Here is a 121,896-nt window from a genome sequence, read left to right as displayed (position 1 = left end):
CTGGACTGTATTGGATCACAAACCCATCACCTGCAGTCAGCTTTGAATGCTGTGAATTGTAGACCAAAACATCTGAAGGATATAAGGTTGGAGAAGCATGATAAAAATATATCACCTCCAGCAATCACAGCTAGACCTAGGAATCAGGAACCAGCAAGGATCCATCAACACCATCACTATTTTCTTTAACCAGTTTTCACAGTCTGGATTTCAGTCATATGAGCTGACTAAAAGTCCAGTTAGATAAGACTACTTCAGTCTCAAAAGCAGTCACAGTACTGTACTAGGGTGATCTTAATTTATAGGGGAAAATTATTCCAAGGATGGTGACATTATTTGTCCTGCTGCTGATTCCACTTCCTCACGCAATATCCAAACCTCCCATTGTTAAATGCCACATCCATGATCCACACACTCCTCTTCATCAGTATCATCAGGAAGGACACCTCATCATTGGTGGCATAGCCTCTCACAGCATCATCGTCTCCGTTTCAATACCCTTCATTGAAAACCCCCCACCAACATCGTTTGAAGAACTAAAGTAAGAACTGGATAATTTCACTTCTGCATGTTGATTCCTGATTTGGAAAATGCAACAATCAGTTTTAGAGGTGGGGTGGCTAAACTGGTCCTGCAGTGGTTGTTCGACTCCATCAGTTGCAGCCAACAATGTTCATTGATAATAATAGAAGCATTAAAATTTTATATCAGGGATATTTTAAAGTCTGTGTTCCCTTACCATAGACTTTCCCCCTATATGACTTTCCTACCATTTCAGGCAAGGAGCAGGATAACTTTTACTGATACCTGTTCAAGATAATTTAAATAATTGCTGTAATAAATAATACTAATGAGCAATGCTTTTCCCCTAAAAAAATGTTTAGGGGTACCCTCATTTTCCTACTCATATTGAAATACTGCGCCTCAATGAAACCAAACTTAGATTCACAAAATGTTTTGGGGGTATGTGTACCCCTGCATCCTCCAAGAAAAATGGCACTGCTAATGAGGATGATGTAGAACTGAGTTGTATTAAATTTACAAAGAGTTACATGCCCTTCTGATAGAAAATGAAATTCCTTTTTAGTGTGGTAACTAAGAACTACCAGCACATCCTGGCCTTGCAATTTGCAGTGAAGGAGATCAACGGAAACCCTCAGCTCTTACCCAATGTCACTTTAGGCTTCCGCATCTATGACAGCTATTTCAATGCCAAATGGACCTCTCATGCCACAATGTTACTCATATCCACACTGGAAACATTTGTCCCCAACTACATCTGTGACATCAAGAAAAACTTGATAGCCATCATTGGGGGACTGGACTCCCAAACTTCCCTTCATGTGGCAACAATCTTGGATATCTATAAGGTTCCACAGGTGAGATAGATAGATAGATAGATAGATAGATAGATAGATAGATAGATAATAGCTGTCAGCTTTTCCCTTTCTTTAAGGGAAATTCCCTTATTCCAAATAGGATTCCTCACAAAAAAGGGAAAGGTTGACAGCTATGATATATATCTGTAATGGGAACATAACACATCTGAATTTGGATTAATAAATATGCAGATTTCATATAATAAGGTGGGCCATGCTAATGGCAGATACAAGCAAAGAGATAAAGTATTGATAGCACATATGGTTTTGCTTCAGACGTCCATTTTGGCCTAGCCATTTCCTGCTATATTGAAAGGGTTAATTAACTAACCTGTATATATTTACCTGAATGTATTGTTAGTCCAGAAGTATAAAAGCGCCTCTGTTAAGCTTTTCTTTATGAAACCTCTCTGTAAAGCTGTGAACTTTGATCTGCATTGTACTTCTTTCTGGCAAGCTAAGACTAAGAGTCTGGAGATAACAGTAGTAGACCTTGCACAGAGAGTAACTGTCCTTGCACAGAGAGGAACTGTTGTCTAGGTCAGAGATAGGATGGCCTTGCTGGAGTGCGCATGAACCAACTCAGGGCTAAATGTTCTTTTGCCTTATATGTACAACAGGAAATGTACAACAGGAAATGTTCCTTATATGGACAAGAGGAAGATTTCTGGGGTGGGAAGATGAGCCAGGGAACTGTCTATAAGAACTGTCTGAAAATTGAAAATTTTGTACTTGCTTGGCTGTACAAAACACCGCAGTACCTCTGCATGCAGAAAATAAATCTTTCTCTCTCTGAAGCCAGCAGCCTCAGGTGTCTTTTCTGCTTCCATGTTTTCTCACCGGGCGCAACCATGGGAACCCGTAGGGGCAAATAAGGCTCCAATATGATAACTGCTGATAGGCAGGTGAGTGTCACTTGGGTTAGGAAAAAATAGCATGGGCAAATCACATGGCAAGGATTGGAAGGCCCAATTGGAAATTACCCCCACAATGCTTTTAATGCACAAATATAATATATAAATGTAATTGCTGTGATTGTCTCTTTCTCCTCCTACCACAACTATGTTTAGCTCATATATGGCCCTGCTCCAGTTATGAATGATAAAACCCCAGGCCTTCTCTTCTACCAGATGCTGCCCAAGGAAGCCCTCCAGTATAAGGGAATCCTTTCTTTGCTTCTGCATTTCAGGTGGATATGGATTGGGATCCTTACTTTCTATGATGAGAATGCAGAAAGATTTGTGCAAACTGTGGTCCCCCTGTTTTCCCATAGTGGCATCTGTTTCGCTTTCATAGAAAGAAGTCACAAACTTACTTATCTCACGGAAATGAATGATGTGTTTAAACTGGGGGCAAAAATACATGACAAAATAAATGATAGCAAAGCCAATGTAGTGTTGGCTCATGGAGAATCACATGCTCTGGCATATTTTAGATGGTTGCCTTACCTATCAGAACTTGAAAAAATTTCAACTGTGCCAAAAGGTAAAGTGTGGATCATGACAGCCCAGATGGAGCTCACTTCTTTTGTCTATCAACGGACTTGGGATACAGAAATACTCCATGGGGTTCTCTCATTCACAACTCACTCGAATGATCCTCCAGGATTTCGTCAATTTGTCCAGAGCAAAACCCCTTCCAGCCCAAAAGGAGATGGCTTCATTTTGGACTTCTGGCAACACGCATTTGGCTGTGTGTTTCCAAATAGAGTTGTTGGCAGTGTGAAGGGGGATATTTGCACTGGGCAAGAGAAGCTGGAGAATCTTCCTGGTCCTTTCTTTGAAATGAGCATGACCAGCCACAGCTACAACATCTACAATGCTGTCTATGCTGTGGCCCATGCTTTACATGCCATGTCTACGTCCCGAGTCAAACACAGACCAGTAATGATCAATGGAGGAATGAAGTTTGACAAACAACCACTGTGGCAGGTAATGGGCTGAACCTTTGGTTTTATACATTTGCTAATTTTGGTTTTATACCTTTCCTATGCAACCCCATCGGCTGGGGGGCTGGGAAGGATAAACACCCAATGCCAGTGCCAAGGTCTCCCTACGTCTGAATCTTAATAAAGTTGTGGCCAATTTTAATCCCATAGAATGTTGTCCCATGTCGTTATTTCCATCAGGGGCTGCCCGGGGTTTGGGGGGGCTCCGCCTGACCACGCAATGTTAAATGGAGAAATGAAGTTTGACAAACAACCACTGTTTCAGGTAATGGGCTGAACACCCTTCCTGAAAGAGGTTCAAAAGCCTTTGGTTTTATACCATTGCTAACTGTCACTTTTCTTATGCAACTCCAGCAGGGGTCACCAATGTGGGTGCAGCAATGCTCTTGAAATATTCCCCAGCTGTCCCCAAAGCAACTTCCTCAATTCACTGCTCTTTGGCCATGAGATAGTTGCTTTATCTCTCTTGAAATGCACATAGAGCCAAATGGGTACTTCTCCACATGCTTTTCTAGCTTCAAATTCAGCCTGCTAGACTTCCCTGCCTATTGATTTCACTGTATTCCTTTAGGCAGCTGCTTAAAATATTTTTGTTTCGGCAAGGCACATGAGTGTTGACGTTTTTTAATCTCCTTGCATTTTACTTCTGATTTTAAATATCTTCTTTTAAAGTGTTACAACTTAAAGTCGAAATACTGAAAGAGAACAAAAGAAAATTAATTCTATCCAAGCATAATTTGGCAACTTCTAAACTTTGCCTTTATCACCATTCCTTTTTAAACCTGTTGCTTCAACTATTCATACCAACCTCTCAGATGAGCATGAGGCTGATTCCGAAGGAATAATATATCATAATGCATAGCATATAGAGTCAATAAAGAACAAAGTGGTGTACTTTTTTCATTTATTTATTTATTTATTAAAGATTTTCTTGATTTACAAAGGTGTGTGCAATGTCTCTCTCATATTTTTTATTTCCATGTAACATTTTTACAAATCAGTTTTAGTTGTTGAGACATTAGGAAGAAAAGGGGGGAAGAGGTGGGTGGGATGGGGAGGTGGGTGTGGTGTGGTGACGATGTTTCTATTTTACTCAGTATATGTGGGGTTTGGTGTCAGCATCGTTTGCGCAGGTTCTTTGTTGTTCGCTTGTACTCCTTTGGTGGTGAGAGAGGTCGGGGTTGGCATAGGGTGTGATTGTTCTTTTGTGGTTGGCTTTGATGGTCTTTGGTTTCCTGTGTGAGTGGGGTGGGTGAGTGTTTTTGAACAGGCTAGCCATATTGATTTGTATGCTGTCTGTAGATTTTTGTCATTGTCTTGTTGGGCTGAAGTGATGTACTTTGGACAACAAAATGAGCAGACCACCCACTTTCTGTTAATAAAGGTTTTAATCGCTATGTGTGCATTTGCGGCAGGAGATCTTAAAAATCTGTAATTTGAAATGAACTTCCAAATGTGAGAAATTCTTGGCTTAAATCTCTCATATATAGATATATAGATATAGATAGATAGATAGATGATAGATAGATAGATAGATGATAGATAGATAGATAGATATAGATATAGATAGATAGATGAAAAGAAAACTGCTGGTGGATATTTGGAAACCTGACATGATGATTGCCTCTTGCTGAATTGAAGCCTTTTCCTATACTTTCTCTCTGTTTTTCTATCCAGCTCCATCATTTTCTGAGGGGTATCTCATTTAACAACAGTGCTGGGGATAAGATTTCCTTGGACCAGAAAGGGGAGATACTGGCTGCATTTGATATTACCAATTGGGTTGTTTCCTCCAACCTATCCTTTCACAGAGTGAAGATAGGAGGGGTGGATTCTCTACTTCCTCCACAGCAAGCATTGACCATCAATGAGGGAGCCATCAAATGGCACCATTGGTTTAACCAGGTAGGATGCGAACATTAGCCCTTTGTGACTTTGAACGTTTTAACATGACGTACAAAGATAATTTCATTGTACATTGTTCAGCCTTTTAAAAAATGGATTAAAGATGGCACAACCTATGAATTAATGTTATTAGCTAAATGCACAGCCTCTATACTGGTTCCTGTTATACTGAAATGAATATATTGAATGACAACTTGAAGAAGTGAATTCTAAAAATATTATGATGATATTAAATATATTGTTATGAGTTTGGAGGATCAGTCTGGATGAAACCCTGGTTCACATTACAATTCTGGGGTCCAGCATCAGTGAGGGTAGAATAAATAAAGGGAAGTTTGCTGAACTAGATCCATTGTCTAGGTAATGGCTTTGACTGGCTAGTTAAGACCTATGGATTGCAGGTATAAATATTTCAGTTTTTAAAAGGTCCATATGTCAATTTTCAGCACTTTCTAGACTGTGGTTCCTTTCACAAAATGGGTATAAGGTTTTAACACTTTTGTACACCTCACCAAAACCCTTTAATGTCACCTTGGCAGAAAGAGGTGTGCATACCTAGTCAGACCCCTGACAATAGAGGATATTAAAAACATTACTATCCACAACAGTAACTGCAAAAAACCCAACCAATTTATTGGAGTTTGCACTTTGAGTCAATGGAAAATGTCAGAAAATGAGTCCAAATGGAATTGAAACAAGCTATTAAGTGAATTGCTGAAATGAATGTTGTTGTTCTTTTGCAAATCCCATTTAAGCAAGAGCTTAACTTCCCCTTTTAGTATCTCTTTCAGTCCACTTATTTTATTCATCTCTCTCTTTCATTTGTTTATTAGGCACAGCCCAAGTCTGTATGCACTGAGAGCTGCCGCCCTGGTTTTTGCAGGAAGATGAAGGAGGGGGAAGCATTTTGCTGCTACGATTGCATCCCATGTCCAGATGGGAAGATTTCAGATCAGGAGGGTAAGAAATTTACTGTATATATTTATAGCTTGTTTCCTCTAATCAAGAACATGCATATGAAATCTTGTATTCACCAAGATTCCATTTGACAGTTCATGAAATATTGAGAAATCTTGCTGAAGAGGGACATAATGAAAGAGTGTTTGTGTGTGTGTGTGTGTGTGTGTGAGAGAGAGAGAGAGAGAGAGAGAGAGAGAGAGAGAGAATTTGTGATTGTGGGTGTTGAATGCTGTTATTAAGGGAGAATCCTATAGCAAGATCCACCAGGTTGAACAGGATTAGTATAAAGTGGATTTTCAGATGAGCCAGGAGGTTTCTGTAACAGCTGAAAGTATGTCATCATATCTTCCTCATCCAGACGTACAAATAATATATTTTTCCTTAAAATAATATTTGAATGTGCATTAACTTTCTGGTAATATATTTTAAAATATTTTGATGCCCCTAAACATCAGAGAATCGTGCGATAATGTTTGGAGAAGTGTGAAATACCGAAATCCAGGAAACAATTGAAAGGTCTTCATTAGGTCACCTAACCTAAAAATTTACAAAAACTGAAATACACAATCACTCCTTAATTAAGGAATAAGTGTGAGCAATCAGAACAGTGACAGGAAAAACTGAGTTGGCTTCTGGTCATAGATCAGGAAGGGTCTCTGTGGCCCTCCCTCTTGCATTTTGCCTCAGTTGGTATTCTACATCGGATAGGTCAGGGGTCTGCAACCTTTAAGACGAAAAGAGCCACTTGGACCTGTTTCCAAAGGGAAAAAAAAACTGGGAGCCGCAAAACCATTGCGACATTTAAAACAAATATAACGCTGCATACCCACCGATCCAAAAAGCAGGCATGGCAGCTGCCTCCCCGCACCTCCCGCCGAACGTGGTGGGGGATGGGGAGAAGCAGCAGGAAGCGACGGGGATGTTGCTGGATCGTGCCCAGCACCTCCGTTCGCCGAAAGAAGCTTCTTTCGGCGAACGGAGGTGCTGACACGATCCAGCAACATCCCCGTCGCTTCCTGCCCGCCTCCCCCCATCGCCCGCCGCGTTCGGCGGGAGGTGGGGGGAGGCAGTGGAGATGTTGCTGGATCGTGCCCAGCACCTCCGTTCACCGAAAGAAGCTTCTTTCGGCGAACGGAGGTGCTGACACGATCCAGCAACATCCCCGTCGCTTCCTGCCCGCCTCCCCCCAACCCCTGCCGCGTTCGGCGGAAGGTGGGGGGAGGCAGTGGAGATGTTGCTGGATCGTGCCCAGCACCTCCGTTCGCTGAAAGAAGCTTCTTTCGGCGAACAGAGGTGCTGACACGATCCAGCAACATCCCCGTCGCTTCCTGCCCGCCTCCCCCATCCCCCGCTGCGTTTGGGGTGGGTGGGCGCAGGCGGGCCAGCAGCGCAGCGCGGCGGCGCCTACATTTCGGCGCTAAGCGCCAGCCCTGCCCAGAGCCGCGGCAAACCTGTCAAAGAGCCGCATGCAGCTCCGGAGCCGTGGGTTGCCGACCCCCGGGATAGGTGAAAAGGGCATGGTTGCATTATTTTAGTCTTTATTGTTTAAAACTCCTTGTACACTTTTTAAATCATTTTAATTATGCATTTACAATTATTGGCTTGTTGGTCATATTTTTGGGATTAAGAACCATGTTTTTCTTTCTCAGACATGAATGACTGCTATGAATGTGAAGATGAAAAGTATCCAAGCAAAAATAAGACTATATGTATTCCCAAGCATACAACTTTCTTGTCCTTTGAAGAACCCCTGGGCCTCAGCTTAGCCTGTTCTGCTCTTTCCTTTGCTTTCATTACAGCATTGGTACTACAAATATTTGTGAAGCACAGGGACACTCCCGTTGTGAAAGCCAACAACCGGGACCTCACCTACGCTCTGCTCATCTCCCTCTTGCTTTGCTTCCTTTCTGCATTACTGTTCATCGGATATCCACACAAGGTGACGTGTCTCCTCCGACAAACTGCTTTTGGCATCATCTTCTCAGTGGCTGTTTCTTGTGTGCTGGCAAAAACCATCACTGTGGTTCTGGCTTTCATGGCCACAAAACCAGGATCCAGGATGAGGAAGTGGGTGGGGAAAGGACTGGCAAACTCTATTGTCCTCTCCTGCTCCCTTATCCAAGCACTCATCTGCACTGTGTGGCTGGTGATCTCTCCTCCATTCCCTAATGCTGACATGAAGTCAGTGGCTGAAGAAATTGTACTGGAGTGCAATGAGGGGACTGTGACTTTCTTTTACTGTGTCTTGGGCTACATGGGCCTCCTAGCTTTGGTCAGTTTCACTGTGGCTTTCCTGGCCCGGAAATTACCTGACAGTTTCAACGAAGCCAAGTTCATCACTTTCAGCATGTTGGTCTTTTGCAGTGTTTGGTTATCCTTTTTTCCTACCTACTTGAGCACAAAGGGGAAATACATGGTGGCTGTGGAGATCTTCTCTATCTTAGCCTCCAGTGCTGGCTTGTTGGGTTGCATCTTTTCCCCAAAATGTTACATTATTTTGCTGAAGCCTGAACTGAACAGTAGGGAATACCTAATAAGAAGAAAATTCTAACGAAATCAAAGGTCTGTGTCACTGTATATAATATTTAGTTCAGGGATTTTTATGCATCCCTAAAAAGAAGCACACAGGAACCTCATCAATCTCCTATATTCAGCTATTCCAGATCCTCTGTATCTTTTCCTCTGTTCACTGTCAAGTCTCCATTTGTTATTCTTTTATGTTGGCACTCTACTATTCTGCCCTCATACTCTTTCCCACAACTCTTCAGTAGCAGAGATGAAAAAATTTACCCTGTCTGATCCAATCTTATTTTTCTGCATGTGCTGTGTTTAATAGCACAGCTAATGGAGGTTTTTAAAGTTAAGTCTGTAGAAAACCTTTAAAAACTGAACATAAAAACAGTCACAACATATAAGCACTAAGTACTAAAAGGTGCGGGAGGCAGTGGAGGATAGGCGTGCCTGGCGTGCTCTGGTCCATGGGGTCACGAAGAGTCGGACACGACTGAACGACTGAACAACAACAACTAAAAGGTTTATGAAGAGCATGTTCTGTCCCCCACCCCCCTGCTTTCTGAGTAAAAAAAAAAATTGCCATCACATCCACACCAAGGGAGACTCAGAACACCACTATAAGTTGGGGAAAAGGTTATATTCATTAAATACTTATAACATGAAGGAAAGCTTATTATAACGATTTGCCCTTAGCAGCCGAGATAAATAATTACCATAACCACATCAAAGAAAGGGATAGAACTAAATAAATTCCTAGCTAATTTAAAGGGAAATAAATATGTCAAACACTCAAAATGTAGTTATTTGAGATTCCAATCATTTTATTTGAGATTCCAATCATTTTGGGTTGGACTGAATTCCTCTGGGTCTTAGTCCAAAAATGATCTCCACTTCTTGGCAATATGCTAAAAAAGCAAATAAAAATAAAAGGAGAAGAAACAAAAGATAAATTGAACGAGGAAGCGGAGAGGGGGGGAATCGAATGCTTTTGGGGGTTGACCTCCCCCCAATGCCAGATGCCTTCATTCTTGTTACTTGTTTTAATCTTCAGGTTGCTTGCCTCTCTGTAGTCTGAGCCTCAATAAATGCTTCTGTCTTTCACTGTAAATGCAGAAGGTCATGAGACTCATATGAACTTCACATTTACACCTTCATGCATTTTAGATCGGGTTCTCCTCAGGGAGAGCACGTGTTGCGGTGGGGGCTGGCAAGCCACCTCCCTTGCAGCTGGGCGGGATAGTTGGCTGGCCACAGCTTCAATAGGCCTTTGCTGTGTTGCTGGGGAGAATTATATGTTGCCATTCATGATGGACAGCCCAGCGTCTTTTTTATACTCTGGCACTCAGGAGGAGCCTTCTCTTGGCTGCGTGCTTCGGATCACCCGCCCTTCCCTCCCTTTGTTTTCTTAGGCATCTGTTTGACCTTGCAACTGCCTGTCATGGGGTCGTCTGCTTTTGGGGCAGGGGCCCAGTAGGAATTTTTCCAATTGGCTGATTGGCTGTGGCCATCAGGTTTTCGCCTACTGCAGTAGCAACTAGTCACAACTTGTATGGTTGGCGGTTAGGCATTGGTTCATTGTGATTGTGATTGGAGGGGTGTTCGCCCCTCCAAATGAGGATGGTGTAGGGAATTCCATTAAAGGAAGCCAGGGGCTCGACATTGCTTTTGTCTGAACCCCCGGTTGGGGGACAGGGCCACGCAGGAGCCCCTGGGAACCTCCGGGGAGGGGGAGGGCTCTGCCCCCCGCCTCCATATCTCTCCCCAGATGGGATCTCCTGCCGCTGACCGCTGGTCAGCTCTGTCCCGTTGGACAGCTAGTCAGAACCAATGCCTGTGCAACCACTCACATAATTTGTATTTTAATAAAGTTGTGGCCTAAATTATTGCCAAAAACCCAAACAAAGCTTTTGTCTGAAGTGTGAATTTATTGGGGGGTGGCTTGGGGTCCTCGACACGCAATAGGATCCCTCTTGGAGAGCTTTGGGGTCACATTATCATACATTTAATGAAACAAAGTTCTTATACAGGGATCGGCTACTTTCAAATATTACTTATTTTAATGGTATATAATCATTCATTGTACATAAACAGCTCATAGTCTGCTATTTCATGTTGTTGTATCTTTTACCATTCAATATTACATCATTTTATGTACTGTTATGAATTTGGGCTGGGACAGGGGGACGTGGGCTGCATGTCAGATCCTTCTAACCCCTGGATTCAGAAATATTAAAATACAAGCTAGGCTACCTTCCTGTGTTGAGGTGATTGCCTGGGTGATGGGCCTTTAGGAGAACAAGGGAAAGGGGGCTCTATGTGAGACACAAAATGGTTGGGGCCCTTCCCTCAATTGGTTGGATGGACAGAGCCTGGGTTTGGAGTTGAAAGTTTGCAGTGGTGTGACCTAGAAATAAAGCAGCAAACTGGAGAAAGAGTCAGAGAGCAATGTTTGAATGTCTGTTTGAATAAAAGGCTAACACTAAGGGGGGGACACTAAAGACTTTAGGGGTGTTAATGCTGTGAACCCACCCCCCATTCCTTAGGTTTCTTCTTTCCACATCAGAATTTCAAGAGGCCAGTGTTGTGATCAAACATGTTCATTTCCTCCCTCTCTCTTGAGACCAAAGCATTGCATTTGCAGTATTTCTTCTTCTTCTTCAAAATCTTATGCAGCTAAGAGGAAATGAAAACTTCTTTTCAGAAAAACACACACTTCCCTTTAATTATCAAAAGAACTATAATTAATGTTCCCACTAGTCCAAGCACCTCATGGACTTGCACAGTACACTATCAAAGCTAATGAGAAAGTCTGTGAAGGGTATTATAACTGAGCCTTTCAAAGTCTGGTACCCTTGGACTGTTTTGGATCATAACCCCCAACACCTGCAGCTTGCTGTGAATGCGGTGAATTATATGTAAAACATCTGAAGGATACAAGGTTGGAGAAGCATGCTAAAAAATATATTACCTCCAGCAATCACAGCTAGACCTAGGAATCAGAAACCAGCAAGTATCCTTCAGTGTCATCATTATTTTCCCCCCAGTGTTCACAGTCTAGATTTCAGATATATGAGGAGACTAAAAGGCCAACTAGGTCAGACTACTTCAGTCTCAAAAGCTGTAATAGTACTAGGGGCATCTTAGGGCATAGGGGCGAAATGTACCAAGGATGGTGGCATTATTGGCCTTGCTGCTGATTCTACTTCATCATGCAATATCCAAACCTCCCATTGTTAAATGCAACATCCATGATCCATACACTCCACTTCATCAGTATCATCAGAAAGGAGACCTCATCATTGGTGGCATAGCCTCTCACAGCATCATCGTCTCCATTTCAATAGCCTTCACCAAAACCCCCCCACCAACATTGCTGGAAGAGCTACAGTAAGAACTGGATAATTTCACTTATGCATTTTGATTCCTTATTTGGACACTGGAGTAACCAGTTTTAGAGGAGGGGTGGCTAAACTGTGGCCTTCAGTGGTTGTTGGACTCGATCAGTTGCATCAATAATAATGGAAATTGTTGGACAGCAACATCTGGAGGGCCACACTTCTCCACCCTTGTCCTAGAGGCAGAACTACTGATTGTGTAGAAAGAGATGTGGTGTGGGAGAAATGTGGTCAGAACGATCTCCACTAGTTTGAATACAATGTTGCCACTTTCCCCACTGAATTAAACATCCGGGTATCATATGAAGACATATAATATAGTTGTGGAAATAACTGCATCACTTTTGCTTCAGGGACCCAAGAGAATGAAATAAGGACAGGACTTCTACACAGATTTTGAAGTCTGCATTAAAACTGTACATCATGGACATTTTAAAATCTGTGTTCCCTTCCCTTCCCATACAATTTCCCCCTACATCTATTTTCTACCACTGTAGGCGAAGAGGTGGCTCACTTTTAGTGACATCTGTTCAAGAGGTTCCTCCCCTGCAACAAAACGTTAAAGAAATTCAGTAATAAATAATAGTAATGAGGATAATGTATAACTGTGTTGTGGTAAATTTACAAAGTGTTAAATGGCCTTCTGATAGAATATGAAACTCTCTTCTTAGAGTGGTGCCTAAGAATTACCAGAACATCCTGGCCTTGCAATTTGCAGTGAAGGAGATCAACGAAAACCCTCAGCTCTTACCCAATGTCACTTTAGGCTTCCACATCTATGACAGCTATTTCAATGCCAAATGGACCTCTCATGCCACAATGTTGCTCATATCCACCCTGGAAACATTTGTCCCCAACTACATCTGTGACATCAAGAAAAACTTGATAGCCATCATTGGGGGACTGGACTCCGAAACTTCACTTCAGATGGCAACCATCTTGGATATCTATAAAGTTCCACAGGTGAGAGAGAGATATCTCTGACATGTCATGGGAGCTATACACATCCCGAGAGATTTGGATAAATTAATGTGCATATTTCATATAATCAGGTGGGCCATGCTAATGACAGATCCAAGGTAAGAAACCATCTTGATAGCACATATGTTTTTGCTCCAGATATCCTTTTTGGCCTAGTCATTGCCTGATATATGATAGCAGTAGTAGTACAACCCGTAGAGCACGTAGGTGACAATTATTCACACAATAAATATTCTTGTTCAAAAGCAATTTTTCACCATTCATCAAGTTTTGTGAATAAGACAACTACTTACAACGTGCCATGAAAACTTACAAGTTATCTAAAATAAAGTGAACTTGCAATATCAGATTTTTTTTTACCACAAACATATTTTACACACAGATCAACAAGCTTTACATTCATCATACATTCGAAAAACAAGAAAAAAACCCAAAGAATAATAATAATAATATAAATTATACTTACATACATTTTTTAAAGAAAAACCTAATAATTGTCCTATCGCACAAGACTTTATAATTTCCTAATGTCTTGGGAACAGGGAAATATTTACAACAAAAATTTTCCTCTCCTACATCTATTCTTATTTTTTTTCCTACCTCCCTCTCTTCCTTCAATTCCATTATCCCTTCACCCTCTTCTTTCCTTTGTTTTGTTCCAAGACTTGTGCAACTTCTTTTCTTATCTTGACTTCCCTCTTCTTATACCCCATTTCTTCAAATTATATCATTAAAATAAATTCCATTAAACTCTGAAACTTCAACATATATCTTTTGCTTTATATCAATTTCTCTTACAGCATTCCCTTTTCCATTAGATATATTTATTCATACCTGCAAGAGCTGCTACAGGGCAAAACCCATATTCGGATCACACCTCATTTTTAGATATCTCAACAACCCTTCCCATTCCTCCACCACTTTGTTCCTAGGGTTTTCTTTTATCTTTTCCGATAAGGCTGCCAGTTCTAAAAATTCTATTGTTTTCACGAGCCATTCTTCTTTATTGGTGGCGACCTCTTGTTTCCAATATATTGCTACCAGAATCCTCGCGGCAGCGGAGGAGTACAAAAATAAATTTTAATCGGAATATCCGGGCCGATTATACCCAGTAGGTAAGCTTCAGGGGATTTCGTGAATTTTATTGATAGCATAATTTCTAACTCACTATGTATTTCCCTCCAAAATTGGTCTATTTTTTTGCATTTCCACCAAATATGGTAATGGTCTCCAACCTCCTGACACCTCCAACAAGCATTGGATATAGCCTTATACATCTTAGAGATTCTTTGTGCGGTGTAGTGCCATCTGTAAAACATTTTGAACTTGCAATATCAGATTTTACTAAGTTCTTTCAACTTCTTGACTCAATTTTTGTTTTTTCTTGTTTTTTAAGTAATTTCAAGAAGAAGGTAAGTAGGTTCAGTGATGTTCCTGGTAGCTGTAAAGTGCAGATGGAAGACAGAGTGCCAGCGTTCTATCCCCGTTTCGCCCTAGCAGTCCATAAAGTTAAAGAGCTGCTATTTCGCCCCTGGCAGGGCCAATTTGTTGGGGTTGGCGGATAGCCTACTCCCTGAGCACAGTTTTCTGTGCTTCCTCAGTAGTCTCGATCCATTAATGTATCTATTAGTGCTAACTAATAATAATCCAAGCAAAATCTCATTAGAGTCATCGTAATACATTTCCAGATGTTCGATTAAATACAATTGAATACAAAATTAATGCAAGGATTCATAATTATATACTTACAGGTAGTTATAGAAACAATTTCTTGCCTTAAGCATAAAGAACTGAATAGCTTAGCAAGGTAGCCATGTTTGATTACAGATATATATACTCTCATTGTGGGCTTTTTAGCAGGTGTTTTGCATTAACAAGGAGGAGGAGAAATGGAGGAGAGGGTGGAAATGATAATATCAATACTTACATCCCATACAGATACTCATCTCAATACCCATTGCTATAATTAAATAAAAACTGAAACATTGAATTCAGATATATGATAGCAGCTGATTGGCATCTGAGTGTAGCTTGGCTTAACAAAAATAGCATGCACAGCCAAAAATGAAGGATTGGAATCCCCAATTGGAAATTGCCCCAGTGAAGCTTCTAATAAACAAATCAAATGTCTAAAAGTTATTGTTGCTTCTGTCTCTTTCTCCTCCTGCCACAATCATGTTTAGCTCATATATGGCCCTGCTCCAGTGATGAATGATAAAACCCCAGGCCTTCTCTTCTACCAGATGACACCCAAGGAAGCCCACCAGTATCAGGGGATCCTGTCTTTGCTTCTGCATTTCAGGTGGATATGGATTGGGATCCTAACATTCTTTGATGAGAATGCAGAAAGATTTGTGCAAACTGTGGTTCCCATTTTTTCCCAGAGTGGCATCTGTTTTGCCTTCATAGAAAGAAGTCACAAATATACTTATGTCACTGAAGTTAACAATATGTTGAAAATAGGGGCAAAAATCCATGACAAAATAAATGATAGCAAAGCCAATGTAGTGTTGGCTCATGGAGAATCGTATGCTCTGGCATTTTTTAGATGGTTGCCTTACCTATCAGAACTGGAACAAGGTTCAAATACACCAAAAGGTAAAGTGTGGATTATCACAGCCCAGGTGCAGCTCACTTCTTTTGTCTTTCAACGGACGTGGGATACAGAAATACTCCATGGGGTTCTCTCATTCAACACTCACTCAAATGATCCTCCCGGATTTCGTCAATTTGTCAAGAGCAAAACTCCTTCCAGCCCAAAAGGAGATGGCTTTATTTTGGACTTCTGGCAACAGGCATTTGGCTGTGTATTTCCTAATCAAGTTATTGGCAGTGTGACAGGAGATATTTGCACTGGGCAAGAGGAACTGGAGAATCTTCCTGGTCCTTTCTTTGAAATGACTATGACAAGCCACAGCTACAACATCTACAATGCTGTCTATGCTGTGGCCCATGCTTCTCATGCCATGTCTACATCCCGAGTCAAACACAGACCAGTAATGATCAGTGGAGGAATGAAGTTTGACAAACAATCCCTGTGGCAGGTAATGCGCTAAACACCCTTCCTGAAAGAGGTTCAAAAGCCTTTGGTTTTATCCCTTTGGTAATAGTTACTTTTCCTATGGGTCAGCAATGTGGGTGCAATAATGCTCTTGAAATCTTCCACAGGTGCCGCCAAAGCCACTTCTTCAATTCCCTGCCCTTTGGCGATAAGATAGTCACTTTATCTCTCTTGAAATGCACATAGTGACTGATGGGAACTTCTCCACATGCTTTTCTAGCTCCAAATTCAGCCTACTAGACTTCCCTTCCTATTGGCATCAGACAGAAACCTTCACTGTATTCATTTACGCACCTGTTTAAAACCTATTTGTTTAGGAAAGCCTTCCCAGTCACATGGGTGTTGACATATTATAATCTCCTTTCATTTCATTTCTTGCGAATTTTAATTATTTTTTAAATTTTCCTTCAACTATTCATACCAACCTCTTAGATGACCAGGGGCCTGATTCCCCATTGAGCTCTGAAGCTTGAGTATCAAAGGAATAATGTATCACATAGCATAGCATATAAAGTCTATAGAGAGCCAAGTGATATATTTTAGGAAACAAAATGAACAGAGCACCCAGTTTTTCATGGCTGTGCATGCATTTCTTGTGGGCGATCTTAAGAATCTGTAATTTGAAATGAACTTCCAAATGTGAGAAAGGTTTGGCTTAAATCTCATATATCTATAAATAGAAAAATGAAAGGTGGATATTTGTAAACCTGACATGAAAGTAAACATCATGATTGTCTCTTACTAAATTGAAGCCTTTTCTATACTTTCTCTTTCATTTTCAACCCAGCTCCATCATTTTCTGAGGGGTATCTCATTTAACAACAGTGCTGGGGATAAGATTTCCTTGGACCAGAATGGGGAGATACTAGCTGGATTTGATATTACCAATTGGATTGTTTATTCCAACCAATCCTTTCACAGAGTGAAGGTAGGAGAGGTGGATTCCCTGGCTCCTCCACAGCAAGCATTGACCATCAATGAGGGAGCCATAAAATGGCACCGTTGGTTTAACCAGGTAGGATGCAACCATCAGCCATTTGTGATTTTGAACACTTTAACATAACATGCAAATATAATTTCATTGTACATTCTTCAGCCTTATAAAATTGGATTAAAGATAGTACAAGCTATGAATTAATGTTATAACCTAATTGCCCAGTCTCTACTGGTTCCAGTTACATTCAAACTGAACTGATTATGTTAACTGACAACTTGAAGAAGTGAATCCTAAATAGATTCTGATGATATTGAATATATTGCTATGAGTTTGGCGGATCAGTCCGGTTGAAACCCTGGTTCACATTACAATTCTGGGGTCCTGCATCAGTGAGGGGAGAATAAATAAAGGGAAGTTTGCTGAATGAGTTCCTTTGTCAAGGATTAGACGGGCAAGTTGAGACCTATGGATTGCAGCTATAAATACTTCAGTTTTAAAAGGGTCCATATGTCAACTTCAGCACTTTCTACATTGTGGCTCCTTTTACAAAATTGGTATAAAGTTTTGACACATTTGTACACCTCACAAAGCAGATTATACATGCCATATTTCAAGGTTTTAGAATAGCAGGTTTATAACTTTGAGGCTTATTTTGTGGTAGGGAAACCACCACAACCCTTTAATGTCACATTGGCAGAAAGAGGTGTGCATACAGAGTTATAACCCTTATTATAGAGGATACTAAAATCATTATTAACACAACAGTAACTGCAAAAAAGCAACAATTTATTGGAGTTTACACACTGAGTCACTGGGAAATGTCAGAAAATGAGTCCAAATGGAATTGAAACAAGCTATTAAGTGAATTTCTGAAATGAATGTTGTTGTTCCAAACAAATCCCTTTTAAGGAAGAGCTTAATTTCTCCTCTTAGCTTTTTTTGAGTCCACTTATTTTATATATATCTTTCATTTGTGTATTAGACACAGCCCAAGTCTGTATGTAGTGAGAGCTGCCGCCCTGGTTTTTGCAGGAAGATGAAGGAGGGGGAAGCATTTTGCTGCTACGATTGCATTCCATGTCCAGAAGGGAAGATTTCACACCAGGAGGGTAAGAAGTTTACTGTATAGCGTGTTCTCCTTCATAGAGAGCACGTGTTGCGGTTGGGGCCTAGCAAGACACCCTGCTAAAGTTTTGGGGAGGGATCTAATCTGTTAGCTAGAGTATTGATAGGGGCCGAGGCAGTTGTTGGGGAGATTAGTATGTTGCAAAATGTTGATGGACAGGTCAGGGGTATATATACTGGGCGTTCTTAGTAACTGCCCCTCTTTGCTGCGTGCATCGGATCCGATCTGTTCACCAGTCTGGAGCTTCTGCTACGGTTGTATTGACCTTATATTATTTGAGACTGCTGTGTATTCCCGGCCTTTTACCTTGATTCTAAATTTCCCTTGTCCTCTTCTACCTTAGCCCTCGCCCAGTCCTTAACTCCCTGTCCCACCCCACCCCCCCACCCCCCTCCCCCCTTGTTCGCCCGGTTTATTTACCGGTCAGGCGGCCATCGCCGGGCTAACCCTGGGCCGCTTCCTTTAGCCCCTTTGGTGCGTTGGGAGCCGTTGCCGCCTGGGGAAGCTGCTGTTTTTTCACCCCGCTTCCCAGCCGAGCGGTGACCGCTCGCCCGGCTCCCCGCTATCTCGCTGCGCGCCCAGGCACACCCCCCTCTGTTCGGGGAAGCGGCTGCCCACGCGCCGCTTCCCAGCTGTTTGGCGGCCGCTTACGGGACTCTCCATCGCCTCCCGCTTGGCCCCCCCTGCTGTAACGAGCCGCGCTTGAGCGAAGCGCGCGGCCTTGGCCTGCTCCGTAGCAGCCGGGCAGGGCCTAGGCAAGGGCCCCCTCCGTGCCCTGCGGAACCCGCGCGTTACGACGCGCCCCGGGCCCGTGCTGCTGCCACCGTTGTCGCCGCTGTTTTGGTCGCCTCCTCGCGTGGAGGCTCCCCCCCCACCCGAACGGCCTAGCGGGGATTCAGCCAAGTGAGCCTCCCCGCTCCCGCCGACCAGCGCTACTTCTGCCGGCTGTCCCAGGCAGCGGCGAACCCCACGCGGCCGCTTTCTAGCGGCCAGCGCTGCGCCGCTTGCCTGGTTTTTTCCCCGTGAGCCCTTCTCGGTCTCCTTACCTTCCAGCCTCCCCTGGAAGCGCCATTGCCGTGCAGCCTCTTTCTGCGGCTGCCTTTCGTCGATTCTGCCCCTAGTGGCCACCCGGCTCATTGCTCGGCAGGCCTAGTTTGCTGGAGCTCCTCTCCGTTGCCCCCAGTGGCCGGCCTGGGCTACTACACCTCCAAAAATAATAATAATAATAATAATAATAATAATAATAATAATAATAATAATAATAATAATAATAATAATAAATTTCGTTGCTTTGTTGCTTCCCTCTGCTGCCCACTGGTGGCTGGTTTTATTGCTGCGCCGTTGTATTTCTCATCTGAGCTGGCCTGCTGCCCTTAGGGGCCATTTGTACTTTGATAGGTTTATTCTATTAAAAAAAAAAAAAAACTATTTTCATTTTATTTTTGTAGCTGTTTTTCTCTGAAATCCTTACAGGTCTGTTTCCTGTGGCGGGACGGGAGGCGACGCCTGCTGGTCCGGTAGCTACCGGCCTCTTCAGCGGTCGCATTTTTCCTTTGGTTTGCACGCAGCTTATATGGCGTCAGAGGAGCCTTCAACCCAGGCATCGCCTATCCAGTCCAAGAGGGCCATCAAGGGCCCATCCCAGGCCTTGCGCTCTACATCCCCGGCGCACACTATGCAGCGCATTCAGTCCTTCGTCGCCAGCCTGGCCAGCGATCCGGCAGCCTTGGCCCGTTTTTCATCGGATATGGACGGCATTATGCAACGTGCCGCGCCGCAATCAAGTACCCAAACAGGGCCTTCGCTGACGGCCGACGCTGTTGCACCAGATGCCTCGGGTAGCGCCGAGGGTGAAGGCATTCCGCCTTCCGGGGTCCTGTCTTCGGACGCCCAGGCGCCATCGACCCCGGGTCCACCCTCTTCCCGGGCTTCCACCCGGGGGAGGGGGGCGCGCGGTCGCAGGACCGCCACAAGGGGGCGGGCCCGGGCCACGGGCAGGCGGGGGGGTCGATCGCAGCACCGCGCGGCTACTTCACGGGATTCACCTTCTCCGCCTGGTTCTGTTTCACTGTTTTCAGGTATGCCGCAGCCGGCCCTTGAGTCTCGATCCTCTTCGGAAGGCAGCGCTTACGTGGCCACGCAGGCTTCTTCGGGCAGGCGATGCCACAAGGAAGGCGGCGGTCGGCGGCAGTCCGGGAGGAGCAAGGGTACCACCACGGCTGCATCCATGGCCCCCACTCCGGGTGCTTCTCATCAGCGGCGTCAGTCTGAGTCGTCCTCCGAGGACAATCTACCGATGCCGCGGAAGGCTTCAAAGGGGGGAAAACGCCGCCACAAGCACTGCTGCGGGAAGCGTGCCAAGAAGTCCCGGGACGGGTCGTCCTCCTCAACTACAGGTTCGTCTTCCACAAGTTCGGATGAGGAGTCTGTCGACTCCTCAAAGCTTTATTGGGGTTTCGGTGAAATGGCCTCAGGCCTACCTAGGTGGGCGTGGCGCAGGAGGGCGAACGCCCACCGGGCCAAATATGGAGCCGCTCAGGAATTTTTGGACGGTGCACCAGTACCTGAGGTCATGGTGTCCACCAACAGGACAAAAGACATTATACCGGGTTGCCACTTGTCCTCTAAAATTCGCACTAGAATTTTGGAAGGACGCTATGTGGACATCTTCAAACTGGCCCCCCCGGAGGATGGCCCACATGGGCAGGACAGAACAACCGCCTCAGCCAGAAAACGCGCGAGGCTCGATAGGGTGGAGAAGACTTTCGAGCATTGGCTTGATTGCTTCCAAGTGTTCGCGGGCGTGATTGTAGCTGCTTACCCCAAACGAGCCCTGCATATGATTGTGTATCAGTCTATCGTGCGCTCGGCCTATGCAATGGCGGGGGAGGCGGCGGCAATCACGTATGATAAAAAGTTCAGGACCAGAGCCCACAGGATCACTTCGGCGCGTTGGGATCGTAGGGATCTTGACGTCTGGTCCACTTATGTGGCCCCCCTTATGGAGAAAAAGACCCCCGAGCCGCAGAAGGCAAAGGCAGCGGCTTTTCCGGCACCTCGCAGAATTTGTTGCTGGGATTTTAATAAGGGGACCTGCCAGCGCGCATCCTGCAAATTCCCGCACGTCTGTGACAGGTGTGGAGGCAACCATCCCGTCTCGTCTTGTTTTTCGGGAAAACGGCCCTTTCGGGGGGGAAGAGGGGGCACGCGCCCAGCTGCTAAGGCAGCCCCCTCTCAACCAGCAGCAGGTGCCGCAAAATAGCGTAGATACGTCTCTGGCCCCCACGCCGGTCCGTATCGCTGATCTCTTACTCTGGTTGCAAATTTATCCTGATCAAAAGGCGGCTACTTATTTAAGGGAAGGCTTTTCCCTGGGTTTCAGGATTCCGGTAGCCTCGTCTCCCGTGGCACGCAATCCTGCAAACCAAAAATCCATTTCGGAAATGCCCGAAGTGGCTCTTAGGAAAATTGATAAAGAGATCTCTTTGGGCCGCATTGCGGGCCCGTTTGCCGCTCCCCCGTTCCCTAACTTGCATCTTTCCCCCTTGGGGATTGTGCCCAAGAAGGCCCCGGGTGAATTCCGCCTGATTCACGATTTATCACGTCCAGAGGGTACGTCGGTAAATGCTGCCATCCCTCAGGAGCTTTGCTCGGTCAAATACGCTTCTTTGGATCACGCAATTAAATTGATTAGAAAATACGGCCCTGGCGCCATGCTCGCAAAATGCGATATAGAATCGGCATTCCGATTGCTACCCATTCACCCGCAAGATTTTTGGCTTTTAGGTTTTCAGTTCAACGGGTCATTTTATTTTGACAAAGCTATGCCCATGGGCTGCTCGATAGCCTGTGCGGCTTTCGAAGCATTTAGCACCTTTTTGGATTGGGCATTGCGCCACAAGACCGGCCTAGCAGGGGTGACTCATTACCTCGATGATTTTTTGCTGGTTGGGGCGCACGATACTGAGGATTGCGCAGCCTTGATGCGGGCTTTTACAGCCCTGACTCAGGAATTGGGGGTCCCCCTGGCGGCCGGAAAGACCGAGGGTCCGTCCACGCAGTTAATTTATCTGGGCATCCAGTTGGATACCGTTGCGCAAACCTCTCGCTTGCCAGATGCCAAGTTGGTGAATCTGAAGGAGATCATCGAGGCTCTACTTCCCCTGCGCAAGGTGACATTGAGGCAGCTCCAATCCCTTTTGGGTCACCTGAATTTCGCTTGTAGGGTTGTGGCACCTGGTAGGCCCTTCTGTCACCGATTGGCCAGGCTTACTGCCGGCCTTCGCTCCCCACGTCACTTCACCCGCCTCCCGGCAGACGTCAAATCGGATCTCCGGAACTGGCTGGTTTTCTTGAGAGATTTCAACGGGGTATCCTTGTGGCAGGATACATTGAACCTGCACAACGATTTTCAAGTGCATTCTGATGCGGCTGGTTCCTTGGGTTTCGGCTTGTATTGGAAGGGCCGTTGGTGCGCCGAACACTGGCCACCTACGTGGCAAGGCGAGGCAATTTCCCGTGACTTAACTTTCCTCGAATTTTTCCCCATCGCGGTCGCCGTCCACCTGTGGGTGGACGAGTTTAGGGACCGCCGAGTTTGTTTTTGGTCCGATAATCAGGCCGTTGTGTCAGTGCTTGCAAAACAGTCCTCTCGCTCCGCGAGGGTATCGGCCCTGCTCAGGACCTTTGTCCTGCAATGCCTGCGGAATAATATTGTATTTTCAGCCCGTTTTGTTCCAGGGATATCTAATGAGATCGCTGACGCTCTGTCCCGTTTCCAGATGGAGCGCTTCAGCTCCCTGGCTCCAGAGGCCCAGGAATTCCCGGAATTTTTTCCAGTCCATCTCTGGAACCTTGGCAGCACTTAGTTCTGCAAGGTGTGGCTGCTTCCCTTTCCCCTTCTACACTGAGGGCGTACAATAAGGCTTGGAGTGACTTCGTAACTTTTATCGGTTTGCCCAGGCAGGTGGCGGTGCGGTCGCCGCCTTCTACTTCCCAGGTGCTTAAGTATTTAGCTCATCTTTTTCAGCAGGGACGTGCCCCAAGGACGCTTCGGATTCACTCGGCTGCCATCTCCTTTTTCTCAAAAGCTTTCTTTGACAAGGACCCTGGCGCATCCTTCCTGGTGCGTAAAGCATTGGAAGGCTGGGGACGACTCCGTCCCCCGAGGGCATCAGCCAGAAGGCCCATCACGTTCGATGTCCTCACAAAAATACGCGCTGTTTTAACTTCCATTTGTTGGTCCAAGTATGAGGCTAGGCTTTTTGCAGCAGCTTTTTCCATCGCATTTTTTGGGGCACTCCGGGTTGGAGAGGTGGTTCTCGAAGCCACACAAGGGGCGGTTTCCAGGGGTTTGCTTTTGCAGGACGTCGCCTTGTCTACATCGGAGCTGGTCCTCACTATTCGGAATTCGAAAACGGACCAGCTGGGCAGGGGTGCGCTTCTCCGCCTTCCGGCTACTGGAGAGGCTGGCCCGTGCCCAGTGAAGGATACGGCCAAGTTTATGGCCATCAGAAGCCCTGGGGACGGCCCATTCCTAATCCATCAGGACGGCGCCCCACTGGCGAGGCGACAGTTCGCTATGGTTTTGCGTAAGGCTCTGTCGGCCTGTGGCTTCCCGGCTAACAACTTTGCCCCCCATTCTTTCCGCATAGGGGCAGCAACTACTGCGGCTCACTGGGGCCTGTCGGTCGAAAGAATCAAGAATTTGGGAAGGTGGAAGTCTGACGCCTATAAGGGCTATGTGCGAGGGAGACCATAAAATTCCCAAATTTTTATGCTGCCTGTTTTTCATCTCTCCTAGGCCTAGCAGTGGTTCGCGTCTGGATTTTGGGACACAGCATTGTCCACTGGGCCGGTGTCAGAGCTCGTGAATCAGGAATGGGACCTGCTCTGGGTCTTCCTCGGCATGTGCACGTGTCCTGGTTCGCCAGACGGGGGATGCTTTGGGGTGAACTGCTCCCGATGGTGCGGACTCTCATGGCAAGGGAGGGCCCCCCTTCGGCCATTGTGATACAATTGGGGGAAAATGACTTGGTTTCGGTGGGCTGCCTGGTGTTGCGTTCCTTAATCCTGAAGGATTTGGAGGAACTGGTGTCGACTTTGCCGACCACTAAAGTATTTTGGTCGCATTTTTTGCAAAGGCGTGTCTGGCGTGACAGCCATCGTCCCGCGGCTACGGAAAGCGCTAGGAAGCGGGTTACGGCAGCGGCAGCCCAAAAAGTTTTGTCGTTGGGCGGAGCAGTTATCGCGCACCCAGAAATCACCTTCAAGGCAATAACCCTTTTCCGGCCGGATGGGGTGCATCTGTCACCTTTGGAGTGTGACACTTGGCTGCAAGCCGTGGCTTCAAACTTGAAGGATGGGCTGGGTTTGTGAGTGGTTGGCGGCGAGCTCGTTTGCTCGGTGGCGGTTAGGCATTGGTTATTTAATTGGATCGCGGGAGGGGAAGTGGTTGGCCGTGCCTGCCCCTCCATTGCTGCTGCTGCGCAGGGAATTCCGTTAAAGGAATCCAGGGGCTCTCCATGCTTGTCCTCCCAGGTCATGGGTTTGGGCCACGCAAGGGCCCCTGGGAGCATTAAGGGAGAGGGAGGGTCTTGGTCGCCCCGTCCCCCAAATACTCTCCCCAAAGTGTTTTCCCTCTTGCTGTCTTCCACGAAGCGGTTGGAAGTCAGCCTGTCCCCTAGATGGGACATAGTCAAACCAATGCCTAAGCAACCACTCACATGGTGTAATTTAATAAAACGGTTGTGGCCAAATTTTTATGCCATTTAACCTTAACAAAATTTCTGTGTCTGGTGTGAGTTACTTGGGGGTGGACTTGAGGACCTCTACACGCAAATATTTATAGCTTGTTGCCACTGATCAAGAACATGCATATGAAATCTTGTATTCACCAAGATTCCATTTGATAGTTCATGAAATATTGAGAAATCTTGCTGAAGAGGGTCATAATGAAAGTTTGTTTGTTTGTGTGTGTGTGTGTGTGTGTGTGTGTGAGAGAGAGAGAGAGAGAGAGAGAGAATTTGTAATTGGTTCCAGTTACACTCAAAGTGAATATGTTAACTGACAACTTGAAGAAGTGAATCCTAAATAAATTCTGATGATATTGAATATATTGTTATGAGTTTGGAGAATCACTCTGGATGAAACCCTGGTTCACACTAGAGTTCTGGGAAGCCAGCCAGATTGGTGGGATATATAAATTAAATTATTATTATTATTATTATTATTATTATTATTATTATTATTAGTGATTGTGGATGTTGAATGCTGTTATTAAGGAAGAATCTTATAGCAAGATCCACCAGGTTGAACAGGATTAGTATAAAGTAGATATTCAGATGAGCCAGGAGGTTTCTGTAGCAGCTGGAAATATGCCATCATATCAGGGTTGATACCAGGGTAAGGTACTAAGAATACAATGCAATACATGAAGGCTATTCGGCTTGGTCACATGACTTGGAAACCCAGCCTAAATTAAGCTAATGAATAGGGTGGTGTAACCCCAACACTATTTTAAAAGCTTGTTTTCTCTCTGATAAGCTTTGGCTAGCTCAAGCAGTGACAGACCTGATCCTGAATGCATTTTGCATCTGGTGCACTTTATGCAGTCTTGGATTACACCATCATGTTCGCATAGTACTGGTCCCTAAATGTGAAATCATCTTCTACAACAGTCCTTGAAATCTGTTTTGACACTTTGGATACAGTTGGCTGAATCCCAGTTACTTTCACATATTTTTGCCCATAATTCGTTTGATTTATTAAATACTTAACCCTGCATTTTCTCTTAAGATGTGTTTAGGCTTATTCCCCCCCCCCTTCCAAATAATATTTGAATGTGCATTTACTTTCTGGTAACATATTTAAACCTGTATTTTGATGCCCTTGAACTTCAAAGAATTGTGCCGTAATGTTTGGAGAAGTGTGAAATACTTAACTCCAGAAAACAGTTGAAAGGTGTTGATTAAGTCTTCAAATGTCGAAATTTGCAAAGACTGAATTACACAAATACTTCTTAATTAGGGAGGAAGTAAGTGTGAGCAACTAGATCAGTGAGAGGATGATTTGAGTTGGCTTTTAGCCAGAGAACAGGAAGGGTCTCTGTCACCTTGCATTTTGCCTCAATCAGTATTTTACATCAGATAGGTGAGAAGAGCATAGTTCCATCATTTTCAATCTCCATTGTTTGGAGCTCCTTGTATGCTTTTTAAATCATTTTAATTATGTTATTCATATTCATTTTAATTATGTTTAATTAATAATTAAATTATTTTAATTATGTATACATATCCATCCTTAAAGAAATCAGCCCTGAGTGCTCACTGGAAGGGCAGATCCTGAAGTTGAGGCTCCAATACTTTGGCCACCTCATGAGAAGAGAAGACTCCCTGGAAAACACCCTGATGTTGGGAAAGATGGAGGGCAAAAGGAGAAGGGGACGACAGAGGATAAGGTGGCTGAACAGTGTTCTCGAAGCGACTGGCATGAGTTTGGCCACACTGCGGGAGGCAATGGAGGATAGGGGTGCCTGGCGTGCTCTGGTCCATGGGGTCACAAAGAGTCGGACACGACTGAACGACTGAACAACAACGACAAATTATGTATTTACAAGCATGATGCTCATATTTTTGGAATTAAGAACCATGTTTTTCTTTCTCAGACATGAATGACTGCTATGAATGTGAAGATGAAAAGTATCCAAGCAAAAATAAAACTATATGTATTCTCAAGCATACAACATTCTTGTCCTTTGAAGAACCTCTGAGCCTCAGCTTAGCCTGCTCTGCTCTTTCCTTTGCTTTCCTTACGGCACTGGTCCTGGAAATATTTGTGAAGCACAGGGACACTCCCGTTGTGAAAGCCAACAACCGGGACCTCACCTACGCTCTGCTCATCTCCCTATTGCTTTGCTTCCTTTCCGCATTACTGTTCATTGGATATCCTAACAAGGTGACGTGTCTCCTCCGACAAACTGTTTTTGGCATCATCTTCTCAGTGGCTGTTTCTTGTGTGCTGGCAAAAACCACCACTGTGGTTCTGGCTTTCATGGCCACAAAACCAGGATCCAGGATGAGGAAGTGGGTGGGGAAAGGACTGGCAAACTCTATTGTCCTCTCCTGCTCCCTTATCCAAGCACTCATCTGCACTCTCTGGCTGGTGATTTCTCCTCCATTCCCTAATGCTGACATGAAGTCAATGGCTGAAGAAATTGTACTGGAGTGCAATGAGGGGACTGTGACTTTCTTTTACTGTGTCTTGGGCTACATGGGCTTCCTGGCTATTGTCAGTTTCACTGTGGCTTTCCTGGCCCGGAAATTACCTGACAGTTTCAACGAAGCCAAGTTCATCACTTTCAGCATGTTGGTCTTTTGCAGTGTTTGGTTATCCTTTGTTCCTTCCTACATGAGCACAAAGGGGAAATACATGGTGGCTGTGGAGATCTTCTCTATCTTAGCCTCCAGTGCTGGCTTGTTGGGTTGCATCTTTTCCCCAAAATGTTACATTATTTTGCTGAGGCCTGAGCTGAACACTAGGGAACACTTAATAAGAAGAAAATTTTCTTAAACTAAACGTAATACCTAAACTAGTTTATATCTTAAAAGGAATTCCAATTCACATATCGATCAAATTCTTTCTCTAAATTAAATCTTTGTTTAAAAAATGCCTTTACGGCTCTTCAGTTCCAAGAATATCTATGCAAAAATGGAAATACAGATAAAATGAGGAGGATTTGGGATCCGAGTCTTAGAATTGTATCACCAAGCATATTTACTGTAAGGTACACAATTCTGGAGACCCATAACTGAAAACAACTGTCCAAATTGGGCTGCTTTGGAATATTCCTTTTTAGCACCTCTCGAAAGATGGGCAGCACTTGCATCGAAATACATTAATACTCAATATGCTATTGAAACAATGAATGTTCCCCAAATCAAATGGGGTGCTCGTTTTGCGTGGTTGCGAGTAGCCCCTTTGGATCATGGTTCAGCTCCTGGCAATTGTGTCTGGAACAGCCTTCCCAGGTTGGATACCTGCGGACTCCACCTACTCCAGCAGCCGCCCAATCCTGGCTGAGGAGGTGTTGCCAGCAGGATTGGCCAGGTAGAAGGAGGGATTATTCAGTACACACAATAGAACTTGAGTCATACCTGGGAAGCGGCCGTTGGATTCAGAGTTTCCCCATCCTCCACTCCCTCAACTGACGTTTACGTTGCAGGTTAATCACCTTCTTTTTCCACAGCCACACAGGCACGCAGGCGCTGCAATGTCAAGGTCGCTGTTGAAGGGCCGGAAAGGACTTTCCCTGCATTGGCAGGTTTCGCCTTTCCCATAGCAATTCGTCACAACTTTGGCAGTTGCAGGCCTTGGGCGGAATCCTTTAGTCATCTACAAAATTGGGGGGTGGGGCAGTGACCCCTGCCCCCATTGCATCATCAGTAACAGGGTTCCCATTAAAGGGGTCTCAGGGGGAGGCATTGACCATATGCCCTGAGGTCGTCTATGTGGAGAACTAGCCCAATGCCAGGTAGGGGTTAACTTTTCTGACAGTTAGAACCCTCGGGGGCGGGCTTAGCCTGGGTATAAAACACCCCTCCCAGTGGACAGTAAGGCAGTTGAAGTGTGGGCAGGAGGAGTTAGAGTTAAGTGCGGGGAGTTGAAGTTGAAGTGTGAGTCACGAGATAGAGCTGGGAGTTTAGAGTCTTAGGTGGATGTTAGCAGAGAGGATAAAGAGATTGTGAAACGTGTTGTTATTGATATTTAGTTAACTATTAGAGGTATTAGGCCGGTAACATTTAGAGGTATTAGGCCGGTATAGGACAACTGTTATAAGCTTATTGAACAACCTTTTATTTATCAGCAACCACAAGCTTTGTACGCAATAAACATCTTTTTAGTTCACAATATCCTCGTTTGTGGTGAATGAAGTAAGCAGGATCCAGCCAGTAGTCTGAAGGGCTGCAGCTGGGGACTGTTTGTCGTTGGTGCAGCACTCATAGACCGTAAAACGTCCGGGGGTGGGCTGTACAGGGCGAAGGGCCCGCGACAGTCACTGCCCTCCCCCTCCAGCGGCAGCGAACATGGGGGCGGGCTATCTGCTTGAACATATGTTCTCCAGAGCTAGCCCACTCCCCACTCATGCTGGATAACCCTGAAATTACCCAGAACCCCGGCTGGGGGGCTGGGAAGGTTAAACGCCCAATGCCTGAGCCAAGGTCTTCCTACCTCTGAATATTAATAAAGTTGTGGCCAATTTAATCCCATAGAACGTTGTCACGTGTCGTTACTTCCCTCAGGGGCTGCCTGGGGTTCGGGGGACTCTGCCTGACCACGCAATAACATCAATTCTAATGAAATGGTACCACATGTCCAAAAATATAAATTTTTCCCTTTCTCCCATGACAAACTCACTTTGTGGGGAAACCTATCTTTAAAAATCAGGAAAGAAATGGTCGTCTGCAAGAGGTGGCTGAATTTGGGTATATTAATTTTAGACAAGCTGATAAAGGAAGAGGATGAATTTTATACATATTCCATCTTAAGAGACAAATACAGATTGCCTACAAATGCTCAATGGAAATATCTCCAGGTAAAACACTTGCTAACCACCATCCACCAACAAGCAGCTTTTACAGTCTCAGAGACCCCAGAGATATTGAAGTAGTTGATTCTTACACAACAACAAAAAAGGCCATCAGCATATACAAATCTTTATTACTAGCAAACCAATTTAATATACAGGTATTGAGGGAGGATTGGAATAAGGAATTAGACATCTCTATTTCGACCACACAGTGGGAAACTGTTTTAACTGCTATAACCAGGGTGTCTCTGGAACTTAAATTGAAGCTCATATAACAAAAAACAATATTTAGAATATACTGGACCCCATTACATTTGTTTTAAAAAGGTGCTATCTAAAGTATCTAACTGTTGGAGATGCAAAATGGATAATCCAATATTGAAAGATTTTGGCAGAAGGTAACTGCAACTATCAACAGTACGGAACAAAGCATTCTTGCCATTTCTTGTTTGAATCTTCAGGTTGCTTTCCTCTCTGTAGTCAGAGGCTGGATAAATGCTTCTGTATTGTTGGATTTTCAAACTTGTGTATTTGATAGAAGCACCAAGCAGGATTAAACCCTCTTGCTCTCAGCTGGTGGTGGAGGAAGAAGATGCAGCATCTCCCTTTTTTGGCCATGAAATAAAAATGTTTACAGGGCGGGTGGAGTACCAGCAACTGTCCAATTCTGTGGAGGTTGTGTTCCCGGTCACTTTCTTTTGCATTTTGAAGAAACTCTTATCTCTTCAGATTAAGGAGTATGAATGAATTATAATATTAGAATTAAAATACACCCATTAAAACATTACATTGCATTGATTATAACATAGTGACTGAAATCTCATTTCACCACACCCAACTGTAATAAAAGTTTGCTTTTGAAATTCTCTGTGTTGTGAATTTCTGGGTTTAGAACTGTTTAGGCACAATATTTTGTTGACACTTGAACTGAACAATGGGGATAGGAAATGAGCACTAGGTTATCAATGAGAAAGAGAGACAGATCTTTTGAGCTAATAAGAATGAGAATCCTCAAGTGAGTTAGAGATAGGGAAAGGGGAGTCGAGCACATCTTTCACTGTTTGATCCAAAAGGTCAGGAGAAATGTGAACTCCACATTTACACCTTCATTCGTGGAAGTAGGATCCCCCTTGGAGAATTTTGGGGTCATATATTATTACAATACATCTAATGTAATAAAATTCCTACATAGGGATCTGCTAGCTTCAAATATTACTTTTTCTAATGGTATACAATCATTCACCGTACATAAACAGCTCATATGCTGCTATTTCTTGTCCTTGCTGTTGTGTATTTTAGCTTTTAATATTATATCGTTTTATAAAGTGTTATGAATTTGGGCTTGGACAAGGGGAAGTAGGCTGCATGTGAAATCCTTCTAACCCCAACAAGTGTTAAAATATAAAATATAAGTCAGGCTACCTTCCTGTGTTGAGAGGAAGTAGTTGGGGCCCTTCCCTTAATTGGTTGGGTTTAGAGTTGGTAGTTTGCACTGATGTGAACTACAAATAAAGCAGTAAGCTGGAGAAAGACTCACTGAGCAATGTTTGATGTCTGTTTGAATCCAAGGCTACAGCTATGAGGAAAAACTAGACCCTGTACTGGTGTTAATGCTGTGAACCCCTCCATCGTAGGCTCAGGTTATATATATGTGTAAATAAACCATATATCCTAAAAATGCCACAGTCTCTGCTGTGCTCCATTCCAAAAGGAAACATAAAACCTGGCTGAGCGCCTGAAGCCCCAGGAATCTCACACCTGCCTGCCCTTAAATTATATTCCCATTTGTAAAGCAAAAGGAAAGGGAAAGGGAAAAATAATAACGTATTTCTGGCACAACTGTTTAAATTTTGTCAAGGAAAAAAGTGGCAAAAGTTGAAACAGAAAGGGAGACGCAAGAAGAGCAAGAGGAAATATTGAACACTGCCAAAGATCGAATGGCAAGCCAAATTGATAGAGTGCTTACAAATTAGCAAGGAGAACGGGGTCAGTAAGAGGAAATACAATACAAGAAGTAAATAAGGATTGGTTAATAATTGAGGAATATCTCAAAGGGTACTGCAGTAGTAAAAGTTTTCTGGCAGATATTGAATGAGCCTTGTAATACAAAGTACACGTTAGATAAAGTTAAATTAAGTTAACGAAAAACAACGTTGTGTAACTGTGTAAATAACTGTGTTTGTTTGAAAATTAGCACAATGAGTATAGTCGGAAGTTTCTTTTCTTTGCTGACTGAAATGTGAGATATTACTACGCTTTTTACTCTATTCATACTTTTATTCCTCTTTCTTTACTTTCTTTTCTCCCCCCCCCTTTTTCGCTCCCTCTCTTTTTTCTTTTTTGCTTTATTTTTGTTCTTTTGTATGTATACTCTCAATGATTTCTATGTTTGTTTGCTGGTATTGCGTGTATCTTAAGACTCTGCTTGTTCAATTTTTTTTAAAAAAAGAAAAGAAATTTATTTCTATGTCAGCGAAGACATTACTCATGCCTCATTTTAGTTTCTCAGGCATAAAAGCTGGTGCTTTTCTCCCATCTATTGGCAAGACAAGTTGACCAACTAATGTGATTTCTCTTCTTTCATGTGAACTTTAAATGCAGGTCAGAATTTCAAGAGGCCAATGCTAAGATCAAACATGTTCATTTCCTCGCTCTCTTGGGTTGCGTTTCCAGTATTTTTTTCTTCTTGTTTAAAATCTTATGCAGCTAAGAGGAAATAAAAACTTCTGTAAAGAAAGACACACAAGTGACTATCTTCCTCCCTTTACTTATCTAAATAACTATAATTAATGTTCCCTTTTGTCAAACCACCTGATGGATTTGCACAGTACACTATTGAAGTTAATGAGAAAGTCTGTGAAAGGTACTATAATTGAGCCTTTCAAAATCTGGTGCCCTTGGACTGTTTTAGATCACAACCCCAACACCTGGAGCCTGTTTTGAATGCTGTGAAATATAGTTTGAAATATCTGAAGATATAAGGTTGGAGAAGCCTGATAGTATATTACCTCCAGCAACCACAGCTAGACCTAGGAATCAGAAACCAGCGTCCATCCGCATCATAACTATTCCCCACCCCCACCCCTGTTTTCACAGTCTGGGTTTCAGAAATATGAGCAGACTAAAAGGCCAACTAGGTCAGACTACTTCAGTCTCAAAAACTGTAATAGTATTAGGGTTATCTTAGTGCATATAGAAAAAATGTACCTAGGATGGTGGCATTATTGGTTTTCTTGCTGACTTTACTTCCTAATGCAATATGCAAACCTCCCATTGTTAAATGTCATGTCCATGATCCACACACTCCACTTCATCAGTATCATCAGGAAGGAGACCTCATCCTGGGTGGCATAGCCTCTCACAGCATCATCCTCTCCATTTCCAGAGCCTTCACCGAAAACCCCCCACCAACATTGTTGGAAGAGCTACAGTAAGAACTGGATCATTCCTGTATTTTGATTCCTTCTTTGGACAACGGAGCGATCAGTTTTAGAGGAAGAGTGGCTAAACTGTGGCCCTGAAGTGGTTGTTGGACTAAATCAGTTCCATAAATAATAATGGACATAGTAGAACAACAACCTCTGCAGGGCCACTGTTCTCCACCCTTGACTTAGAGGCAAAACTATTGTTTGGGTCGAAAGAGATGTGATGCATTAGAAATGTGATCAGGAGGATCTCCACTAGTTTTTTTGTGTTTTTTTTAAATGTTGCCACTTTCCCCACTAAATTAAACATTCAGGTATCATATGAATATATGCAATATTGTTGTGGAAATAACTGCATAACTTTTGCTTCAGGGCCCCGAGATAATGAAATAAGGGAAGGACTGCCACACAGATTATGTAGGCAACATTAAAAATGTACATCAGGGACATATAAAAGTCTGCACTCCCCTCCCATAGAATTTTCCGCTACATCTCTTTTCTACCATTGTAGGCAAGGAGGAGGATCACTTTTAGTGATAACTGTTCAAGAGTTTCCTCACAAGCAAAAAAAACTTACATAATTGCAGTAATAAATAATACTAAGGAGGAAGATGCAGAACTGAGTTGTGATAAATTTACAAAGTGTTAAATGGCCTTCTGATAGAATATGAAACTCTCTTTTTAGAGTGGTGCCAAAGTACTACCAGCACATCCTGGCCTTGCAATTTGCAGTGAAGGAGATCAACGAGAACACTAAGCTCCTAACCAATGTCACTTTAGGATTCCGCATCTATGACAGCTATTTCAATGCCAAATGGACCTCTCATGCCACAATGTTACTCATATCCACACTGGAAACATTTGTCCCCAACTACATCTGTGACATCAAGAAAAACTTGATAGCCATCATTGGGGGACTGGACTCCCAAACTTCGCTTCATGTGGCAACAATCTTGGATATCTATAAGGTTCCACAGGTGAGATATATATCTCTCTGTCAAGTTATGGGAATTTAACACATCCAGATAGATTTGGATTAAAAAATGTGCAGATTTCGTATCACCTGATGTTCCATGCTAATGGCAGATACAAGCTAAGAAATAAAGTCTTGATAACACATATTACTTCAGATGTCCCTTATGGCCTGGCCAGTTCCTGATATATGATAACAGCTGATTGGCAGGTGAGAATTGCTTGCTTAGCAAAAATAGCATGGGCAGCCCAACTAGCAAGGATTGGAAGGCCCAACTGATAATTGCCCCAATGGTACTCATAATACACAAGTCTAATATATTAAAGTTATTGTTGCTTCTGTCTCTTTCTCCCCCAACCACAACTATGTTTAGCTCATATATGGCCCTGCTCCAGTGATGAATGATAAAACTCCAGGACTTTTCTTCTACCAGATGGTGCCCAAGGAGGCCCACCAGTATAAGGGGATCCTGTCTTTGCTACTGCATTTCAGGTGGATATGGATTGGGATCCTTACTTTTTATGATGAGAATGCAGAAAGATTTGTGCAAACTGTGGTCCCACTTTATTCCCAGAATGGCATCTGTTTCGCATTCATAGAAAGAAATCACAAATTTACTTATGTCACAGAAATCTACAATATGTTGAAAATAGGGGCAAAAATACATGACAAAATATATGATAGCATAGCCAATGTAGTGTTGGTTTATGGACCATCATATACTCTGGCACGTTTTAGATGGTTACCTTACCTATCAGAACTGGAACAAAGTTCAAATACGCCAAAAGGTAAAGTGTGGATTATGGCAGCCCAGGTGGAGCTCACTTCGTTTGTCTTTCAACGGACTTGGGATACAGAAATACTCCACGGGGTTCTCTCATTCACAACTCACTCAAATGATCCACCAGGATTTCACCAATTTGTCAAGAGCAAAACACCTTCCAGCCCAAAAGGAGATGGCTTCATTTTGGACTTCTGGCAACAGGCATTTGGCTGTGTATTTCCAAATCAAGTTGCTGGCAGTGTGAAGGGGGATATTTGCACTGGGCAAGAGAAGCTGGAGAATCTTCCTGGCCCTTTCTTTGAAATGAGCATGACCAGCCACAGCTACAACATCTACAATGCTGTCTATGCTGTGGCCCATGCTTTACATGCTATGTCTACATCCCTAAGCAAACACAGACCGGTTATGATCAGTGAAGCAATGAAGTTTCAGAATCAACCCCTGTGGCAGGTAATGAGCTAAACACCCTTCCTGAAAGAGGTTCAAAAGCCTTTGGGGTTTTTTTTGGTTTTTTTTTAAAGATTTTATTGGTTTTCCACACAAACAGAAAAACAATACAACAACACAAATACAACAAATAAAGACGAAAATAAACAGAAATACACCTAAATTGGAATACCAACATCCCTTTCACTTATTAAAAAAAAATCTTAGGTAGTGAAATGCAGCAATGGAAGTTGATTATTGTAACTTTAACAATAATTTACTTTTCTTTTTCTTTCTCTTTACTGCTTTTCTTTTTTTCTTTCTTTCTTTGGCCTCTTACTTTTTTCTTTCTCTGTATTTTCCTCTTTCCTTCTTTTCCTTTATTGTTTGTAATGTAAACTGTTTTTTTTATTGTGTGTAATGTGTATTTGTAAAACTTGTAAAAATTTGTAAACCATTTGGAAATAAAATAAAGATTTTATATTTAAAAAAAATATCTTATTTCGAGTCTACTTGGGGGGCTTCCCCGTTTTCTCTCCTTTGCTTTCAATTCTAATTTACTTTAATAACTTCCCATCTTTGAATTTTAAATCTATTATCATCCAAACATCCAAATATAACTTCTTAATATTACTTTACTTCATAGTACAACATAATACTTCTTAAATTAAATCTTAAATCTTATTTTACTTAAACTGCTGCTGATAATCAATCACATATCTCTTCACTAGTTCAAAATCATAAATTCTTAACACACTATCTTCGGGGTACCATGGTGAGCCGTCCTAAATTATATTTCAAATATTTTCACCCTATCCCTCTTCTAACCATTTTCCTTCGCCTCGGGATCACCACCCAGACACCTCTCCACCTCCCTCCAACATCATTGTCCAGAACTTCTTCTTTTTCTTTGGAACCAAACCTCAAAACACAATCCATAAACTTCCTCGCAGAGAACTCCAGGAAACGCAAACCATCACCTTCCAGCATCTCCATTTCAAAGTTCGAATCATCTTCAAATTGCATTTTCAAAAATCTTTTCGCCTTCATTTCTGGGCTCTCACCCCAGAAACTGGATATAAATCTTTCAACCCTGGGTCCCTCACCCCAACTGGGTTTTCCAAGTTCTTGGAGTTGTGTAGTCACTTTATTGTATTTCTCAGCTATTCCTTCCAGTTCTCTAGCAAGGTTTTCTTCCAGTTTAACAAAGTTTTCAAGAGTCTCAAAAGTCTTTCCTGTTGCATAAAACTTTTCTTCCACATTCTGCTTCAAAAATTCTAATTTCTGATTTATTAGTTCAAGCTTTAAAAAAATTATCCTTTGATCATGGGTCATGCCCAGATCTAAGACCAGTTTGAAAACGAAAGCAAGCATGGTAGAAGCAGACAAAGGGTATCAAGTTTCAGTACTTTTCCATCTTTAGCCACAAGTTTTCCAGCGCCATTTTCCCCCGAGTCAGGGTGAAAAGATTGCAATCCAACAACTTCTAAGAAGAGATATTTCCAATATCTTAATTCCCCTCACAGGGATTCAGTCAGTCTCGCCTGTCAAAAGGCTTCTAAGCAACATTGTATCCGCAAATGCAGCCGCAGCTAAACACATTGTTATCTTCTCCTTTCAGCAAAGGGAGGAACGGGCTTCCTTTTTACATTCCTCCCGGGTGCCAATCGTCAGTCTTTTAGGTCCAATTACTCCGTACTTGCGGCATACGGGGATCTTTTTCTTTCCTTCAAATCGCAGAAGAACGACACGCTCATGCAGGCGGCAGCCGCCGCATCGCCTGCCCGGTTGGGGCATTACCTCCACAGCCCGGCGCCGTGGTCCCTTCACTCCCGCGCCCCTTTTACAAGGGGAACGGGAGAAGGGTTCAGCGCCATAGTGGGCTCGCTGGAGAGCCCGTGCCACGGGACGCTCAACCCGCGGTTCGGCGGAGCCCCGCTGTGCAGTAGCGGGGCTCCTACCCCCGGGCTGGCCTGGGTCGTCTCGCTACCGAAACGACCCACGACCGCCCAGCATGGTGTTCTCGCCGGAAGTCCCAAAAGCCTTTGGTTTTATCCCTTTGGTAATAGTCACTTTTCCCATGCAACCCAAGCAGGGGTCAGCAATGTGGGTGCAGCAATGAGCTTGAAATCTTCCACAGGTGTCGATCAAACCACTTCCTCTGTTCACTGCCATGAGATAGTTGCTTTATCTCTCTTGAAATGCACATAAAGCCAAATGGGAACTTCTCCACATGCTTTTCGAGGTTCAAATTCAGTCTACTAGATTTCCCTGCCTATTGACATTAGGCAGACATTTAGGCCCCTGCTTCAAACTTTTTTGTTTCGGCAAACCTGACCAGGCACATGGGTTTTTACATTATTTAATCTTTCATTTTACTGCTAATTTTTATTATTTTAAATGTTTTTTAATTTCTTCTTTTAAACTGTTTGACCTTAAAGTAGAAATTCTGAAAGAGAACAAAAGAAAATGAATTCTATCCAAGCATGATTTAGCCAACCTCTAGACTTTGCCTTTAGCACCATTTCTTCTTCAACCTGTTGCTTCAACAAGTTAAACAAACCTCTTAGATGAGCATGGGGCTGATTCCCCATTGGCCTCTGAAGTTGGAGTATCAAAGGAATATTATATTATATCACATAGCATAGCATATAGTGTCTATAAAGAGCAAAGTGATATATTTTAGACAACAAAATGAACAGAGTACCCACTTTCTGTTAATAAAGTTTTTATGGCTGTGTGGGCCTTTGTTGCTGGAGATCTTAAAATTTAGTTATTTGAAATGAACTTCCAAATGTGAGAAACGCTTGGCTTAGATCTTATAGATATAAAAAAGAAAGCTACTTTCCTCCAAGGTTGTAATTTGGAAACCTTCCATGAAAGTTAAAGTAATGATTGTCTCTTGCTGAATTGAAGCCTTTTCTATACTTTCTCTTTCTATCCAGCTCCATCATTTTCTGAGGGGTATCTCATTTAACAACAGTGCTGGGGATAAGATTTCCTTGGACCAGAATGGGGAGATATTGGCTGGATTTGATATTACCAATTGGATTGTTTCCTCTAACCAATCCTTTCACAGAGTGAAGGTAGGAGGGGTGGATTCTCTGGCTCCTCCACAGCAAGCATTGACCATCAATGAGGGAGCCATCAAATGGCACCATTGGTTTAACCAGGTGGGTTGCAACCATCAGCATTTTGTTACATTTTAACATAACGTACAAATATAATTTCATTCTACATAGCTCAGCCTTCATAAAAATGGACTAAATATGGCACAAGCTTTGAATTAATGTTATAAGCTAAATGCACAGCCTCTTTACTCTTTACTTTATAAATTGCATCAGTGGTTTTCACCAAAATTAGAAAACAAACCTATGGCTTGCAAGTATAAATATTTCAGTAAAAAGGGGGTCCATATGTCAATTTTCATCACTTTATAAACTGTGGCTCCTTTTACAAAAATCATATAAAGTTTTGACACATTTGTAGACTTCACAAGGCAGATTATGCATGCCATGATTCAAGATCTTAGAATAGCAGGTGTATAACTCTGAGGCTTACTTTGCATTAAGCAACACCACCGCAACCCTTTAATGTCACTGTGGCAGAAAGAAGTGTCCATACCTAATCAGAGCCTTCACTATAGAGGATATTAGGAACATTACTAAACACAGCAGTAACTGCAAAGAACAACCGTTTATTGGAGTTTGCACATTGAGTCAATGGGAAATGTCAGGAAGTGAGTCCAAATGGAATTGAAACAACCTATGAAACGAATTGCTGAAATGAATGTTGTTGTTGTTCTGCAAATCTGTTTTTAGAAAGAGCTTACTGGTAACCTCCCCTTTAAACTTTTCTTAGAGTCCACTTATTTGCATATCTCTCTTTCATTTGTATATTAGACACAGCCTAAGTCTGTATGTAGTGAGAGCTGCCGCCCTGGTTTTTGCAGGAAGGTGAAGGAGGGGGAAGCATTTTGCTGCTACGATTGCATCCCATGTCCAGAAGGGAAGATTTCAGACCAGGAGGGTAAGAAATTTATTGTATATATTTATAGCTTGTTGCCTCTAATTGAGAACATGCATATAAAATCTTACATGCACCAAGGTTATAAAATATTGAGAATGGACCTAATGAAAGTATATGTGTGTGTGATAATTTGTGATGGTGGATATTCAATGCTATTAATAGGAAAGAATCCTATAGCAAGATCCACCAGGTTGAACAGGATAAGTATAAAGTGGATTTTCAGATGGGCCAGGAGGTTTCAACAGTTGGGAATATGTCATTTTATCTCCCTCATGCAGGCTGAGCATGTTTTAAACTGGTGTAAGCCTTGAAAGGGGAGTATTATAGGGGTGACACTTGGGGGGGGGGCGTTACTAAGGATACACTGCATGAAGCCCATTCAGCTTGGTCACATGATCTGGAAACCCAGTCTAAATTAAGCCAATGGAAAGGGTGGCGTAACCCTATTTTTAAAAGCTTGTTTTCTCTCTGACAGACTTTAGCTAGCTCAACCAGTGGCATCCTTGCTTCAGAATGGATTTTGGATCTGGTGCACTTTATGCCGGCTTAATTTATGCTTGGCTTCAATTGCGCCATCATTTTAGCATAGTATTTCTCCCTAAATGTGAAATCATCTTCTACAGCAGCCCTTGAAATCTGTTTTGATACTTGGCTGAATCTATTTCTTTTCCTTGTTGCTTTCGTATATTTTAGCCCATAATTCATTTGATTTATTATATACTATTATATATATTATATAAATATGTTATATCTATATACATATATATATATATATATATATATATATATATATATATATATATATATATGCATTTCTTAAAATATTTTTAGATAGATAGATATATAACACAATTAACATTTCAATGTGCATTTACTTTCTGGTAACCTACTTAACTATGTATTTAGATACTCTTAAACTTCGGAGAATTCTGTCGTAATTTCAGAACAACAGAAATGCAGAAAACAGTTGAAAGGTATTGATTAGGTCATCTAATGTAGAAATTTAATTCCACAATCACTCCTTAATTAAGGTGTAAGTAAATGTGAGCAAGTACAGGTAGAACAGAGACAGGAAAATTTGAGTTGGCTCCTGGCTGTAAATCAGGAAGGGTCTCTGTGGCCTTGCATTTTGCCTCAATCAGTATTTTGCATCAGATAGGTGAAAAGAGCATGGTTCCATCATTTACAATCTCTAGTGTTCAGAACACCTTGGGTGCTTTTTAAATCATTTCTATTATGTATTTACAAGTAGTGGCATGTTGGCCTTATTTTTCAGATTAAGAACTGTGCTTTTGTTTCTCAGACATGAATGACTGCTATGAATGTGAAGATGAAAAGTATCCAAACAAATATAGGAATATATGTATTCCCAAGAGTGCAACCTTCTTGTCCTTTGAAGAACCCCTGGGCCTCAGCTTAGCCTGTTCTGCTCTTTCCTTTGCTTTCCTTACAGCACTAGTACTGGAAATATTTGTGAAGCACAGGGACACTCCTGTTGTGAAAGCCAACAACCGGGACCTCACCTACGCTCTGCTCATCTCCCTCTTGCTTTGCTTCCTTTCTGCATTACTATTCATTGGATATCCTGACAAGGTGACATGTCTCCTCCGACAAACTGCTTTTGGCATCATTTTCTCAGTGGCTGTTTCTTGTGTGCTGGCAAAAACCACCACTGTGGTTCTGGCTTTCATGGCCACAAAACCAGGATCCCGGATGAGGAAGTGGGTGGGGAAAGGACTGGCAATCTCTATTGTCCTCTCCTGCTCCCTTATCCAAGCACTCATCTGCACTGTGTGGCTGGTGATCTCTCCTCCATTCCCTGATATTGACATGAAGTCAGTGGCTGAAGAAATTGTACTGGAGTGCAATGAGGGGACTGTGACTTTCTTTTACTGTGTCTTGGGCTACATGGGCTTCCTAGCTTTGGTCAGTTTCACTGTGGCTTTCCTTGCCAGGAAATTACCTGACAGTTTCAACGAAGCCAAGTTCATCACTTTCAGCATGTTGGTCTTTTGCAGTGTTTGGTTATCCTTTGTTCCTTCGTACATGAGCACAAAGGGGAAATACATGGTGGCTGTGGAGATCTTCTCTATCTTAGCCTCCAGTGCTGGCTTGTTGGGTTGCATCTTTTCCCCAAAATGTTACATTATTTTGCTGAGGCCTGAGCTGAACAGTAGGGAACACCTAATAAGAAGAAAATGCTAAAGAAATCAAAATCTCTGTCGCTGGTTATAATATCTAGTAAAGCAATTTGTATGTATCCCTGAAAAGTAGCACCCAGAATCCTTTTCATGCTACCACCCTATAGGATTTAACCCGAATTTTTAGAACACCAATTAAATATTAGTCCTGCCCCCAAATTGCTCGGAGGATGGGTGCAAGGCAGGGCAGTTGTTTCCCTTGCACAGCCCAATCCAGGGCCCCAGATTGCACCCCCAATCAGGTATGCTGTGTAGATGCCCACTGAGTATTTCTGTTTCCTTCAGATCTCCACTACTTGCACTGTTTCAACACACTGAGTCCCCCATATTCAGCAAGTCCAGATCTACTGTATATTTTCATCTGCTCACTGTGAACTCTGCATTTGTTGTTCTTAGGCCACAGCACTGCACTATTCTGCTCTGATGCTCTTCCCCACAACTTTTCCACATTACAGATGAACTGTTTTACACTGTCTAATCCCATTGTATTTTTATGCATGAGCTGTGTTAATGTACATACCTGCATCATTCCAGTGGAAATTTTGTAAGATTGGTCTGTAAAAATCCTTTAAAAACTGAACATAAAAACAAGTCACAAAATAGAAACACGAAGTGCTATAAAGTTTTTGAAGGACCTCCTCTATCTCCCCCCCCACACACGCACACACGCTTTCTTCAAAACTGTAAATCTGTCCGTTAATCTGGGTAAAAATGCTTTGCCATCACACCCACACCAAGGAAGACTCAAAACACTTAAATTGCAAGAAATGTTATATTCATTAAATATAACATTACGGAAAACTTAACCATTTCCCCTTAGCATCCGAGAAAGACAATTACCATAAATTGGCATGGTACCAATGTAAGTGACAGAAGAGCCTGGGCTATTTTTCAGCCAGAACGCACTGGAACTCAGTTCTGGCACCTCGCAGGTGCACACCATTGCCATTATAAGAGACCAATGCAGGCGTTCATGCTGAGTTCTGGAAACGTTTTTTCTAGAAAAATAGCACTGAGGAGGAGCATTGGGCTGGCTCCTTGGTGGCAATGGGCAGGAAGAACGGCCCACTCCCGTGGGGTTCCCCAGGAATGGTTCACAACATGGACCCAGCTGCGTCACTCCCAGTCCGACCAATCTGATCGACCTGGGGGTGTGGCCTGCACCATTTAAGCAGGGCGCAGCCAGGAATTCCTCCTCTTTCCTACTGAGTGGCGGTTAGGCATTGGAATATTTCTGTAGAAGTGAAGAGGAGAGGTTGCGCCATCACCTGCCCTGCATTTGAGGGGTATTCCGTTAAAAGATTCCGAGGGACGTGGCCCTGTCTGAAGCCTAGGGAGGTTAGGGCCAAAGGCACGCCCCCTATCAGTGACCCCAGGGGGAGTACCTAGTTGATGTGCATCAACAGGACTCCCTCTGCTGGTGCTTATCCGTTCCTGGACTTTCAGCACATGGGCTGGAGTCGTATATAGTCACTTAGATCCAATGCCTAAGCCAATACCACGCATCATCTGTAACCAATAAAGTTGTGGCCTTTTCTGCCCATTAACATTATATACTGTGTCATGTGTCATTCATTTTCCATGGGGGGTGGGGTCGGGACATTGCCATGCAACTAAGGATTATGTTTCACCACTTTCTTATCCACTTTGAAGGAACTCTTATCTCTTAAGATTAAGGAGTATGAATGAATTAGAATATTAGAATTAAAATTCACCAATGAAAGTATTACATTGCATTGATTATAACATAGTGGCTGTAATAAAAGTTAAGCTTTTGAAGTTGTCTGTGTTGTGAATTTCTGCGTTTAGAACTGTTTAGGCACATTTTCAGGGCAGCATGTGTCTGACTCACAAAACAGATCCACCTCTCAAATGTGCATGTTTTAAGAGGTTCATGGGTAAATTATACATACATGCATCTCCCAACACTTCCCAAGATTTGGAAAATAGAATAACTGGAAATCTTCTTGTTTTTACTGAGCATCGTCTCACTCACTCCCTATCTTCCATATTGGTACATCTGGAGTCATTATTTTGTTTAGACCTGAACTGAACAATAGGTAAAGGTAAAAGGACCCCTGACCATTAGGTCTAGTCGCGGACAATTCTGGGGTTGCAACGCTCATCTCGTTTTATTGGGCGAGGGAGCCAGCGTACTGCTTCCGGGTCATGTGGCCAGCATGACTAAGCTACTTCTGGCGAACCAGAGCAGTGCATGGAAACGCAGTTTACCTTCCCGCTGAAGAGGTACCTATTTATCTACTTGAACTTTGACAAGCTTTTGAAGTGCTAGCTTTCCAACAATAGGGATCTATTTATTAGTAGGAAGTCTACTAAGAATGCATGAGAGTATCTCTTTGCTATAGTGTATAGGCCAGTAATATGTGTCCACCCATCACATTGCCACAGTGTCTAAATGAGGAATCCGGGGTGTGTGTGTGTCATTGTATGAAACCAAACTTGCTGAACAAATTTGCTGATCAAGCTGGAAGAGCAAGACAAGGAACTGAGCATGAGATTATCAATGAGAAAGAGAGAAAGATATGAGGAGCCTATTAGAATGAGACACCTCAAGTGAGTAGGAGAAAGGGAAAGAGGAGTCCAGCACATCTATCACTGTTTGATGCAGAAGGTCAGGAAACGCCAATGAACTCCAAATTTAAACCTTCATGCATGGTAGCAGAATCTCTCTTGGAGAATTTTGGGGTCACACTATAATACATCTAATGGGGGGAAATCCTTTACAGGGATCTCCTACCTTCAAATATTACTCTTTCTAATGGTATGCAATCAATCATCATACATGAACAGCTCATATTCTGCTATTTCTTACTCTTGCTGTTGTGTATTTTAGCTTTTAATATTTTATCATTTTGTATACTGTTATGAATTTGGGCGAGAACAGGGGGGAATAGGCTGCATGTCAGATTCTTCTAATCCCTGGATCCAGAATGTGCTAAAATATAAACCCGGCTGGAGGGAATAAAAGAACGAAGAAGTTTGTAGTTGGCTCAACAAACTCAATTTAGACTTTAAGGAGCAGTTTGCAAGTATCCTGACTTTGTACCCCACTCTGAGACATTTTAGAAAAGTGGACAAGTGGTTTTAATATGCTTCCCCTGGAAAAGTACTGGATCTCCCCAGTATTTACTGGGAAACTGTACTGAATGGCCTTGGACCTAATCAGGACTGATAGAGGAAACTGGCTATTCTGAAAACAATGGAAGGTTGCAGGGCAGGGCAGCCAGAGATGAGCTCAGACGTTGAAACTATGGCATTTTTGTATCAATGGAAAAGAGAATTTATGGAAAGTATGGCTAAGATATCAGAGACCATCACTACCAGATTGGATCAATATAATAACACGGTGGAAGAACCGGAAACAAGAAGAATAAACTCAGGGGAGACTCTTGGGCAAAGACAGGAGGAAAAGTTTGTAAAGGGGAAAATCCTAATGGTTATGAAGAAAACCCGAAAGGAAAGAGTAAAATCACCAGTGTCAACACAAGAGGAGCTGAAATTGGAAATGGTTCTAATTGGTAGCAGCTTCTTGAGAAGCCTTAAATATGACTACAGGCAGGAAATAGCTAGAGAAATTTTGGTGAAATCACCACCGTGGAGACAGAGGGAAACTTGGAATGAAGGAGGGCTGAAATTGGGAATTGTCCAAATAGGAAGCCTCTTCCAGAGGAGATTTAAATATGCCAAGTAAGAAAAAAGAATGGGTGATAGTATGTGAATTTTTATTTATTTATTTTTAGATGCTAGTGGTTGTAAATAAATCAGGATATCAGCACACATGGATTAAACGCTTGCAAAAAAAAAGCAACAATAAGGGTAATTTTAAAAGGGGAAATAGTAAGCATAGATGTGTAATATATAAAGTGGTTTGAATGTTTAAAATATATGTGCAGTATATTGTAAGTTTAATTGTTTAGTAGTGGGGAAATTTGGTAAAGGGATCTGGAATGTAAGATGATTTGGTTTATCTAAAGAAACAGAAGAGGGAGTGGAGGGAAGTCTGGGGATTTGGGAGGAGGGAGTAAAAATATTTTCTTTTTGGTTATTTTTTAATGTTAATGTGAAATGTGCAGAGTAACTTGGATTTGATATAATGTGGCATATACTGCATTTTTGTAACTGAAAATTAATAAAAATTATTTTCCAAAAACAAAACAAAAGCCAGGCTACCTTCCTGTGTTGAGGTGATTGCCTGGGTGATGGGCCATTAGGAGAATAAAGGAAAGGGGGCTCTATATGAGACTCAAAATCGTTGGGGCCCTTCCCTCAGTTGGTTGGAAGGCCAAAGCCTGGGTTTATAGTTTAGAGAAGTGATGTGACCTAGAAATAAAGCAACGAACAGGAGAAAGAGTCAGAGAGCAATGTTTTATGTCTGTTTGAACTCAAAGGCACCAGCTATGAGAAAAACTTGGCATTTAAGGGGTGTTAATGCTGTGAACACCTCCATCGTAGCCTCAGATCATATATGTGTGTAAATAAACCATATATACTAAAAACGTGACAGTCTCTGCTGTGCCACATTCCAAATGGAAACACAAAGCCTGGGTGAGCACCTGAAGCCCCGATAATCTCACACCACTTAGACAAAACGAAATAGGAAATTCTTTCCAGTAGCACCTTAGAGACCAACTGAGTTTGTTCTTGGTATGAGCTTTCGTGTGCATGCACACTTCTTCAGATACACTGAAACAGAAGTCACCAGATCCTTAAATATAGTGAGGGAGTGGGGAGGGATATTACTCAGAAGGGTGGTGGGAATGGGTGATAAGCTGATAAGTGTGGAAAACCTGTTGACGATTCTAAACGGCTGCAATTAGTCTTGCAGGGAAAGGCAAGGGGTGAGATGGCTAAAGATAGCTTTGTTATGTATAATGAGATAAGAATCCAATGTCTTTGTTCAAACCAGGTTTCTCCATGGTTTTAAGTTTGGTGATTAGTTGCAATTCAGCCATTTTGTTTCGACTATGGCAGACCAACACGGCTACCCACCTGTAACACCACTTAGAGATTGGGATGGAGTGCAAGTATAAGTATGCCTGCCCTTAAATTATATTCCCATTTGTAAAGCACAAAGAAAGCGAAGGGGAAATATAACCTATTTCTGGCCACAACTTTTTACATTTTGGCAAGGAAAGTAGTGACAAAATGAGATAAGGAAAGGGAGAAGCAAGAATAAAAAGAGGTAATATTGAGCACTGCCAACGAATTAGAAATGTGTTTCCGTGTTGGCAAAAACATTACTCATGTCTCATTTTAGTTTCTCCTGCATAAAAGCTGGTGCTATTCTCCCGTCCGTTGGCAAGACATGGAGACGAACTAATGCAATTGTTGTTCATTCATGTGAACTTTGAATGCAATGTAAGTAGTTGAAAGCTCCTCCTCTCCCTAGGTTTCTTCTTTCCATGTCAGAATTTCAAGAAGCTGGTGCTATGATTTCCAGTGTTTTTTCCTTCTTGTTTATCATTGTAAGTCAAAATATCATGCAGCTTAAATGAATTGAGGTTTTAAAAAAAGAACGACACACAAGTGACTATCTTCACATTAATTATCAAAAGAACTGTAATTAAAGTTCCCTCTTGTCAAACCACCTCAGGACTTGCACAGTACATTATAAAAAAAATAAATATGAAGAAGTCTGTGAAAGGTACTATAATAGAGCCTTTCAAAGACTGCTGCCCTTGGACTATTCTAGATCACAACCTGTAGCCAGCTTTGAATGTTGTGAATTGTAGCCCAAAACATTTGAGGGATGCAAGGTAGGAGAAGGCTGATAAAAATATATTACCTCCAGCATTTACAGCTAGATGTGGGAATCAGAAACGAGCAAAGCTCCATCAGCGCAATCACTATTATTATTTCCATATTCCACAGTCTGGATTTCAAACCTATCAGCAGACTAAAAGGCCAACAAGTTAGACTACTACAGTCTCAAAAGCTGTAATAGTGCTAGAGGAATCTTAGTGTATATGGGGAAAGTGTACCAAAGATGGTGGCATTGTTGTTTTTGCTGCTGACTCTACTTCCTCGTGCAATATGCAAGCTTCCCATTGTTAAATGCCATGTCCATGATCCACACACTCCACTTCATCAGTATCACCAGGAAGGAGACCTCATCTTTGGTGGAATAGCTTCTCACAGCATCATTGTCTCTGTTTCAATAGCCTTCACCGGAAAACCCCTACCAACATTGCTTGAAGAGCTAAAGTAAGAACTGGATAATTTCTCTTCTACATTTTGATTCCTTCTTTGGAGACTGGAGAGATCAGTTTTAGAGGAGTGGTGGTTAAACTGTGGCCCTGCAGTGGTTGTCAGACTCCATCAGTTCCTTCAATAATAATGGACATAGTACCGTAGTACAACAACATCTGGAGGGCCACAGTTGTCCACCCTTTTCCTAGAGGCAGATCTACTGTTTGGGTCAAAAGTGATGTGATGTGGGAGAAATGTGGTCAGGAGGATCTCCTCTAATTTGAAGGTAATGTTGTCACTTTCCCCACTGAATTAAACATTCAGTTATCTTATGAAGACATGTAATATTGTTGTGGAGATATCTGCATCAGTATTGCTTCAGGGTCCCAAGAGAATGAAGTAAGTACAGGATTTCGACACAGATTATGAAAGCATGATTAAAAATGTACAGTGGTACCTCTGGTTGCGAACTGGATCCATTCCGGAGCCCCATTCGCAACATGCTCAGAGAGCAACCTGAAGCTCAGCGTCTGTGCATGTGCCCAACGCAGTGCAGGGCTTCTGCGCATGAGCAAAGCGAGATTTTGCGCTTCTGCTCATGCGTGTGTGCCGAAACCCGGAAATAACCCGTTCCTGTACTTCCAGGTTCGGCGCGTATGTAACCTGTAGCGAACCCAACCCACAGCGAACACAACCCAGGGTATGATTGTATATCAGAGACATTTTAAAGTCTGCACTCCCCTCCCATAAAAAATTTTCCTACATCCCTGATGAGCAAGTAGGAGGATTCCTTGTAGTGATGTCTATTCAAGAGTTAATAGTAGTAATAAATATCTATTCAAGTTAAATAATAGCAGTAATAAATAATACTAATGAGTTTGATGTGGAACTGAGCTGTAAAACTTTCTTTTTAGTGTGGTGCCTAAGAATTACCAGCACATCCTGGCCTTGCAATTTGCAGTGAAGGAGATCAACGAAAACCCTCAGCTCTTACCCAATGTCACTTTAGGCTTCCGCATCTATGACAGCTATTTCAATGCCAAATGGACCTCTCATGCCACAATGTTACTCACATCCACTCTGGAAACATTTGTCCCCAACTACATCTGTGACATCAAGAAAAACCTGATAGCCATCATTGGGGGACTGGACTCCCAAACTTCCCTTCATGTGGCAACAATCTTGGATATCTATAAGGTTCCACAGGTGAGATATATATCTTTCTATCAATTTATGGGAACATCCCGATAGATTTGGATTAATAAATGTGCACATTTCAAATAATCATAAAGGTCCTTCTAATGGTAGATCTAAGCTAAGAAATAAAGTATTGTTAGCACATAAGTTATTGCTCCAGATGTCCCTTCAGGCCTACCCAATGCCTGATATATGATAACAGCTGATTGGCAGGTGAATGTTGCTTGGCTAAGCAGAAATATCATGGGCAGTCCAAATGGCAAGGATTGGAAATTGCCCCAAAGTTGCTCATAATGGACTTCCGGTTTGGTGCCGGTCAATGGCGGACGGGGGTCTGACGGCTCCGTCCTCCGATGGGCTATAGGGACTACCCTGCCTGCGCCAGGGGTCCCTTAAAGCCACGGGAAGAGCGTCCCGTGGACTGCTGGCTTCGTGGGTCCCAGACGTGCCGTCTCCGCTCCTGATCGACCCTCGTAAGGGGGAAAATCAGGCGAGCGAAGCACCGGCACGGGACTGAAGAAGCGACTGCCTTCGGAGGATCAAAGCAGCGATCCCGCCAGACTCGAGCACCCGGCACTTCCGACATAGAAACTTCCAAAGAAACTCTGTAAGTAAAAGTTTTGGACTGTTTGACAAGTTTGGAGAACACTGCTTGCAGAGGAAATTTTAAAAGGAAGCCTGTTCCCTTTGTACTGTTTGCGCGAGCTTGGTAGCGCTAAAAGATCAAAGCCGCGACTAACGGGAAAGTTTTGTGAACTCTGCCAAACTTTTTAAAAGTTGATTAAAAGTTGCTTAAAGGATGTTTAAAGACTTAAAAACAGTTGATATGGCAAAAGAAGACGCCCCTCACCCTCTGGATTAGGATTCCGGGTCAGTAGCGGGCTGCAATATATTGTTGCCATTTTTTCTTTGTTGGTGTACCAGTGACTGTTTACCAGTGGAGACATTCTGACTTCTTTGTAACCAGATACAAGCTACTTTACGGATTTTGGTGGTAACACTGCAAGTTAGAAACTGTTACTGACTTGGGCTACGTGAAAATAAATCCTTCTTGGCTTTAAGGAACTTACATTTTGGAAAATTTAAACTCTTTGCCTAAAAAAGTTGGACTTTTGGGACTGGTGTGGGCTCCTGGCTCAGCAGGCTCTTTGTTCTCAGAACTGAGCTGCTGGCCACCTGGTGTTTACTTTTGGGACTGTTGGTCTTCTGCTGTGAATGTCTGAGATTGTTACCACAGCAACTGGAGTGACCTTGAGATTACAATTGCAGAGCCCACAGGAGATGGACACTAGATCAAAAACAGCTGGCTCTAGCTCTGCACAAAAAAGAGGCTCTGTCTCCCTAACTCTCCAGGAACAAATGGAGAAATTGGTTGCCAGTGTGGCAGAAATAGCAGCAGGATTGAACAGCGTTACTGAAGGGTTGAAGCAAACACAAGAATCAGTCGCATTAGGAAACACAACAGTGAACTCTGCAATAGAAAAATTACAAGCTGATATAAAAGCTGATATTAAAAATTCTACGCAGACCCTGGAAAAATCAATTGGGCAAATTGAGGAGAACGTAAGGAAGAACAGAGAAGAAATTAATAGAATTGGGCAGGAGGTGACCACTTTGAAAAAGGACTCCGAGGAAATTAAAGTGGTCAAAGAAAAAATAAAAAAAGTGGAGGAAAAATTGGACAATTTAGATTTGGAGCAGATAGAGAATATTGGAACACGACAGAGAACTGTTGAAGAGTCTCTTGCTTTTCTGCAACTACATCAGAGAGAGGGTAACATCCGTCTAAGGGGTCTTCCAGAATTGGAAGGGGAAGACCTAAAAGCTTACATTGTGAAGCAATTTTCAGTATATTGGGAGCTAGAAGAGGTCAACGTCTCAGCGCGCATAGTGAAGGCCTTCAGATTTGGACCAAGAGGTTCCAGAGGAAAGAAAAGCAACAAAACAGTCAGCGACTGTTTGATTGTGCTACACGATCGACACGATAGGGACTTTTTTCTGGACTTGCATTACAGAAACAACCTGGTGGTAGAGCAGAATAAAGTAATTTTTTATAAGGATATCCCCAGATTTTTCCTGGACAAAAGAGTTCCCTACAACGACTTGGTGACTGAGCTTAGAAGAAGAAAAATCCCCTTCAGTTGGGAATTTCCAGAAGGCCTGGCATTTACGTTCGAAGGGAAAAAGATAAGAATAAGGTCCTTGGCGGAAAAGCAAAAGTTTTTGGACAAGCATCTGGAACAATTTAAAGGTACTCCACTCGATCCAGCACAACTTTACAGGTTTCCAGCTGAATTTCCACCACCGCCGGGACTACCAGGTCTACCAGGACCAAGCCAGGATCCAGAGAAAGATAAGAAAGGAGAAGCAACTGGAGGAGAAGAATAAAGAAAGGAAAATGGCGCTCAAGTTAATGACATGGAATGTCCGGGGATTGAATCAGAGACCAAAGAGACGCAGAGTGTTTTACAGCATAGAAAAGAAGAATTTGGATATAATATGTTTACAGGAAACCCACATAGCCCGACGTCATAGAAGATTACTACAGAATAAAAAATTAGGCCAAGAGTTTATATCATCGGACAAGGTCAAGAAGAGAGGAGTAGTGATATACGCAAAGGAGAAATATAGCCCAAGACAGCTTTTTAAAGATGAAGAAGGGAGATACATCGCAATTGAAATTAATGTACAAGGCGAAAAAATTTTGATTCTGGGACTTTATGCACCAAATGATGGAAAGTCAACTTTTTACAAGAAAATACATGATCTGCTGTTGGACTATTTGGAGTACAAATTAGTTTGCCTTGGAGATTTTAATGGTGCAGTTTCCACATTAATGGATAGATCTCAAAGAACTAAATTAACGAATGATGGGAAACTCCCAAAGACTTTTTTCGAAATGGTGGATAATTTGAATTTGGTGGACTCTTGGAGATTAAAAAACCCTACAGATACAGAGGCAACTTATTTTAGTGAATCTCAGCAGTCATGGTCGAGGATAGATTACATTTGGATCTCGAATGAATTGGCTCCAAAAATACAAAAGGCAGAAATTGGTCCTAAAACGCTTTCAGATCATAATCCGGTACAGTTAAATTTAAAAATGATTTCCAAGGATTCTTTTAGATGGAGAATGGATGACGCTCTGATGAGAGACACCAAGCTAGTAAAAAAGCGCCGAAAAAGATGAAAGAATATTTTCAGATAAATTGGAGTTCCGAAGTGGAGAAAAGAATTGCTTGGGATGCAAGTAAAGCGGTAATGAGAGGACTCCTCATTAGTGAAAAAGCAAAAAAGAAGAAACAACAAAATGCAGAAATGGAGAGATTGTTGAAATTAATCAAAGAAAAGGAAAAAGAATTAAGAGGACATCCCAGATGTGTTAAAATTCAAAAAGAAATCAAATACTTGCAATCCCAATATGCCAATATAATGAACCAGGATATTGAATGGAAAGTGAAAATGATGAAACAAAGAACATTCGAATCTGCTAATAAGTGTGGAAAACTACTAGCTTGGCAACTGAAGAAAAGACAAAAGGCAAATGTCATCAATAATTTGGTAGTAAATGGAAAAAATGTGGAGAAACCGGAGGAAATCAGATGGGGTTTTCAAAGATTCTACAAGCAACTGTACAAGGAGGAGAAGATAGTTGAAGCAGAAATAGACCGATTTCTGGAAAAGAACGGATTGCAAAAAGTCCCAGAGGAAAAATTAGTTACTCTCAACCACCCAATATCGACACAGGAGATAGAAGATGCAATAAACAACATGCAATTAGGGAAGGCTCCAGGACCGGATGGATTAACAGCAAAATATTATAAGACATTGAAAGATTGGCTATCGCAGCCGTTAAGAGAAATTTGCAACAAAATATTAGAAGGAGACAGGGCACCAGAGACGTGGAAAGAAGCCTTTATCACACTGATTCCAAAACCAGACACTGATAAGACTCAAATGAAAAACTACCGTCCAATATCCCTCTTGAATGTGGATTATAAAATTTTTGCAAATGTTTTGGCTACAAGGTTGAAAAGAGTGTTGAAAGATTATATACATAGAGACCAAGCAGGTTTCTTGCCAGGAAGACAAATTAGCAATAATACGAGAATTATTGTGGACATTTTAGAAAAACTGGAGAGAGACATAAATACAGATGCGGCACTACTATTTGTTGATGCAGAGAAAGCATTTGATAAAGTATCCTGGATATTTATGAAAAAGAATTTGGAAAGGATGGGAGTTGGAGAAAAATTCTTGAATGGCATTAAGGCCATCTATACAGAACAAAGAGCTAAAGTAATAGTAAACAGTGTGATATCGGAGGAGTTTGAAGTTGAAAAGGGAACAAGACAAGGGTGCCCTATCTCCCCTTTACTTTTTATTACGGTCCTGGAAGTCCTCCTAAATATGATACGAAAGGACAAACAGATAAAAGGAATTCGTGTGGGAGAGAAAGAATACAAACTACGCGCCTTTGCAGACGATCTGATGTTATCCCTGCAGGAACCGGAAAGCAGTGTCCCCAGAGCTTTGGAAATAATTGAACAATTTGGACTTGTAGCTGGTTTCAAATTAAATAAGCAGAAAACCAAAGTTTTAGGAAAAAATTTGAGTGCAGAACAAATTCAAAGAATACAGGAAGGCACTGGCCTCAATTTTGCTAAAACAGTAAAATATCTAGGTATCAATCTCACAACCAAGAATCTGAACCTGTACAAGGACAATTACGAAAAACTGTGGATGGAAATAAAGAAAGACATGGAGATATGGACAAGATTGAAACTGTCGTTAATGGGAAGAATAGCTGTGATAAAGATGAATGTCCTACCAAGGATGCTGTTTTTATTCCAAGCCATACCAATTTTGGACAAACTGGATTGCTTTAAGAAATGGCAAAAGGATTTATCAAAGTTTATATGGCAGGGCAAAAAGCCCAGAATTAAGCTTAAGATTCTAACAGACTCTAAAGAGAGAGGAGGCTTTGCCCTGCCGGATTTAAGACTTTACTTTGAAGCAGCGGCCTTTTGCTGGTTAAAGGATTGGTTTAAATTAGAGAATGCTGATGTGTTGGACTTGGAAGGACATGACAATATGTTTGGATGGCATGCATACCTTTGGTATGACAAGGTTAAGATTCACAGAACTTTTAAGACTCATATAGTCAGAAAATCCTTGTATCAGGTCTGGATGAGATATAAAGACTTGTTAGAGAGAAAGACCCCTAGATGGATATCTCCAGTGGAGGCCAAGGCCTATAAGAGACCGAACATGTCTGCAAACTGGTTAAGATATATGGACATACTGCAGCAGGAAGGGGACACTTTTAAGTTAAAAAGCTACGATCAGGTGAAAAGCCAGGTCCCCGATTGGCTGCATTATTATCAGGTGCATGAAACATTTAAAATGGACAAAAAGGTTGGTTTTCAAGTAGAAAAATCAAAACTGGAAACAGAACTGATAGAATCGAACTTTAAGAACCTTTCCAAAATGTATAATCTTCTGCTAGAGTGGCATACGAAAGATGAACTGGTTAAATCGTCAATGATAGATTGGGCAAAGGATGTAGGACACAATATTATGATGGATGACTGGGAGAGATTGTGGCAGAAAGGCATCAAATTTACTGCTTGTAATAGCTTAAGAGAAAATGTAATGAAAATGGTTTATAGATGGTATTTGACACCAGTCAAGATAGCTAAGATGAATACCAAAATGTCAGATGTATGCTGGAAATGTAAACATGCTAAAGGTACCTTTTTTCATATGTGGTGGTTGTGCCCAGCGGTAAATGCTTTCTGGGATAGGATTTACAATGAGCTTAAGAAGGTAATGAAAGTTACCTTTTGTAAGAAACCAGAGGCATTTCTTCTGAGCATAACCAATGAAGAGATACCCAGTCAAGATAGAGTGTTTTTTATGTATGCCACAACAGCAGCTAGAATTTTATTGGCAAGAACATGGAAAGGTGAAGAGATACCAACGGTGGAAGAATGGCAGATGAAGATGATGGAGTATATGGAACTCGCAGAACTGACCGCCAGAATCCGGGACCAGAGGGAGGAGAAGGTGTCACAGGACTGGAAGAAATTTAAAGACTATTTAGTCAAATCAGTAAAATTGAATATTTGAGCAGAATTAAATAGAAGATCGGCTTTAGTAGGTTTATGTTAGATAAAACTGTTAGGAAGATATTTTTGTGTGAAAGATTTATTTGTTAGAAAATAAGTTAAGATTTGGTGTTTAAGTCAAGATTTATATGCGATTAGGTATATGATTAAGTAAAGTTAAGCACATTAAAAATTGGGCAAATGTTAATAGAATAAGATACAAAGCTACCTAGAAGATATATATGATTTTGAAGACAGTGGAGGGAACGGGGGAAGTCCCCAAAAACAGAGAAGATAGTACCAAGAAAAGTAAGAGGATAAGTGTTAGTTTAAAGGTTTGTATATGTCTCTTTTTATTGTAATTGTTTGATTGTGTTTATGTATTGTGTTGTTTTTGTATTGTTAATGTTGGTGTTTATGCTATGTTTTTCTTTTGTTTTAATAGAAAATAATAAAATCTTATTAAAAAAAAAAACAAAGTTGCTCATAATACACAGATCTAATATATTAAAGTTATTGTTGCTTCTCTCTCTTTCTCCTCCTACCACAACTATGTTTAGCTCATTTATGGCCCTGCTCCAGTGATGAATGATAAAACCCCAGGCCTTCTCTTCTACCAGATGGCGCCCAAGGAAGCCCACCAGTATAAGGGAATCCTATCTTTGCTTCTGCATTTCAGGTGGATATGGATTGGGATCCTAACATTCTATGATGAGAATGCAGAAAGATTTGTGCAAACTGTGGTTCCCCTTTTTTCCCAGAGTGGCATCTGTACCGCCTTCATAGAAAGAAGTCACAAACTTACTTATGTTACTGAATTTAATGATATGTTTAAACTGGGGGCAAAAATACATGACAAAATAAATGATAGCAAAGCCAATGTAGTGTTGGCTTATGGAGAATCATATGCTCTGGCATTTTTTAGATGGTTGCCTTACCTATCAGAACTGGAACAAAGTTCAAATAAACCAAAAGGTAAAGTGTGGATCATGACAGCCCAGGTGCAGCTCACTTCTTTTGTCTATCAACGGACTTGGGATACAGAAATACTCCATGGGGTTCTCTCATTCACAACTCACTCAAATGATCCACCAGGATTTCGTCAGTTTGTCCAGAGCAAAACCCCTTCCAGCCCAAAAGGAGATGGCTTCATTTTGGACTTCTGGCAACAGGCATTTGGCTGTGTGTTTCCAAATAGAGTTGTTGGCAGTGTGAATGGGGATATTTGCACCGGGCAAGAGAAGCTGGAGAATCTTCCTGGTCCTTTCTTTGAAATGAGCATGACCAGCCACAGCTACAACATCTACAATGCTGTCTATGCTGTGGCCCATGCTTTACATGCCATGTCTACATCCCGAGTCAAACACAGACCAGTAATGATCAGTGGAGGAATGAAGTTTCAGAATCAACCACTGTGGCAGGTAATAAGCTGAACACACTTCCTCAAAGAGGTTCAAAAGCCTTTGGTTTTATACATTTGCTAACTTTGGTTTTATACCTTTCCTATGCAACCCCAGCAGTGGTGAGCAATGTGGGTGCAGCAATGCTCTTGAAATCTTCCCCTGGTACCCCCAAAGCCACTTCCTCTATTAACTGCCCTTTGGCCAGGAGATGGTTGCTTTATCTCTCTTGAAATGCATATAAAGCCAAATGGGAACTTCTCCACATGCTTTTCTAGGTTCAAGTTCAGCCTACTAGACTTCCCTGCCTAGTGACATCAGACAAACACCTTCACTGTATTCATCTAAGCACCTGCTTAAAACTTGTGGGGTTTTTAGGTATGCCTACCTAGACAAATGGGTATCGATGTACTTTAATCTCCTTTCATTTTACTGCTATTTAAATGTGTTTTTTTATTTCTTCTTTTAAACTGTTTGAACTTAAAGTAGAAATACTGAAAGAGAAGAAAAGGAAATTAATTCTATCCAAGCGTGATATAGCCAACTTCTATACTTTGCCATTCCTTCTTCAACCTGTTTCTTCAACTATTTACACCAAACTCTTAGATCAACATGGGGCAAATAAATGGAATAATATATCACATAGCATAGCATATAGAGTCTACAGAGAGCAAGGTTATATATTTAAATGACAAAATGCACAGATCACCCAGTTTTTGTCAATAAAATTTTCGTGACTGTTGCTTCTGGAGATCTTAAAAATATTTAATTTGAAATGAACTTCAAAATGTGAGAAAGGCTTGGCTTAAATATTATAGATATTTCATAATATAGATATGAAAATAGAAAGATGGACAAATAACTGCTTTCCCCCAAGGTGTATATTTGGAAACCTGCTATGAAAGTGAACATAATGATTGTCCCTTGCTGAATTAAAACCTTTTCTATATTTTCTCTTTCTATCAAGCTCCATCATTTTCTGAGGGGTATCTCATTTAACAACAGCGCTGGGGATAAGATTTCCTTTGACCAGAATGGGGAGATATTAGCTGGATTTGATATTACCAATTGGATTGTTTTCTCAAACCAATCCTTTCACAGAGTGAAGGTTGGAGGGATGGATCCATTAGCTCCTCCACAGCAAGCATTGACCATCAATGAGGGAGCCATAAAATGGCACCATTGGTTTAACCAGGTAGGATGCAACCATCAGCCATTTGTGATTTTGAACACTTTAACATAACATGCAAATATAATTCCATTGTACATTGATCGGTCTTCATAAAATCACATTAAATATAGCACAAGCTATGAATTAATGTCATAACCTGAATGCAAAGCCTGTATACTGGTTCTTGTTTCACTGAAAGTGAATATATAAATTGACAACTTGAAGAAGTGAATTTGAAATAGACTTTGATGGTATTGAATATATTGTTCTGAGTTCGGAGGATCAGATTGGATGAAACCCTGGTTCCCCTTCCAATCCTGGGATCCTGCATCAGTGAGTGGAGGACACAGAAAGGGAAGCTTGCAGAACAATAAAGCTATATGTTTAAATGTTTAATTAAAACCATGTATCCTAAAGACACTGTGGTCTCCACTGACCTTCCTTAAAAGAAAATCAAACTTCTGGGTATATCACCCCAGATTCTCTCACTGCTCGGAAACTGGTGTGGCATATAACAATATAAATACAAATTGCACCCAATGGGCCACACATCTGTGCCTGTATTCCAAATATATGGCTATGCTTTAATAAGGAAGAAAAAGGATGTGACATCAACTTTTACATAACAAAAGCCTAATCCCTATAACCTCTGGTTGTTATATTCCTAGACAGAACTATGGCCTACAGGTATAAATATTTCAATAAAAAAGGAAAGAGCTCAACTTCCCCATTAGCTTTTCTTTGAGTCCACTTATTTTATACATCTCTGTCTTTAATTTGTGTATTAGACAAAGCCTGACTCTGTATGTTCTGAGAGCTGCCGCCCTGGTTTTTGCAGGAAAGTGAAGGAGGGGGAAGCATTTTGCTGCTACGATTGCATCCCATGTCCAGAAGGGAAGATTTCAGACCAGGAGGGTAATAAATTTACTGTATGTATTTACAGCTTGTTGCCTCTCATCAAGGACATGCAAATGAAATCAGGATTCCCCAAGATTCCTTTCGACAATGCATGAAATATTGAGAAATCCGTCTGAAGAGGGACCTATTGAAAGTATATGTGTGTGTGATGGTGGGTGTTCAATGTTATTAATAAGAAAGAATCCTACAGCAAGATCCACCAGGTTGAATAGGATTGGTATAAAGTGTATTTTCATATGAGCCAGGAGGTTTCTGTAACAGCTGGAAATATGCCATCATATCAGAGTTGAGACTGGGGTGGGTGGGTGGGTAGGGGAGTTAATTAAGATACAATGGCATGAAGGCTATTCAGCTTGGTCACATGACCTGGAAACCCAGTCTAAATGAAGCTAATGAAAAGGGTGGTATAACCCTATTTAAAAATCTTGTTTTAACCCTATAACCCTATTTATAAAGCTCTCTGACAGAATTTAGCTAGCTCAAGCAGCAGCAGCTCTGCTCCTGAATGGATTTTGCATTCTTTAGGCAGTCTTAATTTATGTCAGAATTGCTTTACACCATCATCTTGGCATAGCATTTCTCCCTAAATGTGAAATCATATTCTGCAGCAGTCCTTGAAATCCGTTTTGACACTTTGACTGGAGATGGCTGAATCCCTGTCACTTTCACATATTTTTCTCTATAATTCGTTCGATTTATTATATACTTAATCCTGCATTTTCTCTCATTTTTTCCTTACAAATAATATTTCAATGTGCCCTTGTCTTCTGGTAACATATTTAAGCATGTATTTTGATGCCCTTAAACTTTGGGGAATAGTGGCATATGGTTTGGAGAAGTGTGAAATACTTAAATCCAGAAAACAGTTGAAAGGTCATCTAATTTGGTCATCTAATGTAGAAATTTGCAAAGCCTGAATTACACAATCGCTACTTAATGGAGTAAGTGCGAGCAACTAGATCAGTGACAGGTTAATTTGAGTTGGCTTCTGGCTGTAGATCAGGAAGGGTTTTTGTGGCCCTCCCTCTTGCATTTTGCCTCAATCAGTATTCTACATCGGTTATGTGAAAAGGACATGGTTCCATCATTTTCAGTCTCCATTGTTTGGAATTCCTTGTGTGCTTATTGTAGAAATAATGATGCAAAAAATATAATCGGAAATCAATTGTGTTTACACTGTATTATGTTTTTTCTTTTTTCTTTTTTTCTTTTTATTTACTTATTTATTGGTTTCTTTTCTTCTCTCTCTTTATTTTCTCTGAGTTCTTTCTCTCTTTTTATTGTACTTTTTATGTTAGACCTACAAAAAAAAGAGAGATAAATTGAAAAAAAACAAATATAAAAGCTGGATAAACTAAAAATGAAGTATATATTATATTAGTACTTAAGTATTGGTAAGTGGGTCAACTGTAATTGCGATTGTGGTTGTTATTCTTTTTGTGTTATTGTTATTTTTGTGATTGTGGAATTCTAAATAAAGTATGTTTTTTTAAAAAAAAGATATGATATAATAAACAAAGATGAAGCAGGCTGAGGTGAATGTGATGCTTGGTAAACTGGTGCAAGCCTTGGGCCATTTTTAAATAATTTTAATTATGTATTCACAAGATCATACTTTAATTTTTAAAAAAACTGGTCCAAATGTTGAAATGAAATAAAATAGAGGAACAGTAGTCGCATGTTGGTCATATTTTTGGGATTAAGAACAACGTTTTTCTTTCTCAGACATGAATGACTGCTATGAATGTGAAGATGAAAAGTATCCAAGCAAAAATAAGACTATATGTATTCTCAAGCATAAAACTTTCTTGTCCTTTGAAGAACCTCTGGGCCTCAGCTTAGCCTGCTCTGCTCTTTCCTTTGCTTTCATTACGGCATTGGTACTACAAATATTTGTGAAGCACAGGGACACTCCCGTTGTGAAAGCCAACAACCGGGAGCTCACCTACGCTCTGCTCATCTCCCTCTTGCTTTGCTTCCTTTCCGCATTATTGTTCATCGGATATCCTGACAAGGTGACATGTCTCCTCCGGCAAACTGTTTTTGGCATCATCTTCTCTGTGGCTGTTTCTTGTGTGCTGGCAAAAACCATCACTGTGGTTCTGGCTTTCATGGCCACAAAACCAGGATCCAGGATGAGGAAGTGGGTGGGGAAAGGACTGGCAAACTCTATTGTCCTCTCCTGCTCCCTCATCCAAGCATTCATCTGCACTGTGTGGCTGGTGATCTCTCCTCCATTCCCTGATATTGACATGAAGTCAGTGGCTGAAGAAATTGTACTGGAGTGCAATGAGGGGACTGTGACTTTCTTTTACTGTGTCTTGGGCTACTTGGGCTTCTTAGCTTTGGTCAGTTTCACTGTGGCTTTCCTTGCCCGGAAATTACCTGACAGTTTCAACGAAGCCAAGTTCATCACTTTCAGCATGTTGGTCTTTTGCAGTGTTTGGTTATCCTTTGTTCCTTCCTACATGAGCACAAAGGGGAAATACATGGTGGCTGTGGAGATCTTCTCTATCTTAGCCTCCAGTGCTGGGTTGTTGGGTTGCATCTTTTCTCCCAAATGTTACATTATTTTGCTGAGGCCTGAGCTGAACAATAGGGAACACCTAATAAGAAGAAAATGCTAAAGAAATCAAAATCTCTGTCACTGGTTATAATATCTAGTAAAACAATTTGTATGTATCTCTGAAAAGAAGCACCCAGAATCCTTTTCAGGATACCACCCTATAGGATTTAACCCGAATTTTTAAAACACCAATTAAATATTAGCCTTGCCCCCAAATTGCTCGGAGGATGGGTGCAAGGCAGGGCAGTTGTTTCCCTTGCACAGCCCAATCCAGGGCCCCAGATTGCACCCCCAGATCAGGTAGGCTGTGCAGATGCCCACTGAGTATTTCTGTTCCCTGCCAATATCGACTACTTGTACTGTTTCAACACACTGAGTCCCCCATATTCAGCAAGTCCAGATCTACTGTATATTGTCCTCTGCTCACTGCGAACTCTGCGTTTGTTTTTCTTAGGCCTCGGCACTGTACTATTGTGCCCTGATGTTCTTTCCCACAACTTGTCTAATCCAATCTTAATTTTTTTACATGTGGCTATGTTAATCTATATCCTGCCGCTTTCCAGTGGAGATTTTTAGGATAAATTTGCGGAAATACTTTAAAAACTGCACATAAAACCCACCAAAAGAAATAGAAATAGAAAAACAAAAGATGTAGCTGGATAATTTCATGAGGAAGGAAGGGAGAATGGGAAGCTTTTTGGGGTTGTTTCCAACCCACCCACCCCCCATGCCAGCTGGCTTCAAAACATTCTTAGCGTTGCTTGTTTGAATCGTCAACTTGGTAATCAGAGCCTGGATGAATGCTTTTGTGTTTTGGGGAATTTCAAAATTGTGTTTTTGATAGAAGCACCCGGCATGATTAATACCTTCTGCTCTCAGTTGTTGGTGGAAGAAGATGCAGCATCTTCATTTTTTAGCTGTGAAATAAAAAAAAAAAAATGCATACAGCCCAGCAACTCTCCATTTGTGTGGTCATTACACGAATCAGTGGTCTCACATAAGCCTGTTCTACCCCTGTTCCACTCCCTCCTGGGTCCAAAATGACACATGCATCAGCAGTCACGCGTCCATCAGGTGCATGCAAAATGGTCGCCGCCTGTACACATTATTGCAACCGGCAATGACTTAGACCGGCATGCAGTAATAAAGGCCTCTTGGGTTGGTTGCTGATGTCCTAGGCTTGGTGGTATGTTGGGAGGATACCAGCTTACCACAAAAGAGAACAATACCAATTTACAACAGTGACAGAAGAGGCTGGGCTGGGCTTTTCTTCAGCCAGAACTCACCAAAACTCAGTTCTGGCACCTCTCACATGGGTGCCATTGCTATTAGAAGAGATCAAGGGAGGCATTTATGTTGAGTTTCTTAAAAATATAGCACTGAGAAGGAGCACGGGGCTGCATCCTTGGTAGCAATGGGCAGGAAGAGGGGCCCCTCCTAATGATCCCGTGGGGTTCCCGAGAAGTGGTTCTTACTGAGATTAAGGAGGAGGAATGAATTCGAATAGAAGAATTAAAATGCACACATGAAAGTATTGCATTGCATTGTTTATAACATAGTAGCTGAAACCTCATTTCCCCGCACCCAACCGTAATAAAAGTTTGCTTTTGAAATTGTCTGTGTTGTGAAATTCCGGGTTTAGAACTGTTTAGGCACATTTTCAAGGCAGCACGTGTCTGACTCACAAAACAGATCCACCTCTCATATGTGCATGTTTTTTGAGGTTCAGGGGTAGATTATGTGTACATGCATCTCCCAACACTTCCTGCACTTATGGAAAATACAATAGCCAGAATTTCCCTCCCCTTTCCATATTGGTACATTTGGACTACATTATTTTGTTGAGACCAGAACTGAATGATAGGGATCTATTAATTAGAAGGAGGTCTTGAAAAATGCACAAGAGTATTTCTTTTCTTCAGTGTAAACACGGGAATTTGTGTCCATCCATCACATTATCACATTGTAGAGATGAGGAATGGGGGGGGGGGTCCATCGTAGAAGACCAAACTCGCTGATCAAATTTGCTGATCAAGCTGGAACAGCATGACAAGGAATTGAGCACGAAGTTATCAATGAGAAACAGAGAAAGATCTGGAGAACCAAATGAGACACCTCAAGTGAGTCGGATCCTTCTAACCCCAGAATCGAGCAAGTGTTAAAATAAAAGCCAGGCTACTTTCCTGTGTTGAGGTGATTGCCAGGGTGATGGGCCATTAGGAGAACAAATGAAAAGAAGAAGAAGAGTTTGGATTTGATATCCCGCTTTTCACTACCTGAAGGAGTCTCCAAGCGGCTAACATTCCCCTTTCCCTTCCTCCCCCACAACAAACACTCTGTGAGGTGAGTGGGGCTGAGAGACTTCAGAGAAAATGTGACTAGCCCAAGGTCACCCAGCAGCTGCATGTGGAGGTGCGGAGACGCGAACCCAGTTCACCAGATTACGAGTCTACTGCTCTTAACCACTACACCACACTGGCTCTATGTGAGACAGGAAATGGTTGGGGCCCCTCCCTCAATAGGTTGGAAGGACAAAGCCTGGGTTTAGTTTGCAGTGACGCAACCTAGAAATAAATCAGCAAGCTGGAGAAAGAGTCAGAGAGCAATGTTTGATGTCTTTCTTAAACCAAGGCTACACTAAGAGAAAAATGAGACCCTTTAGGGGTGTTAATGCTGTGAACCCCACCATCATAGGCTTAGATTTTGTGTGTGTGCGTGTGCGTGTGTGCAGATAAACCATATATTCTAAAAACACCACAGTCTCTGCTGTGCCCCATTCCAAAAGGGAACACAAAGCCTGAGTGAGGGCTTGAACCCCGGGAATCTCACACCACTTAAAGATTGGGGTGGAGTACAAGAATAAGTATGTCTGCCCTTAAATTATATTCCCATTTGTAAAGCACAAAGAAAGCGAAGGGGAAATATAATAACCTATTTCTGGCACAACTTTCTACATCTCAGCAAGGAAGGGACTGACAAAATGAGACAAGGAAAGGGAAATGCAAAATAACAAGAGTTAATATTAAGCCCTGCCAACAAATTAGAAATGTGTTTCCGTGTTGGCAGAGACATTACCCATGCCTCATTTTAGTTTCTCCAGCAGAAAAGCTAGTGCTTTTCTCCCGTCCGTTGGCAAGACATTGAGACCAACTAATGCAATTGTTGTTCATTCATGTGAACTTTCAATGCAATGTAAGTAGTGGAAGGCTCCCACTCTCCATACTTTTCTTCTTTTCAAGAGGCTACTGCTATGATCAAACATGTTCATTTTCATGCCTCTGTTGAGACCAAACGGTTGTTTTTTTCAGTGAGTTTTTTTCTTATTGTTTATCATTGTAAATCAAAATCTCATGCAGTTTACCGGTAAAGGAAATGTTTTTTAAAGAAAGACACACAAGTGACTACCTTCCCATTAATTATCAAAAGAACTATAATTAATGTTCCTACTTGTCAAATCACCTCCTGGACTTGCACAGTACACTATCAAAACAAATGAAAAAGTCGGTGAAAGGTACTATAATTTAGCCTTTAAAAAACTGGTGCCTTTGGACTATTCTGGATCACAACCCCATCACCTGTAGCCAGCTTTGAATGTGGTGAACCATAGCCCAAAACATCTGAGGGATACAAGGTTGGAGAAAGCTGATATATACCTACATATATATATATATATATAAGCTGCAGCATTTACAGCTAGATGTGGGAATCAGAAACCAGCAAGAGTCCACCAACACCATCTCTATTTCCCCCCCAGTTTTCATAGTCAGGATTTCAGACCTATCAACAGACTAAAAGGCCAAGAAGTTAGACTACTTCAGCCTCAAAAGCTGTAACAGTGCTAGAGGAATCCTAGTATATATGGAAAAATTGTACCAAAGATGGTGGCATTGTTGTTCTTGCTGCTGACTCTACTTCCACATGCAATATGCAAATCTCCCATTGTTAAATGTCATGTCCATGATCCATACATTCCACTTCATCAATATCATCGGGAAGGAGACCTCATCCTTGGTGGCATAGCCTCTCACAGCATCATCCTCTCCGTTTCAATAGCCTTCACCGAAAAACCCCTACCAACATTGCTTGAAGAGCTAAGGTAAGAACTGGATAATTTCATTTCTGCATTTTGATTCCGTCTTTGGACACTGGAGTGAGCAGTTTTAGAGGAAGTGTGGCAAAACAGTGGCCCTGCACTGGTTGTTGGACTCCATCAGTTGCATCAATAATAATGGAAATTGTTGGACAGCAACATCTGGAGGGCCACAGTTCTCCACCCTTCTCCTTGAGTCAGAACTACTGTTTCTGTTGAAAGGGATGTGATGTGGGATAAATGTGGTCAGGAGGGTCTCCTCTAGGTTGAAGGAAATGTTGCCACTTTAAACATTCAGGTATCATATGAAGACGTGTAATACTGTTGTGGAAATACCTGCGTCAGTATTGTTTCAGGACCCCAAGAGAATGAAATAGGTACAGGATTTCTACACAGATTATGAAGGCATTATTAAAATGTTTATCAGGGACATTTTAAAGTCTGTGCTCCCCTCCCATAGAATTTCCCCCTTCATTGCTTTTCAAACTTGTAGGCAAGGAGGAGAATCAATTGCAGTGATAACGGTTCAGGAGTTTCCTCACATGCAAAAAAAAATAAAATAGTAATAATTAAATGAAAACAGTAATAAATAATACTGATGAGGATGATGAAGAATTGACTTGTGATAAATTTACAAAGTGTTACATGCCTTCTGATAAAAAATGAAATTGCCTTTTTAGTGTAGTGCTAAAGAATTACCAGCACATCCTGGCCTTGCAATTTGCAGTGAAGGAGGTCAACGAAAACCCTCAACTCTTACCCAATGTCACTTTAGGCTTCCGCATCTATGACAGCTATTTCAATGCCAAATGGACCTCTCATGCCACAATGTTGCTCATATCCACACTGGAAACATTTGTCCCCAACTACCTCTGTGACATCAAGAAAAACTTGGTAGCCATCATTGGGGGACTGGACTCCCAAACATCCCTCCATGTGGCAACAATCTTGGATATCTATAAGGTTCCACAGGTGAGATATATATCTTTCTATCAATTTATGGGAACATCCAGATAGATTTGGATTAATAAATGTGCACATTTCAAATAATCATAAGGGCCCTTCTAATGGTAGATCCAAGCTAAGAAATAAAGTATTGTTAGCACATAGGTTATTGCTTCAGATGTCCCTTCAGGCCTACCCAATGCCTGATATATGATAACAGCTGATTGGCAGGTGAAAGTTGCTTGGCAAAGCAGAAATATCATGGGCAGTCCAAATGGCAAGGATTGGAAAGTCCAATTGATAATTACCCCAATGGTTCTCAAAATACACAAGTCTGATTTATTATTGTTGCTTCTGTCTCTTTCTCCTCCTACCACAACTATGTTTAGCTCATATATGGCCCTGCTCCAGTGATGAATGATAAAATTCCAGGCCTTTCCTTCTACCAGATGGTGCCCAAGGAAGCCCACCAGTATAAAGCGATCCTGTCTTTGCTTCTGCATTTCAGGTGGATATGGATTGGGATCCTAACATTCTATGATGAGAATGCAGAAAGATTTGTGCAAACTGTGGTTCCCCTTTTTTCTCAGAGTGGCATCTGTACCGCCTTCATAGAAAGAAGTCACAAATTTACTTATGTTACTGAATTTAATGATATGATTAAACTGGGGGCAAAAATACATGACAGAATAAATGATAGCAAAGCCAATGTAGTGCTGTTGTATGGAGTATCATATGCTCTGGCATTGTTTAGATGGTTGCCTTACCTATCAGAACTGGAACAAAGTTCAAATACGCCAAAAGGTAAAGTGTGGATTATGACAGCCCAGGTGGAGCTCACTTCTTTTGTCATTCAACGGACTTGGGATACAGAAATACTCCATGGGGTTCTCTCATTCACAACTCACTCAAATGATCCTCCAGGATTTCGTCAATTTGTCCAGAGCAAAACCCCTTCCAGCCCAAAAGGAGATGGCTTCATTTTGGACTTCTGGCAACAGGCATTTGGCTGTGTATTTCCAAACCAATTTGCTGGCCGTGTGAATGGGGATATTTGCACCGGGCAAGAGAAGCTGGAGAAACTTCCTGGTACTTTCTTTGAAATGAGCATGACCAGCCACAGCTACAACATCTACAATGCTGTCTATGCTGTGGCCCATGCTTTACATGCCATGTCTACATCCCGAGTCAAACACAGACCAGTAATGATCAGTGGAGGAATGAAGTTTCAGAATCAACCGCTATGGCAGGTAATGGGCTAAACACCCTTAGTGAAAGAAGTTCAAAACATATTCTGTTTTCCTTTTCTGTCTTTCTGTTAGGTTAAGTGTTATTTTTCCAAAGCATCCCCAGCAGAGGCCACCAATGTGGGTGCAGCAATGCTCTTGAAATCTTCTGCTGGTACCCCCAAAACCACTTCCTCTATTCACAGCCCTTTGGCCATGAGATAGTTGCTTTATCTCTCTTGAAATGCCCATAGAGCCAAATGGGAACGTCTCCACTTGCTTTTCTAGCTTCAAATTCAGCCTACTAGACTTCCCTGCGTATTGAAATCAGACAGACACCTTCACTGTAGTCATTTAGGCACCTGCTTAAAATATTTTTGTCTAGGCAAGGCACAGGAGTGTTGACGTATTTTAATCTCCTTGAATTTTCCTTCCAATTTTAAACCTTTTAACTTAATTTAATCCTAATGCGAGATGAGCCCCGCAACCCTAGAGTCGTCCGTGACTGGATCTAATGGTCGGGGGTACCTTTACCTTTACCTATTTTACTTCTAATTTTAAACCTTTTAAAAGTCTTCTTTTAAACTACAGGTAGGTAGCCGTGTTGGTCTGCCATAGTCAAAACAAAATTAAAAATTAAAAAATCCTTACAGTAGCACCTTAGAGACCAACTAAGTGTGCATGCACACAAAAGCTCATACCAAGAAAAAACTTAGTTGGTCTCTAAGGTGCTACTAGAAGGATTTTTTAATTTTTAATTTTCTTTTAAACTGTTGGAATTTAAAGTAGAAATACTGATATTACCAAAAGAAATGAATTCCATCCAAGCATGATATAGCCAACTTCTAGACTTTGCCTTTATCACCATTCCTTCCTCAACCTGTTCTTTCAACTATTTAAACCAACCTCTTAGATCAGCATGGGGCTGATTCCCCATTTACCTCTGCAGTTGGCATATAAAAGGAATAATACATCACATTGCATAGCATATAGAGTCTATAGAGGGCAAAGTGATATACCTAAGCTGGAAAACAAAATAAACAGAGGAACCACTTGCTGTTAATAATTTTTTTATGTGTGTGTATGGATTTGCTGCTGCAGATCTTAGAAATCTGTAATGTAAAATGAAATTCAAAATGTTACAAAGGCTTGGATTAAATCATACACACACACACACACACACACACACACACACACTGCTTCCTGCAAGGTTTATATTTGGAAACCTGCCATGAAAGTGAACATCACGATCATCCTTTGCTGAATTTAAGCCTTTTCTATACTTACTCTTTCTACCAAGCTCCATCATTTTCTGAGGGGTATCTCATTTAACAACAGTGCTGGGGATAAGATTTCCTTCGACCAGAATGGGGAGATACTAGCTGGATTTGATATTACCAATTGGATAGTTTCCTCCAACCAATCCTTTCACAGAGTGAAGGTAGGCGGGGTGGATTCTCTGGCTCCTCCACAGCAAGTGTTGACCATCAATGTGGGAGCCATAAAATGGCACTATTGGTTTAACCAGGTAGGTTGCAACCATCAGCCATTTGTGAATGTGGACAGTTTAACATAACATACAAACATATTTTCATTGTACTGTGTTCAGCCTTTTAAAAAAATGGATCAAAGGTCGCATAAGCTATGAATTAATGTTATAAGCTGAATGCACAGCCTCTATACTGGTTCTTGTTTCACTGAAGGTGAATACCGGTAAATAAATTGATAACTTGAAGTAGTGAATTCTAAATAGATTTAACGGTATTGAATATATTGTTATAAGTTTGGAATATCAGTCTGGATGAAACCCTGGTTCCCCTTCCAGTCCTGGGATCAGTGAGGGGAGAACACAGAAAGGGAAGCTTGCTGAACTATTTTAAATATAGCCATATGTTTACAGTAAATGTTTAAATAAGGTCATATATACTCAAGACTCTGTGGTCTCTGACCATCATTAAAAGAATATCAAACTCCTGGGTAAACCACTCAGGATTCTCTCACTACTTGGAGACTGGTGTGGCATATAACAATGTAAATTGAAATTACACTCAGTGGGCCAACCTAGATAGTATCTGGAATACTTGGGCTGCCACACATTTGTGCCTATATCCCAAATTTATGAGAATACTTTGACAAGGGAGAAACATGAAATGACATCAATTTTTACATAAGCCCCATAACAAAAGCCTCATCTCTGTAACCTCTGGTTGTTATATTCCTAGACAGATCTAAAGAACAAAGTAAGGTCTTTGGTGTTTAAAATATTCTGTACAATGTCATCAACAAGGAAGTCCTTGGTACACCCTGACAGTCACTAAGAATCATTCCCCAGAGCATCTGAATGCTCCACTTTCAATGAGGATATTAAACCCACAAATGAATAGCTCAGTGGAAAGTTAGCTGACATCACCTGCTGGATATAGAGCAGTGGCTCTCTATTGCAGCTCTGCAAAAAGGCACAAGGCAAGGATATAGGATGCTATAATACCGATTGCACAAAAAACACATTGGATCAAACCACACAGGCTAAACTTTAAACAAAATATTTTTAGAAATAGAATTGTATTAAGATAAATAAGAAGTTTCTTCTAGTTCCCATATGCTTTAATGGGCAAGAAAACATTAATCATGTTGTTCAATTTTTCTTTTTTCAAAATTCATAAATAAAAATTATTTAAAAAGTGAAATATTAATCATGTTTTAACCACTCTGGTGTTTGAAAGTGTGTCATTCTTGACAAGCCTAAATAAAATGCATCAGTGGTTTTCACCAAAATTAGAAAGAAACCTATCTATGGCTGCCAGATATAAATATTTCAGTTTTAAAAAAGGATCCATATGTCAATGTTCAGCACTTTCTATGACCTCACAAGGCAGATGAAACATGCCGTGTGTGACACTTTTGCACTGTTTGTTCTATCCTTTTCAACCCGGCCCATCAAGATTCAACGCAGACTCCAGATTGAACTGACTGAACATTTCATGAGGGGCGGGGCAGCTGAATGTTTAAACGAGAATGGGCAGCCGTTTTGTCAGTTGAGAGGGTGCTTGGGAGAGGGAGTGTGGGGTGGTTGAAAAGAAGGTCTTTGAGAGTAGGTTTAGGTTAGGTAGTTGTAAGGTTATATATTATATGATTAACAAAGATATTACTGTTGAAACTAAGCTTGTACACAAAGAAACATTAATGCAACCATTACCATCTTAAGCAAATAAATTTTCATCTTTAAAGTGCTTTTAAGTGGGAGTTTAGTTTTACCTAAGAAAGCCCTGTTAGTTCTTTTAATAAGTGAGCAGATAAAGTGGTAAGATGAAAGGAAGGGTCCTTCGTCTATCACACCATGCTTCAAGGTTTTAGAATAGCAGGTTTTATTTGCATTAAGGGACACCACCACAACCTCTTAATGTCACTCTGGCAGAAAGAGGTGTGCATACCTAATCCTGACTATACAGGATATTAAAAATATTACTATCCACAACAGTAACTGCAAAAAGCAACTATTTATTGGAGTTTGTACATTGAGTCAATGGGAAATGTCAGGAAATGAGTCAAAATGGAATTGAAACAACATATTAAGTGAATTGCTGAAATGAATGTTGTGCTTTTGCAAATTCCTTTTAATGAAGAGCTGAACTTTGAGTCCACTTTTTTTATACATCTCTCTCTTTCATTTGTGTATTAGACAAAGCCTGACTCTGTATGTTCTGAGAGCTGTCACCCTGGTTTTTACAGGAAAGTGAAGGAGGGGGAAGCATTTTGCTGCTATGATTGCATCTCATGTCCAGAAGGGAAGATTTCAGACCAGGAGGGTAAGAAATTTACTGTATATATTTAAAGCCTGTTGCCTTTAATCGAGAACATGCACGTGAAATCATGCATTCACCAATATTCCTTTGATAGTTCAGGAAACATTGAGAAATCTTGCTGAAGAGAGACATAATGAAAGAGTGTGTGTGTGTGTGTGTGTGTGTGTGTGATAATTTGTGATTGTGGATTTCAATTGTTATTAAGGGAGAATCCTATAGCAAGATCCACCACGTTGAACAGGATTAGTATAAAGTGGATTTTCAGATGAGCCAGGAGGTTTCTATAAGACCTGGAAATATGCCATTATATCTCCTTGATATGATATAATAAAATGTCAAACTAAAAGAATTTGAAGAATTTAGTAAACATTTAACAGGCTTGCTACAATATTTTCAGATAAATGAAAGACTAAAATTAGATAAAAAAAGGAAGGTCTAGCAAAGGAAACACCAAGATTTGAAAAAGTTAATACAATTTAGAGGAATATATATTTCAAGAGTTTACAACCTGCTCCTAGAATGGGAGGGCAAAGAAGAAACGCTGAAAGGAGCCATGGTGAAATGGGCTCAAGATCTAAGATATAATATCTATATGGATCAGTGGGAGAGGTTGTGGAAGGAGGATATCAAGTTTGCGGTGTGCTACAATTTGAGGGGAAACATCATGAAGATGCAATACAGGTGGTGTCACACCCCGGCAAAACTCGCAAAGATATATAAAAACAGATCATCAAAGTGCTGGAGGTGTAAGGATGGAATAGTATCTTACATACCAGTACATATGTGGTTGGAGTGCACAGCCATTAAAGAATGTTGGGATAAGATCTGTAATGAATTAAAAATACTATTCAACTTTTCATTCAAGAACAAACCAGAAAATTTAACCAGAATTCTAATTGCAAGAAGTTGGAAGAGTGAGAAAATTCCTACTATAAATGAATGGCAGGTCCTATTGACAGAATACTTACATATGGCTATGATGACAGGGAGAGTTAGAGGCTACCCCAATCAAAAGATACAAAAATAATAGAAAGTCTTCAAAGAATATCTAGAACAGCATAACAATATTAAACATCTCCTGGTAGACATAGAATGACTCTTGTAAGGTAAGAATAACAATATTATTATTACCCAGGGAGCTGGGTATGTTTAGCCTGGAAAAGAGAAGGTTAAGGGGTGATATGATAGCCATGTTCAAATATATAAAAGGATGTCATATAGAGGAGGGTGAAAGGTTGTTTTCTGCTGCTCCAGAGAAGCGGACACGGGGCAATGGATTCAAACTACAAGAAAGAAGATTCCACCTAAACATTAGGAAGAACTTCCTGACAGTAAGAGCTGCTGGACAGTGGAATTTGCTGCCAAGGAGTGTGGTGGAGTCTCCTTCTTTGGAGGTCTTTAAGCGGAGGCTTGACAGCCATCTGTCAGGAATGCTTTGATGGTGTTTCCTGCTTGGCAGGGGGTTGGACTGGATGGCCCTTGTGGTCTCTTCCAACTCTATGATTCTATGATTCTATGATTCTATTTCTATAATTGGATGGAAACAAAGAAGACAATACAATGATGTGGATCCATGTGTGGAAAAATGCTAGAAATAACGACGCAACAAGTATAATTGGAAGTCAATTGTGTTTATTCTGTATTATGTTTTTTCTTTTTTTCTTTTTTTATTTTATTTTTGTTTCTTTTCTTCTCTCTCTTTATTTTCTCTGAGTTCTTTCTCTCGTTTTATTGTACTTTTTATGTTAGACCTACCAAAAAAAAAAAAAAAAGAATCGAGTTGACAAAAGTAAAATATAAAAGCTGGATAAACTAAAAATGAAGTATATATTATATTAGTACTTAAGTATTGGTAAGTGGGTCAACTGTAATGAAGAAATCTGATGGTTATTCTTTTTTGTGTTGTTGTTTTTGTGATTGTGGAATTCTAAATAAAGTATGTTTTAAAAAAAGATAAGATATAATAAAGATCAAGCAGGCTGAGGCGAATGTGATGCTTGGTAAACAGGTGTAAGCCTTGGACCATTTTTTAAAAAATTTAATTATGTATTCACAAGATCATACTTTATTTTATTTTATTGTTAAAAAAACTGCTCCAAATGTTGAAATGAAATAAAATAGAGGAAGAGTAGTCACATGTTGGTCATAGTTTTGGGATTAAGAACCATGTTTTTCTTTCTCAGACATGAATGACTGCTATGAATGTGAAGATGAAAAGTATCCGAACAAAAATAGGAATATATGTATTCCCAAGCATACAACTTTCTTGTCCTTTGAAGAACCTCTGGGCCTCAGCTTAGCCTGTTCTGCTCTTTCCTTTGCTTTCATTACAGCATTGGTACTACAAATATTTGTGAAGCACAGGGACACTCCCGTTGTGAAAGCCAACAACCGGGACCTCACCTACGCTCTGCTCATCTCCCTCTTGCTTTGCTTCCTTTCCGCATTACTGTTCATTGGATATCCTGACAAGGTGACGTGTCTCCTCCGACAAACTGCTTTTGGTATCATCTTCTCAGTGGCTGTTTCTTGTGTGCTGGCAAAAACCATCACTGTGGTTCTGGCTTTCATGGCCACAAAACCAGGATCCAGGATGAGGAAGTGGGTGGGGAAAGGACTGGCAAACTCTATTGTCCTCTCCTGCTCTCTTATCCAAGCACTCATCTGCACTCTCTGGCTGGTGATCTCTCCTCCATTCCCTAATGCTGACATGAAGTCAGTGGTTGAAGAAATTGTACTGGAGTGCAATGAGGGGACTGTGACTTTCTTTTACTGTGTCTTGGGCTACATGGGCTTCCTAGCTATTGTCAGTTTCACTGTGGCTTTCCTTGCCCGGAAATTACCTGACAGTTTCAACGAAGCCAAGTTCATCACTTTCAGCATGTTGGTCTTTTGCAGTGTTTGGTTATCCTTTGTGCCTTCCTACATGAGCACAAAGGGTAAATACATGGTGGCTGTGGAGATCTTCTCTATCTTAGCCTCCAGTGCTGGGTTGTTGGGTTGCATCTTTTACCCAAAATGTTACATTATTTTGCTGAGGCCTGAGCTGAACAGTAGGGAACTCCTAATAAGAAGAAAAAACTAACGAAATCAAAGGTTGTGGGGGTAGCCAGCAGATGGGACGGCCAGTAATGCTGGAGTTCCCGCTCCCACTGCGCCGTGAAAAGGGTCTGCTGGCTACGATCTGAAGGTTTAGCTTGTGAGTTTGGAAAGTTGGTTGCCTCTGAAGTTTTCTGCGAGCGTCTGTGAGTTCCAAGGGTTCTGGAGAAAAAGAAAAAATAAACTAAACTATGGCCAAAAACTAGACGGCCAAATAAAAGGCTTTAAAACGAAATGAAATAAATACAAAGGAGACTGCAGTCTGGTGAAGAAGCCTTCAGCTACCCTGCGTGGTTGGTTTCAGTTTCTCTTTCTCTCTATGCTTTTCACGCAACAATGATCTTACTCGGCTTGCCTTGCGCTTTCTCCACACCACGACAGGGAGTGGCAGCTATTTATTGCAGGGTCAAACAACGTCATAACAAGCATATCAACCAATTACAATCCTGTTACTGTGCTAAGTTTAAGCGGGAAACAGACTAACGACCGTTACCTTATTTAAAGCTAGAATGCCTTTTTTAACCACAGAAGGATCCATGCAGCGAGTTGCCTGTCGGATCCTTTTTACCCTTCCAAGGGCGGAAGGATTTCACAAAGTAAACATAAATAAACATAAATAAACAGGTGCAAAGGCACCTATAAGACATATTCCCACAAAAGATCTGTGTCACTGTCTATAATATTTCGTTCAGGGATTTGTATGTATCCCTGAAGAGATGCACCCAGAAACCTCCTCAATCTCCCATATTCAGCTATGCCACATCCACTGTATCATTTCCTTTGCTCACTGTGAAGTCTGCATTTGTCATTCTTAGGCCTCGGCAATGTACTATTCTGACCTCATGCTCTTTCCCATGACTTTTCAGCAGCAGAGTTGTTTCTCACAACTTTTGCGCACTACAGATGAACAATTTTACCCTGTCTAATCCAATCTTATTTTTCTGCATGAGCTGTGTTAATGTACATCCCTGCATCATTCCAGTGGAGATTTCATAGGAAAGGTCTGTAGAAATCCTTTAAAAACTGAACATAGAAACAGTCACAAAACATAAGCACAGAGTACTAAAAGGTTTATGAAGGACCTGCCCTATTTTTTTCTTTCCCCTTGCTTTCTTTAAAACTGTAAATGTGACAGTTCATTTGGGTAAAAATGTTTTGCCATCACACAAACAAGACTCAAGACACCACTTTAAGTTGGGGGGAAGGCTTATATTCATTAAATATAACATTTAGGAATACATTATAACAATCTGCCCTTAGCAGCAGAGATAGGCAATTTCCATGGCCATATTTAAAGAAAGGGAAAGAGTGAAATAAATTACCAGATAATTTAAAGGGAAAGAAATATGCCAAACACCCAAAATGTAGTTATTTCAGATTCCACTTTGGGTTTGGCTGGATTTCACTGGTTTTTAGTCCAATAATGATATCTGCTACTTTGCAATATGTTCAAAATGCAAATAATAATAGAAAGAGAAGAAACAAAAGATAAAGCTGGAGAAAGGCACAAGGAGGGGGGGGGAGAATGGGAAACTTTTTGGGGGGTTGTTTTCCACCCCTTTGCCAGTTGACTTCAAAGCATTCTTGCTGTTGCCGGTTTGAATTTTCAGGTTGCTTGCATCTCTGTAGTCAGAGCCTGGATAAATGCTTCTGTGTTGTTGCATTTGCAAACGTTTGTTGGGGTGAAATAATAAATGTGTACTGGTCAGATGGAGTACCAGCAATTCTCATTGTTTGGAGTATGTGGTCCAGGTCATTACATGAATCAGTGGTCTAACATAAGCCTGTTCTGCTTTTGTTCCACAACCTTTCAGGGCCAAAAATGATGCGTGTATCGGCAGTCACAGGTCCGTCAGGAACACGCAAATTGCTCACCGCTCGTACACATAATTGCAACCAGCAATGACTTGGGCTGGGAGGGACACATAAAGGCCTTGTAGGTTGGTTGCTGATGTCCTAGATTTGGTGGTAAGTTGGCAGGATACTAACACAAGTGAAAGAAGAGGCTGAGCTTTTGTTCCATCCAGAACTCACCGAAACTCAGTTCTGGCACCTCTCAGGTGGCTGCCATTGCCATTTTAAGAGAACAAAACAGGAGTTCATGCAGAGTTCTGACACCTCTTTTAAAAAAAATAGCACTGAGAAGGGGCTTTGGGCTGTATCCTTGGTGGCAATGGGCAGGAAGAGGGGCCCCTCTTAGTGATCCCATGAATGGTTCGCACCATATGAGCTTCTGCAACTAAGGGTTGCACTTTATTTTCACTTTGAAGGAACTCTTGTCTCTTCAGATTAAGGAGTATGAATGAATATACTCCATATTAATTATATTATATTATATTATATTATATTATATTATATTATATTGTAAGAATTAAAATTCACCAATGAAAGTATTACATTGCATTGATTATAACGTAGTGGCTGAAACCATATTTTCCTGCACCCAACGTTTAATAAAAGTTTGCTTTTGAAATTTGGTGTTGTGATTTTCTAGGTTAAAAACTGTTTAGGCACATTTTCAGGTCCCCATGTGTTTGACTCACAAAAGAGATCCACCTTTCATACGTGCATGTTTTTAGAGGTCCATGGGTAAATTATGTGTACATGAATCGACTAACACTTCCTGGGCATCAAAATAATAGCATAGCCAAAAATCTTATTGCTATTAACTACGTATACTCTCCCTCCCTCCCTACCTACCTCCCTCCCTCCATTCCATCTGGACTACATTATGTTGTGGAGGCCTGAACTGAACAACAGGGGTCTGTTAATAGGAAGGAAATTGAATAAAGGGGAAGGCTGTATGTGAGATCCTTTTAACTCCTGTATCTAGCAAGTTTTAAAATATAAGCCAGGCTAACTTCCTGTGTAGAGGTGATTGCCTCGGTGATGGGCCATTAGGAGAAGGAAATGGGGCTCTATGTGAGACAGGAAATGGTTGGGGCCCTTCCCTCTATTGGTTGGAATGACAAAGCCTGGGTTTACAGTTGAGAATTTGGAGTGATGTGACCTAGAAAAAAAGCAGCAAGCTGGAGGAAGTCTCACTGAGCAATGTTTGATTACTGAATCCAAGGCTACAGCTATGGGGAAAACTTGACCATTTGGGGTGTTAATGCTGTGAACCCCTCCATCACAGGCTCATGTCATATATATGTGTAAATAAACCATACAGTGGTGCCCTGCTAGACGAAAATAATTCGTTCTGCGAATATTTTCGTCTAGCGGTTTTTTCGTCTAGCGAAGCGGCAATGTAAACCGTGGTTTTCGCTAGACGAAAAAAAAACGAAAAAAATTCGTCTTGCGAGGCAGCCCCATAGACTTTTTCGTCTTGCGGGGCTGCCTCCTGCTAGACGAATGCCTTCGTCTAGCAAGTTTTTCATCTAGCGAGGCATTCGTCTAGCGGGGCACCACTGTATATCCTAAAAATGCCACAGTCTCTGCTGTGCTCCATTCCAAAAGGACACTGAAAGACTGGGTGAGTGCTTAGGAGCCCCGCTACCGCAAAGCGGGGCTCCGGTGGGGTGCGGGAAGAACGTCCCACACCCTGGGCTCCCCGGCTGTGCCCGTTGTGGCTCCGAACCCTTCCCTCGCTCCCCCTGTAAAGGGGGAGTGGGGGTGAAGGGACGACGGAGCCGGGCTATAGGGGACATGCCCCAACCGGGATGTAAATGCGGCGACAAATCCTGTGATGAGCGTCTAAGTTCTACCTGTCTTTAACGATCTGAAAGAACCCGGTGGTTGTGAGTATTTGACTGACTTTTCTATTTTTGGAACGATCCGGGGGGAAGAGGAAAGGGAGCCTGCCTCCCTCCCTTCGGGAGAGAAAGAAAGTAACCAGTTTAAGTGACTGCTGCTACAATAATGGATACAAAGTGCTCGGAATTTGAAAACTGAGACTGCTGAGTTTTCCCTTTGGGGATTAAGTGGGGAGAAAATATCTCCATTTAAAGATTTGGTCTTTACACTCTGGCTTCAGAAAAAATGGCGATGGAAAATTTGGATTGATGTGGGAAACAATTGAAACAAAGGAAGGAAGAGACAGGAACTGAAATTTGACACTCACCCTCCCTTCCAAAATGCTGGACTTTGTGTTCGAACTTGTTTTGAACTCTGGTCTAAAGGATGAAGAAATGCTCACTGTCTTGAGGCTGGAACTGCTTAATCGGAAACTGCAAGTCTTGAGTGGGATTATAAATAAAAAGAATTCACTTCCCACAGAGGAGGCTTTTCAAAAGTTTTACACAATGGAAGCAAACCTTGGCAAAGAGCTGGAAGGGGTGCTTGAAGGATGGTCTGAAATGGCTGGGCGACTCCGGGAAAAGGAACCGTTTTCTGGGGGTGGCAGCCCTGGAACGGGAAAATTTATAATATCCAGACCCCGAGGTGGGAGCTCGGGGGCAAGGGACATGGAATTAAGATATCTACAAGAAGTAGAAGTATGGTACAAAGAAGCGGAGGAGCCCAGGAAGGATGCGATGTGTACCCTGAAGCTCGATGCAAGGTCTGTTGTGAATGCTGCCTGGATCTGTGGACACTTGGGAAAAGAACACAACTGGAGGATTGGTTCTGGCGAAAGACAGAGAAAGACAATGGACAGAGGGGGTGTGGGATGAAGTATTAAATGTAAAACCCAAATGGTCTGTTATGGTATCTGAAATCGGAGAGTGAAGTTTGTTAATTACAAGTCTATTTTGAATAAGCAAGGAGATATTGGATTTTAAGTGAAAAGCAGCATGATAAAGGACAGAAGAAATAAGTTTAGTTTTTACAAGAATATTCTGCTAAGATTTATGTTATAATAGGATGATTAAGAGAATTGTGTTATCTTTAATTGAAGTTAAAAAAAATTTTATAGAGAAAAGTTGTTAAGAAAGTAAAATATGGATTTAAAACCGAAGGTGAAAAGGCGGGGGAAGTCAAACGTCAAGATTCAGAAATAGAAATATTTTTTTTGTAAGGTATACAAATAAGAAGAAGAATCCTGGCATTATGTGTATTTGTATTTGTTTTGTATTTGTAGGTGTGGGTCTGGGTATGTGTTGTATTATGAAAATGTTAATAAATTCTTCATAAAAATAATAATAAAAGACTGGGTGAGTGCTTAAGCCCGGGAATCTCACACTACTTAGAGATTGGGGTGGTGGGCAAGAATAAGTACATCTGCCCTTAAATTATATTCCCATTTGTGAAGCACAAAGAAAGGGAAGGGGAAATATAATAACATATTTTTTGCAAAACTGTTTAAATTTTGGCAAGGAAAGTAGTGAGAAAATGACATAAGGAAAGAGAGATGCAAGAATAACAAGAGGAAACACTGAGCACTGTCAACCAATTAGAAATGTGTTTCCTTGTTAGCGGAGACATTGCCCATGCCATATTTTAGTTTCTCCAACAACAACAACAAAACACTGGTGTTTTTCTCCGATCCATTGGCAAGACATGGATACCAACTAATGCAATTTCTATTCTTCCATGTGAACTTTGAATGGAATGTAAGTAGTGGAAGGTTCCCTCACTCTATAGGTTTCTTCTTTGCAGATCAGAATTTAAAGAGCCCAGTGCTATGATCTGACATGTTCATTTCCTCCCTCTCTTGAGACCAAAGGGTTGCATTTCCAGTATTTCTTCCTGCTTGTTTATTATCGTAAGCCAAAATCTTATACAGCTAAGAGGAAGTGAAAACGTCTTTTGAGAAAGACACACAAGTGACTATCTTGCTCCCTTTACTTATCAAAATAACTATAATTAATGTTCCCACTTGTCAAACCACCTCGTGGACATGCACAGTACACTATTGAAGCTAATGAGAATGTCTGTGAAAGGTACTATAACTGAGGCTTTCAAAGCCTGGTGCCCCTGGACTGTTTTGGATCATAACCACAGCACCTGCAGCCAGCTTTGAATGTTATGAATTGTAGTCCAAAACTACAAGGTTGGAGAAACCTGATTAAAAATATTTATCACCTCCAGCCATCATAGCTAGCCTTAGGAATCAGAAACTAGCAAGGATCCATTAACACCATCACTATTTTCTTTAACCAATTTTCACAGTCTGGATTTCAGACGTATGAGCAGACTAAAAGGCCAATGAGGTCAGACTACTTCAGTCTCAAAAGCAGAAATAGTACAAGGGGGGTCTTAGTCTATAGGGAAAAATTGTACCAAGGATGGTGACATTATTTGTCTTGCTGGTGATTATACTTCCTCGTGCAGTATGTAAGCCTCCCATTGTTAAATGCCATGTCCATGATCCATACCATCCACTTCATCAGTATCATCAGAAAGGAGACCTCATCCTTGGTGGCATAGCCTCTCACAGCATCATCATCTCCATTTCAATAGCATTCACTGAAAAACCCCCACCAACATTGCTTGAAGAACTAAAGTAAGAACTGGATAGTTTTACTTCTGCATCTTGATTCCTTATTTGGACACTGGAGAGATCAGTTTTAGAGGGGTGGCTAAACTGTGGCCCTGCTGTGGTTGTTGGACTCCATCAGTTCCAGCCAACAATGTCGATCGATTATAATGGACATTGTAGAACAACAACATCTGGAGGCCACAGTTCTCCACCCTTCTCCTAGATGAAACTGCTACTTCTGTCAAAAGGGATGTGATGTGGGAGAAATGTGGTCAGGAGGATCTCCACTAATTTGAAAAAAAATGTTGCAACTTTCCCTACTAAATTAAACATTCAGGTATCATATGAAGACAGGAAACATTGTTGGGGAAATAACTGCATCAGTTTTACTTCAGGGGCCCTTTAGAATGAAATAAGGAAATGAATTCTACAAAGATTATGAAGGCAGCATTAAAAATGTACATCAGGGACATTTTAAAATCTGTGTTCCCTTCCCACAGAATATACCCCTACATCTCTTTTCTACCATTGCAGGCAAAGAAGTGGATCACTTTTAATGATATCTGTTCAAGAGTTTCCTCCTCTGCAACAAAACAATAAAGAAATGCATTAAAAAATAATACTAATGAGGATGATGTGGAACTGAGTTGTGATAAATTTATAAAGTGTTACATGCCTTCTGATAAAAAAATGAAATTCCCTTTTTAGTGTGGTGCCAAAGAATTACCAGCACATCCTGGCCTTGCAATTTGCAGTGAAGGAGGTCAACGAAAACCCTCAGCTCTTACCCAATGTCACTTTAGGCTTCCGCATCTATGACAGCTATTTCAATGCCAAATGGACCTCTCATGCCACAATGTTACTCATATCCACACTGGAAGCATTTGTCCCCAACTACATCTGTGACATCAAGAAAAACTTGGTAGGCATCATTGGGGGTCTGGACTCCCAAACTTCCCTTCATGTGGCAACAGTCTTGGATATCTATAAGTATCCACAGGTAAGATATGCATCTCTTTGTCAAGTTATGTGAACAACACATCCAGACAGATTTGGATAAATCAATGTGCACATTTCAAATAATCAGGCGTGCCATGCTAATGGAAGATCCAAGCTAAGAAATAAAGTCTTGATAACACATAGGTTATTGCTTCAGATGTCCCTTTTGGCATAGCCAGTTCCTGATATATGATAACAGCTTATTGGTAGGTGAGAATTGCTTGCTGAGCAAAAATAGCATGCACAGGCCAAATGGCGAGTATTGGAAGGCCCATTTGAAAATTGCACCCATGACGCTTGTAACACACAAATCTAATATTTAAAAGTTATTGTTGCTTCTGTCTCTTTCTCCTCCTACCACAACTATGTTTAGCTCATATATGGCCCTGCTCCAGTTATGAATGATAAAACCCCAGGCCTTCTCTTCTACCAGATGGCGCCCAAGGAAGCCCACCAGTACAAGGGGATCCTGTCTTTGCTTCTGCATTTCAGGTGGATATGGATTGGGATCCTTACTTTTTATGATGAGAATGCAGAACGATTTGTGCAAACTGTGGTTCCTCTTTTTTCCCAGAGTGGCATCTGTTTTGCCTTCATAGAAAGAAGTGACAAACTTACTTATGTCACTGAAATTAACAATTTGTTTAATCAATGGGCAAAAATACAAGACAGAATAATTGATAGCAAAGCCAATGTAGTCTTGTTTCATGGAGAATCATATGCTCTGGCATATTTTAGATGGTTGCCTTACCTATCAGAACTGGAACAGAGTTCAAATACACCAAAAGGTAAAGTGTGGATCATGACAGCCCAGGTGGAGCTCACCTCTTTTGTCTATCAACGGACTTGGGATACAGAAATACTCCATGGGGTTCTCTCATTCACAACTCACTCAAATGATCCTCCAGGATTTCGTCAATTTGTCCAGAGCAAAACCCCTTCCAGCCCAAAAGGAGATGGCTTCATTTTGGACTTCTGGCAACAGGCATTTGGCTGTGTGTTTCCAAATCGAGTTGTTGGCAGTGTGAAGGGGGATATTTGCACTGGGCAAGAGAAGCTGGAGAATCTTCCTGGTCCTTTCTTTGAAATGAGCATGACCAGCCACAGCTACAACATCTACAATGCTGTCTATGCTGTGGCCCATGCTTTACATGCCATGTCTACATCCCGAGTCAAACACAGACCAGTAATGATCAGTGGAGGAATGAAGTTTCAGAATCAACAGCTATGGCAGGTAATAAGCTGAACACACTTCCTCAAAGAGGTTCAAAAGCCTTTGGTTTTATACATTTGCTAACTTTGATTTTATACCTTTCGTATGCAACCCCAGCAGGGGTCAGCAATGTGGGTGCAGCAATGCTCTTGAAATCTTCCGCTGGTACCCCCAAAACCACTTCCTCTATTCACTGCCCTTTGGCCATGAGATAGTTGCTTTATCTCTCTTGAAATGCCCATAGAGCCAAATGGGAACGTCTCCACTTGCTTTTCTAGCTTCAAATTCAGCCTACTAGACCTCCCTGCGTATTGAAATCAGACAGACACCTTCACTGTACTCATTTAGGCACCTGCTTAAAATATTTTTGTCTAGGCAAGGCACAGGAGTGTTGACGTATTTTAATCTCCTTGAATTTTCCTTCCAATTTTAAACCTTTTAACTTAATTTAATCCTAATGCAAGATGAGCCCCGCAACCCTAGAGTCGTCCGTGACTGGATCTAACGGTCGGGGGTACCTTTACCTTTACCTATTTTACTTCTAATTTTAAACCTTTCAAAAGTCTTCTTTTAAACTACAGGTAGGCAGCCGTGTTGGTCTGCCATAGTCAAAACAAAATTAAAAATAAAAAAATCCTTACAGTAGCACCTTAGAGACCAACTAAGTGTGCATGCACACAAAAGCTCGTACCAAGAAAAAACTTAGTTGGTCTCTAAGGTGCTACTGGAAGGATTTTTTTAATTTTTAATTTTCTTTTAAACTGTTGGAATTTAAAGTAGAAATACTGAAAGAGAACAAAAGAAATGAATTCCATCCAAGCATGATTTAGCCAACTTCTAGACTTTGCCTTTATCACCATTCCTTCCTCAACCTGTTGTTTCAACTATTTAAACCAACCTCTTAGATCAGCATGGGGCTGATTCCCCATTTACCTCTGCAGTTGGCATATAAAAGGAATAATATATCACATTGCATAGCATATAGAGTCTATAGAGGGCAAAGTGATATACCTAACCTGGAAAACAAAATAAACAGAGTAACCAATTTCTGTTAATATTTTTTTTATGGGTGTGTATGGATTTGCTGCTGCAGATCCTAGAAATCTGTAATGTAAAATGAAATTCAAAATGTTAGAAAGGCTTGGATTAAATTATATATACGGTATACATGGCATATACTTCTTATATATTTTCATGGCAGGTTTCCAAAATTATATACTACCAGAAAGATCCTTTCCTGCAATGTGTATATTTGGAAACCTGCCATGAAAGTGAACATCACGATCATCCTTTGCTGAATTGAAGCCTTTTCTATACTTTCTCTTTCTTTCTCAACCCAGGTCCATCATTTTCTGAGGGGTATCTCATTTAACAACAGTGCTGGGGATAAGATTTCCTTCGAACAAAATGGGGAAATACTAGCTGGATTTGATATTACCAATTGGATTGTTTCCTCCAACCAATCCTTTCACAGAGTGAAGGTAGGCGGGGTGGATTCTCTGGCTCCTCCACAGCAAGCGTTGACCATCAGTGAGGGAGCCATAAAATGGCACAATTGGTTTAACCAGGTAGGATGCAACCATCAGCCATTTGTGAATGTGGACAGTTTAACATAACATACAAACATGTTTTCATTGTACTGTGTTCAGCCTTTTAAAAAATGTTTTAAAGTTCGCATAAGCTATGAATTAATGTTATAAGCTGAATGCACAGCCTCTATACTGGTTCTTGTTTCACTGAAGGTGAATACCGGTAAATAAATTGATAACTTGAAGAAGTGAATTCTAAATAGATTTAACGGTATTGAATATATTGTTATGAGTTTGGAATATCAGTCTGGATGAAACCCTGGTTCCCCTTCCAGTCCTAGGATCCTGCATCAGTGAGGGGAGAACACAGAAAGGGAAGCTTGCTGAACTATTTTAAATATAGCCATGACTCTGTGGTCTCTGACCATCATTAAAAGAAAATCAAACTCCTGGGTAAACCACCCCGGATTCTCTCACTACTTGGAGACTGGTGTGGCATATAACTGCAGGGATTCGGTGCTGGAGCTTCCCGTGTGTGAGTCTAGGCCATCCACACACGGGATACCAGTTGCTGGGGAAATGCGGCCAGCGTTCCACGTGCATATTGGCACGGGCGCCGGCCAAGCCTCATAACCTGAAGTTGCGTGACTAAGTCGGAAATGATGATGCCTCGGAAATGAATGGATGCCTCGGAAATGAATGGATGCCTCGAAAATGAATGGATGCCTCGAACTAACTTGAAGTTACTTGTGACCTCCTATACTGTTACCAACGTAAAAGCAATTAAACTAAGGGTAAAGTTAAAGCACTAAGGTGAAACCCCTGACGTTTTTCAAAATTAAATAAAAACCTTTTTCCCCAATAAAGACAGACACCGATATTTCTTTTATGGCTTTGGCTGACCCGCATAGGCTCTTTACCTTTGCTGTTCCTAGCCCTATGCTAAGGTTTCCCTAAACTCTCAGTCCCTGCGCCGCCAAATCTTCCGCAATACTAAACTAAATAAAACTATACCGGCAAATCTTCCGCGATCTAAACCTAAGCTAGGTCTAAGGGCTATCTAACCTTTACCGCCAAGTCTTCCGCGATCTAGACCCTAACTACCACCTGCACGCGCTTCCAACCCATCCAACCCTTCCAGCCCTCAGCCCCAAAACCCTTAAACTAAACTGTACTGAACTAAGGATAACCAAGGAAAAACGAACCTGCCTAAGCGGGGAGCCTCAGCCTTTTATTGATTACCAAGAGTGACATCACGATTGATATATTACCAATAGAAATGCTGTTGCTGCCCTCCAAAAAGGCGGGAAGCAAAATAAACGTCCATTGACAACTTCAAAAACCTCTGGAACTACACTTTTTGGGCGGAGTGATCTTCAGTGGCAAAGTGCTCACTGAGTTTACTTTCACTTTCATTTTAGAATGGAAGGATACTAAAAATAGTACTTAAATAAAACATTAATACAAACAAATAACCGCGGATCTTAATGGATCCACGAAGTGTATTCCGACATATAACAATGTAAATTGAAATTGCACTCAGTGGGCCAACCTAGGTCGTATCTGGAATACTTGGGCTGCCACACATCTGTGCCTATATCCCAAATTTATGAGAATACTTTGACAAGGGAGAAACATGAAATGACATCAATTTTTACATAAGCCCCATAACAAAAGCCTCATCCCTGTAACCTCTGGTTGTTATATTCCTAGACAGATCTAAAGAACAAAGTAAGGCCTTTGGTGTTTAAAATATTCTGTACAATGTCATCAACAAGGAAGTCCTTAGTGCTCCCTGTACCTTGATACACCCTGACAGTCACTAAGAATCATTCCCCAGAGCATCTGAATGCTCCACTTTCAATGAGGATATTAAACCCACAAATGAATAGCTCAGTGGAAAGTTAGCTGACATCACCTGCTGGATATAAAGCAGTGGCTCTCTGTTGCGGCTCTGCAAAAAGGCACAAGGAAAGGATGTAGGATGCTATAATACAGATTGCACAAAAAACACATTGGATCAAACCACACAGGCTAAACTTTAAACCAAATATTTTTAGAAATAGAATTGTATTAAGATAAATAAAAAGTTTCTTCTAGTTCCCATATGATTTAATGGGAAAGGAAAACATTAATCATGTTGTTCAATTTTTCATTTTTCAAAATTCATAAATAAAAATTATTTTAAAAGTGAAATATTAATCATGTTTTAACCACTCTGACGTTTGAAAGTGTGTCATTCTTGACAAGCCTGAATAAAGTGCATCAGTGGTTTTCACCAAAATTAGAAAGAAACCTATCTATGGCTGCCAGGTATAAATATTTCAGTTTTAAAAAAGGATCCATATGTCATTGTTCAGCACTTTCTAAACTTTGGCTCCTTTTATAAATGACCTCACAAGGCAGATGAAACATGCCGTGCTTCAAGGTTTTAGAATAGCGGATGTATAACTTTGAGGCTTAATTTGCATTAAGGGACAGCACCACAACCCCTTAATGTCACTCTGGCAGAAAGAGGTGTGCATACCTAGTCCGAGCCCTGACTATACAGGATATTAAAAATATTACTTTCCACAACAGTAACTGCAAAAAACAACAATTTATTGGAGTTAGCACACTGAGTCAACGGGAATTGTCAGAAACTGAGTCAATTGGAATTGAAACAACCTATTAAGTGAATTGCTGAAATGAATGTTGTTCCTTTTAATGAAGAGCTCAATTTTGAATGGACTTTGAGTCCACTTTTTATACATCTCTCTCTTTCATTTGTGTATTAGACAAAGCCTGACTCTGTATGTACTGAGAGCTGCCGCCCTGGTTTTTACAGGAAAGTGAAGGAGGGGGAAGCATTTTGCTGCTACGATTGCATCCCATGTCCAGAAGGGAAGATTTCAGACAAGGAGGGTAAGAAATTTACTGTCTATGTTTATAGCTTGTTGCCTCTAATCAAGAACATGCATATGAAATCATGCAATCACCAAGCTTCCTTTTTACAGTTTATGAAATATTGAGAAATCTAGCTGAAGAGGGACTAATGAAAGTGTAAGTGTGTGTGTGATAATTTGTGGTTGTGAATGTTGAGTGCTGTTAATAAGGAAGAATCCTATCCACCACATTGAACAAGATTAGTATAAAATGGATTTTCAAATGAGCCAGAAAGTTTCTGTAACAGCTGGAAATATGCCAACATATCTCACTCATCGAGGCTGAGCTGAGTGTGATGCTTCTTAAACTGGTGTCAGCATTGAAAGGGGAGTATTATAGGGGTGAAACTGGGGGTGGGGAGGCACTTACGTAGTATACAATGCATGAAGGCTATTCAACTTGGTCACATGACCTGGAAACCCAGCCTAAATTAAGCCAATGCAAAGGGTGTTGCAATCCCAACACTATTTTTTTTTTCTTACTTGTTTTCTCTTTGATAGCCTTTGGCTGGCTCAACCAGCAGCATCCCTGCTTCAGAATGGATTTTGGATTTGGTGCACTTTATGCCATCTTAATTTATGCCAGGTTTGTATTACGCCATCATCTCGGCATAGTTTGGCTCCCTAAATGTGAAATCTTCTTCTAAAGCAGTCTTTGAAATCTGTTTTGACACTTAGCATACAAATGGTTGAATCTATTTCCAGTCCTTGTTACTTTTACATATTTTTGCCCATAATTTGCTCGATTTATTACATAATTATGCATTTTCTATCAAAATGTGTTTAGGCATATATATATTTCCCTACAAATAATATTTGTATGTGCATTTTCTTTCGGGTAACATATTGAAACACGTATTTTGATGCCCTTAAACTTCAAAGAATTGTGCCGTAATGTTTGGAGAAGTGTGAAATATCGAAATCCAGAGAACAGTTGAAAGGTGTTGATTACGTCATCAAATGCAGAAATTTGCAAAGTCTCAATTACACAATCACTCCTTAATTAACGACTAAGTAAGTGTGAGCAACTAAAACAGTAACAGGAAAATATGAGTTGGCTTCTGTATCAGGGCCGGATTTAGGTTTGAGAGGCCCTAAGCTACTGAAGGTAATGGTGCCCTTTATATGTCCAGCTGTCTTTTGTCAACAACAAATTGTTGCTGTTTTTTGTGATATTTTAGGAAGCTGGCTAGCAGGCGGGGTCCATTACTTACATCATACAAGCCTGCACAACACAAAACACTGTTGCTGTATGTAGGTTTATATTATTTGTTTTTTATATTATATTTTGGAGCCCTAAGCTACAGCTTGTTTAGCTTATACATAAATCTGGCATTGTTCTGTACGTAGATCAGGAAGTGTCTTAGTGGCTCTCCCTCTTGCATTTTGCCTCAATCAGTATTCTACATTGGAAAGTTGAAAAGGGCATGGTTCCATCAATTACAGCCTCTATTGTTTGGAACTTCTTGTATGCATTTTAAATCATATTAATTATGTATTCAAAATATCATAATATAATTTTTAAAAACTGGTCCAAAAAGTTGAAAGGAACTAACATTAGAGGAAGTGTTGTGGTGTAATGGTCATATTTTGGGGATTAAGAGCCATGTTTTTCTTTCTCAGACATGAATGACTGCTATGAATGTGAAGATGAAACGTATCCGAACAAAAATAGGAATATATGTATTCCCAAGCGTGCAACTTTCTTGTCCTTTGAAGAACCTCTGGGCCTCAGCTTAGCCTGCTCTGCTCTTTCCTTTGCTTTCATTACAGCACTGGTACTGGAAATATTTGTGAAGCACAGGGACACTCCCATTGTGAAAGCCAACAACCGGGACCTCACCTACGCTCTGCTCATCTCCCTCTTGCTTTGTTTCCTTTCTGCATTACAATTCATTGGATATCCCGACAAGGCGACGTGTCTCCTCCGACAAACTGCTTTTGGCATCATCTTCTCATTGGCTGTTTCTTGTGTGCTGGCAAAAACCATCACTGTGGTTCTGGCCTTCATGGCCACAAAACCAGGATCCCGGATGAGGAAGTGGGTGGGGAAAGGACTGGCAAACTCTATTGTCCTCTCCTGCTCCCTTATCCAAGCACTCATCTGCACTGTGTGGCTGGTGATCTCTCCTCCATTCCCTAATGCTGACATGAAGTCAGTGGCTGAAGAAATTGTACTGGAGTGCAATGAGGGGACTGTGACTTTCTTTTACTGTGTCTTGGGCTACATGGGCTTCTTAGCTTTGGTCAGTTTCACTGTGGCTTTCCTTGCCAGGAAATTACCTGACAGTTTCAACGAAGCCAAGTTCATTACCTTCAGCATGTTGGTCTTTTGCAGTGTTTGGTTATCCTTTGTGCCTTCCTACATGAGCACAAAGGGTAAATACATGGTGGCTGTGGAGATCTTCTCTATCTTAGCTTCCAGTGTTGGGTTGTTGGGTTGCATCTTTTCCCCAAAATGTTACATTATTTTGCTGAGGCCTGAGCTGAACAGTAGGGAACACCTAATAAGAAGAAAATCCTGAAGAAATCAAAGTTCTGTGTCATTGGGTATAATATTTAGTCCATGGATTTGTATATGTCCCTGAAAAGAAGCACCCAGAATCCTCTTTAGGCTACCACTGCACAGTCAGAAAATGGGATGGAGATGGTGTTTATCCTTTCCCTGTCCGCTCCCAACTTTAATCAGAATTTTTAAAACAACAATTAAATATTAGCCCTGCCCCCAAATTGCTGTGAGGATGGATACAGGACAGGGCAGTTGTTCCCTCAGCCAGCCCAATCCAGGGCCCCAGATTTCACCCCCATATCAGGTAGAATGTGCAGGTGCCCTCTGCACATATCTATTGCCTGCAAATCTCCATTACATGCCCTCTTTCAACACACCGATGCCCTCATATTCATTCAGCAATTCCAGGTCTAATTTGATTTTTCCTCTGCTGACTATGAACACTGCATTTGTTATCATTAGGTCATGGCTTTGTATTATTCTGCCCTTAGGCTCTTTCCCACAACTAATCCGCACGAGAGATGAACAATTTTACACTGTCTAATCCCATCCTTCTGCAATTTCTTGTTCTTGCTGTTTTCTAGGTTTTAATATTATATAATTTAATATACTGTTATCAATTTGGGCGGGGACAGAGTAAAGTAGGCTGCATGTCAGATCCTTCTAACCCCTGGATTCAGCAACTGTTAAAATTTAAGCCATGCTACCTTCCTGTGTTGGGGTGATTACCAGGGTGATGGGCCATTAGGAGAACAAAAGAAAGGGGGCTCTATGCGAGACAGGAAATGGTTGGGCCCTTCCTTCAGTTGGTTGGAAGAACAAAGCCTGGGTTTAGTTTACAGAGATGTGACCTAGAAATAAATCAGCAAGCTGGAGAAGGAGTCAGAGAGAAATGTTTTATGTCTGTTTGAATCCAAGGCTAAGGCTAGGAGAAAAAATTGACCCTTTAGGGATGTTAATGCTGTGAACCCCTCCACCGTAGGCTCAGGTAGTATATATGTGTAAATAAACCATATATCTTAAAACAGCCCTTCATCCGGTGGAAGGATCGGGGCTGCAGGCATGGTGCGGCCTTTTACTGGGCTGCAAGGCAGCCTTCCAACACACACACCCCGCCCCTGGCTTCAGGCCTTTTTAGGCCTCCTGTGGCTACAGCCATTTCCCCCTAGTATCGAGTAGGAATTGGGCTACACGGCCTACTTCTGGGCTGCTTGGCAGCCTGCTTAGGCCTTCCGCAACTGGCGCTGCTTGCGGGGATTTTTTATTTTTTTTTAATTCAGGGGGTCCGCTGGGGTCTCCTCCCAGTGCCAGGACAGTCCCTACCCTCCTACCTTTGGCCTACTGTTTATACCATTGCCATTTGGCTTTGGGGGTGCAGTTCTCGCTGCTAACTTATTGCACGTATGTAGTAGGTCACTGGTTGCTATCTCTTAATTAATAGGATAGTGCCTCACGTGGTGTGTTGGGAGTTTAACAACAGCTCCTGTACACAGGACAGTGGCTCACATCCCCAGACTATGTCTTCTCGGTAAGGCCCTCTTTTCGCAGCTTTCACAGAACAGGAGGCAAAAAAGGACGGAAGAATCCAGCAGTGGCCCAAGGAGCGTCGAAGGCAGGAACCCAGCACTCAAGAGGTGCCGTGCAGAAGTAACCCCCTTTTCCTCCCTAGCTCCCTCCCCTGTTTCTCTTCCAGCCATGCTGTCCCTGTTGGAAGCTTATCCCAACAGGGAGGCAGAAAAATACCTTGAGGCAGGATTTCACAATGGTTGCCGCTTTCCTGTTCCGGTTCGCCTGTTTCTAGAAAAAAACACCACCACCACCCATCAAAAGCCATTGCCCTTCGCATCTGGAAAAACCATTTCAAAAATTCCAGGGTTTGTTTCTGGTGGACAATCAAGCGATGATGGAGCGTTTCCACAAACTGGCACCCAAGGCAGCGCAGACACCAGACGCCTTACCCTTTGACTTTTGTTGCAGGTGTGCCCGGCACAGATGTCTGGGTTGTGGGGCATAGCATCACTCACTGGGCCACGATCCATGTTGCCTCGCACATCTGGGGACCTAACCTTGACATCCACCCTAAGGTCCACATACATTGGATGGGACAACGAGGCATGTGTTGGGGTGTGCTGATGTCCATGCTGCGCAGATGTGCGAAGGTGGACCTAGATAGTGCGTGCCCTATGCCCAGCAACGACCATCCTATGGTCCGAATTCCTCCCCCACCAGTGCTGGAGAGGGGCCACTTAACCTCGCATCAGTTTTACAGTGCAAAAAAATTAAAGGGCGATGCGTAACATGAGGCACCAAATTGGCAGTGTCATCATTTGGCACCTGAACATTGGAGTGGCAATTCTGAGCTGTTTTGGGTGGATGGAGTACATTTAACCCCCAATGTCAACATACTTTGGTTGAGCAATGTGCGCCAGGGCCTCGGGGCTTGGTAGGTGGCAGGGTCTAGTCCTTCTTGGTAGGGGAGCATGTTCAGCTGTAGGTATCTTGGTGGTGAGACCCCAGTTGGGGTCTTGGGTGGCGGTTTTAGGCCTTGGTAGGTATTCTATGAAGGGACCCAGGTGGCGCTGTGGGTTAAACCACAGAGTCTAGGGCTTGCTGATCAGAAGGTCGGCGGTTCGCATCCCTGCCATGGGGTGAGCTCCTGTTGCTCGGTCCCAGCTCCTGCCCACCTAGCAGTTCGAAAGCATGTCAAAGTGCAAGTAGTTAAATAGGGACCGCTGTGGCAGGAAGGTAAACGGCGTTTCTGTGTGTGCTCTGGTTCGCCAGAAGCGGCTTTGTCATGCTGGCCACATGACCCTGAAGCTGTCTGCGGACAAACACGGCTCCCTCGGCCTATAGAGCGAAATGAGCGCCGCAACCCCACAGTCAGACACAACTGGACCTGATGGTTTACCATTACCTAGGTATTCTATAGTCTATCTGTGAGTCAGGGGCAGCATATTGATGCACCCCCATGAGGCAGTGTTTGCAGGGCCTGTTGATGGCGGGAGTTACTGGCCCTAGAGCAGCAGCATATAGGTCAAACTCCCAGCTTTCATGAAGTGGGAGGGCATGCTGTATAAGTTCACACTTTACAGTCCCCTCCCACAACCTGACTGCCCTGCGCATCCTCAGCCCCTGTTGGGTATGAGAGGGAAAACTTCCAAGGCCTAAGCCAAGGTTCCTATACCTGAATTCAATAAAGTTGTGGCCTAATTTTAAACCCATACACTGTTGTCATTTCTCATTTCTGGGTGGTGGGCTCACAAAATGGATTCCATGTTGGTGGAGACATTACCCATGCCTCATTTTAGTTTCTCCAGCATAAAAGCTGGTGCTTTTCTCCCATCCATTGGCAAGACAAGGACACCAACTAATGCAATTGTTGTTCTTTCATGTTATTTTGAATACAGTGTATGTAGTGGAAGGTTACCCCTCTCCATAGGTTTCTTCTTTCCATGTCAGAATTTCAAGAGGCCAGTGCTATGATCAAACATGTTCCTTTCCTCCCTCTCTTGAGACCAAAGGGTTGTGTTTCCAGCATTTCCTCCTTCTTTATTATTGTTAGGCAAAACCACATGAAACTAAGAGGAAATGAAAACTCTGTTAAGAAAGGCACACAAGTGACTTCTTCCCTTTAATTATGAAAAGAACTGTAATTAATGTTCCCTCTGGTCAAAGCACCTCATGGACTTGCACAGTCAAAGCTAATGAGAAAGTCTGTGAAAGGTATTATAACTGAGCCTTTAAAAGCCTGGTGCCCTTGGACTGTTTTGGAACATAACCCCATCACCAGCAGCCAGCTTTGAATGCTGTGAATAAAAATACATTACCTCCAGCAATCACAGCTAGACTTAGGAATGAGAAACCAGCAAGGATCCATCAGTGTCATCACTTTTCTCTCTCCAGTTTTCACAGTCTGAATTTCAGACATATGAGCAGACTAAAAGGCCAATTAAGTCAGACTGCTTCAGTCTCAAAAGCTGTAATAGTCGTAGGGGCATCTTAGTGCAAAGGGGAAAATTGTACCAAAGATGGTGGGATTGTTGTTCTTGCTGCTGACTCTACTTCCTCGTGCAATATGCAAGCTTCCCATTGCTAAATGCCATGTCCATGATCCACACACTCCACTTCATCAGTATCATCAGGAAGGAGACCTCATCATTGGTGGCATAGCCTCTCACAGCATCATCGTTTCCAGGTCAATAGCCTTCAGCGAAAACCCCCCACCAACATTGCTGGAAGAGCTACAGTAAGAACTAGATAATTTTTCTTTTACATTTTGATTCCTTCTTTGGAGACTGGAGAAATCAGTTTTAGAGGAGCGGTGGTTAAACTGTGGCCCTGCAGTGTTTGTTGGACTCCATCAGTTCCATCAACAATAATGGACATAGTAGTACAACAACATCTAGAGGGCCACAGTTCTCCACTGTTGTCCTAGAGGCAGAACTACTCTTTCGGTTGAAAGAGATGTGTTTTAAGAGAAATGTGGTCAGGAGGATGTTGCCACTTCCCCCACTGAATTAAACATTCAGGTATGATATAAAGATATGTAATATTGTTGTGGAAATAACTGCATCAGTTTTGCTTCAGGGCCTCAAGAGAATGAAATAAGGGAAGGACTTCTATACTGATTATAAAGCCAGAATTAAAAATATAGATCAGGGACATATAAAAGTCTGTACTCCCCTCCCATATTGTAAGTGAGAGCTGGACAATAAAGAAGACTGATCGCTGAAGAATTGATGCTTTTGAATTATGGTGATGGAGGAGACTCTTGAGAGTCCTGAGTGCTGAAGGACAGATCCCAAAGTTGAGGCTCCAGTACTTTGGCCACCTCATGAGAAGAGAAGACTCCCTAGAAAAGACCCTGATGTTGGGAAAGATGGAGGGCACAAGGAGAAGAGGACGACAGAGGATGAGATGGTTGCACAGTGTTCTCAAAGCGACTAGCATGAGTTTGGCCAAACTGCGGGAGGCAGTGAAAGATTGGCGTGCTCTGGTCCATGGGGTCACGAGGAGTCGGACACGACTGAACGACTGAACAACAACTAAAACTCCCCTCCCATAGAATTTCCGTGTTCATCCCCTTTCTACCATTGTAGGCAGGGAGGAGGATCAGTTGTAGTGATATCTGTTCAAGAGTCTCCTGCCCAGCAAAAAAATAATAATGAATGAAGTAATAAATAATAGGTGGGTAGCCGTGTTGGTCTGCCATAGTCAAAACAAAATCGAAAATTCTTTCTAGTAGCACCTTAGAGACCAACTGAGTTTGTTCCTGGTATGAGCTTTCGTGTGCATGCACACTTCTTCAGATACCAAATACTTTCGTGCATGCACACGAAAGCTCATACCAGGAACAAACTCAGTTGGTCTCTAAGGTGCTACTAGAAAGAATTTTCGATTTTGTAATAAATAATACTATTCAGGATGACGTAGAACTGAGTTGTGATAAATTTATAAAGTGTTGCATGCCCTTCTGATAGAAGTTGAAAATTTCTTTTTAGAGTGGTGCCAAAGAACTACCAGCACATCCTGGCCTTGCAATTTGCAGTGAAGGAGGTCAACGAAAACCCTCAGCTCTTACCCAATGTCACTTTAGGCTTCCACATCTATGACAGCTATTTCAATGCCAAATGGACCTCTCATGCCACAATGTTACTCATATCCACACTGGAAACATTTGTCCCCAACTACATCTGTGACATCAAGAAAAACTTGATAGCCATCATTGGGGGACTGGACTCCCAAACCTCCCTTCATGTGGCAACAATCTTGGATATCTATAAGGTTCCACAGGTGAGATATGTATCTCTCTGTCAAGTTATGGGAATTTAACACATCCAGATAGATTTGGATTAAAAAATGTGCAGATTTTTTATCACCAGATGTTCCATGCTAATGGCAGATCCAAGCTAAGAAATAAAGTCTTGATAACACATAGGTTATTGCTTCAGACATATCTTAGGCCTAGCCTGTGCCTGATATATGATAACAGCTAATTGGCAGGTAAGTGTTGCTTGGCTTAGCAAAAATAGCATGCACAGGCCAAATGATGAGGATTGGAAGGCCCAATTGATAATTACCCCAATGGTACTCGAAATACACAAGTCTGATTTATTATTGTTGCTTCTGTCTCTTTCTCCTCCTACCCCAACTATGTTTAGCTCATATATGGCCCTGCTCCAGTGATGAATGATAAAATTCCAGGCCTTTCCTTCTACCAGATGGTGCCCAAGGAGGCCCACCAGTATAAGGGGATCCTGTCTTTGCTACTGCATTTCAGGTGGATATGGATTGGGATCCTAACATTCCAGGGTGAGAATGCAGAAAGATTTGTGCAAACTGTGGTTCCACTTTATTCCCAGAGTGGCATTTGTTTTGCCTTCATAGAAAGAAGTCACAAATTTACTTACGTCTCTGAAATTGACGATATGTTCAAACTGGGGGCAAAAATACATGACAAAATATATGATAGCAAAGCCAATGTAGTGTTGGCTTATGGAGATTCATTTGGTGTGGGCTTTTTTAGATGGTATTCTTACCTATCAGAAGTGGAACAAAGTTCAAATAAGCCAAAAGGTAAAGTGTGGATCATGACAGCCCAGGTGGAACTCACTTCTTTTGTCTATCAATGGAGTTGGGATACAGAAATACTCCATGGGGTTCTCTCATTCACAACTCACTCAAATGATCCATCAGGATTTCGTGAATTTGTCAAGAGCAAAACCCCTTCCAGCCCAAAAGGAGATGGCTTCATTTTGGACTTCTGGCAACTGGTATTTGGCTGTGTGTTTCCGAATCAAGTTGTTGGCAGTGTGCAGTGGGATATTTGCACTGGTCAAGAGAAGCTGGAGAATCTTCCTGGTCCTTTCTTTGAAATGACTATGACCAGCCACAGCTACAACATCTACAATGCTGTCTATGCTGTGGCCCATGCTTTACATGCCATGTCTACATCCCGAGTCAAACACAGACCATTAATGATCAGTGGAGGAATGAAGTTTCAGAATCAACCACTGTGGCAGGTAATGGGCTGAACACCTTCCCGAAAGAGGTTCAAAACATGTTCTGTTTGCTTTTTCTATATATCTCTTTGGTAATCGCCACTTTCCTATGCAACCCCAGCAGGGGTCAGCAATGTGGGTGCAGCAATGCTCTTGAAATCTTCTACAGGTGCCCTCAAAGCTACTTCCTCAATTCACTGCCCTTTGGCCATGAGATAGTTGCTTTATGTCTCTTGAAATGCTAAATGGGAACTTATCAACCTGCTTTTCTAGGTTCAAATTCAGCCTACTAGACTTCTCTGCCTATTGACATCAGACAGACACCTTCACTATATTCATTTAGGCACCTGCTTAAAACATTTTTGTTTAGGCAAGGCACATGGGTGTTGACCTGTTTTATTTTATTTTTATGATTTTTATTCATTTTAAAAGAAATAATGGTACAAATACAACAATACAATACAGATAAATGAAAAATAACAATACATGAAAAATGAAGAATAACTACATCACAACAAAAACAAAAAACAGAAACAAATACCACATAAGTACTTCTTAACTTCATCTAATTTCTATAACATCTGGAGGTGACTTCCCTTGAACACATCCTTCTGAATTTCATTATAATACATCTTTAGCAGTTTATTCCACATTGGCTGTTATTCTTTTACTAATTTAGTCAACTCATTGTCAGCTATTCTTTTAATTATTTATACATTTACCATTCTTGGATTCAGATTCAAATTTTTGCACTTACAATCTATACTAACTTTTCTAAGGGAAATAAACGACTGTATATTGCAATATTTCTTCAAATAGTCTTTAACTTTTTTTCCAATCGTCTTCCACCATCTCTTTCTTCAGGTCCCGTAGCCTCCCAGTCATTTCGACGAGTTCCATAAATTCCATCATTTTCATTTGCCATTCATCTATCGTCGATATTTCTTGCGTCTTCCAATTCTTGGCAAGGAGTGTTGACGTATTTTAATCTCCTTGCATTTTACATCTAATTTTAATTATTTTAAATCTTTTAAATTTCTTCTTTTAAGCTTCTTGAACTTAAAGTAGAAATAATGAAAGAGAACAAAAGAAAATGAATTCTATCCAAGCATGATATAGCCAACTTCTAGACTTTGCTTTTATCACCATTCCTTCTTCAACCTGTTTCTTCAACTATTTACACCACCCTTTCAGATGAGCATGAGGCTGATTCCCCATTTACCTCTGAAGTTGGTGCAAAAAAGGAGTAATATATCACATAGCATTGTGTTTACAGTCTATACAGAGAAAATGATATATTTTAGACAACAAACGAACAGTGCACCCACTTTCTGTTAATAACGTTTTTATGGCTGTGTGTGCATTTGCTGTGGGAGATCTTAAGAATCTGTAATTTGAAATGAACTTCCAAATGTAAGAAAGGTTTGGCTTAAATCTTATATATCTATAAATAGAAAGATGAAAAGAAAACAGCTTTCCTCAAAGGTGTACATTTGGAAACCTGCCATGAAAGTGATCATAATGATTGTCCTTTGCTGAACTGAAGCCTTTTCTATACTTTCTCTCTGTTTTTCTATCCAGCTCCATCATTTTCTGAGGGGTATCTCATTTAACAACAGCGCTGGGGATAAGATTTCCTTGGACCAGAATGGGGAGATATTAGCTGGATTTGATATTAACAATTGGATTTTTTTCTCAAACCAATCCTTTCAGAGAGTGAAGGTAGGAGGGGTGGATTCCCAGGCTCCTCCGCAGCAAGCATTGACCATCAATGAGGAAGCCATACAATGGCACCATTGGTTTAACCAGGTAGGATGTTTCCATTAGCCATTTGTGAATGTGAACATTTTAACATAATATACAAAGATAATTTCCTTGTAAATTTTTCAGTCTGTATAAAATTGGATTGTGGATGGCACAACCTATGAATTAATGTTCTTAGCTAAATGCACAGTCTCTATACTGGTTTCTGTTACACTGAAATGAATATAATGATTGACAACTTGAAGATAGATTTTGATGATATTGGATAAATTGGTTTGAGCTTGGAGAATCACTCTGGATGAAACCCTGGTTCCCCTTGCAATCCTGAGATCCTGTATCACTGAGGGGTGAACAGATAAAGGAGAGCTTGCTGAAATAGTTCCTTTGTCAAGGTAATGGCTTTGACTGACTAGTTAAGACCTGTGGCTTGCAGGTATAAATATTTCTGTCAAAAAAGGGTCCACGTTTCAATTTTCAGCACTTTCTAAACTATGGCTCCTTTTACAACATTACTATAAAGTTTTGACACATATGTACACCTCACAAGGCAGATTATGCATGCCATGTTTCAAGGTTTTAGAATAGCAGGTGTATAAGTCTGAAGCTTAATTTGCATTAAGGGACACCACCAAAACCCCTTAATGTCACTGTGGAAGAAAGAACCCTTACTATAGAGGATATTGAAAACTTTGCTATATACAACAGTAACTGCAAGAAACAACAGTTTACTGGAGTTTCCACTTTGAGTCAATGGGAAAACTAGAAATGTGTGAAAATGGAATTGAAACAACCTATTAAGTGAATTTCTGAATTAAAGGTTGTTCTTTTGCAAATTCCTTTTAAGGAAGAGCTTAACTTCCCCGTTTAGCTTTTCTTTGAGCCTATATATATATATATATATATATATATATCTTTCATTTGTGTATTAGACACAGCCTTACTCTGTATGTAGTGAGAGCTGCCGCCCTGGTTTTTGCAGGAAGGTGAAGGAGGGGGAAGCATTTTGCTGCTACGATTGCGTCCCATGTCCAGAAGGGAAGATTTCAGACAAGGAGGGTAAGAAATTTACTGTATACAGATATAGCTTGTTACCTTTAATCGGAAACATGCATATAAAAAAATGCAATTAACAAGGTTCCTTTTTACAGGAAGAATCCTATAGCAAGATCCACCAGTTTGAACAGGATTAGTATAAAGTGGATGTTCATATGAACCAGGAAGTTCATATCACCTTCATCCAGGCTGAGCTGAGTGCAAAGGTTCTTAAATTGATAGAAACCTTGAAAGGGGAGTGTTACAGGGGTGAAATGGGGCGGGGGCGTATTTTGATACAATGCATGAAGGCTATTCGGCTGGAATCTCAGCCTAAATTAAGTCATTGAAAAGGGTGGTGTAACCCCAACACTATTTTAAAAACTTGTTTTCTCTCCGATAGCCTTTGGATTTTGGATCTGGTGCACTTTATGCCGTCTTAATTTATTCCAGGCTTGCATTACGCCATCCTCTTGCCATAGTATTTCTCCCAAAATGTGATATCTTCTTCTACAGCAGTCCTTGGAATCTGTTTTAACACTTTGGCTAGAGAAGGCTGAAACTGTTTCTACTCCTTGTTACTATCACATAATTTTGCCCATAATTTGTTCGATTTATACCATACTTAATCATGTGTTTTCTATCAAAATGTGTTTAGGCATATATATTTTTCCTTACAAATAATATGTGAATATTAGGTAAAGCGTGTTCTCCTTCATGGAGAGCACGTGCTGTGGTGGGGGCTAACAAGTCACCCCTCTGCTGCTCGGCGGGTTAGTCTGGATGGCCTCAACTATGATTGGGCTCTGGCTGCCGTTGGGGAGATTCATATGTTGCAACTTGTTGATGGACAGCCCAGAGCCTATAAATGACCGTGCATGCAGCGTCTGAGCTCTCCTGGCTTCATGCATCGGATCACCCGCCCTCCCTCCCTGTTATTAGGCCTCTGCATTGACCTTGCTATGCCTGTCAAGGGGTCGTCTGCTTTGGAGCAGAGGCCTGGTAGGAATTTATCCATTTGGCTGATTGGCTGGTGCCATTTGGTTTTCGCCTACTGCGTAGCAATTAGTCACAACTTGTAAGGTTGGCAGTTAGGCATTGTTATAAATTGGTGCTGCGAAGGGGCAGGTTGGCTGTGGTTGCCCCTTCAATGCTGCTGCTGCTGCAAGGGGGAATTCCGTTAAAGGAATCCAGGGGCTCACCATGCTTTTCCGTATCCCCCGGTCAGGGGCCAGGGCCCACGCAAGAGCCCTTGGGAGCATTAGGGGAGAATGGGTAAACACTCTCTCCCCAAAGTGTTTTCCCCTATCCTGACTCCATAGGTGGGTGGATGTCAGTTCTGTCCCCAGAGGGACAGATAGTCTTAACCAATGCCTAAGCAACCACTCACTTATTTTGTATTCAATAAAGTTGTGGCCAAAATAATGCCAAAAACCTTAAACTTATATCTGGTGTGAAGTGTGTTTTATTTGAGGGGTGGTTTGGGGACCTCGACACGCAACATATTTAAACCTGTATTTTGATGCTCTTAAACTTCAGGGAATTGTGCAGTAATGTTTGGAGAAATGTGGAATTCTTGAATCCAGAAAACAGTTGATGTGGATTAGGTCATCAAATGTAGAAATTTGCAAAGTCTCAATTACACAATCACTCCTTAATGAAGGAATAAGTAAGTGTGAGCAACTAGAACAGTGACAGGAAAATTTGAGTTGGCTTCTAGCCGGAGATCAGGAAGGGTCTCTGTGGCCTTGCATTTTGCCTGAATCAGTATTACAGGTCGGATTGGTGACAAGGGCATGGTTCCATCATTTTAGTCTTTATTGTTTGAAACTCCGTGTACACTTTTTAAATCATTTTAATTGTGTATTTCAAATAGTGGCATGTTGCTCATATTTTTGGGATTAAGACCTATGTTTTTCTTTCTCAGACATGAATGACTGCTATAAATGTGAAGATGAAAAGTATCCGAACAAAAATAGGAATATATGTATTCCCAAGAGTGCAACTTTCTTGTCCTTTGAAGAACCTCTGGGCCTCAGTTTAGCCTGTTCTGCTCTTTCCTTTGCTTTCATTACAGCATTGGTACTACAAATATTTGTGAAGCACAGGGACACTCCCATTGTGAAAGCCAACAACCGGGACCTCACCTACGCTCTGCTCATCTCCCTCTTGCTTTGCTTCCTTTCCGCATTACTATTCATCGGATATCCTGACAAGGTGACGTGTCTCCTCCGACAAACTGCTTTTGGCATCATCTTCTCAGTGGCTGTTTCTTGTGTGCTGGCAAAAACCATCACTGTGGTTCTGGCTTTCATGGCCACAAAACCAGGATCCCGGATGAGGAAGTGGGTGGGGAAAGGACTGGCAAACTCTATTGTCCTCTCCTGCTCCCTCATCCAAGCACTCATCTGCACTGTGTGGCTGGTGATCTCTCCTCCATTCCCTAATGCTGACATGAAGTCAGTGGCTGAAGAAATTGTACTGGGGTGCAATGAGGGGACTGTGACTTTCTTTTACTGTGTCTTGGGCTACATGGGCTTCCTGGCTATTGTCAGTTTCACTGTGGCTTTCCTGGCCCGGAAATTACCTGACAGTTTCAACGAAGCCAAGTTCATCACTTTCAGCATGTTGGTCTTTTGCAGTGTTTGGTTATCCTTTGTGCCTTCCTACATGAGCACAAAGGGTAAATACATGGTGGCTGTGGAGATCTTCTCTATCTTAGCCTCCAGTGCTGGGTTGTTGGGTTGCATCTTTTCCCCAAAATGTTACATTATTTTGCTGAGGCCTGAGCTGAACAATAGGGAACACCTAATAAGAAGAAAATCCTAAAGAAATCAAAGTTCTGTGTCATTGGGTATAATATTTAGTCCATGGATTTGTATATGTCCCTGGAAAGAAGCACCCAGAATCCTCTTCAGGCTACCACTCCACAGGATTTAACCCTCCTCTGCTTTCAGTCAGAAAGTGGGAAAGAGATTGTGTTTATCCTTTACCTGCCCGCTCCCAACTTTAATCAGAATTTTTAAAACAACAATTAAATATTAGCCCTGCCCCAAATTGCTGTGAGGATGGATACAGGACAGGGCAGTTGTTCCCTCAGCCAGCCCAATCCAGGGCCCCAGATTTCACCCCCATATCAGGTAGGCTGTGCAGATTGCCCACTTCTTTATTACTATTGCCTGAAAATCTCCACTACCGGTACTTGCCCTCTTTCAACACACTGAGTCCCCCATATTCAGCAATCCCAGATTTACTGCATCTTTTCCTTTGCTCAGTTTCAGCTCTGTATTTCTTATTCTTAGGCCTTGGCACTGTACTATTCTACTCTGATGCTGTTTCTCACAACATTTCCACACTACAGTCGTACCTCGGGTTACAGGCGCTTCAGGTTACAGACTCTGCAAACCCAGAAATAGTACCTCAGGTTAAGAACAGTTTCAGGTTAAGAATGGACCTCCAGAACGAATTAAGTTCTTAACCCAAGGTACCACTTTACAGATAAACAATTTCACCCTCTCTAATCCCATCTGATTTTTCTGCATTTGGCTGTGTTAATGTACATCCTGCCCCACTCTAATGGAGGTTTTTACAGATAAATCTGTAGAAATCCTTTAAAAAACTGAACATAAAAACAGTCACAAAATATAAGCACTGAGTACTAAAAGGTTTATGAAGGATATGCTCTGTCTCTCTCCCCCCTTGCTTTCTTCAAATCTTCAAATCTGACAAATAATCTGGGTAAAAATGTTTTGCCATCACATCCACACCAAGGAGGACTCAAGACGCCACTTTAAATTGGGGAAAAGTTTGCATTCATTAAATAAAACATTAGGAAAAACTTAATGAGGAAGGAGGGAAAAACAAAGGGAAAGAGCCAAATAAATTACAAGCTAATTCAAAGGGAAAGAAATATGCCAAACACTCAAAATGTAGTTATTTCAGATCCCAATCCTTTTGGGTTTGGCTGGATTTCACTGGTTTTTAGTCCAATAATGATATCTGCTTTGGGGCAATATGCCAATATGCTTCGAACACAAATAAATTAAAAAGAAACAAACTATAAACCTGAAGAATTACACGAGGAAGGAGGGGAGAATGGGATATTTGGGGGGTATTTTTTTCCCCAGTGCCAGGTGGCTTCAAAACATTCTTGCTGTCGCTTGTTTGAATCTTCAGGTTGCTTGCCTCTCTGTAGTCAGAGCCCAGATAAATGATTATGTGATATCGGGATTCTCAAACTTTTGTGTTTGATAGAAGCACCCAGCCAGATTAAACCCTCCTGCTCTCAGTTGGTGGTGGTGGAGGAAGAAGTTGTAGCATCTCCTTTTTTGTAGCTGTGAAATAAAAAAAAAATGTGTACAGGCCGGGTGGAGGGCCAGCAACTCTCTGTTTGTGCGGAGTTTGTGTTCTGAGTCATTACACAATTAAGTGGTCTCACGTAAGCCTGTTCCACCTCTGTTCCACCTCCTTCCGGGGCCACAAATTGACGCGTTCATCGTCAGTCACGGGTCCATCGGGAGCACGCAAAATGCTCCCCGCTTACACATATAATTGCAACCAGCAATGACTTAGGATGGCAGGCACTCATAATGGCCCCGTGTCTTGGTTGCTAATGTGCTTGGTTTGGTGGTAAGTTGGCAGGATACCAATGTAAGTTACAGAAGAAGCTTGGCGTTTTTTCAGCCTGAATTCACCAGAACTCAGATCAGGAAGCTTTCGTGTTGCCATTGCCATTATAAGAGAATAAGGGAGGTGTTCATGCTGAGTTCCAGCATCTCTTTTTCTAGAAAAAATAGCACTGAGAAGGGGCTTTGGGCTGGACCCTTGGTGGCAATGGGCAGGAAGAGGGCCCCCCCTCCTAGTGATCACGAGGGGTTCCCCAGGAGTGGTTCATACCATAGGGGCTTCCGCAACTAAGGGTTATGTTTCACCACTTTCTTTTCCACTTTGAAGGAACTCTTATCTCTTCAAATTAAGGAGTATAAATGAATACTGCTAAGAATCCAGGAGAGGGAACCCCCCCCCCACACACACACACAGCTAGACAATTAAAAAGGCAAAGTGAAGAAAGAACTGGAAAGCACTTATTTCTTCCCTCACCAGTTAAAAAAGAGAGGGGAGAGTTTGTATTTTTATTTTCTGGTGGTGTTTATGTTGTTGGTTTCCCCTAAATAGCTTTCCTCCATATTAAAAAGGAAGGGTTTTCATTCATTCATTCATTCATTTTAAAGGAAACTATATTTTTGCTTGCTCGCCCTCCCTCGCTTTGATAAAAAAGGAAAGATTGCTGGGATGCGGGCTTGGGGGGGGGCTTATGGGGGGATGGATGGGAGGAGATTTAGCTGGCTGCCTTATGCTGAAATGGGAGGTTGGGTACTCTGTGAGAATGATGGGGAGAGTGTTTTTCAGTAAGCAGTGAAAGCAAAAGTGCGTGTACTCACAAGCAAGCCCTACTGAATTCAATAGGGCTTACTACCAGGAAAGTAAGTTTAGTTGAACTCAGCGGGGCTTATGCATGCACAGATTCTACTTAGACCTCTGAGTGGGGAAACAGATGCAGCTTGACTAGTAAATCACTAGTAAACTACTCTTAAATTAGTTGAAAATATATTAAATATAATATATGGAAGTTTATTTAATATTTTTGTTAAATCAACTGCTTCATTACATTTTAAGACCTTCCACCACTGCAGGGAGCCTCGTCAAGGCTCTTGGCTGCTGCGACTTCCGGCGAGGACGCCATTGCGGGCGGTCGTGGGTCGTTTCGGTAGCGAGACGACCCTGGCCAGCCCGGGGGTAGGAGCCCCACTACCGCACGGCGGGGCTCCGTCAAACCACGGGTCGAGCGTCCCGCGGCACGGGCTCTCCAGCGAGCCCACTATGGCGCTGAACCCTTCTCCCGTTCCCCTTATAAAAGGGGCGCGGGAGTGAAGGGACAACGGCGCCGGGCTGTGGAGGCATGCCCCAACCGGGCTGGTGAAGCGGTGGCTGCCGCCTGCATTGAGCGAGTCGTTCTACCTAATTTGGAAGATAAAAGAAGAAACCCGTAGGCCGTGAGTACGGAGATAATTGGATTTAAAACCTTTGACAATTGGCACTCCGGGAGGTACGTTAAAAAGGAAGCCCTCGTTAAAAAGGAAGTTCCTCTCTTTGTTGAATGAAGAAAATAACATTGTTTTTAGCTGCTGCTGCAGTAGTGGATACAAAGTTTCTATGGAGCTCTTTGTCAAATGAGACTGACTGAACCCCTTTTAGGGGAACTAAGTTGTTGGAAATATTTCTTCTTGAAGTTGTTGGATTGTAATCTTTTCACCCTGACTCTGGGGAAAATGGCGGCTGAAGCTTATGGTTAAAGATGGAAAAGTACTGAAACTTGATACCCTCTGCCTACTTCTACCATGCTTGGTTTCGTTTTTAAACTGGCTTTAGACTCGGGATTGACACATGAACAAAGGATTATTCTTTTGAAGTTAGAACTGCTAAACCAGAAATTAAATTTGTTGAACCAGGATGTCAAGGAAAAGTTATATCCCACAGGAAAGACTCTTGAGAACTTGGTTAAATTGGAAGAAAACCTTGTTAGGGAACTTGAGGAAATTTTTGAGAAACAAAGAACAGTGACTATGCAACTCCGAGAAGATGGAAAACCCTGTTGGTGTGAGAGACCCAGGGTGAGAAGACAATTTATATCCAATTTCTGGGGTGAGAGCCCAGAAATGAAGGGAAAAAGATTTGTGAATCTACAACTAGAAGATGACTGGAATTTTGAAATGGAGATGCTGGAAGGTGATGATATGTGTTCCCTGGAGCTCCCTGCAAGGATGTTTATGGACTGCGTCTGGACCTTTGGCTTTAAAGAAAAAGAGGACATTCTGGACAATGATGTTGGTAGGAGATGGAGAAATGTCTGGGGGGAGACCCCGAGATGGCGAATGAAAATGGTTAGAAAAGGGATAGGGTGAGAATATTTAAAATAAATTAGGATGCCTCACTATGGTACCCTGAAGTCAGTGTGTTAAGAATTTAAGATTTTGAACTAGTGAAGAGATATGTGAATTGTTTATTAGCAGCAGTTTAAATGAAATAAGATGTATGATTTGAGTTAAGAAGTAATAGGATGTATTATGAAGTAAAAATAAACATTAAGAAGTTTGTTTAGATATCTTGGATGATTTAAACTTTAGAGATGAGAAGTTATTAAAGTAAATTAGAATTGGAACCAAAGGAGAGAAAACGGGGGAAGTCACCCCGTGTAGATTCAAACAAGAAAATTTTTATTTATTTTTTTGTTATGAGCAAGAAAAAGAATTATTGGTGTTTTAGTGGTGGTTTGTATTTGTTTTTTATTCTGTTTTGATTGTTGTATGTGTTGTTGTATGTGTTTTGTTGTTCTTTGTTGTGTGGAAAACCAATAAAATTCTTATTAAAAAAAAAGGCTCTTGGCTGCTGCAGGGGAGCACAGCGCACCTCTGCTGCCTTGGGGAGGTACAGTGGGACCCTCTGCTGCCATGGGGATGAAATCATGGCACACCCTCTGCCGCCACAGATATGTATCATGGTAGATCAAGATATCATGATATTTAGCTGGTGATATATTGTGATGTTGAAAATCTGATATCGCCAGGCCCTAATCTGGATAGTATTCCATTGATTGAAGTAGTAAAATCACACTCCAGTTTCGCCTATCTTTCTTGATCCTGTGTCATTTACCCAGGAAACCAAATTAGAAGTCAAACTAACACAGAATGTACCCTTGAGGACAGCTCTGTAACACTTGCCTCACAAAGTTTTACTTTTTAAACTAGCTCCCCGGGACCAGATAAGGCACTAGCAAATGCAATCCCCATTGGAGGGGAAATGAGCAATTAATTACTTCCACTCTCTCTCTCTCTCTCTCTATTTAATCTTGATTTACTGTTCATCCTGCCTTTCAGGTAGATATCACAACACACACAGCCAACAGATGGAACTCAACCAAACAGCTCCAAACTGACGCTGAGCTGAACAGAAATTGCTGCAGAAAACCTCAAGGAATATCTGCTGGGATTTGCAGGTGAGCGAAAAAATAGTTGAGGGTGTATTAGATTTTTCCAAAGGGCAGGTCAAGGCTCTGGGATGAATGAAATTTTCCAGACTCCTCCAAGGAGCTGTCCAGCATTTTCTGTCTGCTGATCTGCTCTCTCCCCCTCTCTATCTCCAGAGCTCCACTTGCCTATTGGTTGCTAGATTGCTTCTGGACATAGGGGTAGCATAGAGACTGGTCAGCATTGTTAGGATGTAATTCTCCATCAAAAGCAACTGGAGACTATGTATAGGACCTCCAGGATCAGAGCTGGCATGCCTCTCTATGCTGGAGAACAACAGTGGAAGAAGGCTGCTGCTCTCAAATTCTTTTTGTGGGTTACTCATGGACATCCGTCAGAAGACAAACACTCAGCTAGATTACTGCAGCCTGATCTGGAATGAATCCATCCCAGCATGTTGTTAGAATACTGAGGTTAGGGAAGTGGTGTTCCTTTCCAAGGGAGAATATAAGAAGTTGAGCAATCAGAACTACCCCTCCAGATCAGACTGTGGCTCATATACACATTACAGTTCATTCCATTTTCCCAGTATTTCCTGACTATCAATTTTCAAATTATATTGGCTCTTTTAAGAACTAAGGAGGAAAACAGTGTAAGTTTAGCCCCATTTCCATAATATTTGCAAATGATTTTTGTGGCAGCAAATAACATGGAAATTAGTGTAAAGCTGTGTGTGGAAATTAACAGTTACATAAACTTTGGAGAAATGGCATAAAACAATGTGTGAATGCAGCCTGGGCCATCTAGCTGAGCACTCTGTCTTCAGACAGTGCCAGATGTTTCTTTGGAAGGGAATCTCAAAATAGGGCATGATAGTGTCATCTGACTATTCATAATTCTGTCAGTTATTTTCTCTGCCTCTGAACACACTGTCATGCCCAGGAGGCACTGAGATATCTTTGTGTGTTCACACATTTACATATTTCTGTAATTTATTCTTACTGAGTATCACAATGTGCTGAGGCAACAAATTTCACAGGCTACCCATAAGCTGTCCAGCTGGTTCCTTTCACTTTGCACAATAGAAAATCATGGGTATACTAAAGTGCCATCTACAGTAATGCTGATATTAGCACCAAATGGGCAATAAAACCTTGAAAGCGAATGGGAAGAAAAGCAACACATTTCATCAGCCATCACCACACACTCAACCACCCTGTCCCATCCATTAGAAACTACACTAGCATAATTAAATACAAAAGACACACAAACAAAAGGGAAATCAGTAGAGAGAGGTGCACTGAAACAAAAGCAATAGTAATAACGATAATTTATCTCTGCTTTTATTATGATTATTGTCTCTATGCCTCAGTTTTCTGTGTTTAACTTTTGTATTTCAACTCCTTTTTGAACCTGCACTAGTTTCATTTGTTCATCTACTTTCTGCAACATATTTTTTTTCTACTTCTCAAATATGGATTTCTTCTTTTTTGCTCCATTGGTGTTAAAAGACCTGGTCCAGAGTGCCTTCTCATTCTGCTTTGTATGCTAAAAGCTCTGAATCTAAAGCAGAACAAGAGAGGGAATGGCACAAGCCTCAACAGAGATGCCTGGAGGGCTGTATTTGGTCCCTGAACCTGATATTCCTCATCCAACACTCTTAACAAACTACTGTTCCCAGTATTCCCATGGTGTGTCGTTTTCTGGTTCACCTCAGGCAGCAAAACAAAATAAAAAATTCTTTCCAGTAGCACCTTAGAGACCAACTAAGTTTGTTCTTGGTATGAGCTTTCGTGTGCATGCACACTTCTTCAGATACCAAGTATCTGAAGAAGTGTGCATGCAGATACCAAGTATCTGAAGAAGTGTGCATGCACACGAAAGCTCATACCAAGAACAAACTTAGTTGGTCTCTAAGGTGCTACTGGAAAGAATTTTTTATTTTATTTTGTTTTGACTATGGCAGACCAACACGGCTACCCACCTGTACTCAGGCAGCAAGTTACCTTGGGCTGGTCCTGCTTTCTATAAGAATGGGAGCCTATAACCCTTCTGATATTTGTTTGGACTCTCGACTCCCATCATCCCCAGCCAGCATGCTCAGGGATGACAGGAGATGGAGTGCGACAGATGAAACTGATTTGGATGGAGAAATAGTATGATGCGGCATATGTCACCCTATGGTGTTTTTGATGAAATTGTATGAATTACTAGGGCAGTAGCCTCAGGAACCAGCCAAGAATAATAGCAGCTGACAAATAGATACATCATTCGCTGATTTCACCTAAATCTTTGATGGAATCATCTCATTACCCTTGCCTTTCTCCCTTTCCTATTTTGACAGAGATATGCACGAAGGGAATGATGTCGGCAAACCAGACAGTGGTGACCGAGTTTGTTCTGCTGGGCCTCTCTGAAACATGGGAAGTCCAGCTCATCTTATTTGTTGTCTTCCTCCTCCTCTACATTGGTACTCTCTTCAGCAACATCCTCATATTCTCAGCAATTTTCAGGGATCAACGCCTTTCAGATTCACCCATGTTCTTTCTGCTAGGTCAGCTGGCTTTCCAGGACCTCTGCCTGTCCTCCTTTGCCATCCCAAGATCCCTCTTTGATTATGTTGCCAAATGCCATGCCATCTCCTTTGATGGCTGCATGGCACAAATATTCTTTGTCCATCTCTTTACAGGCAGCGAGATGCTCCTATTGGTGGCCATGGCCTATGACCGCTACATAGCCATCTGTCATCCTCTCCACTATGTTTCACTCATGAGCCGGCATCATTGCATTGGGCTTGTGCTTGCCTCCTGGGCTGGTGGGCTTCTCCATGGCACTGTGCAATTGGCTTTCATCATTAATGTGCCTTTCTGTGGGCCCAATCAGGTGGACAGTTTCTTCTGTGACCTCCCCTTGGTCATCAAGTTGGCTTGCATTGACACCTACCCCCTGGAAGTCATGATGGTCACCAACAGTGGCATTTTATCACTAGTTTCTTTTATTGGCCTGCTCATCTCATACGGATTCATCCTCTACACAATCCGCTCCCGGGGTCCCTCTGAAGGGACCACCAAGGCTGCCTCCACATGCACCTCTCACCTCATTGTGGTCACCATGTACTTTGGGCCCTGTTTGTTCATTTACCTGCGTCCATCTGCCCGGTTCATGATTGATAAAGTTCTCTGCGTCTTCTACACCTGTGTCACCCCTTTGCTGAACCCAGCTATCTATGCTTTGAAGAACAAGGAGATGAAGGCAGCCATCGGAAGCCTGTTGGCAAGGCTTTCTGGGCAGGTTTCCGCTCAGCGCCGTCACCACCATTAGCCTGAGTCAGCCACATCCAGCAACAGGTGACAAAAGGCAACATATCATTGGTTATTTGATTTATTCTTCCTCTTACATTTATGCAAGGTGCAGAGAAAGTGGATAGGGAGATTTTCTCCTTTCCTAATCCTAAAACCCGGGCTCATCCAGTGGAGCTGAGAAGGAACTATTTCTTTACAGAAGTACACAGTTGAACAATGAAATTTCCTACCACAATGGATGGCACCATCTCCCTAGCCACTTCAACATCTTTAGCAGATTAGACAAATTCATGGAGAATAAAGCTTGCAATGGCTAGTGTCAGAAGCAGTAAACCTGCATTGGCTTGGGCAACAAGAGTGCTGTTGAGCTCATCTAGCATGGCTGTTCTCATGACTGCTAGGGTAGGGAAATTGAGAGCTATCAAGGTCTCTTCCAACTGTACAATTCTGACTGTATTTGTCCTGGATTTAGCTGAAGGCTCAACGAAACTGGGCCAAAATGGCATTGAGCCAAGTTGGATTCAGACAGCACTGGGTGGGCCCATGCTGGGCTGGGCCCCCAAGAGTCATCTAGAGTTGTGATGGGTGGGGTGGAGGGTGGGAATATTTCAAAGGACTGTTTCACCCTCCTACTCTTGGTTGGTGTGATAGCCTGGGACTCGGGCTCAGGCTCGGAACCGGAGGAGTCTCAGCCTGCACCAGATCCTCTGCCTCAGACATCAGCTGAACCAAGTCTGGGGCCTGATTCTGAGGAGCCTCAGTCTGCAAAACCTCCCCTGCAACAAGCACCAGCTGAGCCGGGTCTGAGGCCTGGGTCTGCCCTAGTTCCAGATGTGGGGAATACCTCATTGCTGTCAGCCGAGTCATCCCCAGCAGCTGGCCCACTACCAGCTGAGGTTGACATGGCTCCTGGGTCCAGTAACCCACCAGCATCTCCCGAGCTGTGGAGACTCAGGGCTGATAGAAGGAGAGACCTGAGTACTCGCAGGAGGAGTGCTCGCCTTCAGGCGAGACAGGGTGATGAGTCACCAGGGGATCGGGACTGACAATTACCCCATCTAAGATAAAAGGCGGTCAGACCCCGCCCCAGGTTGCGGGAGCCACATTGTTGGTTGCTAGATCCTGCCAGTGTTCCTGCTTCTGACCTGTCTTGGTTTCCTGCCTGCGTACCTGTTCCTGACCTTGCCTGACTCCCTGCCCTACACCCAGCTTTGGCTACATTGGACTGTCTCCACGTTGAACCTTTAGACCATGGACCAGACTTGGACCTCTCCTCTCGGGTAACCCATGGGACCAGCATAGTTGGGGGTGGGAAAAGGCAAAGCAGCATCTCCTCCTTTTTTTAACAATGAAATAAAAAATATCTGAAGAAGTGTGCATGCACATGAAAGCTCATACCAAGAATAAACTTAGTTGGTCTCTAAGGAGCTACTGGAAGGAATTTTTTATTTTATTTTGTTTGTTTTTAATAACTTAAACACGGATTGCTCTGCTGCAGATTTATTTTTTAGAATATGTGTGTGTTATGCTATAATAACATGTTCCCTTTATTCAAAAACAGCAGTGGAATTTTCTATCACAAGGGGCACCGTTCCCCATACTTGCAATGACCGGTTGGGTACAGAAGGGATGAGACAATCTTTTGGGCATCCATGTCCCAGGCTGTACAGAGCTTTGGGCACCAACAGCAGGTCAAACCATTTTGGTAGCTGAAGCGGAAAATTGCACAAATTCAAGGGCTGTGCACTTTCATTACCCCAACCTGTGTCGACCCAGGAAAAACACATCAAGGATCCAGACTCTGATCAAATGGAGGGGGGTTGCTAATATTGAATTAGTTTTCACACACACACACAAACACACACACACACACACACTATGGTCAGCTATAGTAACAAACCAAGATGTATTTGAGTTTTCTTCTCACAGCAGTTAGAATGTTAATTAATAGTCCAACCTTGGAAAGACTCAAAATGGCTTACTCTGGATCACTGGGACAAGAAAGTATGGGATGTAGCCTTGATGAAAAGGCTAACTCAGTCACTACACCTGGCAATGAGCAGAAGAAAACAGACTCTTTTGCTGAAAAGTAGTGGAGCTTCATAACCTTCCTTAATAAAGAAAAAGCAAGCCAGCTAGTGCATATGGCCTTTCAAAATATATGGCTGATTTAATAGACATGTGCAAGGGTGCCAGCTTGAATAAAATATTGGGAGGCAGGTTAGCCCACCCCACATAACTGATCACAAGACACGGCATGCGCACACAGTCTGAATGGCAATGTCCATCAACTGGGAGGCGCCCCCCCTCAAATCTTTGGGGGGGAGCAAAGGGACCTTGGCCCCTAGGAGTTGGATCCTATTGACATGTGAATTGACTCCGGTCCAAGGAGATCGACTTTAGCTTTCTTCCATGTTGCCAACACAAACTGTTAATTTATAGTTATTGTTTGCTTACATTATGTGTTTGGTCAGTACTTAATTGAAAGTCCCTCTAGAGAGAGTAGGGGTGGAGGAAGAAGGAGGGGTGGATGTATGAAAAAGAAAGTTCAAGAATACTTTTCATGGAACCACATGGTTTTTCTTTGTTTTCGAAGCAACTTTCACTCCCCCCCCCCTTCCACAACGTACCTCTCTCATCTTGTCATAATATTCTCCACCCATTACTCAGGAGGAAAGATTGCTCACCTTCAGACGACAAGAGCAGGGAACTGTGGCCCTCTAATTGTTGCTGGACCACAGCTCCCATCATGCTTGACCATTGGTCAAGCCAGCTAAGGCTGATGGGAATTGAAGCAGAACAACATATGGAGAGCCACAGGTTCACAACTGCTTGCCTTTCTAAATGGAACTGAAATCTGGAGGACGTCGAAGCGACATATACACCTGGCCTCAGTATATTCCCATGAGGCTGTTCAGAAAGCATAAATGTCTCCTGGTGGCCATTCAGTCCCATTTATTTTAGTAAGCAAATTTACTAAAATTTATTCCTCCACATATTGCTCATGCACATTATCTCAGTTGTCTATGCAACACCCTTATCAAAGAATCAGCAGTATTATACTGATTTGGGGTTCGCAGATAAACCATGTGTGCACTTATGTTCCTAAATAGACACCTGATAAATGGAATAACCCAAAGTGTTCTTGCTAATCTTATTATCCACTTCATATCTTTTACACCCTTCCTTCCTTCTGATTGGTATAGTTGGATATAATTTGATTGATGGAGGTGGAAAAAGGAGAGAAAATCATCCCCCTGTTTCTCCCCATCTTTTTTTGATCCCTTGCAATGTACCCAGGAAACCAAATTAGAAATCAAACTAGCACAGAACGTACCCTTGAGATCAGCTGTGTAACACTAACCTGACGAAGTATTACTTTTCTAATTAGCTCCAGAGAAGCAGACAAGGCAGCAGCAAATGCAGCGCCCATCAGAAGAAAATGAGCAATTAATTACAATTACCAACACAAAGACACACACAAACACACTATTTACACCTGATTTGCTTGTTCACCCTGCCTTTTAAGCAGAGATCTCATCCACACAGGGATCTCATCACCATACCACTCACAGGCAGCAGAAGGAACTGGACCAAGCAGCTCCATGCTGATGCTGAGCTGAACAGAAGTTGCTGCAGAAAACATCAGTGGATATCTGCTGGGATTGGCAGGTGGGTGAAGAAACAGTTGAGAGTGTATTAGATTTTTCAAAAAGGCAAGTGTGAAATTCTGGGAAGAATGGCATACTACAGCTCCTCCAAGAGCTCCTCAGCAGTTTCCATATGCTGGTGTTCTCTTTTTCCCTCTCTTACTCCAGTGAGTCACATGCCTTTTGGTGGCCAGATTACTGATGGATACAGGGGTAGCATGGGGAGTGGTCAGCATTATTAGGATGTTATTGTCCATTCAACACCTCCAGTACCATAGATGGGATACCTCTGAATACCGGGGCAAATCTGCAGGAGAGGACTACTGTATCCATGCTCTGTGAGTTTCTTGACCACTGCCAGAAGACAGAATACTCAGCTAGATGGTCACAGCCTGCTCTAGAATGGTTTAGTCCCAGCATGCTGTTGAAATACTGAGGTTAGGGAAGTGGTGTTCTTTGCTAAATAGCAGTCCACAGAAAACCCTATCGCTGTTTGTTGAGGTTCAGTGCTAAACTATGGGTTTCCCCAGGGTAAAATGGCAGGGGAAATGGAAGTGTGTATGAGCGCTCAGACCCCAGCCAAGAATACCAGCAGCTAACACATGGATACACCTTTTCCTGATTTAACATAAGGCTGTGATGGAAGTATCTCATTACTGTCTCCTTTCTCCCTTCCCAGTCTACACAGTGATATGCAAGAAGGGAATGATGTGGGGAAACCAGACAATGGTGACTGAGTTTGTTCTGCTGGGCCTCTATGAAACATGGGAAGTCCAACTTTTCATATTTGTCCTCTTCCTTGTCCTTTATGTGGCTACTCTCTTCAGCAACATTCTTATTTCCTCAGCAATTTTCAGGGATCACCGCCTTTCAGATTCACCCATGTTCTTTCTGCTGGGTCAACTGGCTTTCGTGGACCTCTGCCTGTCCTCCTTTGCCATCCCAAAATCTCTCTTTGATTACATTGCTCAACAACAAGCCATCTCCTTCAATGGCTGCATGGCACAAATCTTCTTCATCCATTTCTTTGGAGGCAGTGAGATGCTTTTGCTGATAGTCATGGCCTATGACCGGTATGTGGCCATTGCCCATCCTCTCCGTTATGCCTCACTCATGAACCGACACCATTGCATGGCGCTTCTCCTTGCCTCGTGGGCTGGTGGGTTCCTCCATGCCACTGTGCAACTGGGTTTCATCATTAATGTGCCTTTCTGTGGACCCAATCGGGTGGACAGCTTCTTCTGTGACCTCCCCTTGGTCATCAAGTTGGCCTGCACTGACACCTACCCCCTGGAGGTCATGATGGTCACCAACAGTGGCATTTTGTCACTGGTGTGTTTCATTGGCCTGCTTCTCTCGTATGGATTCATTTTCTACACAATCCGATCCCGGTCCTCTTCTGAAAGGACCACCAAGGCTACCTCCACATGTACATCTCACCTCATTGTGGTCACTATGTACTTTGGGCCCATTATGTTCATTTACTTACGTCCATCCACCCAGTTCATGATTGATAAACTGCTCTCTGTCTTCTATACCTCCATTACCCCCTTGCTGAACCCAGCTATCTATGCTCTGAAGAACAAGAAGATGAAGGCTGCCATTGGAAGTCTTTTCTCAAGATTTTCTAGGCAGGTTTCCTCTCAGAGCCAGCCCTGATGTTCGGTAGCATGAGGTGCTCCTCTCTGTGTCACAAAAGAGCAGCAAATTGTTAGTTATTTAATTTACTGCATCTCTAGCATTTTGTACACAGTGTTCAGAAAGTGGATGAGAGGTTCTTCTCCTTCTCTTCATCCAGTGGAGCTGAAAAGGACATTCTTTTTTTTTAGACAACACACACCTGAACAACACAATTTGCTAGCACAAGTGAGGACCATCAACTTGGAGGTCTGGTTTACACAAGTTCATGGAGGGTAAGTATATCAATGGCTTATACTCCTGATGGCTATACTACTACCAGTATCAGAGGCCATATGCCCTAGAATACAAATTTCTTGGGAAGCATGAGTGGGAGAGTGCTGTTCAGCTCATGTTGTGTTTGTAGGTTTCTCATAGACATGACTGGCCACTGTAAAAACAGGATGATGGACTAGATGGCTAGTGATGCGTAAGGGAACAGTAGGCATCTCTGTTAGGGCTCTGCCCTGGATTTGGCTGAAGGCTGAACCAAACTGGGCCAATCTAGGTTTAGGCTGTATCTGGATGAGACAGTCTCAGATTGCCCTGTGTTGGGTTGGACCACCACAAGTCAGCAGGAGTTTTCAGGGTTAAGGTTATAGGTGGGTAAGCTGCAGGGGTGTGTTCCATGTGTAGAATGTCGTGGTGAATCAGAACACTCAGCATTCATTCCATCTGGTTTCAGGATGTTCCTATGCAAGCACCTTCCAGATGGTGAGCAGCACGTAACAGAATTAGACTTTCCTGTTCTCAGTTGAATGCTCTGCCACAGATAGCTTTTTAGAATATAAGTGTGATATGCTGTGATTTATTTTGTATCCACTGGGATCTTCACTCTGCTGTTATAGCAGATGAATGTCGTGTCCAGAGCACTGTATAGTCCTGTTGTGTTGGATGAATTTTAGTTAGTATGGCTGTGGATGTGGACAAGATCCTTGGATCAGTCAGGACGACCACTTGTATTCTGGATCCTTGTTCCTCATGGATGATAAAAACTAGCAGGGAAGAGATAGCTGACTGAGCCAGGGAGGTAATGAATGCTTCCTTGTGAGAGGGGATGGTCCCTGCCTGCTTGGAGGAGGCAGTGGTAATACCACTCCTACAGAAACCCTCATTGGATTCAGAAAATCTGGCCAGTTGCTAATCTCCCCTTCCTGGGCAAGGTTCTTGACTGGGTGGTCGTGGACCAGATCCAGGTGCTCTTGAAGGAAACTGATTGTCTAAATCGGGCTTCCTCAACCTTGGCCCTCCAGATGTTTTGAGACTACAATTCCCATCATCTCTGACCACTGGTCCTGCTAGCTAGGGATCATGGGAGTTGTAGGCCAAAAACACCTGGAGGGCCGAGGTAGAGGAAGCCTGGTCTAAATGCATTTTACAAAAAGTGATAAATCTTCAATAAAACTTTTACAACCATAATTTAAAACAAACAGAAGGTTTAAACCACAATAGAATGTACTAAAACAAATTACAACTCATACAAACTTTCTATACATCTGGGTAGCTTTGTCTAAATAAAAATGTCTGCACAGACAAGAGACTCTTCATATTTAGGTAGAATTTTCTATCTCAAGAGCCACAGGTTCCCCTGCCTGCAACGACCAGTTGGTACAGAAGGAATAAGATTATCATTCAGGTATCCAGGTCCCAGTCTGTACGGAGCTTTGGTACCAGTGACTGTTCAAGTTATTTTGATACCTGAGGCAGGAAATTGCACAAATTCTAGGGCTGTGCACAATTCCGTCCTCATCCCCTAACATGGGAAGATCCAGAAGAAAGCCAGCCAGGATACAGACCCAAATCAACGTATCAGTGGGGTTAATATTGAATTAGTCTTAATTTAGAGTCCAAGTAAATATATGGTCAGATATAGGAACAAACCAAGATGCTACTAACAAGAAATGTTTCAAAACACATTGAAACAGACTTGAAACAGTCTTGAAGCCCATATTGAAGGGAGATTTCAACCTTGTGGACTTTTCTCCACTCTTAGAAGGATGGGTGGGGAAATCCAAATTTGACTTCTCCTTACTTATACCTCTATAAGTCCAATACAGGTCACTGGATTCTATTCTAATTTCTTGGGGTTTCCATAACTAAGGGTTATGCTCAATCATTTTGTTTTGTCCTTTTAAATGACTCTTATTTCTTTACATTTAAGAGTGTGAATGTATTACTGTAGGATACTAGGATTAAAAGAAACCTGTGACTGTACTGCATTGCACTGATTAGATTGTAGCAACTGAGATCTCTTTTTTTCCAAGACCACTGTGTAATAAAAGTTTGCTTTTGAAATTCTCTGTGTTGTGAATTTCTAGGTTTGGAATTGTTTAGGTACACATTCAAGGCCTCATGTGTTTGACTCCCACAACATACCCACCTCTCAAACGTGTGTGTTTTGGGGTTCATGGGTGAATCATGTATGCACACATGTTCCTAAAGGCACATGTAATATTGGTGGTGGACTGCCTGAGCACTTGGGAAATAGTATAGCCACAAATTATCTTGCTTATCTTGTCATCCACTTAATAACATGTCCTTCCTTCCGTCTTTCCTAATTGGTACAGTTAGATATTATTCAATTGCTGGAGGTGGTGAGATCACACATTAGGAAAACTTGTGGGGGAATCAAACCCTTGTTTCTTTCCATCTTTTTTTGATCCCTTGCCATCTACCCAGGAAACCAAACCAGAAGTCAAACGAACACACAGTGCACCCTTGTGGACTGTTGTGTAGCATGTTCCTCAGTGACAAATAATTACTTTTTTCTCTGGCTCCCCAAGAGCAGATAAGGCACCAACGAATGCAGTCCCCTTTCAAAAAGAATGAGCAATTAATTACACACACACACACACACACACACACACACTCCATTTACTCTTGACTTGCTGTTCAACCTTTGGAGCAGATAGATCATCGCCAGAGATGTTTCATGTGCATAGCACTCACAGGCAGCAGATGGAACCAGATCAATCAGCTCCAAACAGATGCTGATCCTGAGTAGAAAAAAATTGCTGCTGAAAACCTCAAGAAGTATCTGCTGGGATTTGCAGGTGGGTGAAAAAAAATAGTTGAGGATGTATTAGATTTTCCAAAACACAGGTGCGAAACTCTGCGGAAAATGACATATTGCAGACTCTTCCAAGGAGCTGTCCAGCATTTTCTATCTGCTGATCTGCTCTCTCCCCCTCTCTATCTCCAGAGCTCCACTTGCCTGTTGGTGGCTAGATTGTTTATGGGCATAGGCATAGCATAGAGACTGGTCATCATTGTTAGGGTGCAATTCTCCATCCAGAGCACTGGAGACTATATATAGTACCTCCAAGAGCCAGTGTGGTGTAGTGGTTAAGAGTGGTAGACTCGTAATCTGGGGAACCGGGTTCGCGTCTCTGCTCCTCCACATGCAGCTGCTGGGTGACCTTGGGCAACTAGTCACACTTCTTTGAAGTCTCTCAGCCCCACTCACCTCACAGAGTGTTTGTTGTGGGGGAGGAAGGGAAAGGAGAATGTTAGCCGCTGTGAGACTCCTTCGGGTAGTGATAAAGCGGGATGTCAAATCCAAACTCTTCTTCTTCTCCAGTATCGAAGGTGGCATGCATCTCTGCAAATCATTTTTATTAAATTTTCCACTTTAACAATCCAATCAAATCACATCAAATATTCCAAATTATACATAAAATGATCAAATAATCCAAATGTTCTGCCAAATTTTAAATTTTTTGGCTTCCCATGCTTCAAACGTGAAGGGCTCTGATCAGCTCAGATTCAGCATCTCAATGCTGGAGAACAACAGTGGAAGATGGCTGCTGCTTTGAAGTTCTGTTTGTGGGTTTCTCATAGGCGTCTGTTTGACCACTGTCAGAAGACAGAACACTTGGATTACCACAGCCTGATCTGGAATGGATCCATCCCAGCATACTGTTGGAATACTGAGGTTAAGGAAGTGGTGTTCCTTCCTAAGGGAGAATATAAGGACATGAGAACTCAGAACTACCTTTCCAGGTCAGACACTGGCTATTATACACATGGCAGTTCATTCCATTTTCCCAGTATTTCCCTGACTGTTAATTTTCACATTACATTATACAATGTAAAAACCACATCCAGAACTATAGAAGGGTATAGCAGATGTTTAGCCCTCATTTCCATATTATTTGCAAAGGATTTTTTTTCTGGCAGCAAACGGCACAGAAATTAGCACCAAAGTTTTGCTATATTCAGCTATAGTTCTGGAACTAGCTTTTGTGTCTTGTGAAAGCTCAGATATAATATGGAAATTAACGGTTAGAGAAATGGAATAAACTGCCATGTGAATGCAACTTATGACCAACTAGCTGAGTACTCTTTCAGCTGCTGGAAAATGCAGGAGGGGGGGAGAGTGCTTTTCTGCACAGGTCTGGTTTGTGGGTTTCCCAAAAGAGTCTGTTTGGGCACTGTGAGAGCAGTACACTGGATGAGATGAGCCATTGGCCTGATCCAGAAGGGTTCCCTGGTCTTCTTAAAGAGGGGAAACAAAATCCACCTCAAAACAGCCCAGTGAGGATTAAACTACCCAGTGGTCACAAGAGTTCTAACAGCCTTTTCTGGGATTGTGTGGTGGTAGTGGGGAGATGGGAAACAGGGAGGGGGAGAATGGAGGGGAGAGATGGGTAGCTGGGACACCGAGACACTCCACAGAGCAACGTTTTCTTCTCTTCTGTTCTATTAAGGTCTGCAAAAATTAGATCCATCAGAGTGTCACCAAGAACAGATAACTGTGGCAACTCTACTTTCACTTCCAACAACCCTTTATGTGCAGGGTACAAGGGGAGCAGGGTTCAAACAACTGTGAGGAGGAAAAAGATCTGGGTTCAAACTCACCACCCCACATTTATTGAAATATACCTTATTAGAAAGGGGGGGGTGGAACCAAGGTCAATAATAGATGTGAAAAGGGAGGAGGAAGCAAAAGTTAAACTTCGGTTGGGCGTACAGTTTTAAGGCCAGTCTTTAAACAGCACAATGGGAGTGGATGCAGTTCAGTAATGAAGGTAGACGAAGCGGTGAAGTGCATTCAAAGTCTGTCAGATCTGCTTCTCACAGTGCTGAGGTCCACTTTCTTTCACCTGAAGATGCATTGTGAGGGCACAGCTCCTGCTTTCTTCTTCATGGTCTCCTCCAGAGGCTAACATCCCCCTAGAATCTTATTAAATCTCCTCCTTCAGCCTAGCTCAGTGGTGGAGCATCTGATTTGCATTCAGAAGGTCCCAGGTTTGATTCCCCAGCATCTCCGAGTAGATTTGTGGATTTTCTCTTGTCTGAATCCCTGAAAAGTCACTTCCTGTCAATGTAGACAGTAATAAGCTAAATGGACACTGTCAGACCCAAGTATATGGCAGCTTCTGATCTTTCTTAAAAAAAAAAAACCTACACTAGTTTTCTGAAGAAATTTAAAATCAACTTTCTCCTTTCTCAATGAACTTGCATACACACACTTTTTATTACGGGAATTTCACCATTTGGTATTTACAGGGGCAGGAATTCAATTCATTCCATGAAGTGAAGT

At 41.9% G+C, this 121,896-nt stretch overlaps 9 protein-coding genes across 9 annotated transcripts; all 9 read left to right on the top strand.

Moving 5' to 3' along the window:
* Positions 1–323: 323 nt before the first annotated feature.
* Positions 324–8,743, top strand: LOC117057435 (vomeronasal type-2 receptor 26-like). Its single transcript, XM_033168279.1, has 6 exons — positions 324–541; positions 1,088–1,379; positions 2,510–3,310; positions 5,005–5,232; positions 6,066–6,192; positions 7,842–8,743. Exons 1-6 carry the CDS (start codon positions 324–326, stop codon positions 8,741–8,743), a joined length of 2,568 nt encoding a protein of 855 aa, XP_033024170.1.
* Positions 8,744–11,875: 3,132 nt separating this feature from the next.
* Positions 11,876–27,776, top strand: LOC117057434 (vomeronasal type-2 receptor 26-like). Its single transcript, XM_033168278.1, has 6 exons — positions 11,876–12,093; positions 12,773–13,064; positions 15,326–16,126; positions 16,931–17,158; positions 18,063–18,189; positions 26,872–27,776. Exons 1-6 carry the CDS (start codon positions 11,876–11,878, stop codon positions 27,774–27,776), a joined length of 2,571 nt encoding a protein of 856 aa, XP_033024169.1.
* Positions 27,777–32,582: 4,806 nt separating this feature from the next.
* Positions 32,583–41,635, top strand: LOC117057433 (vomeronasal type-2 receptor 26-like). Its single transcript, XM_033168277.1, has 6 exons — positions 32,583–32,656; positions 33,904–34,195; positions 34,625–35,425; positions 38,347–38,574; positions 39,304–39,430; positions 40,734–41,635. Exons 1-6 carry the CDS (start codon positions 32,583–32,585, stop codon positions 41,633–41,635), a joined length of 2,424 nt encoding a protein of 807 aa, XP_033024168.1.
* Positions 41,636–44,944: 3,309 nt separating this feature from the next.
* On the top strand, positions 44,945–61,264 carry LOC117057432 (vomeronasal type-2 receptor 26-like). The gene is made up of 6 exons (XM_033168276.1): positions 44,945–45,339; positions 48,756–49,047; positions 55,910–56,569; positions 57,516–57,743; positions 58,508–58,634; positions 60,363–61,264. Exons 1-6 carry the CDS (start codon positions 44,945–44,947, stop codon positions 61,262–61,264), a joined length of 2,604 nt encoding a protein of 867 aa, XP_033024167.1.
* Positions 61,265–65,081: 3,817 nt separating this feature from the next.
* On the top strand, positions 65,082–74,352 carry LOC117057431 (vomeronasal type-2 receptor 26-like). The gene is made up of 6 exons (XM_033168275.1): positions 65,082–65,299; positions 65,974–66,265; positions 66,829–67,488; positions 68,765–68,992; positions 71,144–71,270; positions 73,451–74,352. The coding sequence occupies exons 1-6, from the start codon at positions 65,082–65,084 to the stop codon at positions 74,350–74,352; spliced, it is 2,427 nt and encodes an 808-aa protein (XP_033024166.1).
* A 6,181-nt stretch (positions 74,353–80,533) lies between these two features.
* Positions 80,534–89,917, top strand: LOC117057430 (vomeronasal type-2 receptor 26-like). The gene is made up of 6 exons (XM_033168274.1): positions 80,534–80,751; positions 81,436–81,727; positions 82,160–82,960; positions 84,280–84,507; positions 87,246–87,372; positions 89,016–89,917. Exons 1-6 carry the CDS (start codon positions 80,534–80,536, stop codon positions 89,915–89,917), a joined length of 2,568 nt encoding a protein of 855 aa, XP_033024165.1.
* A 4,012-nt stretch (positions 89,918–93,929) lies between these two features.
* Positions 93,930–102,527, top strand: LOC117057429 (vomeronasal type-2 receptor 26-like). Its single transcript, XM_033168273.1, has 6 exons — positions 93,930–94,147; positions 95,403–95,694; positions 96,264–96,923; positions 98,484–98,711; positions 99,596–99,722; positions 101,626–102,527. Exons 1-6 carry the CDS (start codon positions 93,930–93,932, stop codon positions 102,525–102,527), a joined length of 2,427 nt encoding a protein of 808 aa, XP_033024164.1.
* A 7,556-nt stretch (positions 102,528–110,083) lies between these two features.
* LOC117057428 (olfactory receptor 4K14-like) lies at positions 110,084–111,043 on the top strand. The gene has a single exon (XM_033168271.1). It carries the CDS (start codon positions 110,084–110,086, stop codon positions 111,041–111,043), a length of 960 nt encoding a protein of 319 aa, XP_033024162.1.
* A 4,336-nt stretch (positions 111,044–115,379) lies between these two features.
* On the top strand, positions 115,380–116,333 carry LOC117057427 (olfactory receptor 4K14-like). The gene has a single exon (XM_033168270.1). It carries the CDS (start codon positions 115,380–115,382, stop codon positions 116,331–116,333), a length of 954 nt encoding a protein of 317 aa, XP_033024161.1.
* Positions 116,334–121,896: the final 5,563 nt, after the last annotated feature.

Source organism: Lacerta agilis, chromosome 14 (assembly GCF_009819535.1).
Source record: "Lacerta agilis isolate rLacAgi1 chromosome 14, rLacAgi1.pri, whole genome shotgun sequence".
NCBI classification, from domain to species: Eukaryota; Metazoa; Chordata; class Lepidosauria; order Squamata; family Lacertidae; genus Lacerta; species Lacerta agilis.
Note: the sequence above shows the minus strand (reverse complement) of the source record. Positions and strands in the feature narration are given on the sequence as shown.

Bases quoted from the DNA above. Each gene is read 5' to 3' on its own strand.
- LOC117057435 (XM_033168279.1), top strand. From the start codon at position 324: ATGGTGACATTATTTGTCCTGCTGCTGATTCCACTTCCTCACGCAATA. The intron at 5,233-6,065 runs GTAGGATGCGAA...TTTGTTTATTAG, and splicing joins GGCACCATTGGTTTAACCAG to GCACAGCCCAAGTCTGTATG. The intron at 6,193-7,841 runs GTAAGAAATTTA...TTTCTTTCTCAG, and splicing joins GAAGATTTCAGATCAGGAGG to ACATGAATGACTGCTATGAA.
- LOC117057432 (XM_033168276.1), top strand. From the start codon at position 44,945: ATGGCTAAGATATCAGAGACCATCACTACCAGATTGGATCAATATAAT. The intron at 49,048-55,909 runs GTGAGATATATA...CTTTTTTCCCAG, and splicing joins ATATCTATAAGGTTCCACAG to AGTGGCATCTGTACCGCCTT. The intron at 58,635-60,362 runs GTAATAAATTTA...TTTCTTTCTCAG, and splicing joins GAAGATTTCAGACCAGGAGG to ACATGAATGACTGCTATGAA.
- LOC117057433 (XM_033168277.1), top strand. From the start codon at position 32,583: ATGTTCCCTTTTGTCAAACCACCTGATGGATTTGCACAGTACACTATT. The intron at 35,426-38,346 runs GTAATGAGCTAA...CTTTCTATCCAG, and splicing joins AGAATCAACCCCTGTGGCAG to CTCCATCATTTTCTGAGGGG. The intron at 39,431-40,733 runs GTAAGAAATTTA...TTTGTTTCTCAG, and splicing joins GAAGATTTCAGACCAGGAGG to ACATGAATGACTGCTATGAA.
- LOC117057427 (XM_033168270.1), top strand. From the start codon at position 115,380: ATGATGTGGGGAAACCAGACAATGGTGACTGAGTTTGTTCTGCTGGGC.
- LOC117057430 (XM_033168274.1), top strand. From the start codon at position 80,534: ATGGTGACATTATTTGTCTTGCTGGTGATTATACTTCCTCGTGCAGTA. The intron at 84,508-87,245 runs GTAGGATGCAAC...TTTGTGTATTAG, and splicing joins GGCACAATTGGTTTAACCAG to ACAAAGCCTGACTCTGTATG. The intron at 87,373-89,015 runs GTAAGAAATTTA...TTTCTTTCTCAG, and splicing joins GAAGATTTCAGACAAGGAGG to ACATGAATGACTGCTATGAA.
- LOC117057429 (XM_033168273.1), top strand. From the start codon at position 93,930: ATGGTGGGATTGTTGTTCTTGCTGCTGACTCTACTTCCTCGTGCAATA. The intron at 95,695-96,263 runs GTGAGATATGTA...CTTTATTCCCAG, and splicing joins ATATCTATAAGGTTCCACAG to AGTGGCATTTGTTTTGCCTT. The intron at 99,723-101,625 runs GTAAGAAATTTA...TTTCTTTCTCAG, and splicing joins GAAGATTTCAGACAAGGAGG to ACATGAATGACTGCTATAAA.
- LOC117057428 (XM_033168271.1), top strand. From the start codon at position 110,084: ATGATGTCGGCAAACCAGACAGTGGTGACCGAGTTTGTTCTGCTGGGC.
- LOC117057434 (XM_033168278.1), top strand. From the start codon at position 11,876: ATGGTGGCATTATTGGCCTTGCTGCTGATTCTACTTCATCATGCAATA. The intron at 16,127-16,930 runs GTAATGCGCTAA...TTTTCAACCCAG, and splicing joins ACAAACAATCCCTGTGGCAG to CTCCATCATTTTCTGAGGGG. The intron at 18,190-26,871 runs GTAAGAAGTTTA...TTTCTTTCTCAG, and splicing joins GAAGATTTCACACCAGGAGG to ACATGAATGACTGCTATGAA.
- LOC117057431 (XM_033168275.1), top strand. From the start codon at position 65,082: ATGGTGGCATTGTTGTTCTTGCTGCTGACTCTACTTCCACATGCAATA. The intron at 65,300-65,973 runs GTAAGAACTGGA...TTGCCTTTTTAG, and splicing joins ACATTGCTTGAAGAGCTAAG to TGTAGTGCTAAAGAATTACC. The intron at 67,489-68,764 runs GTAATGGGCTAA...CTTTCTACCAAG, and splicing joins AGAATCAACCGCTATGGCAG to CTCCATCATTTTCTGAGGGG.